Genomic DNA, 121,896 nt, shown 5'->3' with positions numbered 1-121,896 from the left:
GAAACGATGTCTTGGATCTCGTGGTTACTATACTGTTCTTTGCCGTTTTTGTGACTTGAGATTACTTGTAACCCTTGTGCTCTCTTAGATGACCCCACCCTTACATTGACGTGTTCTCCCTACCATGACAAAGGTGGATAAAGGTGGAAAGATTTCATGTAATCCATGGACACCAGTGAAGATCACAAATCATTGAAGAAAAAAGGTGCAGAGCACTGTCTAGTGGGTCTAGATGACCCAACTCCCAATGTTAAAGTGCCTAGGATAGCACAAGGGTTAATTGTATGCTTTATGCGACTAATGCAATGCTACACTTGTCAACTTTGCTCTGAATTTTTCGGCTAGCTCCCTACTTCAAATCTGGGTCTCATAAATTGTTTTCACACAGCATCATAATTCTGAGGCAAATCCCCTGTATACTAAATGAGTTGCATTGAATTTTGATCTAGAGCCTTTGTGCCACCCCTTGTTTCTATCTAGGATTAAATGTGCAGCCTGAAAAAAAATTCTTTTTTTCTTTTTTTTTCTTAACTTGTCCTGTCCAACAGCTAGGCAAACAGATGAGAGCTGAGGGCCTCTTGTGTTGGACATATTTTATTTTAACAAGAGGGGTTATTCATCTTCAGACAAACCAAAGGTATGTCTGAATAAACCCCTTTTGTAATTGAGGCCAAACTTTATTAATTTCAATCATGTTTGAAAATCTTTGGTTTTGGACCGGACGGAAAAGGAAAGAGGGGAAGAAGAGAGAGGGACGTTAGAGAGAGGGGGGGGTAGGAGGGTGATAATAGGAGGGGAAGGGGGGGTAAGACCATGAAGCAGCATAGAGCAGACAGGTTTACTGGTTGTTTATCACCACAGTGCGGTTCAAATGTAGTACAAAAAGGGCGGGGCCTGTTCACACACACTCAAATATTATCAACACACCTGCTAGCTGAAAAATGTCCACATGTCAACATGTACACAAAACAGATAGTGTTCACGAACGCATACCTATGCCTTTAAACCAACTAGTGTGAAATCTTTCATTCATTCAATCATGCAAACTATTAGTGCAAAGGTGAGCTAACACCTGTGCTCAAGTGAGTGTTTATGTTCTTCTAAAATGGATGGTGGAATGTGAAAAGAAGGAGGAGGAGCGCCCAGCCACCCCCACACCCAGACCCCCGCCGCAGCAGCAGCGGCAGCCGAAATTCCCCCAACGCCACACGGGAACAGGCAGGGAACAACCGCCCCCCGGGCGACCAAGACCGGCACCCAGGCCAGGGCCAGCAGGACCGCCGCGAGGCCCCCAGAGCCAGAGAGCAGGGAGGCGCAGAGGGAAAGAGAGCGCCGCCCCAGCCCAGCCAGGAAAGCAGCCCCCCGCCGCACCGGAAGAGCCCAACGCAGGGGCCCACCGGAGAGGGACGCCCACAGCCCCAGACGAGCACCCCACCACCACCCAGGAGTTCCGGGCATCCCCCCGCCCCGACCCCAGGTACGAGCCAGGACCCCCCAAGGGAGACCCGCTCCGCACTCCAGGCAGCCACTCACCCGGCCCACGGTTGGTCCAGGTAGGAGCAAGGCAGGGGCCCGCCGCCCCCGCCCAGGAGGGGGGAACCCCGGGGAAAAAAGGGCGGCCCACAAGGGGTGTTATAAATATGGCCCGACCAGGCTCGGCCATGTTGGAAGTTTGGCGGGGCCCAGCGCCCAGGGGCAAGGACCAGGACCCACCCCCAAGGGACACGAACACCCCCGGCTCAGGTGTAATATGAACCCCCCCACCGTGCGGAGAGAGCACCGCCGGGCCCAGGGAGCCGGCACCCAAGGGACACGGCCGCCATCGCCAAGGGGCCCACACCCCCCACCAGGGAAGGGGTAGGGGACAGATGGACCCAGGTCCCACCTTCCTTGTAAAATGTGTGTGCGTGTATGGGTGTTTGAGAGGGTGTTTGTGTGCATGTGTGTGTGTTTATGTTTGAATGTATATATTGAAGGGGGAGGGGTGTGTGTACTAAGGGGGGTGCAGTTAAAATTGGCGAGTAGGGCACTAAGGGGACATCTCCTGATTACTCACAGTGATGTCCCCTCACCCTCCACACCAAGGGACCCTAAATGTCTAAGGTGCGGTTAAAATTGGCGGGTAGGGTGCCAGGAGGACATCCGCTGCTTGCTGGCAGTGATGTCCAAGCACCCCCCCCTACCAAGGACCCTACATGTCTAAGGTGCAAATAAAACCGAAAGAGGGGGGGCCCACTCCATACGGCAACCATAGGAGGGGGGCCACTCCCAAGTAGCCCCCCCCCAAGGCGCATCGCAGGCTAGACCCCCCACCCCCTCACCCTAATATGAGGTTATATGAGGAAGGGGGTAAGTTGGGGACAGCTGGTAGACTGTCCCCCGGTGGTCAAACAGCCGTCCCCCAGCCCACCACCAGCAAAGGGGCCAGGGCCACCCAGCCCAGGGGCCCCACCCCTGGAGGCGCCGACACCCCAGGCCCGGCACCACCCACCCCACACAGAGAGAGAGGAGCCAGAAAGCGCCGCCCCCCCCGGAGCAAGCCCAGGCCCCCACCCCCAGACGCCGGCCCTAGATGAGCTCTGGTCAGGCCTCGACGGGACCGAGGAGGCCAACCGGCCGAGGCAACCACTGATTGCCTCAGCGGAGACTGAAAAAAAATTCTTTTTATGGCAATAAAATGATTCCAGGTTTGTTTAAATCAAAGACACAAATGAGCCTAAAGACCCACTGTTTGCAGGAGAGGTGACACAGCATGAAGCCTTTGTCCGCTTAAGCCCAGCAGAAGGAATCCAAAAAGAATTTCACAGGTTTATCTTTGTCCTCAAGGGTAAATGGAAGGGAAACAATGCTGGGGCAACAAGATGTGCAGTATGAAGTTACAGTGTGAGGCAGAATATACCGCGGTGACCTAACAACAGCTGCAGACATGGTCGTACCCTAGAGAAATGGATGTGCTTAGGAAGATTTACCATGAAAACAAGACTGTAAATCAAGGTCTGACTCTCAGTAAAGTGTGGTTTATTCAATTTCAACTGGATTCCCAATAAATCAAGGAATAAATAAGAGAAAAAGTCAATGGGATTTTGTGGGAGTGGTGTAAATAAATAAATATAGTTTGACTTGACCTTTGCCGTCAGTGACATTTAAAGTGGCATTATTGAAGTCACGTGGCTCGGCTCAGAGCTTAAGAACACAAGATCGTGTTGTAAAAACCTCCAGTCCTCCGTTTTCATGGCATGCTCAGGAATCTGGGCAAACACCCAGAACTGAAGAAGAACAGTGTAGAACAGCTGGTCTGGAGAAAACATCCATCTGATGCCTCAATGGGAAGTTTGATCAAAAGTCTGTCAAAATGTATGCTCTTAGGACATCAAGTATTGTAAAAAACTCAGAAATACCTTACTGGAGCAACAGAATGTTTTTTTTTTTTTTTTATTTAACACCACAAAAAAAGTATCTCTTCAATATATTATCTTAAAAAAACATTCTTATACTGTTATTTGCAACATGTGTAAAAAATGACAATGATTTTTTTGTAATCATACAATTGCCATTTAGGGTTCCATATTAATTCAGAAGTAAACATTTTAAAGACTGTTATAACTGCGTTTGTATTGAAGCATATTGCTATGAATGAAAATTCAGTAACACTTTCTTTTACAGTACAGTATTTACAGTGTACTTAAGTGGTATTTACTTGGTACTTATTGTGTAACTACTGGGTACTTTCCTTGTGTCCTGCTTGGCCTACTGTATTCAGGGACTTCCTGTCATTATCAGGGGTTCAGACATGATGAAATGACACAAAGTTATTTATTGATGCAAAATCTGAAAAACACAGAAAACTCGATTTTCAAACCATATTTATTACTCACAGAGAGATACTTGGCTTCAAAAGATTTTAAGAGGTTTCCTTCTGACTTTACTGACATATCAGGAAATAGTTGATATCTCTTGTTTTATTATTTCAACACTAATTGGGGTGTTTATTTACAACACGTGACTTGTTGAACTATTGTTTTTTTGGTTCAGCTCAGGTTTAACTCCGAAAGATTTGTGGTCTAAACAAGAAGCCTCCACATGACATGATGCAGACGGGCAGAAGACAGCTGAGAATGAGAGCCTCTGGCACCGACTTGATGTGCTGAGGAGCGGCATACAGGGTGCAGACAGCCCCCCATCATGAAGTTAGGGCCAACCTGAAAGTGTTAGGCTGTTAATCTCAGCAGAGCCTTGTGTGCTTCTTGAGTAGGTCTTCAGGTTGTGCACCCAATAAAAACAAGGCTTATGGATCTCCTCTTGTTAATGTGACACTTGTTACAAATAGTGACCCTGCTGTTGGTAAAAAATTTAAACAGGGGAAGGGTGACAACTGCTATGTATGTACTGTTTATTTACAGACAGGGCGCTGAAACCTTTCAAAGGAGGCAGCTGTCGTACTTTTGTTGCAGATTAAGGGGCGGTCAGCTGAGGTCTGCCGGGACGCAAGGAACAAGGCGGAAAAAGAATCTAGGTCAGAAATTCACGAGGTTATCTTTGTCATCCAGAACAATGGAAAAGGACAATGGGGGGGCAGAAGTTATGCAAGCGGGAGTATCAGAGGGTCTTTAAACTCAGAAATCAAGAAAATACATGTAATAACAGCGTTTATAGTAGATAATTTTATCACAATATGCACAATATTACCTAATTAAAGGACAAAAATGGCAAATAAAATGACACATTGTTGGTGTTTACGAGCTTAGATTTAAATGATTCCCAACACAAATACCAATAGTCTACCAAAAATGCTTAATATTAACCTAATCGAAAAAAAATTCTGTTAGAGTTATATTACTAAAGTCGACTCTGATGCCCAATCAGCTAATAATAGGCTTCAACATCAATATGCAGTCTAGCTGCTGGATAGTCATACTTGTTGTCAACAAGTATAACTATCTGTTTCCAAACACAGATGTCACCTTCTTTGTGTTTTGGCTCTGTCCATGTAGGGCAGCTGAATGTGCCAAGCTCTGCCTCCTGGATGTATAAAAAGGGGAGTTCTAAAAAGTGAGGCAAGGACAAGACAGCGGTACCTGCAGGTAAGCATCCAAACATGACTTCACATCACATCACATCACTGATCACATCTAAAAACTGTCTGTCTTTTGTCCTCACAGAGACCAACTGAAGAGAATCTGTCATAGAGGAGAGAAAAGAAAAACAGGTAAAGAGATGTATGATACCTCCCCCCTCAACACTGAAAAAACATTTATATTCAAAACTAAAGTTAAACCCAGTTGCATACAAATCTAATTATCTGCTCTATTATGCTCATGGTATTCATATTATTATTATTCCTTGTATTATTATTGTTGTTCTTTTGTTGTTTGAAAGCCCAAAAAGGCTTCAGATTTAAACACATTGATGCATTTTATGAATACCATTTCTAGGGAAAAGTACTAAAAAGTCAATGTATAGAGACTACAGATAATAAACATTATATCTTTTAATGATTTTGAACTTTAAAATATTCAATTCATAATTATTCTTCATAGTCGAAAGGCCTTTGAAAGCACAAGTTAATATGCTTAAAAGTGATTTTAGTAAACTTATATCACATTTAATTGCTACATTTTGCTCCACAGCTTTTAAGATGGCAGGAGAAGCCCTCATGGCGGAGTTTGGGTCTGCAGCCCCCTTCCTGAGGAAATCAGAGATGGAGCGCCTGGAGGCTCAGACACGCCCCTTTGACATGAAGAGGGCTTGCTTCGTACCCGACCCGGAGGTGGAGTTCGTCAAAGCCACCATCGCCAGCAGAGATGGTGACAAAGTCACCGTCGAGACTGCAGATGGAAAAGTACGTTTGAGCACTTGTGGTTTCAGATTAGAGGTATCTAGAAAGGTAACCATGGCGGTAAATCTTCCCAGACTGTCACTGTTAAGGAGGTTGATGTCCACCCCCAAAACCCGCCAAAGTTTGATAAAATCGAAGACATGGCGATGTTCACGTTCCTCCATGAGCCCGCTGTGCTGTTTAACCTCAAAGAGCGTTATGCAACATGGATGATCTACGTGAGTGCGGACCCTTTCATTTAATGACACATCTTCCTTCACTCTGGTTCAAATAAAGCCATCCTGTGTGTTTCCATCTGCAGACCTACTCAGGGCTGTTCTGTGTGACCGTCAACCCCTACAAGTGGCTGCCAGTGTACGACAAGTTGGTGGTCGCTGCTTACAGAGGGAAGAAGAGGAGTGAAGCTCCTCCTCACATCTTCTCCATCTCTGACAATGCTTACCAGTATATGCTGTCAGGTGGGTTCAGCTTGGATGCAGCAGTTTGTGGTGCAACCAAAGCATGAAAGCTAACACCAATCTTTGTCTTCAACTTTACAGACAGGGAGAACCAGTCAATCCTCATCACGTGAGTCCATCTCTATCCTGTTAGGAACCATTTTTGATCTCCAATGTGTTCATGCCATTTGTCTTCCCTTTTCTCAGTGGAGAATCTGGTGCAGGAAAGACTGTAAACACCAAGAGAGTCATCCAGTACTTTGCCAGCATTGCAGCTGCTTCTGGCAAGAAGGATCCCAGTCAGGAGAAAAAGGTAAGTGCATTTGACTTAATCCTGCAGTATATTCAAAACCACTTTAGACAATGAAATAGGACACATCTTGATGTGTGCAGGGTACTCTGGAAGATCAAATCATCCAAGCCAACCCTGCTCTGGAGGCTTTTGGAAACGCCAAAACCATCAGAAATGACAACTCCTCCAGATTTGTGAGTTTCCTCATCATTTTTATTCAGAAAACAGAATTTTTTAAGTAAATTTGCTTTGTTCATAATTGAACCAATTATAACCCGAGGTGGTGTCATGGTGCTGAGTAAGAAAGTAAAACTGGTTCTGATAGAAAAACTTTGGAAAAAATTAAGATTGTTCAAACAAAAATGAAGAATAACCCCTCCAATGGGGCAAATTATTACTATATTACAATAAAGTATTTTGGTGAAGTCATTCAAAAAACTGGACAAACAACCAAAAATATATACCGGTAACATTTTTTAATTCAAAACATGAACATTGGACAAAATCTTTCATGTTCAAATAAATTGTGTTTACAGGGTAAATTCATCCGAATCCACTTTGGCGTAAGTGGGAAGTTGTCCTCTGCTGACATTGAGACATGTGAGTAGAGCGCTGCACCAACTCACCATCAGTTATGTTTTTTCTATCCTTGACATATAAATAGTTTGAGAATTTATACGATTCTTTGATTTTTCTATTTTTAGATCTGCTGGAAAAATCTCGTGTCACCTATCAGCTGAAGGCTGAGAGGGACTACCACATCTTCTACCAGATTCTGTCCCAGCAGAAGCCTGAACTTCTTGGTGAGAGAAAGTTAGATAATTGTCAAAGTGCAACAAAGATGCTGATGCAACACAAAACCATAAACTTTATCTTTAACAGAAATGCTGTTGATCACAAACAACCCATACGACTATGCCTACATTTCCCAAGGAGAGACAACGGTTGCGTCCATCAGTGACTCAGAAGAGCTTATGGCTACTGATGTGAGAAAAGTTGGTTGAATGAGAGGAAGACCACACATGCAGATTTGCTATTAACTTTCGATTCTGTTACTTTAGGAAGCTTTTGATGTTCTGGGCTTCACCCAAGAGGAGAAGAATGGCATTTATAAGCTAACTGGGGCCATCATGCATTATGGAAACCTGAAGTTCAAACAGAAGCAGAGGGAGGAGCAAGCAGAACCTGATGGCACAGAGGGTAAAAGCTCATCAGATCTCCTTGTTTGTGTCTGTCAACAGGATATTGTATAAAAATTCCTAAATGAGACAATATTTTACTACAGATGTCGACAAAGCGGCATATCTCATGGGTCTGAACTCGGCTGACATCATTAAGGGCCTATGCCACCCAAGAGTGAAAGTAGGCAATGAGTGGGTCACAAAAGGTCAAAGTGTACAACAGGTAAACTGACAAAAAAGCCATTGACTGGGAATGGGAACTCGACTTAGTGACCCCACCCCCCAAACAGGAAGTACCTACTGGTTCAAACAAGCCAAAATCCCATAGACTTTGTTTTAAACAAAGAGTAAAATACGTTAAGAACCTTTACACGTTTATGAGAAATAAACTATTTATCAGAATAACCATTCTTACCCTTCTACCTTTTTTAACATGTTCTTGCTAAACCTAATTTTTTTTCATAATAATTATTCTGTAGTGAGATTTATTTTAGTTATAAACTGGCCAATCAGATGCCTCAATGAAAGTATGGGAGCTCAGATGAAATGTTCAAAGACTTTGATTGACAGAACATTCTGATCCCACTTCAAGTGTTAGGGGTGTGGCTTTCCAACAAACTCACAACTGATTGGTAAGAGTGGTTGTCATAGTAGTTGACTCATATAGACTTGAACCAATCACTGCTTACTGAAGATTCTGGTTTCAACGTGGTGACGTGTTTTATGGAAAAATGGTGACAGAATTGACTTCATTTCGTTGGAACTGGAAGCAAACCATTTTCTATGGGTGACAGCACACTCACTCAGTCCAGGTCTCATATACAGCCAATGCAAAACACACAGAATGTACGTTTTGTGAGGTAAAAATCCACCCTCTGCACTGTGAATGAGTTTGCGGTCTCTGTTTTTAGGTGTACTACTCTGTTGGCGCTCTGGCCAAGTCAGTGTATGAGAAGATGTTCTTGTGGATGGTGGTGAGAATCAACCAGTCGCTGGATACCAAACAGCCACGTCAGCACTTCATTGGCGTGTTGGACATTGCTGGATTTGAGATATTTGAAGTATGTTCATGTTTGCTGGACATCAGTTTCTCATTGAGACTTTGCATCCAATCCTCTTTGCTTTTGGTTTCTAGTTAAACACCTTTGAGCAGCTGTGCATCAACTACACTAATGAGAAGCTCCAGCAGTTCTTCAACCACCACATGTTTGTGTTGGAACAAGAAGAGTACAAGAAAGAGGGTATCGTGTGGGAGTTCATTGACTTTGGCATGGACTTGGCTGCCTGCATTGAACTTATTGAAAAGGTTGGTGTCTTCCAGACTTTGAGATTCTTGGCATTTGAAAAACTATATCTTCATGTTTGCAGTAAACTGTCTTACAACTGCTTTTTAATGTCAATAAATGGGATAAATATTTTAAAAGTCATTGATTGGTGAAAATATGATTTAATTGATACCTCATTTCAACTGTATGTATCACCTGTTCCTTCAGCCCATGGGTATCATGTCCATCCTTGAAGAGGAGTGCATGTTCCCAAAAGCCAGTGAGGCGACGTTCAAAGCCAAACTTTATGACAACCATCTGGGGAAAAGTCCCAACTTCCAAAAACCCAGGGCTGTCAAAGGGAAAGCAGAAGCTCATTTCTCCCTGGTCCACTATGCTGGTATTGTTGATTACAACATTTCTAACTGGCTTGAGAAGAACAAAGATCCACTGAATGAGACAGTGGTTGGACTTTATCAGAAGTCCAATCTGAAGCTGCTGTCCATGCTTTTTGTTGGCTATGCGGGAGCTGACGCAGGTAAAGTGTCTTTAAACCTTCGGATCCAAATGATTATCTTCCAGCTGATGAACAAGAAGCAAAATCTGAATATTAAATTCTCTCTCACAGCCCAGGATGCAGGAGGAAAAGGAAAAGGAGCAAAGAAGAAAGGCTCTTCCTTTCAGACTGTGTCTGCTCTGCACAGGGTAAAGCATCTATAAGTGTCGGCACATGTCGTAGGTTGAATATTTAACTTATTTTGGAATATGTTCACAGGAAAATCTCAATAAACTAATGACAAATCTCAGATCTACTCATCCTCATTTCGTGCGGTGCATCATCCCCAATGAGACAAAGACTCCTGGGGCGATGGAGAATCCTCTTGTCATGCACCAGCTCCGCTGTAACGGCGTGCTGGAAGGCATCAGGATCTGCAGGAAGGGATTCCCCAACAGGATCCAGTATGGGGACTTCAAGCAAAGGCAAGACAATACATTACAATGCTTTAGCTCACTTTGCACTGTCCTTGAACTGCTTGTAATGATGTTGGGCTCGTGTCATTTAAGATACCGCATCTTGAACCCCAGCTCCATCCCTGAAGGTCAGTTCATGGACAACAAAAAAGCCACAGAGAAACTTTTGGGCTCTTTGGACATTGATCATGAACAGTACAGGCTTGGACACACAAAGGTTGGTTCAGTTCCAGGTTGAAGTGCCTTTATGTGTCCGTGTTTTTAAGAAATTACGATTAACCCTCTGCAATATCAGGTGTTCTTTAAAGCTGGCCTGCTTGGTCTTCTTGAGGAAATGAGAGACGATCGTCTCGCTCTCATCATCACTAGATTTCAAGCGAGATCCAGAGGTCTTCTTGCCAGGATTGAGTTTCAGAAAATTGTTGAGAGAAGGTAGGTGTTAAATTTTCCCAATAAACATGAACTTTTTTTTTACTAAAAACGTGACTCAAAGTCCCTGGTGTCATCCAAAGGGATTCCTTACTCGTGATCCAGTGGAACATTCGTGCCTTCATGGGAGTCAAAAATTGGCCCTGGATGAAGATGTACTTCAAGATTAAGCCTCTGCTGAAATCAGCTGAGACTGTAAAAGAGATGGCGAACATGAAAGAGGAGTTTACAAAGCTCAAAGATGCATTTGCAAAGTCTGAAGCCCGCAAGAAAGAGCTGGAGGAAAAAATGGTTACCTTTCTCCAAGAGAAGAATGACTTACAGATTCAAGTCCAGTCTGTAAGAGTAATCACACATCACACCATGCAACACATACACGCTGTTGAGACCTAAAACAGGTTTGACTTCCCCTTTCCAGGAGCAAGACAGTCTTAATGATGCTGAGGAACGTTGTGAAGGTCTCATCAAAAGCAAGATCCAGCTGGAGGCCAAAGTCAAAGAGCTGACAGAGAGAGTGGAAGATGAAGAAGAGATGAATGCAGAGTTGGCCGCAAAGAAGAGGAAGTTGGAGGATGAGTGCTCAGAGCTCAAGAAGGACATTGACGATCTGGAGCTCACTCTGGCTAAAGTGGAGAAGGAAAAACATGCCACTGAGAATAAGGTATGAGACATAATATTTGAATTTGCTTCTCTGGAGACACCAGATTCAGAAATGAATGGCAGTTGGTGTATATGTACTGGTATAGGTTAAAAACCTGACTGAAGAGATGGCAGCTTTGGATGAAATCATTGCCAAGCTGACTAAAGAGAAGAAAGCTCTTCAGGAGGCCCACCAGCAGACGCTGGATGACCTTCAGAGTGAGGAGGACAAAGTCAACTCTCTCACCAAGGCCAAAGCCAAGCTGGAACAGCAAGTTGATGATGTGAGTTTCATTAAGGTTCAGTATGTGAAAGGTCAAGATGGAGAAGGAGTAGACAGAGTAAATGTTGTTTTTCAGCTTGAAGGATCGTTGGAGCAGGAGAAAAAAATCAGAATGGATCTGGAGAGAGCCAAGAGAAAACTGGAGGGGGACTTGAAACTTACCCTAGAAAGTGTCATGGATCTGGAGAACGACAAGCAGCAGCTGGAGGAGAAACTCAAAAAGTAACATTTTCTTCATCTTTCTCAAACATAAAAAATTAAAAGGAAAACTTCATACTGGAAATGTTTTTTACTTGAATCTTTTTGTCTTTGAATGCAGGAAAGAATTTGAGCTAAGTCAACAGCTCAGTAAAATTGAGGATGAACAGGCAATGGCTGCTCAACTCCAGAAGAAACTCAAAGAGTTACAGGTAAAAATAGATTTGCACTCACTGTATTTTGTGACAATATTTTTATAATATATAGCAATTTTGCGAACTCCAAGGCCCGCATTGAGGAGCTGGAAGAAGAGCTGGAGGCAGAACGAGCTGCTCGGGCCAAAGTGGAGAAGCAAAGGGCCGACCTGAGCAGGGAGCTGGAAGAGATCAGCGAGAGACTGGAGGAGGCTGGAGGAGCCACCTCTGCCCAGATTGAGATGAACAAGAAACGGGAGGCCGAGTTCCAGAAGATGCGCAGGGACCTCGAAGAGGCAACTCTGCAGTATGAAGCCACGGCTGCGTCTCTGAGAAAGAAGAACGCAGACAGCAATGCTGACCTGGGCGAGCAGATCGACAACCTGCAGAGGGTCAAACAGAAACTTGAGAAGGAGAAGAGTGAGCTCAAACTGGAGCTGGACGATGTGGTTTCCAACATGGAGCATATCGCCAAAGCCAAGGTAAGCCCTTCCTTACAAATGTGTCAACAAATCTTACAGACTGCTTTTTGGTTTGGGATTTATCATGAGATTCATGGTTAATGGAGCAAAAGATTCTTGCAACTTCCATATAAAACCCAAACTATTAAAATGTAATTTCCCAAAATTATGTTTACCAGTTTGAGCCCTTATTTCCATAGACTTCTGTGTCAAGAAATGTCTCTATATAATTTTATAAATATGCTAGAATTCCAGATTTACACCAAGTGGCTTGAAAATGTTACATAATAATTACCGTAGATTTACCTTTTCATTTTACGTCTTTCACCGTTTTTCATAGTTTTGTTGCATATCAGCTTAACATGAACAACAAAATCACAGGTTTTCTTAACAAAAACAGAAATGTTTGGTCCTAGCCTTTAACCCCAATGTTTCTTAAATTTTAACTTACAATTTTATCATAAACATTGACAACCCTGATATTTCTCATCCATAAACGTTAACATTTTACCATAAATGTACTGTGTTTCTAATATCCACATTTTCGTAACATGTTTTTAAGCATTGTTAGCTGTTAACCCATTTACCCACACTGATGCAAATATGAACCAAACCACTCCAAATGAACCAAACCATTCCAAAATAACCTTAATTTAGCATCTACTTGAAACCAAAACATAAGTGACATTTTTACTATAGCTGGAAATACATTGAGGCCTCAACAGCTTAAGACGTCTATTAGAATTCCGAAGAGTTTCTATTATTAGCATGCAACTTATTGTTTTGTTTTTTAACTATCATTCTAGCTTAATATATTTTTTTTGGCATGAAAGTGCATTATTCTCAACATGAACTATAAAAGTAGCCTGACATTTCCATCATAAATACCCTGAATAATTTAAACATTAGAATTTAGCATCACTGCATACATCATTTCCTTCTTCTTCCACACAGATATCCCATCCTTTTGCATTTTTGTTGTACATTTCATCCACTTTTCATATATTAATTTTCACTACTTTGTTTGAATCCGTTATTAGAATTTCCAAAATACATTTCTCCAATCATTGAGAAATATGGGGAAAATACTAAGAACTGTGGATATTTTTTTGTTCGAAGCTGTAACTTGAAATCATTTCCTTCAGACCAACTTAGAGAAAATGTGTCGCACTCTGGAGGACCAAGTTTCTGAATATCGGTCTAAGTCTGATGAGGCCCAGCGAGCAATCAATGACTTCACCATGCAAAAGGCAAAGCTTCAAACTGAAAATGGTAACATTGTATTATTTCATCTAATAGTTTAGCCATCACCAGGCAGAAGCTCCGCTGTCATCTGCTCTCTCGCAGCTCCCAAAGCAGCAGCTTTTTGTTTATTATCCAACAGAGCAACACGAAAACATGTAAAATACGTCATAAGATAGATTCTGTGTCAAGCAAGGAGATATTACCGCACCAGTCAAGGACGACCACGCCTGCAAGTCTAGTCTGCAATCCAAAGGTGTCTCTTCTTCCATAAACAACTCAGCACAGAAAAGAAAACATGACCCCAGCACTTCTTATCCGGTGATGCATGCAGGTTTCACTGTTCACTTTGCAGCAAGCAAGCACAGGTGTTATTACAAGACACCTGAATATAAAGAATCAAGTAAATGCATTTAAAAAAAAAAAGCATAAAAATATTATGGAATCCCTGATCACCTCCACAACACTATGCAGTTCAGAAATCGGTTTCTAGGAGCTTGGAGATAAATTGCCACTTGGAAACTATAAAGGTTTCTTGCAGGTGAGCTTATCAGGCTGATGGAGGAAAAGGCCTCATTGGTGTCCCAGTTGACCAGAGGAAAGCTATCCTCCACCCAGCAGGTTGAAGATCTCAAGAGACAGTTAGAGGAAGAAGTGAAGGTACGTTTCATTTCAATTTTTGAAATTTTTAAAAAGGAAATTTCAGTGTTCTCAAGAAGAAAATCAAACAAATCTATTGTACTTTAAGGCCAAGAATGCACTAGCTCATGCAGTGCAGTCTTCTCGCCACGACTGTGATTTGTTGAGGGAGCAGTTTGAGGAGGAGCAGGAGGCCAAAGCCGAGCTCCAGCGCAGCATGTCCAAGGCCAACTCAGAAGTGGCTCAGTGGAGGACCAAGTATGAAACAGACGCCATCCAGAGGACAGAGGAGCTGGAAGAAGCAAAGTAGGGCCTTGCTGGAATATAATTACAGATAATAAAATGCAATTTTATTTCGATTCGCCATTTGATGCGGGGAGAAGCTATTAACAGTTTCTTTTGTATGATTTTGCTGTTAGAAAGAAATTAGCTCTGCGCTTACAGGATGCTGAGGAAGCAGTTGAAGCTGCAAATGCCAAATGCTCCTCCCTGGAGAAAACCAAACACAGGCTTCAGGGTGAGATTGAGGATCTGATGGGGGATGTGGAGAGGTCTAATGCTGCTGCTGCAGCCCTGGACAAAAAACAAAGGAACTTTGATAAGGTAATTCTACAGACTACAGAAAATTAACCTTTTGAGTTTGCTTGGGAGTCTTAAATGAAATAAATCTGATAATATAAACGGATGCTTGACCAGGTCCTTGCCGAGTGGAAGCAGAAGTTTGAAGAGTCCCAGTCTGAACTGGAGGCTGCCCAGAAAGAGGCTCGATCCCTCAGCACGGAACTTTTTAAACTGAAAAACTCCTACGAGGAGTCTCTGGATCATCTGGAAACCATGAAGCGAGAAAACAAGAACCTCCAGGGTGAGCAAATGACCCTCACAGGACTTTTTCACCGATTAAATTCTATAAAAGAGGTTTGTAAGACAGAAAAATCAATGAGTTTGTTTCAAACAGAGGAAATTTCTGACCTCACCGAGCAACTTGGTGCGGGAGGAAAAAGCATCCACGAGCTGGAGAAAATCCGTAAACAGTTGGAGCAGGAAAAGGCCGAAATTCAAACTGCTCTGGAGGAAGCAGAGGTACAAAATACTCGCAAGGATTGAGCTGCGTTTGAAAGGTATCCACGAAAAGTGTACATTTTTAAAACTGTTTCATCAAAAGGGTTCCCTTGAGCACGAGGAGACCAAGATCCTTCGAGCTCAGCTGGAGTTTAACCAGGTGAAGGCAGACATTGAGCGGAAGATGGCGGAGAGAGATGAGGAGATGGATCAGGCCAAGCGCAACCACCAGAGAGTGGTGGAAACTCTGCAGAGCTCCCTGGAGGCGGAGACCCGCAGCAGGAACGAGTCTCTCAGACTGAAGAAGAAGATGGAGGGAGATCTCAATGAAATGGAGATCCAGCTGAGCCAGGCCAACCGGCAGGCAGCAGAGGCTCAGAAGCAGCTGAAAGGAGTCCACGCCCACCTCAAGGTGATGAGCGGAGGATGCACTGTGACTGGAAGGGTCAGAAAGTTGCATCATTGAGAAATGTTGCTGTTACAGGACTGTCAGCTGCAGCTGGACGACGCTCTCAGAGGAAATGACGATTTGAAAGAAAACATCGCCATCGTTGAGAGACGCAACAACCTGCTGCAGGCTGAGCTGGATGAGCTGAGGTCTCTGGTGGAGCAAACCGAAAGGTGCCGCAAACTGGCCGAACAGGAACTGCTGGACATCAGCGAAAGAGTCCAGCTGCTTCACTCACAGGTACATCCCCACCCCTCCAACCGTAGATGCATCCTCACTCCCCGCTGATGCTTCACAGTTCCTCCACAGAATACCAGCCTTCTGAACCAGAAGAAGAAGCTGGAGACTGATGTGGCTCAGCTCCAGAACGAGGTGGAGGAGGCTGTGCAAGAGTGCCGAAACGCTGAGGAGAAGGCAAAGAAGGCCATCACTGATGCGGCCATGATGGCGGAGGAGCTCAAGAAGGAGCAGGATACCAGCTCTCACCTGGAGCGCATGAAGAAAAACATGGAGCAAACCATCAAGGATCTGCAGCACCGCTTGGATGAAGCTGAGCAAATCGCCATGAAAGGTGGCAAAAAGCAGATCCAGAAGCTGGAGACCAGGGTAAACGCTTCAGTCTTTAGAGTTCAGACATCCGAGCCACTCAAATCTATAAAAGATTTTACCTTATCCAGGTGAGGGAGCTGGAAAATGAGGTGGACATGGAGCAAAAGAAAAGCAGCGACTCCGTGAAGGGAATTCGCAAGTATGAGAGGCGTCTCAAAGAGTTAACCTACCAGGTAAATTCCACAGCTCCTCTGCAGCAGATACCACATGATAAAAAAAGTCATGCCTTAATGAGCAATGACACTTCTGAACAGGTGGAGGAGGATAAGAAGAACCTGAGCCGCCTGCAGGACCTGGTGGATAAACTGCAGATGAAAGTGAAGTCCTACAAGAGGACTGCAGAGGAGGCGGTGAGGAAAAAATCCTTAGTGCTGAGCTTTGATTTGGGGCTTCAACAGACTTTGAATTGCTCCCTAACTGTTATTTTCAGGAGGAACAATCGAATGGAAATCTAGCTAAGCTGCGGAAGATGCAGCATGAGCTGGAGGAAGCAGAGGAGAGGGCAGACATAGCAGAGTCTCAGGTCAACAAGCTGAGAGCACGGAGCAGAGATGTTGGAGCCAAGGTGGGGAACTATAGATCATGGTGACATTTTCAGAAAAAAACAAAACATCAGTAGTAAGTCTAAACTCTTCTCTTTTTTTGACAGAAATCCCGTGAGGAAGAGTAAAGTTATGTGCCAGGCTGACATAAGCACAACTGTAGAGTAGTCCATGTTCTTTTTTTCTTCGTGCAACACGAGTGGAATAAAGAACAGAGTTGCAAATGTACCATTTTTGTAGAGTTATTTCTTTCAAAACACTTATCTGAAAGACAGCATATGGTTTGACCAATGGTGTATTCCCCCATAAAATCCCAGGGCAGCTCCCTCCACATAAACATGAGGAGAAATCTCTCAAACTCTAACTATACCAATAATTTGCTGATTTTATAACATTCATGGTTATTAATGCCAAACAGATTGGTTAAATATTTCACAAATAGCTGATTGTCTGGAATCTCCAAACTCAACAACTTCTAAAGTTTATTGTGAATAATCCAAATATCTAAAAATACAGAGCGCGAAGATTGTGTGGCCAAAAATATGTCGTTGGTGTCAAAGGTCAAATTTTAAAAAGCTGCGCTATAATAACTAAAAAGGAGCAATTACTTAGACTACTAACCCCCCCTAAAACAAATCCTAAAGTACCAAGTTATAGACTTCAACCTAATATGACCCCAACTACCTCACATAATTTTTTCATCTAAAAAGTCGTTAATGTGTTTAAATCAGTTGCAGGTTTGAATTTTTTTCTTGCAGTAATTCTGCACCTGATGAGCATGCACACATGATACCCCAGTGATGTTTGAAGCCACTCTAATTAAAAAACAAACTTTTTTTAATTCAAGAAACCGCAGCAACCTTATGACTTCAAAAGAAAATATTTAAACAAGGTGGGTTTCTCTGATTTCAACAGCAAACCAAGTTTCCTGTTTGGTATGCAGGTTTTTTGATAGCCCACTTCCTAATCAACAGCACACAGTGTATCAGCGTTTAAATATTGACATTTTTGATCTTTATCCGGTCGGGAAACAAAAGCCAACTCCACAAAGTTTCCTGCAGGCCTTTATACCAGCCGCCCATTGACTGACTCATATGCCAATAATCACCATGGCTACTTTTTAGGATGTGTGTTCACAGGGCTGGGCTGCACCACATCTGTACATGTTATCAGTGCTCTCTTTTCCTTTGGTGAGTTAAAATGGAAAAAGTGCTGCTAGTGTCTTTCTCTGATAACGTCAAGCTTAACAAGACAAAGCGGAATGTGCTGCCTCAATGTGAAAGTCTCACGCAAGGTTAAAAAAACCGGAGTTTACTGCCAGTAAACATGACACACTGATTACACTCGCAGGGCAAAAGGAGGGTTTATCCTGCCGTCTCCATAGCAGGTCATCGGTTGCTAGTAATGCAAACACACAGTTGTAACTCCAGAAAAGCTGCATCAAATTGTCGCCTTAAGCAGCTTTGTTTTCCATTCCAACTGACATTTTAAAAACAAAATGGAGTAAAAAAGAAAAAGAAAGCACAAGGAAAGTCATTAGAAACATCACTTTTATTATAAAACAGATATATTAAGATTTGAGATCATCTCTACACATAAGATTAGGCACCAGCATTTTATATTTTAGCAAATATTTAATTATGTTGTCATTTCATCCCAATGTACAATTTCTACAACAATATTCCAAAGAAGGAGTTTAGAAAATATTTGAGTGGCTATGCAATATTTGGAGACAGATTCTGAAATGGCAGAAAAAACAAACCTAAAGGTGACGGGGGTTGAGTTGAACAAATCTTTGCTTTTCAAAATAACTACACATATATTAATATTTATATGTACATACATGTGGGCAAAGAAGTACACCCTCTTTAATTTCTGAAGTTAAATACATCAGAGCTTAACATCTTGTCCTCACTAGGTCTTTAAATTAAACAAATAAAAATATCATTAACAATCTTTAAATAAAATAGACAACTAAGCAGATGTAAAAAAAAAGTTTTGATTTTATTTTTCAAAAACACCTCTTGAAAAAATATTTTTGTTTATTTATCTCTCGCATGATTTTGGAGAACTATGATCCACTTCTCTGTTCAAGCCCTAGGTCAATCTGTGTGAACTTTTTCCATCAAAGTTCACCGAAGTGCTGTAGACTGACCTCAAGTCAGGTCTGGAGTTTGAAAAGGGCAACACCCTGTTGAGCTGCTAGATACAGTTATTGTTAAACTCCCAGTCAGATGTGACTGTTTTTTTAAACAAAATACTTTGAATCTAGAATATCTAAAATAACTTAATCCAAGTTTTTTATATTGTGTAGCTTTAAATAAATAAAATCCCTATCCCAAATCATCAGCACTCCACTACTGTGCTTAACAACTGGTAAGAGGTGCACACTATCTAGTTTTCAACAAATGCATCCAACAAAAATGGACACAAATTGATATTGAATCAACTGGGTTGCATCCAAATTCAAAACAAATTGTCTTTCAAAACTTAAATGAGTTCGGTGTTCTGGTAGTGATACAGTGGGAGTGTTTGTTTGTCTGGGAACACAAACATGAGTAGACTAAGGAGAACTCTGCAGTAACCAACAATTTTGACCAGATTGTTCTGAATGTTCTTCAGATGTTTCTCACAAGTTTATCCTCGATTTAACTATTCATAAGGTCTGCATTATTTTCAGAACTAAAATATGATGCAGTCATATTAGATACCTAAAAAAACAACCTTAAAACGATTTAAAAAAAGTTTTACACCCAGCAATCTTAGCATCAAATCAGCAGAGTCTAAAAGTGATGACACTTGTGCCATTTATGCTACTGTAGGATCCGGAAAACCTGGATCAAATCTTGCCCTGTTATATTCCAACAAATTAAATCTTAATACCTCTTTTGCATAGTGCCATGCAACCAAACCTAATTTGTCAATTATAAAAAGCACAAATACAATCATACACAAGTACAGTGTACATACATAAGCCCGTCCAACCAAGAATCTTGCTGAGCTTATATCATGCTTTTTACTACAGTAGGACTATAAGGAAAGTAAGAGCATAATTAAACAGTAACCAAAATTTCCAGTTATTAATTTAGATATTTTACTTAACCAAGACAAAATAAAAGGACAGAGGTAATTACTGACAAAAATTAATACCATCTTTCATGCCATGCCATCGCTTATTTGAGCATAAAGTCTTCTTCTATCACAGCTCTGTCTCCTTCTCTCCATCATCATCTGGTTCTAAGTAATATTCATCATCTGTTGTGGTGTCGGAGCTGCTGTCAGAGGATTCGTCAAAAGTGCCCAGGCTTGCCATGTAACCTTTGGAGGGCAAATTTACTCTAGAAGGTTGGCCATCTGGCTGCTGCAGGACTCCAGATGTGCAAGGTAATGTAGGAGAAGGAAGGTTGAAAGCTTTGGACATGCATTTGGAGACTGGTGAGAGGGGAGGGGTTGGAGGAGGAGTAGGGGGACCCTCTGTATCCCATGCAAAATGACATGTGTTAATGCTAGGACCCCGAAGGCGAGCTAGTTTCGAGGTGGTAGCGGGTTGAGAAGAAGGTGCTGCCATGTTACAGCTTGATAAACATTGGGTCCAAGATCTAGGCAGGGACCTAGATCGCATTTTGTCTGGATCACTGTAAAACTTTGACATCTGACGGTAATGCTTTGTACCCAATTCTTCAGTCCAGTTTGGAGTTGAAGGTCCCTGATCCAAGCCTGTGCCACTAGTTCCACAAGACAACCCAGACTGAGAAAGATCTCCCACACTCATAAACCTGGAACGAGTAGAATTCCTTTCAGACTTTGAGGGACGATTGGAAAGAACTGAGCTAACAGAAAAGCTTCTTCCGGGCTCAATCCCGTATTTCAGGTCTGCATAAGAAGAAGTCAAAAGGCTGCTGTCCAGGACTGAATTTCTTGGAGGGCCAGTGGAAGCCCGTCTCCTTGGACCTAAGCTCATTCCTTCCCCTGGTTCACAAGTTGACTCCCTGTGACGTTGCAATTTTGGGCTGTAAAAGACATTGTCATCCATTACATCAGATGGGGAAAATGGTGAGAGAGGAGTAAGAGTTGTAAAGGGGGAGAAAGGACTCCTGGGGCTTCTGGGACTGGGAGTTGACTTGCCACACTGAGAAGCAGCAGTGGTTATGGAGGCCATACCAGCACTAAGGTCTGAGTCAGACTGGATATTTTCTGGATTTTGGACTGTCAAATGAACTTTAGGTTTAGAAGTTTGCTCTGTGCTAAAGTTATGTTCATTTTCAATAGAAGATTTTTCTGACTGAATGGCAAACTGGCCTCCAGCTGATTTTCTATCATTTGGGACAAGTGAAGCAAATCTTTTTTGTGACTTCTTACTTGTGGCCTCTGTACTGTTAGGTACCATCTCTGTTTGCTGGACCTGCTCCTCAAGTGTTTTAGTACTGTCGGTACTGTTGTCACTGACAGCGCTCACATCACTTAATCCACTGACAGAAAGGGTTTGAGAGGCTCGCCTCCATTTCCATGGAAAGGATAAATCCTCATCAGACCGTTTAGAACTGAATCTTTGCTTCAGTTTGTTTAACATCTGATCTACTTTGTTTGAATTTTTGCTGGTCCTCTCTGACTCTGAATTTGATGAGTTAGGGTTTGGTAAAGTGAGACTTTTTTTCATGCCCGAGTGGGTTTTTCTAGGGCTCTGCTCATTGTTGACTTCCATAGAAATGCTTTTACCAAACGTGCTGTCCTTCACATTTTGATGGCTACATTCACTAACAGGCGTTTGACTAGCTTTTGAGCTGTGAAACAAATTACTTGATTGATCAACTACTTCTTCACACTGGACTGTCTGGGTCTGTTTACTAAATCTGGGCTCCACATAAACTCCTGTATTTTGTGTGTAGTTCAAAGGTTTGGGTTTGGCGTTTCTTGGGACAGCTCCATCTTTATCGACTTTGGGCTTAACCTTATAAACCAATGTCTCAGTTACACATGTTGAAGAGGTGCCGTCAGCTTCATCACCTGGTGCTGAATGTAAGGTGATGTGAACTCTGTTGTCCAGGAGTTGTAACTGGCTGTGTGGTCTCGAGTCTTGAGTGTTGTCTTTGCTATGGTTGTTGTTGATATGATCAATATTTGACAGTCTACTTGTTGAGCTTTCTTTCAAGGTAGTTAAGTTTTGGGGGGGTAAGGAGAGAGGCAGACTTGGCCTTACGGGTGACATGGGGCGGTTAGACATTTTTGTTGTTGTAGAGTGCTCATGTTCTAATGCATGTTGTTGCATAAAATTTGAATGAGTAGGTGGAGAAAAAAGTGGGAATCGGTTGCGTTTGGCTTTGGGTCTTATTTCTTCCTGTACCTGTCTGCTAGACATGAGAGTGGAGTAAGGTGTGGTACTGTAACGAAGGTTATAACCATTTGAAAAGTCATAAGATTGGGAAGAAGAGGAAAGTTGACTCTGAGTTATGCCTGACTCTGCCGACAGTGTCCGTTCTTGCCTATAAGTCTTTAAATCTTGTCTTTCCTGCTCAAAGGTCACAGAGTCTCCACATCTGTATTTGCCACTGGCTGCCAAGTCAGCACAATCAGATGATAGAGAACGATACTTTCCCCCAACTTTATCCTGTATGCTGGACATTTTAGAGCTGGGAGAAATGACAGGAGATGATTCTTTTTCTGAATCAGCTGATTGAGCAAATGGAAAAAGGGTTTGATTTGACATTGAGTGAGATGGTAGCTTTGGATTTAGCATATTTTCAGAATCTAAAGAGTGTACATCCACTGGGTCCCCCCATGTTACTCGTCTCACTCTTTTACCCCCCATCTCTGCAGTTGATTTCTTAGGTTCTTGTTCTCGGATTTTGCAAGAAACACTTTCTCCCTTGGAGATGGAGGCTTCTGAGTTGGGGCTTAGAATGACTGGGGTTAAAGGTGGAGTCAGTAAAGTGGATGTGGTAGAAGTGGGTGATGTGGCTGCATGAGAGAAAGAAGGAGATTTGGGAACACTGTACAATGTGATGGAACTGACAGATACAGAGCTACCATTCATTTTTGAGGGAAAGCTGAATGTCGGAGTATAGCTGGATGGATTTTTAGAAGAATAAAGTTTGGGGATGCGAGCATAACTTCGTTCAAATCCAATAGGAGTGGGATTGCTTGTAACTTTGGGTGCTTGTGGTGAAGAGGGTTGGGCAGGAGTCTCAACTGTGTACAAATGGAAAGAACATATTTTTCTGTTTGGAGAGGAAGCCTTAGAAGCAGCAACTTGGCTATTAACAGTAGTGGGGAAACCATAAGACTTGGCAAACTTTTGTGAGTCCATGTTTGGAGACTGTAGAGTTGAGGTGTTGGACAGACAATCACCAGTTTTGTGTCTGGGATTGGTTTCTGGCATGGTATCAGACCACTTGGGGGTCATCAATGTCGGTGGAATTTTAATCACATTTGCTTTAAAGGAACTATTACTTACTTCAAGCTTCGGGAAATCTTTAGTGTTCTTTGGCATCAGTGGCACAGTTGGTCTGCTTATTCTACAGCTCAATACATCTGGCATGCTGTAAGATTTATGTGGTTCTTTGTTCACAACTGACGCACACTCCTGTTTGTCCGGTCTCCTTGTGTCAGTTGACAATGTCTTCACAGCAGAGATCACATCATCTTTGAGTAGCAACTCTGTTGGGTTGTTGTTACTTGAGATATGATTATCCAGTTGCTTGTTGTCATTCAGATTTAAATAGACCATTTGGTCATTATGATTAAATGGAGGAACCACAGCTGTTTTTGACTGTTCTTTGGTTGTTTTATCAACGGCGAGATAATTTCCTTCTTGAGAAACTTGTTTCCACCAAGAGGTGGATGTCAGAGTGGGTCGTCTGGGAAGAGAATGAGTTTTTGTAATGGTAGTGTGACCATATAAGGACTGGCTGGATAAAGGGGAGATGGAATTGTCCAAACAGGATTCTGATTTTTTTTCCAAAACTGTGGAGTTTTGTTGAATTGCTGAAAGTCCTTTTGTCTGAAGTGAGTGACTGAATGGTGCAACAGTGGTTAGATTCTTATTTACTGCATTGGGTTGTTGGGTAAAGGCAGGATCCTCTGCCTTGTGTACAACTTTCTGACTGAAAGACCTTGGGGAAAGGACAGGTCCAGTTTCATTAGTCCTATAAGAACTAGACGATGGAATAAAAAGGGATTTCTGTCTGTCTTCCTCATTTGTGTTCTGTTGAGAGTGTTGCTTTGTCAGCATGTTTTGGTTTTGATCATTTGGAAAACCTTTTACACGTGAAAGGTTAACCACAGGGAAGGCAGAGGTTTTGTTGGAGCTTCTGTCGTTGGAATTTGATTTTCTCAATGACAGAGGCAAACTGCTGTTTGCCAGTTTAGAGCTTGCAGATGAAAGTGCTTCTTGTTGGCCAGTTTGGGGATTCCTCATTGGTATATTTGGGTCAAAGAAGTATGGCACTCTGGTTGATGGAGTGGTGCTGGAAGAGCTTATAGCACCAGGATCCAAAGACACAGAGTGACTCATTTCCCTTTTAAATCCCAAGTTGAAGCTTGATGGATCACTTTTAGATGACCAGTCTACTGTAGTCCTCCTAATTCCCATTGATGGGACTGTTCTTGGCACATGTGATCTAGCATTCAAGGGACTTTCACCACCCCGGTTCAAAATATGCTCACTGTATGGATAGTCCTGCGAATTCCCCACAGTTTCTGAACTCAGAGTTCCGTCAAATTTTTTGGGTCGCCGCACTCTTCCACTCCAGTGAGGAGCAAGAACTGTTACCACAGTGGAAGACAACATGGCAGTACAGTCAGAAACCTTCCAAAGATGATGCTTATTGAAGACTGTACAATCTCGCTGATTTTGTTCTTTCTCAGTTCCACTTACAGAGCAAGATCTTTCTTGCAATTCACATGGAGAAGTGCGTGAACCACCATGAGATCCAAAGTCACCATTTGGCAGACCTTCAATAGAACTGAAGTCTGTGGCATTCCCCAAATTGTTATTAACAGCATCTGGAATGATATGTGCCGCACTCTTCACTGGAAAAGGAGTTTTCCCTGTTACGGGACAGATCCTGGTCAGCTCTGCAGACGTGCCAGGCGGTGATGACCTCAGTCCATTACCCTGTTAAGACAACAATTGAATTACTAGTGCTAATATGCTGTGAACTTGTTTATGGTTTACTGACCAATCACAAAAGATATTTGCGATCTACTTTCAGACCAACATTTTCATAAATCAATAAGAACCAAACACATTTTAGTGCTAGCAGTGGAAATTCTGAACAAATAAACAATGAAATGTCTAATTTTTACAAAAAAAAAGTAGATGTGAGGAAGGAAGATCTGCAATGAGAACACCAAATTGCATTCTGACAGGAGCTAATGCTTTTCAAATGACCGAGTTCCCATGCTTTGGCTTTTCAACTGGTTGCAGTCTTGACAAACAGGTTATTTTGAAAAACTGAACATGTGCAGAGAAACACACACAACCTGTCTCCTTTAACTGTTAAAATCATTGTTAGCAACAGTTGTTTGAGGTGTCACCATCATCTTTAAAGAGACAACAAAACCAAGTGGTGGATAGTTTGAAATGTCTTGTCATCACATCTGCCCTATTTAGATCATTTTAGTTTACTGTTATTTCATTACTGATTTTATTATATAAGCTAGACTATCTCATTGTGACCATTATGATATTTACCTCAGAGATAGCAACTTTTGTCTCTTTCACTTGTGCAACAGTGGAACTGTAAACAGCAAAGAGAAGAAGGTGAATCAGAAAGTAAACATGTGAGGTTAAGGTTATTTTTTTTTTAAACCTTTGAAATGACTCATCCCAAATTCAGATATTTCCGATTTCCTAGTGAAAGTATAAAACAAGGGCACTGAATGACTAAACTAAAGTTATTTAAAAACAAAAAATAAAAATTGAGGATTCACCAACATTTTTACCAAAATAACGTAAAAAAACAAACAAACTATGGATTATCTCAAAACAATCTCTAAGACTTTTTTTGGGAAAAAGTAAAAGTCCCTTTTTCAACGGCTTTACAGCAATGCCGATCAACGGGATCATCGACATTCCGATTTTTGTTTTCCAGCCAAACATTTTCAGAGGTAAACATGCCCTAAAGTAACCAGCCATGGATAATAACTCCAGCATTACTGAAGTATTTTTTTCTCTTTAGTTTGGTACATGGGTCACCAATGCAGTCGCGGTACAAACGCTGCAACAGAATACACGCCCTCATTTCAAGATGTCTATATAAGGAGATGCTGGCTAAGTGCAGTCAGATAAGGCGAGTCTATCCTGAACTAATAGAGCCTGTTCTGTCAGTCACAAGCCTAATGTTGGAGACCTCTTAATATAGAAGGGATGTGACCAAAAAACAAATAAAAACCTGAAATTTAAACACATTAGAACAAAAATGAGATATTTCCACAGAAAAACTCAGACCCAACAGTAACATGGCTTGCTGACTAGCTTGGGATATTTTTAATTACCCGTATTTTCCGGACTATAAGTCGCTCCGGACTATAAGTCGCTCCGGACTATAAGTCGCACCAGCCCAAAAATGCATTATAAAGTAGAAAAAAACACAGATAAGTCGCACTGGACTATAAGTAGCATTTTGAATGGAAATTTATTTGACAAAATCTGAGACCAAGATACAATAACTTGCACAACCTCATATGACAAAATCATAGCAGACTGTTTATCTCATAATTTCACAGTAATTCTTTCTCAAACCTATTTATCTATTCTTTTCATGAAGCATCATTAGCCAACTAATACTCTGTCATCCTGTATTTGTAGAAACAGTTGTCATTTTTATTGCATTTCTGAATCTATGAAATCATTGGAAAATAGAATATTATGTTGTTAGCCTTCAAGATCTTACTGTAAAAAAGGTTTTCTGATTCTCTGAGTCACTTAACATTCTCTTAACACTTAACATACCTCATACATCAAATTGACCCAGGAACATCATCTTTGTTCCTCACAAATGAACACAACAGGAGGGTTAACAATGTATTTATTTCAATTTATTTCTAATATAAGTCGCTGCGGAGTATAAGTCGCACCCCTTGCCAAAGTATGAAAAAAAGGGCGACTTATAATCCAGAAAATACGGTAAGTTATGTACATGTTTTTTCTAGATTCTAGATAGTTTAATTTTTTACATTGTTTTTAACTGCTAAATATCCTTCTGAGAGAAACTTTCGGTTCTTTTACCATCAAGACTCTTTCTTGCCTCCAAACTAATAGCAATAGCTTTCTTTAACCCACCAACAAAAAACAAATAAAAACAAACCCCTTGAATTAATTTTTTTATTGATTTAAGATGACTGTGTCATGCAAAGTGCTACAGGGTGAAATATGTTACCAGGTTTTACAGTACAACAAAGATAAAGAACAGACTCTGAAAACTGGAAAAGTTACCTGGTCTGCTGACCCGACCTGGCATCTGAATTCTCCTGAAGCTGTAACTTTGATCTGGACAGTCTTAAGGAAAAGCAGGAGGTGAAACTGGGCCCGACAGAGCTCTGGATATGCACATCCAAAAGCTCTTCATGTGATGCTGCGTCTTTCCTAACCCCATCTGCTTCTGAAATTAGCGCTGCAACATAATCAGAAGAGAAACACGCTCTGGTCACAGATCAGATGGAAGGCAAACAGACTCTAATATCAAAAGATTTGTTAAGTTTTAATTGTGTGTTGAGTAAGTGAGCTTTACGTTTGTGTGTTTCTTCATGTCTGATGGCACACTGATCTTGTTCAGCTGGACTTGTGTCACCCTGATGAAGGTCACGCAGGAATCTTCCATCAAATGTGTCTCGCTGGTGTTGCCTTAAGAAAAAAGTCAAAATATTTCACTCAAACATGGATTGTTTTAACTGTATTTTAAGTTCTTAATAAATGACTAGATTTTTTTTTTGATTTTTTTTACTTGAATCATAGATTTTATTGAGTCTTCATGTTGTCAGGGTAGCAGGGTAGTTTTCATTCCAAGCTGCCAGAAAGGGAATCAGTGCAACATGGAGATTACCATCCTGCCGGAGCGCTGGGTTTAATTTTAGCTTGTGATGTACTGATGTTTCAGCTTTTTATCATCACTGAAAACGCCTGAGTTCCGGAGGTGTAGCATATGTCTCTGTTTGATAAAGGGACACTGAGTGAGAAGTGGGATGTTTGAGTCATTTGAGAAAAACTGTCGTTTTAATTCTTCCATCTTCCGTTTCCGCTCAGGGTCATTGGAGGATGCTGGAGCCAATGCCAGCTACCGCAGGGTAAAGGCAGGCTAAGTCCTGGACGGTTCAATTATCTATTGTGATGGTGCGAGAGATTAAAAATAAATAAAGACTTTTGTTTTTGGTTACAGTTTCAATTTAAATAATAATTAGTGTACGTGTACTAAATGCTGGTTAACACTTTTAAAATGAACTTACCCCCTAAAACTGTTTTAAAAGTCATTTTATATTCATTATGTTGCATTTTAATCTACTGTAAAAGTGATGAGTCACAGCAGAACAAAGCAGAAGAAATAGTTTTTATCAAGGCTCCATTTTTCCATTCTAAAATGATCAGCACTGGTGTTAGTCGGTGCCTTATAAACACCAACTTTTCTAAAACTCTACAGACACAATGAGCACACAACTCCCCCCTCAAATGTTACCATGGTAGCGCAAGATTTACATCTGAAGTCAACTGTTAATAATTACAGGCTTTTACACCCATTGAGGGGTGAATTGCAGCTTCGTGGCACAAAACGCTTCCTGAAAACAGAACATTTGGACATAAAAGTGAAAAGTGCAGCTGTCCTGAAGAGCTCAGCTTGTTTAAGTTCTATTTTAGCACTTCCACTTCCAACAAAAAAACTCATATTAGCTGTTAGTAAATGTCTCTTTTTGCTAAAAAGTTCGAAGTCAAAGGGATATATGCAATCAAACGATTCTTTAACAGCTCACACAATGTTTTATGCAACATAATGACTTCCAATGTCTTCATTTACTGCTGCAGAATCTTTTCTAGATGTTGCTAAGCGCAAAACTGAGACTTAACAACAACACATCAGCTCCTCTCATCTCATCATTCCAACAGTGCTGGCCTGATAAACAGAGCTTATGTAACCAGTCAGCACTTTCTCTTCCAACCAGCTCCCACTCACGATTCCTGAAACATGCATATGCACATTAACTGCTGCTGAACCCTCACTGCTGTGCCAAAATCCCTTTCCCCGTGACGATGGCAGCACAAAGATGAGTCCTTATCTAAATTGGGCTGGATGTGTCACTGTAGCAACAACCTTTGCTCAACAAACAGCACATGAAATGAAAGCGATCATCTCTTAATGAGTATTTCAGGGCATCGTTTTCGTTTTACTGTAGAAAAGACAGTTTAGAAGTGCACTGCAGCTTCTGGTTAGTCCATATGCCACCTGAGTTACCCTCTGCTGTCACAAAGTGAAGCAATTTTCATTAGCTTGCATTGCTCTTTCCTAAAAACGTGCACAGTCTTCTGTACCTGCCAGCGTGCCGCCTTGCCTTCAGGGGCACCTCATCTACCTCATTAGAGCACATTCTCCTTTCAAGCTTGCCACGACAAGACATGAGAGAGAAGCGCAAGGGAGGAGAAAACGCCTTACTCTCATTTTCTTCTAAGAAAACACACCCTAATAAGCGTGTTTTTTTTAAAACCTTACTTAGCCAGAGGCGGCAGAACAAATCTTATCTCAACAGTGTAATATGTTAGCGCTGGCAGACCTGAGGGGATCCATGTTCATTAAAGAGGAACCCTCAGAGAGTTTACCTTATAGTGACAGTAACAAGAGCAGACAAAACCAGACGACAGAATCTGACTCAATAAGTTGATGCTTTAAACTAAACTGTCATGAGGTGATAGGGCAAGGGATATGCCTTTAAAAGGGTGGTGTGCCATAAAGACAGTCATCATTACAATATCTGCACTCTTTAGTCAAGATTTAAAAACTAACAGTTGATCATGAGAACCCAATGAAATGGAACATTATTTAGTAAATAAAGCAAACTCTCAATGATCATTTTTTTAAATGTTTTGATTTCTCCTGGCTTTTCAGCTGAATGCACTGTAATCAGCCGCTGGGACGAATTTCGTTTCACTCCTGTGGTGAAATGAAAATAAATCTTTAAATCTCTGTAAATCTAGAATAAATTTTGATTCCCAAACGTTCCAAAATTTTTACTGTTTTAAACAAAAACCTCAACCTCAGTGGTAAAGTTCAAATTTTCTCTCCGATCATCTTTTGATCCTCTTAAAAAATGTTCACAGTGGTCTTTTAATTACGATTATGGCATTTTAAGACAAAATCAAAAAACCTGTCTTGTTTCCTAGGACATAGTTTCTGCTGAACTGCAGTAGTTCATCTGAAATTCACCTCTGGGTTATGGGCGGGACAGCTGGCGCCGTGTAAGCCTGCCAACACTTCCTCCTCGGAGGCGCATCCCTTTGTTCAGATTTTTTCCCGCTAGCTTACAGCCCCTCAACCCCCCAACATAACATTAGTGGTGCAACAAAAATGTTGAGCAATATCAAAGCTATCCAACCGTACAGTTTTGAGCCAAATGTCAACTCAGATGAGAAAAACTAAGACGTACATGGATCTATTTGTCTATAAGTGGATGCATCAGAATGGAGCGGATCTGGAAAGTTGTAGCTTCTACAACACAAATACGATATTTATTCAATGGTATTTTTTTTGTCTGCTCCGAATTCACAAAGATTTGAAAAACGTAAATACTCAGATGTAATTTAAGCTGAACTTTCTTTATATTTGTCCTCCATCACGAGGAAAAAATCCACAAGAACATGATAGAAAACCTCTAAAACACCATTTTCATCTGAGTGAATCTTTAAAAGCAGGTAAAAGGATCACAGCCCACTAATCAATTCAATTTCTGATTCAACAAGATTTGATAAAAATTGGTAGAATTACCCTTTTTTAAAAACCAATTTCAAATGAAAATAACTTTTTACCTAATTGCAGATTTAAAATGCAGAAAAGGTAGAATTTATGTTCAAAAAACGATGAAATCTGACTTTAAAAATCATCTATAAAAGTGCATTTTTTGAGTAAAAATCTGTGAATTTTTTAAATAACCCAGCTCTGACAGTTATTTGTTTGGGATTACTTTTCAGGGATTAATAATTTGTTTGATCAGTTTGATCATTTGACCTTGCACTTGCTGAAGTGGGAGTGTTTATCTATTTGATCAAGATAAAAACAGACAACGCTGGTATACTTTTGGCTAACATTTTAAATAAATACTTAAAAATGAAAATGATCACATGTTTCTAGCAAAATAAAATAAAATACTAGACGAAAAGAACAAAATAGGTCTGGCGTGCGGATACGCAAACCTCAGTGCGACGCCTGACATGTCAGGAGAAAGTCACCTGCTCTTTCATCTAGAGGTTTTTAAGATAATGATTAATTTTTTGGCTCAGAGAGGTTGCAGCTTTGCATTGGATTGCTGTGTTCTTGGCTTCCTCAATGTGGGTGTGCGACCATTTACAAGCCAGTTACATAATCCAAATGGATCCAGCCTGAACCTCAAGTGTGGGTGTGAGTTCCACACAGAAAAACACAAAGTCCAGAAAATGACTTCCTCCTTAAAAGCTTTGTTAGTGGATTTTTGCCAAACAAAAGATGACAAGCAATTACAAAAGGGGTCAGGACAGATTGAGACTTGTCCTGATGCCCAGACGCATCCGTCTTCCAGCCTGGCATACATTGCAGGCACAGCCGGGGGGGTTGTGTATGCATGTATGGCTCAGCTGCACTGCAGCCTGGAGTGAACGTGTGTCAACCTGCCTGCCAAAACAATGGCACTGAAGTTAAAGCAGCACCATGTTCATGGGGGTAACTGATGAGTTACATTTTAGTGCCACCATAGCGAAAGACATTCTAAAATCCAGCAAACACCACAGCTCAGGCTAAAGTAACTCCAAAGTAAGCTAACTCTTGTGCGTTCTAAACCCCCTCACATATGGCAGCAAATATTCCGAAAACAAACCTAAATGTTTTAATAGGAGTGCAATGTCAAAGCCGAATTTGCCAAAGTGACGTCACCTATCGATATATGGTTGAATTATTTTGCTGCGACACGTTTTCTCATCTTCAAAAACGGTTTAGACCATATAGTGCAGTTTTTTGAACGCGGTTCGGAGGGCTGGCTCCCCGAAGGAGAAGAACGTTTTTGTTTTAAACCAACGCGGAGGGATATAGAGTCGCGTTGCGTCATAAACGAAGCACACTTTTCTCATAATAACAGGACTATGTGGAGTAAAGTGAACTTTAAAGTGGTTAAAATCTACCGTGCGCTGGTTGTGCTCCTCGGAGGTGCTGTCCCGCGCTGAATCGCCGCTGTCTCCCCTCCTACAACTCTGAGCTCCGCTTCTGCTGCGTCATTTGTTGACATCCTATTCCAGCCGGTTCAGGAAGCTCTCCCCTTTTAGGCCGGCGCAGCCAGGCATCCTAAAAATGTGCGGGGGAATTTGCCGAGCCGGTGTCAGCAAAAGCGTGAGATTCTTTTTAAAAGTCACTTTTAGAGTAAAGGTCAGCAGCAGCACCTGTGCTGTGACAGACACGGCAGGTAAAACGGAGCTGCGGTGCTCCTGGTGCAGGTGATTACAGCCAGTCCCGGCCCCTTTCTTGACCTTTCGAACCACCTTTCCCGCTGCCTTCACAGGTCACGAGGCCCGCATTATTACCACGGAAGTGTTATTAGCGCGCGCTCAAAAATCAGGCGCGTGCAGATCAATAAAAGAGGTTATACAGGATGCTTAAGTGACACTTTTGTTTTCTTTTTTAAGATTAATTAATTAAATTTGCAAATCTTTGTTATTAATTATGAGTTTTTGTGCACATCGAATAATAAGAACGTTTGGCAGTGTTTTTTAATGAATAATGTATTTTTAAATAAACTTAAGAACAATCATAATTTGTTTGGATTTTTTAAAATAAATGAATTACTGTCAGATCATCTGAAGTTGTTACAGTTTTGTATTTTTTATGAAACGTTGATTGGAAAAAAGATGTATTTATAAATGAGATATCTGTTAAGCATGAGATTTTAATTCAAAATTTTACTTGATACGTTTAAGTATACATTGCATATCTTACCTGCATTGTTTGTTCGCATAATGTACATTGAACACGTATTATACATGACTATTCATAACATAGTTATCAGGAAAGTTTATTATTCTTTTCCAAACAACCCTGTCCTTGCAGCTTCTCTTTGGAGTACACCTGACTCAGGTAAAAGCTTTTTAGAACGTTGCTGCCATAGTTTGGACAAGAAGCACCAGAACTGAACATATAACTTCTATTCTTAAGTCCTCACACTGCTCACCAGTTAGATATATATACTCTATAAATTACTTCACAGTTGAGGATGCAAATACTTGTCAGATCATTGGTGGTACACAAACCCAGCAAAGGTCTGAGATACCAAGAAAGCTACCAGCTGGTAGAGCCCAGAGCTGGAACCAAACAGAATGAAGCTTCTTTCAGCTGCTCTGATGCACTGGCAAGACCAACAGAGAGGTAGAATAAAACATATTAATAAGCAAAGGTAGTAGAACAGGCATGGTGCATTTTGAATGAGTGAAAATTACAATTCATAACATGAATTTAAAAAAAGAGTTGGAAATGTGTTGTAGTGTTGTGTATGGTACAGTGAGGAGGTAAAAACGCTTATTTATTTATATAACCGCACAATGGACTGGTGACCTGTCCAGAGCGTACCCCACCTTCGGCCAACAATGGCTAGGATAGGCTCCAGCAACCCCCAAAAGCGATTTAGTGGCTTTGGAAATTGGATTGTTAAATGAACGATTTACATCAGAAAAGATCGACAGAACTGTGCTTTTTTCTTCTTTTATTTTATTTATTGTACTTGTTAGCTTGTTTCAGCCAATATTAAAACTAAAAGGGACGTGCAAAAGCAATATATACATAATGCGTGTAACAAACCAGCGGAAAAAAACAAAACAAAAAAAAAACCAGTAGAAATATTTAAAAACAAATACATTGATTTTTTTAATATCTATCTTTTATGTAAACATAAAAAAACAACAGTTTTTAAGGTGGACTTAGGTAAATTGTTGAACTTCTATTTCCAATGCAAATTGTGTTAAAAATGGTAATGATATTTTTAAACAAATACATAAAATTGTTTTTTTAATTATTACTATATTGATATTTTCTATGTCTATTTTTTAGGTAAATTAAAAACAAACAAACCGTTTTTTAAGCCCGACCTTAAGTGAAATGTAATACTGGCATGGAATTCATATTTCACGTTCAAAATAGTTTGAAAAAATAGTTCAAGAAAATTGTAAACAAATGAACTAATTGATTTCTAATTTTTTTCAGTTAAAAAATCCTTTATGTCATTGCTTTCATATGAAATTATTGGAACCAGCAAAGTGATTTGATGCATTTTTGCATAAATAGACATCTATACATTTATAAATGAATAAACATTTTTGCAATTCACATATTTATGTGTTATCTGTTAATTGAATATTTTAGGGGAAAAATAGACTGACAATGTCTTTTTAAATTAATAAATAAGTCATTTACCTTGAAACGTAGATAAGAAAATGATTAACATGTTTTGCAATTCAGTTTCAAGTGGTGCAGTCTAAAGATCGCCACATGGTGGCAGGGTTGTTACATAAAAAACTAGTTTGAATCCGGTTCATTACATCTTTGATATTAGGCACATTTCGGAATTATTGTTTGACATTTTCAAGAAAATCTGGTATAAAATTATCTAAACTATTAATTAAAATGTGATTAAATAAAGTAAATGTTAGAAAACATGCTGAGTTTAGCTCTTTAGTGGTAAAAATCTACAGAAATTCTTCTTTTTCCCCCTCTTTGTTCCCCCCCTAAATGGTAAACCTCCATGTTTGTCCCGAGAGTTAAATGTTGGATGCATCTTGACAATTGTGGAGGGACTCCCCCCTCCCACATCCCCTGCCTCCCTGCTGAAGGATGCAGGACGGTCCTGAGCTCTGACTCCTGTCAGCTTCGCGCAGAGAAGCAGCCGCGATCGCAGCGGAGCTGTGGATCCATCTCCATGCTCATGAGCCGCTAAAACCTCCTGTCTCAGGTTAAAATGAAGGACCGCTTTCAGTCGGGATAAAGTCAGCGATGGCTCGCTTTAAGGGGGGATTTTCCCGGATCTGCCGATGAGGTTTCATTCTCAGTCCGACCGGATTCTCCCAGCGTGATGGATACTAATGAACTGCCAGTGTTTAAACTTTTTTTTGTTGGGCTTTTTGGTGAGTATTTTTTTTTTCTTAAAAAAAAGCGCTTTAAAAACCAAGACTCCAAGTTGTCAGTTTGAGCTATAATGAGTCACAAATCCAAATCTGTTCACATTTGTTTCACTTCACCAGCTGATCAGATTTGTCTTTTTGCATTTTTCATCCTTTAACACATTTTTTCTGCACCGCCCAGCCTCTATAAATAGTGAGTTATCAGCAACAGCAGTTTTCTTTGACAGAGCGTGCACTCATTGAGGGTTTACATTGTGGTTTCATGCCCCAGTGGACCCTTCTGACCGGGATCCAGTGGGAAAATCTGAATCTGGCTCACTAATCAGGTTTACAACTGTTTCTGATTTAGGAATGACTTTTGCTAGCCAGACCAATGGTCAAAGCATGAATTTTTACAGCCTCTCGTTATCTTTAGATGCCCCATCATGGCCTGTGAGTGTGGCAGAGGTCTTATCAGTGGGGTGAGGGGCTCTGGGAAAGCAGATGATGGTCGGTCTCTGCACCATCTGGTTTTGGTCTGATTGAAAATGGTTGGCTTCCTCCAGCTGACAAGCCAGGTGGGAGTCTCAGTGTGAGGTTCTGTGACTGTTTTCTCTGGGAAAAGCAGCATCCTGGCAGAGGTGTTTGTGTTGTATCTGCAACAGCATCTGACCCAGCCAGACTACTGTCACAACATGTTACAAAAAATCAAAACACCCGAGATTGTTCAGACCTGACGGTGTGGTCGGTTGCTGAGTGATGAAATGAAGCGCTGCATGCTTGAAATGAAATAAAGGAATAGATGGTGGAGAGAAAGAGCAAAGCATGACCTTCGCAGGACACGTTTGTTTCGCAGCTGAGGCAAGAGATGATGCAAGACATTTGTATGTGTTCATCACGGGGGGAAAATTGCAAAAGCTCTTAGAGTTTAAACAGGGGATGTACAAATATTGAAATTCAGCTCCATGATAAATGGAGTTGGCCACACAGACGACACATGAATTTAAAACTTATATCTGCAGTTTTGTTTATTTATCCTATATGTCATATAAAGAAGTAGTGCTATCATGGTTTGGGCCCCGTGTTGCTTTGTTTTACAAAAAAAAAGAAAAGAAAAAAAGAACTTAAATTTAAAATGTTAGAGAACATACCCGAAGTGTACATTTACCCAAATGACATTTGTCCTTTTTTATTGTTACAAATTGTTGACTGGCTGATAAAAAACATATCTTCTTTTTTTGGAAACAATCAAAATTGCATTAAATGAATAGAAAAAAATATTTACAGTTAATGCATTTTGGCCCCAAGGTTTTGTTTTTGTCAGACAACATTTAAGGTAACTCACATTGGTCGCTTCCACCATGATGCATTCCTGGCCTCAATATGTATCTGAGAAGGTAATTTAGTGTCGCTTTTTCTACTTTTCCTTTCACATGTGTCTGTTTGGTCTGCTTTGTTCGGTAAAAAGCTGTGTGCAATTTGCACAAACAGACTCTGGTAATTCTAAAACCAGGGGTTGGATTCACTGGCTGTGGTTTACTACCAGACTGATGGAAGGGCTTTGCACTTTTGCAAAAAAGTGGCATAGCTGAAATAGAGATGTATCAAGGTAAAGAAAGTGTATGTTCATATACTATGGTCAAAGGACCAAAAAGATAGCTCACCTTCTTCTTCCTGCATTTTTCTGTCCTGTTTCGGTTGCTCAGAAACCCGCAGCTATGGTAACTTTTGGATTTTTTCAAGCTAAAGTGTTAACATTTAAAAAACTAAAATTAAACAAATAAAGATTTAAATGTTTTCTGCATTCCCAGCCCCTTTACACAGAGTCCGAAGGATCCTTGTACCTTTGGTCCTCAACACAGAAAACAGCAAAAAACAAAGCAAAATAGGGAGGGGTGGAGGAATCCTGCAACAGGACATGCTACTGTAAATGTTCCTTTAAATAGAGAAAAAAGTTAAAGACGGCAAACAAAAAATAGATATCAGCAAAAATATATAGCTGCAGTCACTAATTTGAATTTCAAGAATCTTTATCTTATGTCCAAAATAGAACAGAGTAAGATTTTTCAAGCAACAACAAAAAAGAAACAATCCCAATGTTGTTTATTTAAGCAAATCTGGCAACCCAGTTTGATCTAAAAGGACAAATTACACTCTATATGTGGAATTACTGAATTTGAGGTGTATTAGCTAATTCTGCAAACTCTAAATATAACCATAAATGTGAAGATCAGCAATAACATGACATTAAATTTCAATATGCGCAATAGTTTAGAAACCTCCACCAAAGAAATTGCATCCCTTGCAGAGAAAACAATGGCTTCTGCTGCTCTTCTGCTTAAAGCATTTAGCACAGACATCCCTAAAAATGTATTTTTCACCACAGAAGTTTGTCTGAAATGATAACTTTATACCCTGAGCATGTTTTTATCGGGATTCTCATTCTTAGTCGGTTGAAAAAAAAAAAGGAGTTGGCAGCACAGGTGACATGTGATAGCGTTTGTGGGGATGGGGTAGTTTTCACATCAAGATCCTCAAAGAGCGCTCACAGAGAGAAGGAGGTTATCTCAAGGGGACTCGTGCTGCGTTGTTGCTTGTCAGTTTGGACCTTTGCGGTCGATCCTGTACAATTTCAGGTCTTTTGCTGTCTGACGGAAAACGAGAGACTCCCCATGAAGCATCTACTCCCTCATGTAAACAGTGTGCTGCTTTTGGGAAGGAAATCGCCCTGGGAGGGAGGGAGGTTGTTCTGCTCCTCAAACACCTGAAAAAACAGAGCTGTAGAAATGCTTATGAGTTCTATTTATAAAGTTCTATTTATTGCCCTTTGGTGAACAAATACTTTTTATGTTTTGGTTCAGTTTCAGTGACAGAAAAATTACATTATATAGGTGTAACCCATAAAAGAGCTGGGATGATGACATTTGACTGGATGTACTTAAATAACTGTATTTGAAGCAGGTTCAAAATAAAAATTATCAGTAAAGCAAAACACTAAACTGTAGTAATTTGGCCGTCAAACATGATCACTCAAAAAAAATAAATAATAAAATCACATCACTTTATTACTGTTTAAGATCCAATCCAATGGAAATCTGTTTTAGGGTTTTTTTATCGTGTGGGATGGGGCTGGAACCAGAAGCAGGACAGAAACGGAAGATGGACGAAAGAATGGTCTTTTTTGAGTTCGCAGAAGTGGTGGAGGGTTCTGACTTGAAATGCACGTGGCTTAGTGGGTGATGAAACGGATGAGCTGCTGGTCTGGTCGAAGCTGAGATGACTGAAGAGTGGAGCCTTGATTGGTGTCCCGTTGGATGACTAGTGGTCGACAGTGGTGGAGATGAAGCTCGTAGTAATTCCTGAAGGGGCAAAACGGAGAGTGGGTCAGTGTGGAGGTGAAAAATGTGGCACAGCTTGGCTTGAGAGCTTAGCATGAGTCAGTTACTCAACCGCAGGAAGCAGACAGACTGACGTGAGGAGTCCAGATAAAGGCTGCAGGCTGATGAGCTGATAGGTCACAGGGAATTTTTCTCATGATGGATGAGATATATATATAAACATTATGCTCAAAATGATATTTCTGAGCATTTATTTGCTCACATCCTTGTGAATCAGTGGGAAAAAGATTGTCTCTGTGTTGAAGAAAATCTCCTGGGTGGAACACGAGCTTCCTGCTCCGCTCCATTCTGATGCATCCACTTGCAAACTAATAGATCCATGTACGTCTTAGTTTTCCTCGTCTGAGCTGGTATCTGGCTCCAAACTGCACGGCTAGATTGCTCCAATATTTCTTACCATTTTTGCTGTACCGATAAAGTTAGATTGGGGTGTGAGGGGCCATAAGTGAATGCTTTTGCTTGGAATATGCTGCAGAAAGACTGGAAACTAACTGAACTGGTATCTTTAAATGTTTTTAAGAAAAAGCTCAAAGCATCAGAGACTGAAAAAATAATGTGCAACTGTTTTTTATGATGTATGTGGTTTTAATAATGTTTGCTTTCATGTATTCTTTGTATTGAAATGTGCTGCCTTTGGCCAGGACTCCCTTGGAAAACAACAGTACCGGTCACAACTCAGAGGCTAATTTCTGATGAACTAACCCAGAAACTATGTCTCAGCAACACAGGTGCTTTGATATTGTCAAAAAACAGCATAATCATAATTAAAGTGTTTTTTAAAATAACTCTAAAGATGATCGGAGTGAGTTCAAATTATAAATAAATCAAAAGTTACACCCATTTTTTGATACTTTTCTTCTGGATTCTGGTTTTCTTTTTTGTAAAAAAAAATTAATTTTGCCCTAAGTTGTTCATCAGAAGTCATATTTAACCTTTGGCCCTGATCACATGAGGCACTTCTATTGCTAATTTCTTTTACTAACCTTGTTTTAATATAAAAACATATTATTAGAAAAAATTTGCTCTGGATATACAATTTTTAAAGCTACATTAAATGAGGAAAAGTACATTTTGTGATATTTTCCTTTTGTGTTTGACCTGCTTCTTTATCTGCAGTGTTATCAATATGCAAAATTGTGATTTAAAAGAAATGTAGGAATTCTATTTTGTAAATAACATTAAGAGAAGACATAAGTAGCAAATCGGCCTATGAAGGCAAAAGTGTTTCCACTGTTTCAATGCACAAAATGTAAAAGTAGGTGAAGGCTGAGAAAACTCCTTTGAGACTGACTCACAGGTTGACTCATCACGATACCACTGAATGTAATATATTACATAAAGCCATTCTTTTCATTTTTATAAAAAAAATATCTGATTGAAAATTTCATAATTATTAAAAAATAGCAACAAAGAAAAGAAACGTGATCATAAGATAAAAACATTATTACTACTAAAATATCAAGGTGGATCTCATTCAGCGCTTTGTGGTGTCAGCTTCAGTGATTTGAGTATCTCCAAACTAATAGTAAAAACTGCAGACAGAGAACTGGTCTGTATTCATAAATAGTACTATCCGTCCCAGTCTTCCTCCTGAGGAATTTCTCAGGTTCTCACTCATAATAATAATAAAATAATAATAATAATGGATGCAGACAGAGCATGTAATAATTGCTTATGATAAAATTTTACACATCTCCAAATGTAAATGTATAAAAAATAAGATTTTACTGCTAGAAAAAGGGTTTTAGGTTCTTGCTATATTTCCTGAAAACAATGTCAGTTTTTTGTTATTTTTTAAAAATTCTTTTCAAAACTGACAAAGTTTTGGTTTTACTTTTGAGAAATTTGCAAACGTGGCGAACGTCTTGATGAATGCCTAAAATGTCACACTTTTACTTGTTTTGGACCCTATTGGTTCTCTTAACAGGTATTGAAGAGCTCCTCTGGCTTTTCAGAATCAAATTTTCACCAACAGGACATTTCAAAACGTCTTTTTTTAGGGTAATTTTTTAGATTTAAAATAGGGAACACATAGCCTTAAGCCTTAGTCACAACGGCTCTTACAGGTGGATATTGGCTGTCTGCCAGTGAAAAGTGGGCAAACTTGCACGGGACCCTCAAGAAATATCAAGGTCGTAGATCGCTCGGTGAGCCTGTAGAGCAAAAATGTTGATGAGCAATTTTTTACGGGCATGCTGCAGGCAACAGGTCATAGCAAATACTCAAACAACACAAAAGGGTAATAAGTAAGTGTGAAGTAGTGTGTCACATGGATTTTTCATTTTTTTCTAACATACCCCAAGTCCTGTGTACTGCACAAGAAGCCCAGTAGTGATGTTCAAATGAAAGGTGTGCTGTTCTTGTGTGCAGCCTGCCTGTTAGAAGTGAGGAAATTAGACAATCTTGGCGTAGTTTGAGTGGACATCCTACGGGCACTTAAGTATCACACCCCGTGGTCAGTAAGGAGCCAGTACTCACACCTTACTGGTGACCAGAGTGTAGCATATCCGACAACATGACTGATACACCGTAAATGCAACTTACATTAAATAGCCTTCTGAATACTTCACTACACAATCTACACTACACAAGCTTCAAAGGACCTGCTAGACACACCTGCGCTCACCTTCAGATGCAGCCACATCTCTCTATGACCCTCAAAGAGCCTGGACAACCCAAAAAACAAAGTACCCATGGGTGCATGTGACTGAGGCTTTAGACACGGTTTGATTGGCTCAACATCAACCTTTAAAGTCTTGTTGCCCTCAGGTACAGATTCCTGTGATAATTTGACCTGGATTTCTGAGATTCTTCACGTTGCAAAATATGTGCATTTATTGAACGAGACACATCAAGGTTTACTTGCAAGGGTTTTCAAGTGGACTAAACTCTGCTGGTTTACTCCCCAGCACAGTTCAGTTAAGGACTCACACCTGTCCAATGAAACATACTGCCTGAGAAAATGCATGTTCGTTCTGCTCAAACAACTGGTTGAAATGATCAGGATGACATCAAACTCTGAAATCCTGAGTGGTTTGCGTTCTTTTGCCTCTCTTAGCAGAGCACGTCTTGAAATGTGACTAATATTCTGATGCTGAACCAGAAGCCTGCTACTCCCACGTGTGCTGCCCAACACGGAGGCAGGACTATCTGGAGTTCAAAGATCTGTCAAAGCGGTTGTTGTAAGCAAGGCTTTGGTTTTTACAGGTCAGCGTGGTAACGAGTCGGTAACAGTATTACAGGTGAACTTAGGGGAGCTCGGCAGCATGGGAGATTTGTTAAAAGCATTATGAATCTTTCAGATCCCTGTAAAAGATTCATGCTGCAGAGGTGGTGTGAACTTTGTCTGTGCTCATCCTGCACGCATGGCAGCCTACTTTTGGAATGCACTGTAGTTAATGTTGATGTGTTTTCACCTAAGTCAAGCACAAACCCCCCAAAAAATGATAAAAGGCTTAAGTGAATAAACATTTATTTATTAAGCTTATTCACAGAAAGTACAAGTATTTTTTCAATGTGTAGTGATTCCTTCATTAGTGGAGAAAACAAACCATTAAATTATACTTTTAATGAGTAAAAAATAGTTCAGGGGCTCCAGTAATTAAACAAAAAGTCTTCAGTTCTCTGCATCTGCCTGCAGCGCGCCAAGATGCAACAAATTTCGTTTTGTTGCACCAAAATGCGACATGTAAGTTGGTTCTGCAGCATTAAATTCTTACAAAAAAGACATATGTTTTAAAAGGAGCAACAAAGAGCAGAAGTGAGGCGATATTATTCTGACAGTATGATAATTTCTGTCAGACGGCAGTCTTTTTTGTCCGATTTCTGGTTACAATACATAACATTTGCAAAACAGAAAAAAACACATTAATATTTACGGGCTAGATCTGTTGTTAAAGCCTTAGTCACAATTGCCCTTTACTGGTGGATACGGGCTGTCTGTGGGCAAAAGATGGTCAAACATGTATGGCAAACAAAGTGGCCCACACAAAAAAGCAAGGTTATAGACCTGTGATGTCATAGTCTGGTAAGCTCCAGGGCTGAGCGAGCCATGGAGCAAAAATGTTCCCACTTTTGGTACGGGCATACTGTGGATGACAGGTTGTAGCAAACGCTTATACAACACGAAAGGGTGAGTAAGGAGGAAGTAGGTGAGATGCCGGCGTGTTGTAGAGATTTTTCATTTTATCAAGACGTCAAAACATATATCAGACTATGTTGTTATACATTTGCAAAAAAAATCGAAATAATTAAATAAAAAAAATCCACATTTATATAATCCATGCCATGAAAATAAAATAAAAACAAAAGATGCATTTATCCTAAAGCACTTTAAGTCATTATAATCAAGTATAATTATTGCATTGAGTGGTATGACTGATTTCTGCCTCTTGTGATTGAAAATGTGGACAACTCACAATTAATAAAGCATATGCATGGTAAAGGCATGCAAAGTTTTGTTTGAATTACATTTATAAATAAAGCTTATAACAGATTTTGGATGAAAACAGATGACTGATTATCTAAGGTATGTAAAATGATAATCCCAACAATCTGTTCAGATTGCACAGTTAGCTGCTTTTGGTAATCTTATTGTTTCAAAACTAGTTGAACTTAAGTTCTCCAAAAAACGAGAATCAGCTTTTCCTATTGTTTCTGAACCAACCTTTCTCATTGGTATCTTCATCAAGTCAAATGCTTTGGAATGCAATGAACGAGTCCCCCTTGTGCTGCAGCAGCTCTTGATTGCACTCACGTGACAAATGCAAAAGATGAGATGTGTGGGTGTTGGAGCTCCAGACTTAATTAAAGCCTCATTTTATGGATGAAAGGAAAAAGTGATGGAGAAAAGCTCCGTTGCTGCTGCAGAGTTAATAAAAAAATCACATTGAAATGGACAAAATGATTAGTTGTTCACCTCAATTTAGTCAATTCAACTCATTCATGTGTTGACATTGCTTTGGAGTTTTATGGAGAATTGTTGGATAATGCAGTGTAAGGTGAGTGAACATTGAGTCTACCAGAAAACTCCTTCCTTTTATTGCTGGAATAAATTCAGTTCAGGTTACCAGAAGTGCGTAAGGCATCTGAAAAAAAGGGACAATCCTTAGGGGATAGAGGAGTGTGAGATGGGTGAATAATGTGGTAATAAATAACGCATACCTGAGGTTATTTTACTTTCAGATATGCAGTGTCAGATCCCATTTCTTTATTATGCTTTAAAAAAATCTCATACACTACTTTTAATAGGAGAACCAGTATGATTTTAATGTTTTTTAGCAAAATATCTTGAATATTTACAATAGGCATGGTCATGTCTGTGGTAAAGCTGTACTTTTCCAGCCACACTGTGTTACACAGTTTTTGTTTCATGCCCGCCAAAACTCAGATGTGTCAATTTACCAATGATAACCCAATCAAACATCAAGCAAAACCTTTTTTTAACTTTAAAATATCCAGGTGATTTTGCAGAATTTACAGAAAAACCTTAATGTAGATGTTTTTCCCCCAAACAACTCCAAAAGGGCTGAAAAGTAATTTCATTTGTATGGTACCCCATAAGGCTGCACGGTGGAGCAGTGGTTAGCGTTCTCGCCTCACATTGAGAAGGTAAGAAGGCTGGTTTGAATCCCAGTTGGACGTTTGATCTGTCAATCAAACGTTTTGAACATCTGATGCAAGACTACATATATTTATTATTGGTCAGTTTATAACTTACAATAAAGAAAGAAAAATCCTAAAAAAAAAAGATTATTAAGAAGTTATTGAAAAAATGAAACAGAGCAAGAATAGTTATTCTGACAAATAGAATGACTGCATAATAGCTGTTTATTTCTCTATAGAAGTGTATGGGATTTTAGTTTCTTTGGTTTCAGGTACTTCCTATTTGGAACATAAGTGGGGAGGGGTCACTCACTCCAGTTCTCATATACAGTCAATGGTTATAAAACACGGAGTGGTACTTTGGGGGTAAAGCATTAAAAATAGGACTCAACCTCCATGTTGGTTTAACCAAGTGGACCAGGTTCACATAAAGGCTCTGTTTTATACCTACTGCACATCGTTGTGCTTGGAACCATCACAAAAACTCACAAATACACCAATTTTAGGGCTTCTACAGCGTTTGTTGCTTTATTAATAATGATCATCAACCTTTTAAAACCTTGTTGGACAGCTACTGTCATAAAAAATACATAAACAAAACAGGAGCTGCACAACCCAATCGTCACAATAACAAAAAAAGGTCGAATAAATACAGTACAACAAAGTGAGTTCACGCTTCAGTCCTGAGAGGCAAAACTGGTTACCTCATCATTAAGGGACACCTGAAAGCGCCTAATAAAACAGCTTCACCCCATCAACCCTTGGACTAAATCAAAACAGTCAGTTTAAATCTTAAATTTGTTGTTTCACATGAAATGCCATGCTTTTTTTTTCTCCTGCCCCCCCATCCGATGTTGTGCCTGATTGGCTGAGTTTTCTTCTACTCCCTGACAAACAAACAAGCAGCTCTGTGCTTTAAAATATGTGTTAAATCCTCAAGGCACAAATCTATGTTTATTGTATTTCTTAAAGTACATCTTGATTAGATTTAATTAAGAGGAAAATAATGCATTTCTTCTTTAGAACCTTCCAAAGTATTGCACCTGAGGGTGATGATTAATACTCAAGGCTCATTGGTATTCAGTATTTGTCACATCGGTTGTTCGGTTGTGCTATTCACATCACCCAAAGGGATCCGTTCATGCATTCATTCATTTAGGCTTTTAGAAGATACATAAAAGGAAGACTAAGACCTACACAGCCAAAAAAGACTTTACTATTTTTTTCCCCTAAGAAAATCCATCCTATTCAAATCTGAAATTATAGCTTTTACTTGGCCTAGCAACGATTTCTCTTTTCAGGAAAAACTGAAACACATTTGAAAAAATACAAACCTACAATTTTATTTTGCTTTTTGTTGGATTTAAATGTTCCACTGGAGCTTGGTCTGGGTTTTAGCAGAAAAAAGGGGCAAGAGGGGCTTATTTAGTTTCTTTTGTACTTTCAAATTAAAAGCTTCTTTCCAATTTGGGGAAACTCTATAGAAGTTTGAATGCAGTTGGCAATAATACTCCCTTTCCAGTTGATTATTTTCCTCATGAGGAAGAGCATGTGAGCTGATTGTGTTAGCACAGAGCCACTGCGTCCAGGTTTCTTATCTTCCCCCAACAGTCGAAGCAGAAAGCCGTCTGTTCTCAATAAATGCAGCGCTTTTGTTCTGAAAAAAATAAAATAAAATCCCCCAAATTTCTTTAATCAAAATCTTTTGTTTAGACAACAGGCAGGCCCAATGTTTCTTGGTACAACAACGTCGATGGCTCACAGACACATGGGCTGGCTCCACGGCGGAACATTCTGCTGATGCTTGCCTGTAATTTTCCCCTCCACATGGTAAATGGATTGTATTTGTATAAAGTCATCCCAAAAGCCTGCCATGATGCCTCTCTTTCACCCACGACAAACCCCTGCACCACCTCAGCTGCTGTCATCCTTCATCCACAGATTGCCAGAGTTTAAAAAGCGCATTCCTCTCCCCCTATCATCCTATCATGGGTTTTCTCTTCTGGCACTTTATTTCTGTCCATCTCCGTCATGGTCATCCAGTAGTCCACTATTTTTCCTTCCCCTCTTCCTGCTTTTGTTTGCCAAGTACCCAGAGTCCCCTCCTGTGTGTCGTTCCCCAGCCTTCCTCTCCGCTGCCCCCTTGACCCCCAGATCCCCTCTGTTTCTTTGAGACCCCGCTCTGATAAATGCAGTCTTCAGTTCCAGTCACAAACGCGGTTTGTGCTGTCTGGCTAAGTGTGTTAACTGGATCCAAACCCTCACAACCCCATGAAAGGTCGACAGTCAGACAGAACACACAATTTCATTATCAAATAAGGATGACACAGGACGTCTTCTCAGGAACTTATTTCAGTTGGGCCGAAAAACAGTCCTCCAGGCAGATTAAAGAAAAGTGGATGTAAGGTAAAGCTTGCTGTGTGTGTGTTTGGGGGGGGGTCTGAATGTGCCAGATAAGTGGGGTTGAAGAAATAAGGGAAACACAGCAACTCACTTATTTCTGGCCACAGCGGACCAGAAAGGTCATACAACCTGTGAGCCAAAACAAAAGTTGTTTAGTTATTTATCACATACAAAAAGCAGACACAAAAACTCATTTGTGGCTTTTTCGTCACGGTTTATTACATTTTTTATTTTGTGCAGTACAAAATACTGAATATACAGAAAAATAGGGTTTGTTTTGCACAAAATTGGAAAAAGAAAAATCCTAATAATAAAAAAATAGCTTTAGCGACCTGTTTAAAATGCTTTTTTGTGTATTCTCAAGTGAATCTAGTAAGTCAAACGAGTTCACATCTTAAACTAAGACACTTTTCTGAAAACCCTTTCAAAATAAAGGTCATATTTTAAAAAGGGGTCGCTTTTGGCATTTGAACTCCTGTTTGCAAAAACGTTTTATATAGTTTGGTTTAAATATATTCTCTGTAGTTTCTGTTTATTTTATTACACATTTTTTGAACGGTTAGTGTACTGAATGTTGTATGGATGGGAAGACAAAATTGATGCACCAAACACTGTCATCAGTCACAGTCAGTGTAATAAACTGCTCATAAAAACATAAAATGGAATATAACGAAAAACTTTAAATATGTTTTTAGGACGGTTTTTGTCATGACGTTTATGATAAAAGTGACATCATCTGTTGCAATCTCTCCTCCTTAAAGACTTAAAGAGATCTGACATTTCACATCACAGTCTTTAGAAGTTAAGATTCATTTTATCTTTGACTTTTGTTCCTGTTTTACAATAGTGTTCCCATTTTTAGTTAAGCAAGACTCTCAGATCTTTTAAAGCTTTGGCATTTTTTTTTAACTAAAAAACAACAAGATGCTCCCATATGTGACAAAGTGTATGTTTTTATAGAGATGTATCAAAATAAACACTGGACTGGTTAAAAAGAAACATTTGACAATTTTAACATCCTTTACATTATACAGAATATCAGTTAATTTGAATTAAACAATCTCAAACAAAAGCAATCTGAATTGTCAAAGAATGAACAGTAAAAAAAAGCATTCATATTGAATTATAAATGTCATTTAAAAAGTGTTTTTAGGTCTGGAAGAATCATACACTTAAATTAAAAATGAAATATTTTGCTTTTTTTCTTGCAAAATTCGCTTTGAGCTCTGAGCCCATTTTCATTTTCATTTTCCCAGTGCAGAAAGGCATTTCCTCCCAGCACCTCTGCTCAGTCTCCTCCACCATTTTCCTGAACTCATTTATTTTGCCGTCAGCTGGTAGATGAATGATGATCGCTCGCAAAGTCTGTCTCCTTGACTTTGCCTGAATGTGAACCCAGCAGATGTGTTTTAAAGAGTAGTGGATGAAAGTAAAATTGATCATGCAGCCTGGATTCCATCTTTTTTTTTTCATTTATGCTTTTTGTTTTATTTTAAGGGATACTCTGTGACCCACAGAGGATGTATTTCAGAAAGATAGTGTCATTGTGACATTGTCTCCTGAGAACAGGTTTCTCTCAGGCAGTCACAGCAGCAGCCAGCTTTAAACCAAACAATTAAATGTATTGGAGCAGGACACTCCATCATTAACAGATAACCTTTCACACTTTCAAACGATGCCTTCTAACCTGTTGTTTAAGATAGATAAACAACATTCACTTGATAAATAAGGTTATTTCCAAAAATGTATAGACCCACTCCCACTGGAACAAATGTACCTTAGACATGTACCCCATTTATTTTCTGTATTTTCTGAAGTTTAAGTTGCAGGAGCCAAAAAAAATTTTTTTAAAGAAGAAAAAACATATATAAGTCACTCATGTGCAATAACTGGTTAGCAGAAAACCAACTCGAATGCTGGTAGGATGGACCAATGAAATCAGTTTCAACAGAAGATAAGCCAAGTGTCACAACCCAGCTGAAGCTGTGACAAAGAAAGAAAGTCACAGCGCTTTGGGTTACGGTTAAAGGGGTTTGCTTGGGTTTACCATTCTCAATATCAATAAATGACAGCTGACAGACACTGCTCTTCCTCCCTTCCTCATCACCCTCGCACTGCCTTGTCAAGCAGGCGTCTCATCTCCTTCCGTTCCCACTGTGCTCCTCAGACTCCAAGTATTCGCCTCAGGTTCTGGGTATCAACCAGGCCTGGATTTAGCCAGCCCTACTATGGGGTAATGGCAGGGGTGAAAGTAGACTTTTGTTTATGTCTATGCTGTAAAGAATTATGTCACCGCAATCTTTTTAATAGCAGTAACTGCAGATAAGGGGTGTAATAATTAATCGATGAATAGATTTATCCAGCCAGATTGATCTGTCTGAGGCAAGTTGTTAATTGAATTGAATCAAACTATACCATTATAAAATCGTTTCAAAATAAAATATATTAATGATCAAGAATGATCAAGCCATCATTACAGTCTAATGAGTGGAAACACTTTGAATTTTGCAAAGTCATGTGACCATACAGTGTGGTTTAATGTTCTAATAATGTTCTGTTTGTATAATTTTGATGTGGAAAAACAACAGTGGGCTGAACTTTCGGAAACTAAAATGTGAATTGATTTGCCATCAATTCTACACATTTAATTTACACTTTTATCTTGCAAGAAATACAAGGAATCTGGAAAACGTCACCTGGTTGAGGACCCAGGTATTGATCTCTGAGTCCTCATGTAGGGTGTCATATCCTTCCGAACCCCTAAAATGCTTAGAAAATCATCACATCCTTCATCTGTAACTATCTTGTCCTTTAATCTATTTGATATTGTTTAAAAGTTTTATGTTGAATGCTCTTCCTGACGCTACTCTCTACATTTCGGCTCCTGGAAGGGCGGAGCACAGAATGCAAACCACAGTCACAGCAGAGAGACGCAGCTTTGGGTTGTATCTCCAAATCCCAAAAAAGACTTAAGGGCGACTTCTTCGATGTTCCGCACCTGATTGGAGGCTGAGACAAACCTCAGTCTTTAATCAAATGTTGACAACTGTGACATTTGGAACTATTTAGCATTTATACAAAGGAAATGACAAATACAATGGAATATATCAGTTTTTTGTAAAATGATTTACTTGATTTTATTTTTCTTTAAAAACAACTACCTGAGCTAAAGGCAAATCCAGTTTTCGAGACTGGGATATTCCACAGCTTAATGGGTTTGCTTGTCCACATGAGCATCAGTAACAACAACCTGTACCTCTTTACTGTGACTCTGGGTCAGCCTCTCTGTCACAGCCACTTCCTGTCCCCGTTTTGTTGTCACCTCAGTGGCTACTTAACATCAGGCCTCTCCTAGAAGGTCATCTATCTTCCTGTCAGGGAGTCCTGTTGATAAAAAGAAAGTCTGAGAGCACAGCTACTTGCCTGCCGGCATTACTGATAGAGGGTCAAGCACCAATCTAATAAAGTCACTGCTTTTATTTCCATGTTTACGTAATGTTATAAAGGTACTTTTTGTACATAACATAGATGTACATAACAATTAAGATGAGATTAATGAAAGTGTGAGGAAACCTGGGGGCTCATCTGTGTGATGATATTGATTATTCTGAAAGAGCCATCAATTCTTAAACATTGGGAAGACTTTTCTCTATTTTATGCATAACAAAAATATCAAGTTTTTTTCTTACTGGTTTTTTTTTAAGTAGGAAAAAAAAAAGTCAAATTTCATCTTTGCAGTTTCACATCCAGGGTGCTCCTCTGTTCCCAGTTCCAATGCTGCATCTAAAGCAAACAAAGCCCTCCCTCAGTTGTTTGCGTCCGTGTTAGTCTCGTTTGCACGCCTCTCCTGTGCACAGCGTGTGAACGCAGTGGGCAGCGTGGCTTAAAAAGCAGAGGAGGCCATTATCTTCAAAGAGCAAAGATCGGTTAAAACTGAGGGGCATTTGAAGACTAAATGAGCCTGAAAATTACTCTTACATGCAGGTTTTTCTTCATTTAGACCACCAATCTTTAGTTTGCTCATCAACAGAACAGTGTTTATACACAACTTGGAAAGTGTTTCAAAAACAGAGGCAGAGACAACTTGTTGTGAAGCTCCTGTGATGAGATTTTCCCAGATGAGTGATGACAATGGTGATGAGGCAGCTTGAGTTGCCGCTTCACAGCAAGAAGGCTCCTTGTTCAGATCTCAGCCTCCCTGGGTTGTGTTGGCTCTTTCTCTCTCTTATATTGTGTGTTTTTCTGGGGAACTCTGCCCCCCTCTTCAAGAAAACATCATTAATTATTTAAATTTGTGTGTTAGCGTGCATAATACATTAAACTTGTGAGCTGCAGGATGTACTCAATAGAAATATGTGTTTTACTGTGACAAACTTGTTTAAATGATGCACACCTGAGTCCTGTACTAGGACTTCTTTTATTGATATTGAAGCAAACAGCAATGTTAAGTTAAAGATAAAGGCAGTTGTTACATTTTTTAAACCCCTTCATGCCTGAATTTATTTCCAATTATATACAAAATTATTTTTCAGTGTTTTTTTCCTTTTAATGTGATGCTAACATCAACCGGAGCTTTGGATTATACGGTACATTGCAAATTAGCGACATGTAGCATGAAAGGATGAAATATTTTTAATTTGAAAAGGCTTTTTTTGGACACTAGAAAAACTGTTTCTCCAAACTTTTTGAGGAATTTTATGAGAGATAGTCTTGAAATCTTTATTTTTGCTAAAAACAAAACAAAACTAAATAAGAGGACCTGGTTGTAAACATCAATGTTCAGAACCAAAAGTTCCCCCATATCGATAGAAAAAAAGTTGATTTTAACTGGCGGCTCCAACAGTTCGGCTATATCTTACTTTATAATAATTTTTTTTCTACAATTCTAAACACTTTTGGGTTATGGCTAGAGTATGTTTTATAATTCCGGCCGTTGATGTCAGGCGCCATCTTGTCTGCATCCAGGTCCCTCTCAAGAAAAAATAGCTTGTTCTGCTTTAAAACATCACCACAATGTTTTAAAACAATGTGTTTTGTTGAACATTTGAATTGTAAGAGAGTAATATTGATGACTTGGAATTATTGAGGCCAAAAAGCAATCAAGAGGAATTACAGAACATTTAAAAGTTGAGGTAGTTTCAGCTTCCTCTTGCTTCCAATGGTACGTTCACATCGCCCACGGCTACGCATGGTCAAGCGACCACTTTCAATGAAAAGTCTATGTAAACACGCATTAAGTCGTGCTTCAGCCTTTCGTGTTCAAATCTCACGCGTTTGCATGCAACTACTCAAGTTTCTACAACTGTTTTCAGGCTATATGCACAACAGGTGTGGCCAAGAAACTGATGTTGAAAGTTAAACCAGGCTGAACTTTTACCAATGAGTATTCAGATTTGGTAGCGAAGTATGGATGGCGTCACTTTTCATTCACTGAAGTGCCGACTTTTTGAAAATTGATCATGGAGGACAGATTAATTAATTGTGGTTTGTGCCCGGATGGAATTCTATGACAGTAAGTCTTTTTTATATCGACATTTTGCACCAAAGGAACAAAGATTCCCCTCCCTTCCTGTGCAGTGTTAACACCATGGCTTATATGCGCCTTTAAGAACACATTCAATGTGTTCATGTGTTCTCTTTGACGCTTTCCAAAAACGTTTCTCTTGGAGGCCATTTGGGAGCATTTTGTCTCTTTCACTCTACATCATTTTCCATCTGTCTACAAAATCCCCAGCTGATTTTCAGGAGCTTGGTCTATTAACCTGTATGGAAAGACAGAGAACCGAGGAGGAGTCAGATGCTGCTGCAGGAAAACAAAACACACCAGACCCCTCCCCCCCCCTATTTAATTTCTTTGCTGAAGTTCTAAAAACAAGTCTTTCCCGCTGTCGGCTGATCCAATGGCTTCTGTGGGATCTTGTCCTACATTTGGAGCAATAAAATATTTACTCAGAGTTGGAAAACCCCAATTTGCAGACAAATGTAATATCTTTTCTTACTAATGAACTTACACCATTATCACAAACCGCTTTTTAACTAATTGTCCTTTAGAGGCATTTGAAGAGGGATAAGATGCAGACTGCGGCCCCCTCTGCTTCCACTTCACTTAGACGGCACAGATGCTTCATCTTCCTCCTTTCACTGTGTTTTTCCTCTCATCTATATTTATCTAACAGCGGTGGATGACAGTGTGCAGGTGCGTGAGCTGCTGCTCAGGTGGCCTGCTGCCAGCTCACATCATCAAACGCCGCGATGTAGTTTCCCCCCATCTAGTCGAAAATAGCTCAGCTTGCTCCATCTAATTCACAGCTTTAATTGCATTTTAATGCAGAAAACACAATGAAAGCAGCATCTCTGTTTGAGGGGAAACCATCGTCAGCTCCCAGCTTTTATCTGCTAATGTAGGAAGTGCCGTGACAGTTCTTTAATGATCATTGCTTGCAGCATCTTCCGAGCTCTGAAACAGGGTTTTACGCATTTCTCAAGTTCATAAGTGCAGCATTTTGCTCATTTGAACTCCCACACTGAAAATCAAATGAGCTTCCTCCAAAATCGGTCGGTCCTTGAATTCTTTGATGAGAAACACAAGACTTAATTAAGCCGTTTGATTATATCTTCAGTAAATTCCTGTTTCTTTGACGATCCACTTGCCATATAAAGCTCTTGTGGTGTATATTAAAGTACTTTTCTTTTTGTAAAGTGAAACCCCTCCATTCGTCTGTAAAGATCTCATTCAGTCAGCTGTTAAAATGCTAATATTCTGTCTGATCTATGAGCTTTTAATGGTCAGATGCCAACATGCGGCAAGATTCCTCTTTCATCATCACTCCTGATGTGATTATATGATGATGAGCTGAGCTTCAATCATGACTGGCTCTATTCACAATGGCCAGGAAAGGCCTCATTAGTGCAAGTGTGAGTGTTTGTCCCGGTCAATCGTGTCTCAGCAACAGCTGTGGCAGCCTCACAAACCTCGGCGAGGAGGAAGCCTACTGAAAGCTGGATAACCTGTGATTGAGCAGAAGGCTGTCCGAACAAGGGAGAATGAGATGAAAATATATTCGCCTACATTTGATGCCAGTGCAGAGCCACAATTGCTCAGAACCAAGTTGGCTGCAGCGTAAAAAAAACATTCTACACAATCCCTGATCTACAGTTGTGCAGACTCAAATAGCAGAGGCAGCTGCAGATTAATTGCATCCTCTCTGTGGATCTGTGGTCGGGAAGCTGTTGGAAAGTTGCCACTCAATGTTTGTTGCAGGCTGAGCAATGTATCTGCATGATAAAGGGAGCTGCAGCTGCGCAGATGCACACAGTGCATGCAAAGTTTAGAGTTCTCTGTCAAATGAGCCCAGCCGAGGGATTGATCAACAAGTCATGGTTTTAGGATACGTCTATCTGTAACTCTTGTGTGTGTTTGAGCAGGAAATCAGTGACTAAACAGCAGGTGTAGTCATGTGACCCTTTGGTTTATGTTTAGCTGGTTAGTTTTTCCAGCTTGTTTAGGCAGGAACGGACACCACCGAGGCTGTTCCATAAATGTCAAAAAGGTGGGGGAAAACAAGTTTTTGAAACACCGCAGTGTTCAGGCTCTACAGCACTTTGTGTGTGATTTTTCTTTTTGGTCAAATAGGAAAGTAACAATTCAATATTCACAAAAACTCAATCCGGGGGCTTCAGCTCCTTCCACAGTCCAAAAACATGCTTCGTAGGTTAATTAGATACTCCCAGGGTGCACCCCACCTTTGCCCAACAGTAGCAAATGCAAGAGCAGGATGGGCTCTTGGACTAAATATGTTGAACCATGCAGGGCAGAGGTGCCCAATACGCTAATCGTTGATGGAAGTGTTGGTAAATCAAGGGCCATGGCAAATACAGACATATATTTTTAAATTTATCAGCCAATCATCACTACTAAGTACATCAGTTAATTGACATGCAGAAGAGCCAATCAAACAACTTCTGAAACAGTGATCTAAAACCCTGTCCCTTGTGAGCTAATGCCTGCTTGCTTTTTTAACCCTCCTTCAGTAATCACTGCTCATCTGGATCAGGTGTGTTCAGTCAATCAGAAACTGGGCTCACTCAATCCAGCTAATCAGCAATTACTGAAGTGGGATTGGCTGCAAAACAATCAGGGCAGTTGCTCACAAGGAGCAGGGTGGAATTGCCTGCAACATATGAGAGTGCACAGTCGTGCAACTGAAATTCAGCGCCACACTATGCTAGCAGATAAGGAGTTTTTCTTCCTCCTAATCTGCAGAAAGATGTGAGCGTTTAGCAAGAGACTCCTAAATGTGAACGTAGCTGCAAAAGGGCTTTATTTTTTCTTGACTGGCCCAAAGTCAGGGACTCAAAAAGAATATCGGTCAGAACGTTTGTTCATGGCACTGACACTGCACCTTTCAGCTTCGTTGTTAACACACGAGTCCCCCTCAAAGACTTGTTGAAGGAAAATGCCAGAGGAACTTTTTATCATGTTGTAATCTGACATATTCATCTAAATTTACCAATTAAATAATTGTCTAATTCACTTTAAAATCTGCTTTTCGTAATGGGTCTGCGTATATAAGTACATAAATATGAACATTTTTTTAGGCTGAGTTTTCTACCTTTGTCTCTTCATTTTTTTGGCATCCTTCCTTTCTGTGCTGTGATTGTCTGTCTCCTTGTGCTCAAACTTGCCACCAAAACCGCATTTTCCTCTGTTTTGAGATGGACCAGATTCTGTGCTCATTAGAAATCAGATGATCTTTTGGACTCTTTGGATCCTCTTTCCACGGGCCATCAGGGTATTAAACACGCATCTAAACCACAAACTATCCCAGCACACACTAGCTTCAAACCTTAACAGCAATACCACCCCAGTACTGTAAAGGCTCACTTTCACCTGAAAACTACTTTAATTTCTTCTGCACAACGTGCAAAACCATATCACGTGCAACATCTTCTGTAATTCTTCAGGCTGTAATTCCTTCTATTTTTATTGATCACCTTTTGTCTTGCATTAATTACCTGTTTTCATTTATTTATTGTATCATCTCCTACTTTACTCTCATAAATATGTATGCATAGTTATTTAAAATATCAGACTCATGAATCATCTTTCAGATAATCATAGCTGTCACGCTCTCATATTTTACCCCTGCTGGCCCTCCTGCTGGTGCTTCCTCAGCAGGACAGGCTTCATTTCACACTTCCTCCTCCTCCACTGCTTTGCTAAGCTCATGATGAGGGAATCCTGCTGGTAGATTGTTCTTCCAGATTCATCATCAGTTGCTCTATTCCAGTTTGCATCTAGTAAACTGAAATGCAGAATTCTCTGCAGCAGAATCTTAGACTGCTAAAGCAAGAAAAAGCACCAACAGATCCATTTATAAGTAAAACGTATACATACAGGGTATGTGACTGTTGCCTTGATCATTTATCACTTTTACTGTTTACTGGACTGAAAGAAATGCTCTGCATTGCAATTCATTGACTGAATTAAGCTCAAGAGTGAAACATTTGGCAAATATCAGACCAGAACTATGATTTCAAATGAAGCCAGACCCCTATTTGAAATGTGTCAGAATTTTGTCGATGCACTAATATTGAAATAATTGGTTAATTAACTTTAGATAATAGTTTGGGCTCCTAAGCATTAAGTTTGGGCATTAAGCAGGAATTTCTGTCTTAATGAAAGGGAACGGTTTCAGAGTGGCCACGTTGCGAACTATCGAGGGGAAAAAAAGGAAAATATATTAATTAATATATTTATCCTGAAATTAAAGTAGTATTTAACACTGTCATTGTGTGCACTACAGCAGCAGACAGTTGGTACAGTCTTTCTGTCGCAGAGATCAGAGCAGAAAATCACCTCCAGGGATTAATAGACTGCTTAAAATGCAAGTCATGCTGTAACTCTAATGTCGCACTTTTGTAAATACTCAGCCTAACTCCCCTTTAAGAATGTACAAGTGTTAATTATCTAAAAGGAAAGACTGCTATTAATGTACAAAATGGATTTTTAATAGCAGAGTTAAAAAAAACTGTTTAAGAACTGAATTTCAGCTTGTGTGACTAAGAAATGTCAGAGATGTTGACTCTGTTTAGGAAATAAAACATTAGGTTGTGTATTACTGAAGTAGAAATAGTTTAACCAAAAACAGAACTATTTTTCTTCTTGATGGGACTTAGCTTAAAGTTCAATGTGGGGATGAAGACGGGTTTCTCTTCTGAGCTGGTTTTGAGATGAAAATTCTCTGAAAAATCGGAGCTGTTCATTGAATAAAACATTTTTATTCCACGTCATTTAATTCAGAGGCCTGGCCTCTTCAGACATAAAAATAGTCTCTAGAGGAAGCATAAAAATACATTTTTGCTAAACTCAGGGAAGCAAAGTTCTTTTGCTCTTGTAACTGCTCTGAAAATGGTCCATATGTTACTTTTGGGCACTAAGAAAATATTCAGTCTTTATTTTTGACAAGCCAAAAAGTTTCAAAACAGCAAAGTGATTGCACAATGTGTTGCACAAAGCCGTTCAGCTGCAAACACTCTGATTTCAGTGTTGAGGACTTTAAAGAGACGGCGGCTGCACCAGCTTGCTTTGAAAAATGTTGCATAAACTTTGAATTTATTCAAACTGTGAATCAGGTCAAACATTTTTAGTGACGCTCCAGGATAAAGACAAAAAGTTAAAGCAAACACAACAAAGCCAGCCCTTTTCCTTGTGCTTGAACATTTTAAAAACATCCACTGATGATAAAGTAGTTTTGTAGACAATAATTACTCTTTGGAAAAGAGCAGGTTAAAGCAGCAATTTATAAAAAATTTAGGATTCATGAAATTAGTGAGGAATTTAAATGACGATGTGAAGGCCTGATCACGTTGGACGGTTAGTTCTGCTAAGTCCATTCATTTCTGATAATGGACACCTCGAAGGGCATTATCCCGCTTTTACCATGGTCATGTACGAAAGAAATTAATATGAAATATTAATCAATTATTAGTGCTGTTATTTTTCAGGCTTAAATGGTTTTTCCCAAGAAACTGAATTTTGGTACAGGGTGTAATGCTTAACAACTACTGAGCCTGCACTGTCCTCCATCTGTCACAACCAAGGAAATTGGTATATATATGCTAAACGTCAAGTGATAAAAACCATCATTTCAGAGGAAAGGTTCACCTCTTACTGCTTGCTTATGACCCGATGATGAAGCAAGAGTTTGTTTCAAAGAAACAAAGTCCACAAGTAGTTTCATAGATTGCTTTTTTTGGAAGAAATTTCCACCATTAACTCTGATCATAAATAGACAGATGATAGATGTCCATCATAGGGACATTTGAAGGACAGAGATCTTTTCTACTGTCTTGCTGTTGTGATAAACCGTGAAATAATTCCACCTACATTCCAGGTTTCTGTTGCTCTGGTCACCCGCTAGAGTTTATAATATGGACCATCCAGGATATGTGACCAGAACTTCTTCTCCAGATGTCTATTATCCCGTTTTATTTAACAGTTGGACAGAATCTAAATATGGCTCAAAAACACTTGATGACTATGTTTGCTTACAAAATTTAAAGGACGCTATTTATGGAGTTTTCTTTTTGGTGTTTATGCAGCACAAATGAGGAGACAGACCTGTGGGAACAAGACGGCGGAAGGCTAAGTTTGGAAGTCCGAGAAGGAGAGCTTTTAAAGAATGCAGTTTTTCTAGTGTGCTCCTAATCCCCATGAAATTTCTACCAGCGTGCTGCTCTGTGGATGGAAAAGACTCATTTTCTTTGTGCTGTGATTGGGAAATTCGGAGATATTGTCTCTGTGTGCAATATTACCCTAATGCTATGATTCCATCTTAAGGAGGGGGCAAAAAGCTGAATCTTTTTGACCCTGTCATCCTCTGTGGAGTGTTTCCATTAGTTAAAGTAAAGTTGGGAGTTGCTGCTCGTAATTTATTTGTTTGATTCAATACCTTAATCTTCATCTTGGGTAATTTCTTCAACTGATGTTCCTGGTTCTTTACTTCTGTTATTTCAAAGATGAGATTTGTAGTGCATCTGTCGGATTTGTATGAAAGTCCTCAAAGCTATTCTTTGCTCTAGAGCTTCCATGCAGGCTCACAACAGGGGCTTGGTGGCTAAACGCTCTATCTCCAACCGTACTTTTACTAATTCTAGGAACCACATGCAGTCCTGCATTTTGGGAGCCAAGTGTTCTATTTGGATGGTAAGGCACTATGAGGTCTTTAATATAGGATGGGGCCATACCGTAAGGCCTTATACATTAACAGGAGGATTTTTAACTTTATTCTAGAATAAACTGGGAGCCAGTGAAGTGAAACTAACACAGGAGTGATGTGATCTCTTGTGCTAGTTCCTGCTAACAATCTAGCTGCTGCATTCTGAACAAGCTGGAGACTTCTTAAGGAACTCTTAGGACACGCTGCTAACAAAGAGTTACAGTAATCCAGCCTCGACGTAACAAACGCATGGATGAGTTTTTCAGCATCACTTTTAGAAAGTATATTTCTGATTTTAGCAATATTCTGCAGGTGAAAAAAGGCAGTTCTACATGCCTGAGATATGTGAGCCTTAAATGATAAATACCTGGTCAAATAAAAACCCCAAAGTTTCTAACTGTGGAATTGGGGGCTATATTTATGCCATCCAGGGAGACTATCTGATCAGGCAGAGCATCTCTGAGGTTTTTAGGACCTAGTTTAATGACCCCTGTTTTTTTCTGGGTTCAAGAGGAGGTAATTAATTGTCATCCAGGTCTTGATGTCTCTGACGCACGCATTCAGTTTCTCTATATTGTCATTCTGGCCAGGTTTAATGGACAAATACAACTGTGTATCATCGGCATAACAATGAAAATGAATGTTGTGTTTCCTGATTATGTTTCCTAGGGGTAGCATATAAAGCATAAACAGGATGGGTCCTAAAACTGAGCCCTGTGGGACTCCATAGTTAACTCTAGTGCACCAAGAAGAATGTCCATTTACATTAACGAACTGGTACCTATTGGATAAATAGGATTTAAACCACTGGAGGGCAGATCCTCTGATCCCTATGTCATGCTCTAATCTTTGGAGTAAAATACTGTGGTCGATAGTGTCCAAAGCTGCACTGAGATCTAACAGGACCAGAATAGAAAGTAGTCCCTTTTCTGAGGCCAATAACAAGTCATTAGAGACTCTAACTAGAGCAGTTTTTGAGCTGTGGTGGGGTCTAAACCCCGACTTAAAGTCTTCAAAGTGGCTGTTGTCCTGGCAGTCAAGCTGCTTAACTACAACTCTTACTAGGATTTCAGAAATAAAGGGGAGGTTTGATATTGGTCTATAGTTGGCCAAATTGCTAGGATCTAAACTGGGCTTTTTCAGATGATGTTTAATAACTGCATATTTAAAAGACTGTGGCACGTAACCCGTTTCCAGAGAGGTATTTATTATCATTAATATGGATTCATCAATTAGGGGGAAGGTTTCTTTAAAAAGTCTGGTGGGAATTCGTCTAACAGACAAGTTGAGGATTTGGAGGACGTAATAATTTATGCTTTTTCCGCTTGATCCACAGCAGTGAAGCAGTCTAATGTTACAGAGGTTTCTATGGATGCCTCCAGTTCTGTCGCTTCAGCCTGCTCTGGGCTGATAGTAGGAATAACTTGATTCAACTTATATCTAATATTTGAGATTTTACTATCGAAAAATGTAAGAAAATCATCAGAGCTGAGAGAAACAGGAACATGTGGTTTTACTGAGCTCTGACTGCGAGTTAATCTAGCAATAATGCTAAAAAGAAATCTTGGATTATTTCCATTCTCTGATATTAAGGTTGAATAGTACTGGCTTCTAGCTCTACGCAGAGCTTTTTTGTAATTTAATAGGCTATGTTTCCAGGTATTCAGAGACTGCTCTGAACCGGAGCGATGCCATTCTCTTTCCAACTTACGGATTACTTGTTTAAGAGAACGTGTTTCAGCGTTAAACCACGGTGCTACTCGGTTTGTCTAACGAATTTAGGTTTCAGGGGGGCAACAATATCGAGTGTACTCCTGAGGGCTTGTAAGGCATCATTAACAAACAGGTCATTTATACTAGGACTTATGCTATGGGAGCTGGTCTCAGAGTATTTGCTCAAAATGTGACTAAGTATTGGTTGAACTGTGAGTTTAAACACAGACACAGAACGGTGAGATAAGGTTCTTCTAAGCTGTTTCTTATTCACTGTGGCAGTAGCATATTCTAATGTAAACTGGAAGGTAATCAGAAAGTGATCAGAAATGATGGGGTTAAGAGGAAGGACACTCAGCTGGCCAATCTCTATACCATGGGTTAAAAAAGCAGCTCTCAAAAGCAGCTTCCTTCCCCCTATCTTCCATAAAACTGACGCATCTTTAGTCATTTCATACATTAAGTGGTCAGATTTTTAATGTTTTGGTAGATGCTTGTTTTTGCTCTGATGCTAAATATCACATGACGTTAGTATCTGCAGTTTATTGTATATCAGCTTCTAAATTACTTTTGCTCAAAGGTAAACTTAAAGAATACTTTTTCAATGTATCTTTTTCAATCAAAAATTACAATTTGTTGAACTATGTAAAGTAATTGTTAATTTAAAAAAACACAAGAAGCTAAAATTTACGATCAAAGTCCAACTCTGTCAAACAGGGAAGTCTCTATATTTAGAAGCGTGGCCTGGTGAGAGTCTTTGTCCTGCAGGACGTCTATCGCCACGATCCTCCTTCGCTGCTTCAAAGGGAGATCCACCTTCCTTCCTGTGCGGCGGCATTTTTAGCCTGTGCCGCATTTGCTTTGTGAATTAATTTCTGATCAGAGAGCAGGAAGCAGAGAAGTTTGTCCGAAGCCTGCTCTAAGGCGGCGGGTCATCGAGGGCGCAATTCTTCACCTGCTTTAACTCTGCCGCAGTTAAATTGAGATATAGAGACGATATGCAGGGCAGCAAACGGGATAAGTAATTCATCTTTCAGTATTAGGTTGTCAAAAAGGTCGGGAAAAGCTGGGCAGGGATGCTGGGACTCTGAGAGAGTGTTTGCTGAGTGACCTTTGAAGAACAGCTGATTAAAGATAAGTCCTGGTAATTAACAGTGACAAGACAGTCACCTCTATCAGGAGTTTAAACTTCTCTCTATGGAGAAACGTTTTAAAAAGAACATACAGGGAAGTGTACATTTAAAAAAAAAGGTTGGTGACTTGTAAAATAATTGCAACTGCACTGACTATAGATGCTTGAATACATTTCCAAAGGAGATGAAAGCGCTCCGATACCCTACACATCTTGCTTCATCTTTAGAGTGACAAAAAGACAGTTGGGTAAATGACCGTGGACTATTTTTGACCACTTTTTAATGGGTTTTCTCAGTGCTTGGGGATGGAGTTACGTGCTGAAAACCATGTGGGAAATGGAAGAATGCCAAGAAAAGAAAAAAAAAAGACATTTCCTGTGAAAATGTAGTAGTGGCTGGGAGCAGAAAGCTTTCATCTTACCCAGCTGAAGGAGTGAAAGTCTCCGCAAATATGGCAGAAGAGGAAGAAAAATCACAGGTTGGAAATAAACACCCCAAGTAGAACGTTATGACCATCTAAATAAATAATTTGACAAGCTTGGTGCATGCTTGATTGTGAAGCCTTTTGCGTTTGGCTGCTTTGTTAAAAGGCAGCTCTTGTTGAATACTCAGCTGACATTTATCAAATGTCAGCAAATATCCTTTTTTGGAGAGCTTTTAGTATTCATTGAGACCACGGGCCAAAGGTCCATCACAACAAAACCTGACAACCAAGAGAGTGGCTGTAGATGGAGGGGGTGTCAAAGCTTGATGCTAAGGAACGAAAAAATCTTCCTAAATGTCTGTTCTGATTGTTTTCCTGTGTTTTTTTCCCTTCATAGTTAATGCTTGGATGATGAGAGGGTTATCAGGTGAGCATCTCCACTCTTTGTTTTGACAAATGGAAAGGAAATAGTTTGTTCTTTGCACAATAGAAAAACAGGTCTTTACATACAACAGAGACTGTAATCCACAGCTGTATCACACATAATGACGAGAAGCTTGTGAGGAGAAATTCATAGAAAACACAAAACTGAAAAATACATCAATGTCTGCCATGTTACACCTCAGAGAATGTCTTCCTTATCCAAAGTCGCACACAGCCTATCTCAATTTTCTATCATTTTCTTTCTGACAGCCACAGACACTATCAGTGTTGAGCCCACCTCCCCCTGGAGGAGGAGAATCTGCAATGAGTCTCGTCTACAGTGGGAGGTGGAGGTCTGCGGGGAGGACTTCAAGCGAAACATGGCCCACATAGATCCACAGCACTGGTGCAACCTCACGCACTTCATCAGGTAGGAACCTACGTGCAGCCTGATGTCTGGAAGCATTTGAAACCAAATCTACATTTTTGGTTCAAGTCACTTCAGACACGCGATTTAGGAAAAGAACACATTACACCACAAAATTAAAAGATGTAATGTCTAAAAAACTGTAACACAATCATTGTAGAAAACAGTAAAAAATAAAACTGGAATTTGTACCCTTGCAGTGAAATATTTGGACAAAAATAAAGCAGAACAGGAAACTCAATGGTGACAGTTCTAATATCTATTACTGCTGTAATGTTTTCCTCTTTGGCTGGATAAAATTACTGGTAAATTAGTCTATAAGAAAGAGAATCAAGCAGGTTCTGAATAGTTGTGGGAGGAATTTAAATTGATTTGTCAGCCAGAGTAGATCTCAGCTCAGTGCGTGTCTTTCTGTTGAAAATGAGAATCAAAATGTTTCTTTTCTTGCAATTTGAATGTATTGATAATGCCATTTATATAAAAGAAACATGCAACTTACTCTAAATTTAAAACAAATAATAGTATAAAACCGCAATGAGATGGAATCAGGTGTTGAGGGTTAAGTTTTTTTGTACAAGCTGCAAAAATACAAAGATGGCTTGTTACAACATTTAAAAAATGAGATAAGCTGTTTCCTTTGGCTCTTTTCTTATTGCAGGAAACAAGTGCCAAAATGTAGGAGAGCCTATGAATAGCTTGTCTATAAAACAGCTATATTCAAAGACTCTCGTAATGCTTTTCAGCGAAAGAAATGAATATGTAAAAGAGTAAGCTCTGCAAGTTCTGTGATCTGATACAGAAACAGTCACTCATCCTCAGCCTTCCTGTGAAGCCGCCTTTAAGTTGGTTGTAAAACTGACAATGTGAAGGCGGCGTGGGGCTGGATTACATCAAGATGGGAAGCAGATAGAGTTTATGACATGCTAAATTACACACACAGTGAGATCCTGGTAAATCTTTACAGTAATGTGATCATTGCTGCATGTCTCCTCCTGACACTTCCTGTCATTTTTTCTAATGGAAGAAAGCTAAAAAAATACTGGAGATCTGCAGAGGTTTACAGGACTGAGACTGATTTCAGCCAAACGTAACACTTGGCACTGATGAAGTAATCTTTCACAGTGTTTTCTTAAAAAAATCAAACAAGAAACAATTTTAGAGTTGTTCTGACCATTGCAACATTTGTTTGTGGATTTTCACCGCTGTTGACGATTACGACTCAGAGACGTCAGTTTCAAATTGTTTTGACTGAAAACTGTTGCTTCTATGATTTAAAAAGTGTTTATATACTCCAATAAACGTTGGTGCAGTTTAGATTATTTGATAGATTTACACAAAAAATGCCAACAATCTTACATGGGACTACAAGCCATCCAGCACCTCACACATTTTGTCTCCCTTATTTTAGTTTGTGACAGTGCAACACAAGGACGAGGATGATCCATCCTTAGGGTGCAGTGTGAGTGAACCTAGACCAAAGAATGGTTTCAGTTATATTACTGCTGATTGCACACGTAAAAACTCAAAACCCACAAATCCTAAAACACCCCTGTGTATTGAAGTGTTACACCTGAGGGTACAATATTTGTTCTTGACATGTGACACTTCAACTCAGTTAGCTGCAATCACTTTTGCTGCTTTTAACAAAAAAATTAAGAGACAGTTGACTTAGATTTAATTTGCTTTTTGGATGACTTTGTTGCTCCATGCTGTGGTTAGGTTTATTAGGTGGAAATTATCTTCAAAAACTTCTGTTTTAGCTCCTGCGTAAAATAAAAAACCAAGTTCCATATTTTCCACACTATAAGGTGCACCTAAAAGGCTTTTGACAAATAAGTATGTTTTTCTTTTTTAGAAAAAAAAACAGTTTTCGTTTTTTGTTCCTATCAGGTTTTGTGTTGACTAAGCAATACATTTATGTAAAACTGAGTTGTTGTTAAATTTGTGTGCTATTACAACCTTAATGGAACAGTGATAAATGTATTTTCACTTTTATCCATACGATTGCTGAAAAAAGCAGCCAAAGTCAAAACCCACCTGAAGCTAAAAACCTTTTCCTAAATTCCCATCACTCTTCCCTCTCAACAACCGGAGCCTCCCAGTCTGAATATTTACATAACCGTTACTCCTGAAAGGAGTCATCCTCTTGAAAACCCTGGCACCTGGAGGAAGATCAAAAACTTGAAGAGTTGTGTCTCCCCTTTGTCTCACCTCTGGCCTCTCGTGTTTGTCTTTTCCCTCTCACTTCAACTGCAGAGTCAGAAGGTAACAGGGTGTACTTTGACGTAGCTGTCAAGCACACGATTTTACACTCCAAAGTTTAAATAATCCTCTGAATTATCTGTTGGCAGGAAATATTTGAACTTTTCCTGATTTGCAGCATGGCAGGTTAAGTGAATCTTTTGTATGGTAATATATAATAGGCAGTCAGAAACTGTTTATCTTGCCCAACTCCAAATGTCTGTGAAGCCATGTGGGTCTCATCTCAGTTATGTGTGATGCACATGTCTGGCTGTAAGGGCAGATTGGGCGTTGCATGTACAAAATTTACGAAGAATTCGGAATGAAGGTATAAAACAAAAGATGTAGGAATTATAAGGATTCTGTAAAATGAGATGTAATCCAAATTTAACTTCTTTTCGAGCCCAAAATATTCAGTCTTTTTGTTGTGTTTTTACAAATGTTCAGGGTTGTTGGGATTATTACAAGAAATGCACAATGTAGGCTTCATATGCATTAATACCAGTTGTTTATTTATTTTGTTACCTATAGTTTGTTTTGCTTTCTTTCTGTCATTTACCAAATAATTACTAAGCTTGTTTGGGTTTGAAGTGTTTCTGCCGTTCATGTTAGACCTTTCAGACTGCTTTGGAAGGAGTATTAGAAAACATCAGGGAGAACTGGAACAGATCAATAATTGCTTGTAATTGCTTGTTTCTTGCTATTTTACCTATAAGGAATAAAATGTTAGAAAATAACTGTTTCTAAAATACAATTAATGAAATTTCTTAATTATAGGCAACCACATTTAGAAATAACTGACAAACTTGCCAGTGTCAGCGTTATTACGATATATAGCTGATATATATAGATATATATTTGTACTGTTTAGAAACACCTTTTTTTTTTAAACTATTTTTTTCCTTATTTCCTGTTTCCCTTTTCATTTCCCATGCATAACATTTCCCAGGTTATTTTGTAAGAACTCTTGTTTTAAACAAAAAAAATAAAATGAAATAAATGAATTTTCAGATTACACCTTGCTTGTTAGTTTTTGGCAGCCAACATCAATATTTTCATTAACTATTTTTTTAGATTCCTAAAGTATTGATGTTGAAAAGAAAATTGCAAAAGCATCAAAACAAAAGTGTTTTTGCTTTTAAATGGCTTATTTTTTAATGTCTGAACTCTTCCTTCCTCCTGGATTTAAAGATTTTTATTTGTTAAAAACATTTTTTTTATGATAAAACAGAGGTCCGTTAAAGCTTTGACCTAACCTCCATTCTGTACAGATGTTGGGAGTTGTGTTTTTCTAGCTTGTCTTACACACAAAAATAGTTTTACTTTCACACAAGACAAACGTTTTTTCCCCCCACAAACTTTGCACCAATTGACTTAAAACAAAAGGCCTCAAAGAAATGGAGAAATCAATTCATCTTTGCCTGCCATGTACAGACTGCAGGACAGCAGTCAAAATATTTTAAGCCAAACTACATCTTCATCATTTCATTTGTCTTACAAAAAAGGGAAAAAATATCATCATCAAGAACTCATTGTCGCATACAGGTCAGGTTAACTCTGCAAAATTTGGGGAACTTCTCCTTTGACATTTATGTGAACAATAAGCACAATACCATAAATCCAGGCGTGAGGAGCATTTCATCTTGAGACTCTGATCCGACTGGGGGGGCACAGGGTCAATTCACTGCTGAGCTGGAGCCGCGGCATTTATTCATGAGAATCTAAGATGGACTTTGAGGATAAAGAAATGAGGATGGAGGAAGGGGGATTTGGCTGGGCTGAATGTACTCATCAGAGCTGAGCTGTGGTGCTGCAAAGATCCAGGGCAGCGCTGAGCGACCCTACTCAAATAAAGTGTGGTAAAAGGCTGAAGAAGTGAGGAGGCGGCAATGGATCTTTGGTCACAATGATGGATTACTAGCCCAATCTCAAAGACTTAGGTTATTAATAGCCGAACCACAGCAGGATTGAAACGCTTCTTTTGCCATTAGAGACCCTTGTGACGTGACAGGAAATGACTCACTCCACAACAGTTCTTCATTCCATGTATTAATGTTAGAAAAAATACATGCTAAGTCTCTGATAGAGTTTCTAATCCTCTTCTCTTGTCTGTCTCCTCAGTGAGTACCACCTCTTCACCCTCTGTACAGAGAATAAGTCCCAAAATGTCAACTGCTACTGGCCCAATCCCCTGGTGGAGAGCTACATCATCCGCATACACAAGCACTTTTTCTCTAACTGCACCTTGGAGCAGGTGGTGTGGTTTGACCCCCCGGACGACACCCTTGCCATCCTCATCCTCATCCCGGTTTTCCTCACCTTAGCCATGATAGCTCTGGTTGTTTGGTGCAGCAAGAGAAGCGATATTCTGGCTTAGCTCACCTAAGAGGACAAGAGAGGGTGAATTGAAAATGTCACTTTTAAAGGACATCCTTCTGCTTGGTCAAATTATCCTCAAAGGATGTGGATGTTGTAGAAAAAACGAGAATCAAAAGCTTTTTCAGTGGAGTTTTAGTACAGATTAATGTGTCATTTATTCGCTTAGTGTTCAACAAGTGTTTTCAACACAATATGTCTCCACACACATCTGATGTGTCAAGATATCATATCATTCTGATGAATTAGTTGATGAATTACATCAACTAAGCTTAGCATGATTAAAAACAAAGTCACTTAACTCTCCTGGTTAGCTAAAAAAAAAAGCCGTAATCCTTTAACACCAGAGATGTTGCCGGCGACACCTAAAAAAAACATGCTCTTTGACCTACCGTAACACATGATCAATGGAAATTAGCTGATTCTGACCGATAAGTGGCTTTTTAGGTCAGCTTTGCACCAATATGTAACACATTACAAATGTAAAGTGTTGCAAAACGGCACAAAAAGGCTTTTTGTCCATGACAGAATCAGCTGGTTTACGTTGCTTGCATAAACACTTCACTACTGTCAAGTGTTTAAGGCTGCTTTTGGGCTGGAATTACATTAATTGCGTAAACAATTGAAGAGTTATGCTCGTCAAAAGAATGTATACACTGGAGCTAAAGCTCTGGTGTTAAGGGGTTAAAACGATCGTCTGTCCAATAAAGGCTTTTCGCTTGGATTGAAGAGGTGGTTTCATTAAACACATACATCTGAGAGTTTTAAAAAGCCTTTCAAAATATGTCCCCTCCTCAGTCATGCTAGCTTTTCTTTCCATCATTTCAGTGTAAATGCTAAGCTAACTAGCTGCAAGATGCCTGTCGCCTCATTTGTCTTCTTGGCAGGAAACAGACTAAAGTACTGCAATGCTTCTTTGAGAAACTAAAAAAAAACTTTTTTTGGTCTAATTCCTGGGAGGATTTGACCAGCTGGACAAAACTGTGATTCATCCCTGAAACTTTTGGATCCAGACTTCAGACCTCAGAGATTCCTGTCAGAGCACTGTATCTACGCTGAAGGCCAAAGGACGCCTGGTGTCACTGATTGAACTTTAAAGCTTTGGGAAATAAGACCCAATGAGATAGTTGTAAAACACCCCAAACGGATGGTTACCACTGGAATAGTCACACTGGCCAAAGACGTCTGTACTATTCCAATACTTTCAGGATTCAAACTTTCTGCGCTCCCCAAAGGACTGTGTCTGAGGAGTTTAACTTATAAAATACTGTTGTTAATAAACTGTTATTAATTACATGTGGGGTTCTCAACAGATGCAATAATTATGAACTGACACTGAGACCTCATACTGTACAGTTCTGCTCTGCGTCTTCTGCTGTCTGCTGTATCTGTGTTTGCTCTCCAGTACCACTTTCATTCATAACAAGTTAGAAAAAATCTCTGTGTTTTATTGCTTCTTTGAAACACTGCCTTTTACTTTCTATTGAACCATCACTCCATCTGCCAACTCGCACCTACGTATACTGTTAATAAAGGTGGTTTTGTTAATAAAAAAATGTGTTACCGGGCTGCACGGTGGCACAGTGGTTAGCACTCTTGCCTCACAGCAAGAAGGCCTCCGGTTCAAGATCTGGCTAGGGGCCTTGAAACAGAACATCATTGGGGAACCTTTCTGTGTAGAGTTTGCATGTTCTCCCCCTGCATCCGTTTGTCCTCTCTGGGGTCTCCGGCTTCCTCCCACCGTCCAAAAACACGCTTCATAGGTTAACTGGCAACTCTAAATTGTCCATAGGTGTGATAGTGAATGGATGTGTGATATGTAGCCCTGCGACAGACTATCGACCTGTCCAGGGTGTCCCCTGCCTTCACCCACAAGTGGCCGGGATAGGCTCCAGCAGCCCCGTGACCCCGAAAGGGAATAAACGAAAGAAAATGAATGAATGACTGAATGTTACCACCTGGAATTGGGTGGTGCGTGCACTGCATGAAGAAAAAAACAGTACCGGTAAGTGTTATGTTTTGGAAAAAAGAAAGCAAAAATTGGTGACAAGTTGGTAAATGATATCCAGACTCAAACGTGACACAATCTGCCACTCCAGCAAAGATGTTAATGCTCAACAAAAAAACTCGTATCTCATGAAATCATTGGAGAAAAATGCAAAAACGAAAACCATATTTATTAGCTTGTACTGTTCTGATGTGCATTCCTAAGTCTGGAATAAATTGTCTTAAAAAAAAACACCACATGAAAAAAATCTGGAACAAAGTGAAAACATTTCAATTGACCATGTGACAGATTACAGGGGGTGATGACAAGTTGCAAAAAGCATTTGACCCATAATTTGTTTCATCGGCTTAGAGTTCCACGCTGGGTCAGCTCTTGATCTATTTTTTAAGTGTCCTCAGTGGTCTTTTGATTATGGTTATGCCGTTTTAGCCAAAATCAAAAACCTGTGCCATTTTCACGGAAATAAATTCTGCTGAACGAAATGTATCTCTGCTGTGTGGGCGGGGGCGCTGGCACATAGTAAGCTGCCCCCACCTGCTGGCATCCATTTGTAAACATACTCTCTCGTTAGCTCACAGTCCCTCACAACCCCAGACCCAACATTAGTGGTGCAACAAAAATGGCGAGCAATATTGGAGCTATCCAGCCGTAAAGATTATGAGCCAGATTCCAGCTCAGATGAGGAAAACAAAGACGTACGTGAATCTATTTGTCTGCAAATGGATGCAACGCAACGGAGCAGAGGAGCGAACTTGTGGTCTGCTGATGGTATTTCTACATCCCAGCTACAGGCGTTTTCAACCTGCATCCTTTCATCTGTTTCAGATTCACAAAAATTTGAATAAAAATACAAATGAAATAGATTAGAGCTTGTTTTCTTTATAATTCTTTCTTTATAAAGAATTATTTTTCCGATTTGGATCCCTTTTTTCACAAAAAAACGGAATATTTGTTAGAACAACGCGCCGCACCACCGCTGCAGTCAAGATCGGCGATTTAAAGCGAAATATATATGTTGATCGTCACAATGGGTAAAAAAAAGCATCAGATCAGAGAGAAATTTTACCCCTTACCGCTTGCTTTTGTCCAGATGAAGAAGCAAAATGTTGTTTTAAAGAAGCTATCGCAGTGATACAAAACATTTAAGCTATGTGACAGGAACTTCTTTTTTAGGCATGTGGTTATCCTGTGCGTTTTCCCTTTTTAACCCTTGTGCTATCCTAGGCACTTTAACATTGGGAGTTGGGTCATCTAGACCCAGTAGACAGTTCTCTGAATCTTTTTTCTTCAATGATTTGTGAACAGCACTGGTGTCCATGGATTACATGAAATCTTTCCACCTTTATTCACCTTTGTCATGGTAGGGAGAGCACATCAATGGAAGGGTGGGGTCATCTAAGATTACAGCACACCCAGCAGCCAATCAGAATTGAGTATTCACCCGGACCATGGTACAATAATCATTATTAGGCAGGACATCAAGGTAAACAAACAGATCAACTGAATGTTTAGGGTTATGGCCAAATCCAGTGCTTCTAAATTAAACAAGTAGTTTTAATAAATACAATCTCCAAAACCAAATCACAATTTTAATCTGATTGTGTCATGATCGGACTACTAGGGAGACCCAGATGCTGGAACCCGGAAGAAACTCAGGAGACGAGGTAGAGTCAGGAGTTTTAATCAGACAAGGGGGGGAAGTCGTGGATGCAGGAAACTGCTGGGAGCGAGGTGGAGCACCGAGGACGGCGTAGACAGTCTGGAGTGAGTGGAGACGCCGAGGACGGCGAGACAGGAACGAGGCGAGGAACCAGCGTGACCAGTGGAGAGATGACCTGAAGGCGTGAGACAAACAGTAAGTACAAGGCTTGGATTTGCTAGAGCGAAGTTACTTGACTTGAGGCCAGACGTAAGCACCGGAGTGAGTATAACGGACTGGCGTAGTATGCTGGGATGGATCTCCTTACGAAGGTCTGCCAGGTGATGAGGTGATGAAGGCCAGCTGGTTCCAATGAAAGAGCAGGGAGGGGGGAGGTAGCAGCCGGAGGAACCGTGACAGATTGGTAAGACACATAGATAGTAGCAGAGCTGGTTGGGTTTATATTTCAGAAAAATGCCAAATTTGGTGCTTTTACTACAAAATGCATGCTTTTAATAACCAGCTCCACCATCAGTGGTGGCTTTAAATCAAAATGGCTGTTGCTCTATTGTTTAATCTGAAAAGGGGCAAATGTTAGTTATTGAACTTAAACTCCAAGTTATTCCTTAAAACTTCGGTTTTTGGAACTAAAGCCGGAGCTGTCACCTGTTCTGTTTTCTGTCATACTCTTATCACTCCAGCTTGTGAGCACGTGCAGTGGGCTGCAGAACATATCAGTGAAAAGCAAACACATGGAGCCACTGACACGTTTATACTTGGATCTGTTCAATCTTGGCTGTGTCACAGAAGCATGAAATTAAGCTTCGCCTCAAGTGTAAAAACTGTCAAAAGTACGCTAAACAGATCAGCCATAAAACTGCAGTACAGGTTTGCAGAATAATACATTTAAACCTTTTAAACAACAATAGGCTGGTAGATTTGTTTGTTTTGTGTTTAATTCCATTATGAAGTTTTTCTCTCGGTTCCAGAAGATTCTGGCTCTTAAGAGTTACAGTATGAAAGGAAAAGCTGGAGAGCCATCACTGATTTTCTTTAGTGTATATAGGTTTGTTTTCTGAGACCTAAAGACAAATGTTTTTGTACAGTTATTTATATCTCAAAAGTTAATGCCAACATAAAAGCTGCCTTAGAAGTTTGAAAATATTACACTGTTCATTGGAGTGGGTCTTTAAGTCAGTCAGTACTGACTTAAAGACCCACTCCAATGAAAATTGTGTTTTTTTTTTTTACCATGCTCTTTTTACAATTTCTCACATGAAATAGAACATACATAAGAAAAATTAAGATTAAAATGGAATCAGGAGCAGACAAAAAATGCTGTTTTAAAAAGCTTGTAGTTTCTATGTGTAAACTACAATCAGTGGGTCACAAGCTTCCTGCTCGATTCTGATGCATCCACTTGCAGACAAGTGGATCCATGTATGTCTTTGCTGTCCTCGTCTGAGCTGGCATCTGGATCTAAACTGGATAGCTCCAATATTGATCGCCATTTTTGTTGCACTGGTAATGTTTGGTGGGGGTTGTGAGGGGCTGTAAGCTAGCAGAACAGCATGTAAACAGAAGGATAATGGGAAGGCTTACTCTCCACCAACTGTCCTGCCCAGTCCCGTCGCAGAAAACAACACAGGTTTTTTGATTTTTCCTAAAAATGTCAATGTTATACTTAAAGAACCCTGGGAACATTTTTAAAATAGATTTAGAACAGATTAAGATGATTGGAGTGCGACATAAAAGAGTTTTGTTACATCAAAGAACAAAACTGTGGTAAATCAGATCTGTTTTTCTTCTTGTTCTTTGCCAAACCTCACATTTTATTGCATTGATTGCTTTATTAAGTGTTTTGAAAGCTGGAAACCGAGAGCTGCTTATTTTGAGAGGAGGCGAGACTTGAAAAAATGGGTAGCAGATGGAACGTCTTTGATCACTAAAACCAGCTGCCATGACCAGTAGTGATGGAGGACCCAAAAGAAGGGGAGTTAATGGAAACTAAAACAGTCAATTTACCAAACCTCCACTTGACTTAAGATGTTTTACCCAAAGACTGCACAAAACATGGCAAACACAAGGGCCAAAAAAGGCGTAACTTTAGACACAACGTAGACATAAAACAAAAAGTAAACTAAAACAAAAAAAAGCAATCTAATGATTAAAATATGTCACCAACATCTTGAAAACTAGTGTTGAAAAGGCACTTTTGATTTTTCTTATATAAAAACAGCATTCTTTATATTTTCAACAGTAAATATATGGATGATTACGGCTAGATACAGTACAGACAGAACGTTTGGAGACACCTTCCCATTCCAATAAATGAAAAGGTGTGTCCAAACTTTTGGTCTGTGCTGTATATGGGAAAACCTGTACGAGGGCCAATGGCCCGCACAAAACATCAAGATCGTAGAGTGCTTGGATATCTCTTAGAGCGAAAATGTTCATGCACATTTTTTTCTGTGGGCATGTTGCAGGTGACAGGTTGTAGGGAACAATGAAACAACATGCAAGGGTAAGTAAGTAGGTGTCTGCAGCACGTATCTATCTGCATTCAGATCTTATTCCTGTTATCTCAGTCTATACACACCCAAGCAGAAGTGAATCCGTGGAAGATGCGCTGTGTAAACCATCGAAACAATGCTGTGAAAAGCAGGCATACAGCTGCGAGTCTTATCGTGGCATCATATAAATAAACTCACTGTTAAACAATGCCTTCTTCACTGTCAGTGATGGTCAACGGGGTTGACATCGCTGTTGACAGTAGGTCCATTCTTCGCCTAAGGGGATTGTGAAACCCGACAAACTGCACCACCGCAAAACAGTGACGGTTTCATTATAGACTCCACCTAAACAAACAAAGTGCAAGATATCAGGCGGTATTTATGTTTATGTAATGATGTCCAGGAAACAAAGCAAATGGGTTTTTTGTTTCTTGTTACTGGCAAAATAACAGAGCTGAGAGATACAAATAGAGAAGACAATAGTTCACTGAATGGAGCATGGCCATTTGCTCATAAGATGGCTTTTAACAAGGCTTAGTCTTGGATGCAGGAAGGATATTAAAGCTTTTTTCCCAGAGTTGACAGAAGAATACAGGGAAGTGGGTTGACCCAGTGGTTTTGAGCAATAGTAGTACAGGAAGTGTAAGAGTGCCAGGCATCCATTCAGACCAGCACTGTTATGATGGGCGAGATGATGGTGAGGCACAAAGCAAGTAGCTTTTCAAGGTTGATTTGAAGTTTCAGTATTGTAATAGTGGCTCAGGGCAGCGTCTCTTAACTGAACTACGGTTGAACATATCTATTGTTAATAGTGTTTTTTTTTTACTTATTGTTTTTATTAGTAGCTCATTTCTTCTCACTGCATTTCATTAATGTCAGTTCTTGATGCATAAGCTTGCTGATCTGTTCTAACTTAGTTCTGGTTTATTTCAATTTTTTCATAGCAACAGCTGTTATTACACTTTATAAATGCAAAGAACTGACTTTTCTAGATTATTTCATTTTTAATAAAAATCTTCTTGGAAATAAACTATTTACTAATGGAAATTTTTTTTTTATTTTTATTTCATAATTATATCACTTTGTAAAGGACACACATTAGTGTGATGTACAGCAGAGCAAAGTATGTTGGTTGCTTACATCACTGTTTTGGATTGTTTGGGTAGACAGCTGAAAATCATGTCTTGAAAACCTTGACAACAAGTTTGTAAAAAACAAAAAAACAAACAGCTAATAGTGCCCAAGTGCTGATATTAAGAGGAAGAAAAGTTCTTATTGTTCATTATTATTTCGTGGGATGCCCACTTTCCCCACTGTTTCTGAGAACCCTGTTACTCAGAACCTATACTCAATGGTTTGCAGTGACCTGTTCTTCAGAGTTCCCAAAGCTGCCCATTAGAGCTCATAGCAGGGAACTGATGGCTACCAGGAACTCTAAATGAGCCAACAACAAGGTAAAATGTGAGCCATTGGAAGAGAACATTTGGTTAATCTTTAAGTCACATGCACCCGTACTCGTGCTGCAGGTTTTACAGTCATCCAGCCTGAGGAGGGCTGCAGACAGCGGCCACATCTCAAGGGGAGAGCAGGTGGGTCGTTCAGTTCCCTTAAGGTTTGTATGGCCACCTTAGGAAATGTCATGAAAATGAATCGTACTGTTGTCATGAATGTGGTAGAGCTGGCCAAAAAATAAAATCTCTGATATTTTTTACACCGAATTCGGTTTTCGATTTTAAAGATTTTTTCCCCTCCTTTCTTACTTTCTTTAACAAAAAGAAAATACAAATGACTGAAAATATACAACAAAAAACTTTTTTTTTAACATTTCCTTTGGAAATGTGCTTAAACACAAAGTTCAACAAAATACAAGCTGTGAAAAATGTTTGTAGAACAATGAAGCAGATGTTTTGTGAGTTACTGCCATCTAAAGCATCTCATTAAGAAAAATGCTTCTCGGACTCCAACCGTTTCTGTTTCAGGTGTTGAAACAAATTTGCTGTACTCCCACTTTTGACAGCTACAACCTTCAAACAGATTTTGCTGTGTGTGGTCCAAAATCACAACCCCATTGGTCAACATGTAAATTTTCACTCACCAGCCAAGTTGACTGGTAGCTAAAAAAATCAGCCAACCCCTTTTTTACCGGACAAATGATTACATAATGGAAAAACTATAGGTGTTATTTAAAAAAAAAATGATGTGATGTTGAATGCAAAGAGAGAGGAAGCCACACCATACTGAAAACACAAGATAAAAATGTTTTAAGTGACTGATTTCTAATCTGTCTTTGCTCTCTGCTTTTGGCGTTTTCCCACGATCTATTTAGTGTTTTATTTTTTATCACAGATGGGTTGTTCCTTCTCTTTAGCACAGCTAAAAAGCCCCCCTGTACCCCCTATAGGTGCTTGTAGGATGCCTGTAAGATGTCCGCAAAAACTATACTTCTACTATCTACTTTCCACATTTTTAAGCTGCAAGCACTGAATGTGTTCGTACCACTTAAGCAGCACTAATGGGCCTCTTTCACAGTGTTCACTTCAACCTGTCCGCCCCGCAGCTTGCCGTTAAAAAAAAAGAGCGTGAACATTTTTGCTCTCACCAAATGGTTTATGGTCTTAACATTTTGTGCGGGCCACCTCCATGCGCTTTACAGATTTTCCCATTTTTTGCCAGCACACAGCCCGTATACCCGTAAGAGTACTTGTGACTAAGGGATAAGACTTTACAACAGGGGCGCCCAAATCTAGGCCTAGAGGGATGACCTCCTGCTGGTTTTTCCAGAAATCCTCCCTTATCTGCTACCGATTACCTCGATCAGGTGTGTTAAGCCAATAAGGAGCAAAAATGTCAGGATGGTTGGAAATCATGTAGGACACCGGCTCTGAGGCTGGATTTGGGCACCCCTGCTTTAAAATAAATAACATCCTCTGCTGTGCTGCTAAATACACAAATACAATATCTAAACTATTGTCAGTTGAGGTTCAGCACTTGAAATCATTCGTTAAAGAGCCAGACTGTTGTGATCCAAAGAAAATATGTTTGGCTGTTATTCAGAAATGGATGTCTCCTATGGCTATGAAAGCTTCTCTAAAGCCTGCATTGTTCAGCCTTACAGTGACAAATCCATTGAGAATTTGTGTTTGTTGTCATTTTTTTAATATATATAATCTTTTTTAGAATGTATAAAATCCAGCACTTTAAATTTATCAAATTATTCTTTGTCATCCATTGGTATTAGTAAAGTTGTCATAACTTAACAAATGACAGTCATGAAAATGTTTGTTTTAATTAAATCACATGAATGCCAAAACATTTTATCGGATCAATGGAATTTAGGTTATTCTCTGGTGTAATTCCATGTATTGCACAATACTTTGAATTTGACATAGCAGGCTATTAGCTGCAGCACACAGAAATCAGATCAAATCAAATTGTATTCATAGGAGAGCTTTTTATTCAGATTAGGGAGCTCAAAGCACTGTACATAAAAGCAACCTACAAATATGTACTTTCTAAAACTTTCTAAAACATGACAAGCACCCTCCCCACACACACACACATTAAAACTTTCATCCACTTTGTTTCACCAACATGACCCTCAGTCTGTAATATTTAATCTGAGACATGAAACCAAAAAAAAAGTAGACATCAGAGAAACATCTGGCTTGGCTTTACTGTGATGCAACTGTATTTTGTTTACAAAATTTACAAATTAAGCTTAATTCTTACCAAGCCATCTATAATGACACTGATCTTGATTTTTTTATTCTAATGGTTCTTCTGTCCAGGTTTCATTCATTGAATCCAGGCTTCCCTCACCACTTGTTGCTTGCTGCAGCTGCTACACGTTCTCCTCATGATTAAGTCTATCGTCATTCCTGGGTTTGTTGTTTTCTGGATTTTCCTCTATGAATTCAACACCTAAAGTCATCAGGCTGAACCAAATTTGCACAAGTATTCTCGGACATGCGGACACAGAAGAACAGATCAGACCAAGTGATAACTCTTTATTTTGTCTAACTTTAATAACCAGCTATGGGTCCTTCCACAGTCCTGACACGTATCCTTTCACCTTAGTACATTGTTGTCAGTTAGAGTCACCATTTTCAAGCCTTGAAGTCATCTAAAAACCACCAGACCCTACAAACAATGCCCATAAAAATTCATCAGTGATTAATCAGCTGTAATTATTCATTCATTCAAAAAAATCCATTAGGTCTATTTATTATTTCCTGTTTTCATTAAAAGTCCTACATTGAGATATCTTTTAATGATATAAAATATTTTTGCAGTTAGTCAGGGCAAAACATTAAATAACGGAATCCTATTGAACATTATTAGCAACAACTGAAGAACAAATTTAAGCTTGCATGTGCCCTCCTTTCCTCTTTTCCCCCCTCAAATATCAAGAACAATTTAAAAAATAAAAAAGAAGTGAAAAGTCACAATCTAAACCAGGTGGAAACTGCCCAATCTGGCAACGCTTACTTAATAATAACTCATAGTTCACATTTTATTCAGTTTTATAGGGAATTAAATATCTTTAGTTTTCTCACTGGCTGGAAAAGTTAAAAAGTTTGTGAGCCTCTACCGATTTTCAAAACATTCCAACCCTTCCATATGTATCTCTCCCCAAAGAGCAGTGTGACTTGTCCCTGCTGGGGTCACACATTCTGTTTTGGTTTTCTAACTAATGAGCAAAGTTCTTGTGCATTTTTGCTTTTCTAGAGGCCCAGAATGGGGAGGTTGTTCTTCACTCCAGCAAAGCAAACATGACTGACTGGGTTTACGTGTTTGCAAAGACATGAGATTGATTTGTTGCAGTTTAAGATGGTTTTATATTTGTAATACAAACCTAATAGTTGTGAATAAAACTTTTAAATAACAAAAGAGAAATGTCACAAAGCTCACACATTTTATTCTTTTTTTTTTTACAAAAAAAACAAAACAAAACACACAAAAACACCCACGCAGACACACACTTTCCCACAGCAAAAGCACTGAGGCACATGACCCAAACAGGACATCCTCTCCATCTTTTACCCTTTAGAGTTCCCAGTCTGCCTCTCCTCCACCCCATAAACCACTCTTTCCCTTTTTTTTAGCTATGTATTCAAAAAAGCTCGCTGAAGGATTATCATTTTATAAGCAGTTCTCTGTTCCTGCAGGGTATTTAGCACATAATGCAGTCTCCTATCTCATCTCCCCCTATGAGACCTCCTTTTTTTAACAATGTCGTCCTGCAATCTTTAGGTATGAGATTATATCTGGAAGCAAAGTGAGTAGGCGAGTCTGACACATTGTTATGGAAGATGCTGGAAAAAAGAAAAAGAACAACTTTAGGCTGGAGAATGAGTTCTTATAAAAATGCTGATGTCTGACAAAAAAAAAAGTCGTACTGAAGACTTTTTTTAACTTTAAGTCGCTGACATGACAAACAGAAATGCTTTTTGTTGATATGATACACAGTAAGAACTATTGTTATCATCATGCATTAACACAAAAGCCTAGAGGCCATAAAAAGATCTATAATGATGCGTTATAATATGATATTCTGGTTGAATAGGGAGAACAATGCTATTGTATTGGTGAGTTAAAAAATCTGAACTTTGGCAAAGACGACCCTTTTACGTCAACCAACCAGGGACTCAGATTTGAACCTTGACGTGTTGATAATCAACTGGTGCTGTCCAAAACTAACATGGAAGAAAATCTCATTGTTCTCCTCCAGAACTTTTATGATATTTTTCTCATATGCATCAATGTATTATTATTTTTGCTTTTGCTTTTTCCCTCCTCGGACTAGTCCGGGACAGTAAGCCTTCAAACTGGGGCGCAGAGAAATGGAAGTACCACTGAAAGAATTCAGATGCTGCTCCTGCAGTAGATGGTGAACCTCACCGAATACCCGGAGAGTATTGAATGATCTCATAAACCCAAACATGGAGACATGATTACCACCACCTTAGTAGAGCGCTTTAAAATAAATAAACTTGACCTCTCAACATCATCTGTGTCCTCCATGTAGTGTAAATTAGATTAACAGTCATTGCTTCCATGTAGCGATGAGGCTAAAAACTTTGGACACTAGCTCTTCCCACATGGGTCTGGACCATCAAATTTATGAACATTTATGGAATTTATGGAAAAGGGGTGAGCAGCTAATTTGACTCAGCGATAGAGAGGCTTCCAATGTGAATTAAATGTCAAAAATCGCATTCGGTGTAAAACAGCATTAGCAGTGTGATCTTTTTTCTCTATGAACAGAAACACAGAAACTTCATGCTGTTTATAAACAGCATAAAGAATTGGTGCATTAAATTCCTTTGCAGTTTCAGATGAAATAGTTTCACAAACCCAACAGTGTAAAGGTATTTTTAAAAAAGAAAACATAAATGAAAACTTTGTAAACCACCAGGGTGTTACATGAATCTGGCTGTCAGATAAACTAGGGCTACATTGATGAAAGTAAAGACATTGTAGCAACTATATATTTTCTGCCTTTCTCTGGTTTTTAATCTGAAAAGTTATATAAAATTGTATTCAGGCTCTGCAGCAACTTAGTTTCTCTGGCAAAAAAGAGAATTTGCATTTAATATTCTTGGCTAACTTACATCCAGAAATCATTACAAATTCTTTAATGTATATGTTCCCAACTCTATGAGTAAAGTGACTCTAAATTAATAGAAATATACACTTGTGCTTCCTCCCTGCTGAGTCCACCTTTATCTGTTTGCCCCCCCCCCCCCCCCCCCCCCCCGTTGTTCCTCCTCATCCCATCGGTGTTGACATTTTTGCATCCTGCTCTAATCCTTTCTCCTTCTTTCACCTTTCACATGTTTTCTTTCTCCCTTCTCCTCCCCTCTCTTTTCCCCCAGTGATCCCTTTGCCCTGCTCAGCCGGACTCCCCCGCTGCCGTCCAGATCTCCACATGGCTGGATTCCTTTTCTGTGACACACACAAACTACCCAAGAGGAAGTCTTAACCAAACTTGGTGTTTTTCCAATAAGCACAGCCATCACTGCGTAAACAGCCTCACGCTTGCAATTTATTCCAACTTCTTTTTTCTAAGTGTCACAATGGAAGACCTTAAATTCTGTCTAAATGTGTATCTGATAAGTTTCAGATTGTAAACTAGAAGCATCTTTAAATGTAATCACAATCAAACTTTTGAGTTTCAGTTTTCCATCATATTACTCATTCTTCCACCTTCAAGGTGGAGCAATACTACCTTTGCAATTCTCTCTGCTCCTCTCTGCCTGTAGAAAATGTTTTATTCCTGTCAAATTAATTCTATTTTTAGTTATTGGGATGAAAAAGGAAAGTATTCTGTTTCATGTGGTGGTTATGACACCTCAATTTATTATTCGCCAGGTAAATATATCATTTACAACTCAGCTGTATAAAGGTTTCATGGAAAATCACCACTAGATGAGGTAATAAAAGGGTGACAGCATACATTTGAATATGTGAAAACTGGGTCATAGCCACTTTAAGAGGTGATCCTGTTAAAATACAGATTGAATTAACAGATTTAGGCTGACTTCTTCTTAATTCCAAAGATGGGTCATTGGGTTTTTTCCGACAGGTTTACAAGCGACTTCTACTCAGTAAGTGCTCAGCCATGTCAACACATCCTGCAGGTGCAAACTTGTTTTCATGCTGCTGGAGAAACCTTCAGTAACCTTTGGTGCAAGAAGGAAATTAGGTGACTCCAAACAGGGCTTTTCTGTTCACACTGTTATAGTAAAATGCAAGCGCCTTTTTGCAGCGTAAGCACATGGATTTGAGTAAAAATGATGTCCGAGTTTGCATGGAAATCAAAGCTTTAAAGAGGAAAATGCAGAATAGAGGAAGAAAGCCATGATGTCTGCACTTTGTCCACAGCTGAACTTTCACTCACTCTGTCACAGGATAATGTCAGCTGGGAGTGTTTGGGACAGTTTGGCAATGCTCCATTGTGAAAGTTCAACATCTCACCAGAGGTTCACATGAGGCAAAACCTCACAATATATTCATTAAGCAAAGAAGATCCTCCCGTAATAATGAAGATTTTAATACCTTTGTGCCCTAGACCAATTCTGCAACTGATAATGTGTTAGCAAATACATGTAAAGAATGTTAAAGTGTGTGATGGTGTTCTGATTGTATTTGGTTTATTCACAAACAGCTCAACAACACCCTCTGTTCTGATGCACAGTTTCAAATAATGTAGTGAATATTACTGTAGATTGAAAATAAAAACACCAAAACATAAAAAAAGCTAAAACTCAGAAACAAATATGATATAAAAATAAGTCCCCCTCTTCTGATTTTTATATTTTAGGTAACCATTTTTAGATAACCAAGAGAATTTTTATTTCAAACTATGACAACACAAGTACATGAAAATTCAGTTTGTGAATCAAAGTTCTTGTGATTGAAAGGGGGAAAGAATCCAAACTTGCATGACTTTGTGTAAAAAAACTGAACTTCATAGCTGGTTGGGCCATCTATTACCCACCCTAACCTGTGAGCTCTTTCATGCCTGAAACGATGAGTTCTGAAGTGGATGAAATGAGTTTCCTCCACAGGGTGGCGAGGCACTGCCTTGGCGATGTGGTGAGGAGAGCCCCTGCTCCTCCACTTCAAGAGAGAGGGGTCAGTTAAAGGTTGCTAGGGCATCTCTTTTGGATGCCTCCCTGAGGAGCCATTCCTGGCATGTCCCACCAAAACTTCAGAGATACTCAGTAGTCCCTCTCCAAAGACTGAAGGTCTATGCAAAGGCGAAGGCGGAAATGCCTTTACAAGTTTATCCAACCACTGTCGGGCACTACGCACAAAATGCGTGGCCACTGAACGCGTGTTAAAAGTATGACAAATGGATATGGTCACTTGTAGTCAATCATGGAAGTGCAAACTGTTTGAAAATTGATTATGGAGGAGAAATGAATACTTGTGGGTTGTGCACGACTGAAATTGAATCGGTTAGTTCAAAAGGGGTCCAAGTCCAACAGGTTTGTTTTTCCAGGAAATGATTTTACTTGCATAGCTTAAAGGGAGGCTACACCAAATGATTAATACTTTACATAGATTCAGCACCAGTTCATAGCTTACAAATGGTATAATATGAAGCACCTCACTGTTATCATTTCAGAGGACTAGCAAACTAAAGTCTCTGGACTTGGGCCCTTCTTGAATTAAACAGGGGGGCTGCCATATTGGATAACTATTGCTGCCATCTATGGGATAAAGCTAAACCCATGCAAGAGAGGCCCAAATCCAGGAATTTTGCACTTAATGCATTTTAAATGTCAAGCATAGTCAACACATTACAACGGACTTGGGACTTTTTTTTGCACATAATCAGATAGCTTTTCCCTTGGAGACCTTAGAACATATAATATCTCTATTTTGAAAAATTGTGGACTTGGGCCCCTTTTGTACTAACCGATTCAATTATATGACACCAACTCTTTTATGTATAGGAATAGAGCTGTGAAAGGAAAAGCTTGAAGCAACATTTGAACTGTTTTGACATTTTGCACCAAGCCTCTTCCAACTGTAAGTGCCAGACATGCACTAGTAAAAGTAGAAAAAGAAGAAAAAACCCTCCCTGCTTGACTAATATGAACACCAAGAGCTAAACACAAATTCAAGGTGTTTAGCGTGTTTTTGAACGTGTGTCAAATGCCCAGTGTGTATGTAGCTTAAGACTACTAATAAAACGGGAGGAGATGGATGGATGGATCGTTGGCCCACTCTTAGCATCAGCATCAGTTGCAATCAAGCACTGGCAGGAATATGACCCACATCTCTTGATTAAGAGCCGGTGTGGCAGTAATCAAGCCTGAAGGTAGCGAGAGAAATATCATTGAGATTTTCAAAGATGTGATTAATCAGTGATTTACAGTGCATTTCCACCACAAAGACATCATCCCTATTTTGCTTTAGGCCATGTAGGTTTGTTTTTATATTTTCCCGAATACCACTTTAATTTAAAACCAATCCATGCGCTGTGTTTAATTATGTTTTTGTGTTCTAATATTTTAATTAGTCGGATGAATAAATAAGAAATCAGCTTTTTCTCACTGTTTACTGTTAATATCTGTGCGGTTTATGTTTCTTTGCAGGCTTCTTCTTTCTCAAAGAATAATCCTCCTTGTATTTTTGTGTCTTCATACTTCCTTTTTGGGTAGCATCCTGCTACAGGAAAATAAATTAATTTAGAGGGCCTTTTTCTAAAAGCAGAGTCCATGTCTCCTTGGTACAGTATGTTCCTGTTTATATTAACTCAATGGTTGGTCAAAACAACTCTTTCACATACTTAGCTGCAGAATGCACACTCATAAATTTACCAGTGTGTTTTGTTTTGGGGTGCATAACAATATTAGTATGCACATAACCTGGAGGGAAGCTCCGGCACACCAAGCAAACTGAATCGTAGCAGGATTTCCTCTGACGTCAGATCTCCTGGATCTCCTGCAGCTCCTTTTTAAATCATGGCAACAAATGAAAACAAACTCTCTGTGATACCCGAGGCAGTTTCAGTAAAGTGTGACAGTAAAACCTGATACATACATAAGATATTAAACTTCATAATTTTTCTTTTACAGACTAAGTCCTTCTTGAAGTTACAAAAAAAAGAAGCTTATTTTGCTTTCAAAATGCATTTGTGCACAAATGATGACATTTTTTATTGAAGAAAACATAAGGAAGTGAATTTAAGGTGCCTCTGTGGACGGTGGAATTAGGCGAGACAACTGCATGTTTTGTTTGACATCAGCATCTGGGATCTCACCTCTATCAAACTTTGTCTCCAATATCAATAATAACTATCAAACTATCGAAGTGAAAAAAGGAGGAATCATTCAGCTTCTTTCAAACATCTAAAAAGAGTTTGCATTACCTTTAAAAATAAAAGCAAATGTTATGAAAACAATATCACAAACTTTTATTTATTACCTCTGGTTTTATTTTTGGACTTTCTCAAAAAAAATCAGATCCATTTACTAGTGCTTAGAACATAGTTTTTATTTTCTCCAGAGACTAGACTTTAGAGGTCCTAAAATACAGAAGATATAGGTTCAAAGTTTGCAAAGCATAATGGGATTAAAGGCAGAGACGCACAGGGGGGAAAATGTTTTTGTCACCCATCAATTCCATAAGGTTTCCCTTAAAAAGGCTGCGAGAGGTCTGTAATGTTCATTATACATAACAAAAATGATTCCAGGTAATCACATTAAGATTTGTTAAGAATTTGTTTGTATAAATGGTGCAGGAAATAAGTATTTAGTTCCTACTAAAAATCAAGAATACTGTCCCTCACTGACCTGTTACTTCCTCTTTAAGAAGCTCTTCTCTACTGGCTGCCTATATTAATGCCACTTGTTTAAACTGGTTATCGGTCTAAAAGACACCTTTCCACACCCTTTAACAGTCAGACTGCAACCTCTCCACCAAGACCAAAGAGCTGTCTAAGGACACCAGGGACCAGATTACACTTCTGAACAATACTGGGACGAACCGATCCACAATACGCAAGCAGCTTGGTGAAATCAATTGTTGTAACAATTATCAGGAAATGGAAGAAAAACAAGATCCATCCATCTTGAGCTCTGCGCAAGATCTCTCCCCGTGGGGTCAAAAAGATCTCAAAAATCCCCAAACCTTAAACGGAATGACCCGCGGAGAGCTAAGCCTAAAGTAAAAAAAAAGACAATCAGTGACAAACTACACCGACAGGGACTCAAATCCTGCAGTGCCAGGAGTGTACACCTGCTCAAGCCAGGAAAAAAACTTTAACTTTCTAACTTTAGAGGCTGTTGAAATGTATTCTCTAGGGTCACCAGCTTCTGGTGGTATTTTAGGCATGTGATACTTCCAGGGTCACATCAAGGTCCTGAACAGAAGGTAGAGGCTTATTTGGAAGTGTGTGTGATCTGTTGGGTGATGGAGCAATAGACTGCCATTTAATTTTCCTTGGGAAAAACAACTCATCTGTTTATCTGAAGCGTGCTCTTCTCAACACTTCTGCAGTCACCATGTTGCAATCTTTTCTAAGTCTGTAAACAGGCCACTTCTTTCAAACACAAAGTGAGGTTTAAAAGTCAAGCACTCAATGAATCTGTCCGAAAAACACAAAACCAAGAAGAACAGTGTTAGGAAACAGAAAAATGTGCAGACTCTTTTCCAAACAATGGAATATCATGAAAAAGTGTATTCATTTCCATAATTCCATTAAAAAAATAAACTTAATATAGTTTCGGGGCCCACTGTTTATTGATTGCAAGAATGTATTTATTTATTTTTACATAAATTGGGGTTCCCATAAAACCCACAAACACTGGTCAAACGTTTTTGCTATTTTAATTATTTTGGAAAGAGTCTCTACATGTCACATTAAGGCAGGTATAAACCAAAAAGAGAGGTCAGGGCAAAAAAACAGGTCAAAATGCACCACAAGGTCAGACACAAAAGCTGAGCAAAAGCTCCAGAAAGTCTGAATGAAACAGCCGAGTTTAATTGCTGTGAAAGCAGTTGCTCTAAATGAGTGTGATTAGTGTTAGCAGGAACAGGAAGTCTGCCCAAATAAGGAAAGATTCTAAGAGAAAGAGCAGAGCTGAAGCTAATCATCTTTTAGTTACAAGGCACAGGAAAAGTAGCTTCATTTAAGGGGCACCATTTCACCCTAAAGTTAATTATTAATTTATGCCAACCCATTAAAAAAACTTTTTTGGACATGTATGGCTAAGCCAAGACACTAGCTATTGGAGAAGTTAGTCACAAATCATGAATTTGATGTGGGACATCTCTCAGTAACTAATGCACAAGTACCTTTTTAGTAATCTAGAAGTATTAGATTTGAGTCACAACTCTGAATGTGCATTAAAACCAAAAATTACTAGAAATTATGCTAAATACAGCATTAAGTACTGTTTGTTTGTTTGTCTGTCCACACCTCGGCACATCCCGTTAGGAGTTGCCACAGCCAGTCAGCCATCACTGATTCGATTTGATGTTCCTGGTATAAGTTTCCTTGAGCTAAAATCAACAGATGAATACTTTTGAGCCCCCCCCCCCCCCCCCCCCCCCCCCCCCATTAGTCCATTGTTAACTAATCATGCTTCATCTAAAGAAAACTGGTTTATGACTAAGACAGTTGATGATTAACCTCCTGGTATTTACATTTTTTTTGGTTCTGTTTAGTGCTCCTATAATAATTATCCAAAGATACATTGTTGTGGCTTTAGTTCTTCCTACTATCTTCATAAAAACATGCAAAGAGTAGGAAAGAAGATTTTCATGATCATTTTCTAAACACCAAAATAACAGCAAAATATCACTCTGGCAAACAGAGTGTCTGTAGGATTAATTAGTTCCTATAAATGTATAGAGTCTTGTCTGTTAATCCTTGCAGTTGTTAGTGGAGCAGAAACGACACATCCAGCTGTCGCTTCAGGTGCCGTCTGCCTTATTATCCTCGAATAAAACCCTCATGAAGTTCTTGTTGCCAGGCAACTGGGTCTATTATGAAGTGAAATGGTCACTAGCGGATGTTTTGTGCCACTTTGAGTATCAATGTGTTTTAGCAGCACTTCAAAGAAAGTAGCCACGGCTGCTAGTGATAAAAAAAAACCTTAAAGGTTTGAGGAACAAAAAACAAGTGTCAAACCGACCAAATGTAAAACCGATTTCCTTCACGATTTCAGCAGAGCCACAGTAGTCCCTGCTCTCTGACAATTTATTTTTGTTTGCACATATGTCAGGTGGCACTAAAATTAGCAGAACATTTCCTCTTTCCCAAGTGAGTAAAAGATTGCCCCCGCTTGTTTGGTGTTTTTTAAGATCCATCATGTTTTCTGAGTATGCTGTTGGGGTGTCCTTATAAGGTTTGCCGGGGCTGCACAGTCTGCTATGAATGCAATTTGTTAAATACACAGAATAGGTTGTGCTGACCTTCAGGAGCTCACACACACACACACAGACGGTTTAGGTGGACACTTTACCCTGATGGGAAAGAAGCAAAAAACTTTTCAGGAATACAGAGCATGCATCTGTTTCACCTCCCTCCACCCCCCGGGAATTAGATAGTGTAACTTGCTTTGCATTGAGCTAGAAGCGCCAGGGAGGAGAGGCAATCATCTCAGAAGCTGAAGGTGATCTCCCCACAAAGGGTTCCAAGCAGAACAGGAAACATAATCAAGTCAAAACATTCCTTCTAATCTGGCATAAAAGATTTTGAATATGAAGAATGCTGGGGGTGTGAACCCACACCTGACAAACATTACAGCGTGTGCAAAAAGACAAGCAACAGCACCAGTGAAGCTACGTTCACACCGGCCTGCAACTCGAGTTCAAGCGGTCGCTTCCAGTAAAAAGTCTATGTATATGCGTATCAATGTGTGTTTTAGGCCTCAAGGTTGAACGTGTTGTGCGTTCAGAGATGCTCTTCTGTAGACCTCGGTTGTAACCAGTGGTTATTTGAGTTTCTGTTGTCTTTCTATCAGCTGGAACCAGAATGGCCCAGCATGTCCTCTGACCTGGCATTTCTGCTCACAGAATTGCTGCTCACTGGATATTTTCTCTTTTTCTGATCGTTCTCTGTAAACCCTGGAGATGTTTGTGGGATAAAATCCCAGTAGATCAGCAGTTTCTGAACTACTTAGACCAACCTGTTTGGAACCAACAACCATGCCTTGTTCAAAGTCACTTAAATAACCTTTCTTCTTCATTCTGATGCTCAGTTTGAACTGCAGCAGATCATCTTGACCATGTCTACATGCCTAAATGCACTGAGTTGCAGCCATGTGATTGGCCTATTGGAATTATGCATTAACGAGCAGTTGGGCAAGTGTGAACACTAAAGTGGTCAGTGAGTGTATATTTAAAGCACAAATAACTAAATCTCATGACTTTTTCACATGAATGATTCCATTATCCATGGTTCCATGGACTCTCTATTGGGCTACAGAGAGGAAGTACAGCAAAGACAGGAAGTGATGCTAGCAATGTGCATTTAAAATAAAAGTACAAGAAAAAAAGCCTGACTAATATAAAGAAGTATAACATTGGTTTTATGTACATATTTCTGGGGAATTAGACACACATTCCCCCAGGAAATTTGCTCTTGAAAGTAGTAGAAAGCTTTTTAGACCATCTTAAATTCTTGTAAATATCTGGATGCTTCAGTAAACGTTACTTTTAGTTATGTTTGTCTTTAATAACATTTAATGATTTTGTTTAAATCTCCCCTTTTTTAATCAAACAGATACGTTTATCAGGCTGCCAGTGTATTTTCTTTTAATATTTTGCAAAAGAAGGCCTTCCATGTTTAGAGTGAATTTACAAACCTTCCGTAAAGAAAAAAAAAGAACAATTTCAGGCATGGCAGATTGGTAACTTTGAACTAGTTCAGCCACCTGGGTTGTGCTGCAATTTTTTCTGTAGAAAATGTGTTAAAATGTCCATCATTCGAAATCACAGGGCCGGCTGAGCACCTTGGTGACAGCAGTGAACATTTTTCAATAATGTGGTCTCCTTTCACCCTTCTCAGTTCAAAAACCTGAAAAACAGTCTTTAAAAGCAGGATATTCCAGAACAGAGTCCAGGAGGCAAAGGAACAGGCTTTCCCATGAAGGACTCTGTCCAACAGTTTGGCATAAAACATTACTGTATTGAAGAAAATAAAAAGAACTACAACTGTCATGATCAGAACACGAGACGGACCCAGATGCTGAAACCCGAAAGGAGGAGACAGGTAAGTGGTTGGTAAGTAAGATGATTTATTTTACTGATCCAGGCAAGACTGTAGATAAATGTGGCTGTAGATCTTGGCTGGGAAGCCTGGCGCAGAGTGTGGCTGGCAGTCGAGACGAGGAGCGTGGCTGTGGTTCTTGAGAGAGGCGAGGCTGGAGTTCTTGATGACGTGGCTGGAGTTCTTGAGGAGCACAGGTACTGTAGCTCTTGAAGGTGGAAGGCGTCAGCGTGAGTGGAATGAGGCTACTGCTCGAGGTGGTGTTAGACTCAGGTGACTCACGAGGTAAACCTGAGGCATAGAAGACAAGATTAGCGAGGCACAAGACAAGGGGAGCCAGACGAGGACCTCAGTGAGACTAGGCACCATCAGGGTTAACGAACTGGCGATGAATGCTGGAGCTGGGTCTCCTTATGAAGAGCAGGTGGCTGATGAGGTGAGTAGTCACAGCTGGTGAGTCTGGAGTAGAGCAGAGCTGGGAGGGGGAGGAGCACTGACAGAGGCACCATGACAACAACATTTTTAAAGTAAATAATTTCATTGTTTAATCAATGGATGCTGTAAGTGCTGCCATTGTTTTAACAATGCAGGGTTTTAATGCTGCTGTTTCGAACCAGCAACTTTAAAGGAATACAAATTTACATAAAAAACACAATTCATTGCTTTACAAGATAAGGAATATTGACCTATGCAAGTATTAAATAAATAATATCATGTTTTTTGTTGAAAAATGACCAACAAAGCCTTCAGTTTATCTTAAGACTGATAACTGTGCCATGTGAGGCACAAAAATAAAGATACAACAAGGTGACACCATCATGTTTGTGTTATCCTCATTTAAATGTTAAACTCTTCACTGCTGCAGACTGCTTTCAGTCCATTCGTATCTGACTGATCATAGCTTGTTAATTTGATTTTCAAATGTTTTCAACAATGCTTTTCATGAAATACATTGTTTAAAGGTTTTGATTTAAATTTTCATATGGAGAAACCAACTTTATTGTTTTCAAATCAAAATAATTTTTAAACCTAATGCTTTTCCTTCCTTTTTAAATGTGGATTACCAGAAAACAGGGGATTTTTTTGTTATATTAAATAGTTTTTGGACCAAATATTCCTACAGAAATACACTTTTTTTTTAGAAAAACTTTTTTAAACCCCTTTTTTTTTCTATGTTGCAACAGAACAAGCACATGCAAAGACATTGGAGTAACAGCAACATGAAAATAAAAGACAATCCTGCTGATCATGAAAAGCACATCCTTAATTGTTAAATTACACATTTAAGTGAAGCTTTCTTAGTTTAGTTCAAGATTTCAAGTCAACGGGGATTTGTTTCAAAGTGATGTCCCAATAATTTATGTTACTAATTCATTTAAAGTCCCTCTCCGATCATCTTTTGATCTTTTTAAAAAGCATTCCCATGCAGTGATATTTTAATTATGATTATGCTGTTTTTAGCCAAAAATAGATAAAAGTGTCATTTTTAGGACGTTGTTTCTAGGACGAACTTATTATAAATTGTGAATTATAGTTATGCAGGTTTTATTTTTAGTGTTGTTTTCTAGGACATAGTTTCTGCAGAGCAGGAAGAGTTTATTAGAAATTCACCTCTGAGTTGTGGGCGAGACTGTTGCCGTGAAAGAATTTTCTCCTACTTCCCGACATCCATCTGTTTACGTGCTCTCCTGCTAGCTTACAGCCCCTCACACCCCCACCTAACATTAGTGGTGTAACAAAAAACGGTGAGCGTTATCAGAGCTAACCAGCAGTACAGTTTTGATCCAGATGCCCGCTCGGACAAGGAAAACGAAGACGTTTATGGATCTAGTCTTCTACAAGTGGATGCAACAGAATGGAGCAGAACAGGGAGTAGTTGCCTGCCCAGCATATTTTCTATGACACAAATAAGATCCTTTTCAAATGGCATTTTTTCATCTGCTTCTGATTCCCACTGATTTGAATAAATAAATACTCAGAAATGCCAAACACAGTTTTCAAGGAGTGGATCTTGATGTTTCATTATATACTGTATATATAGATTTCAAAATGTAAAATGTTAATTTTCTGGTTCAGGAAGTCTTTGGCCTTTACCTCATGTCCCAGTCTGGACTGATTCCCGGATCATGGCAGGTTCTGAAATTATTAGCGTCTAATGGGATTACAGGATTACAAGAACTACATAGACTGTAATTCAGATGCAAACATCCACACCTCTCTACCACTCTTTCAGTTCTGCATTTCATTGGACGGATGTTTGGATTTATCTTGTGTTTAGGCCAAAAGGTCCCGTGGAGATTTGTTGTGTATACACGCAGATAGCGCTGTTTGGTTTGACCACTAGCCTGCTTCCTGCCTGACCATTACTAAACACAATGGAGGCCCATTCATCGGATGCAGGGGGCCCAAACTGTGTGCCTTTCCCCTCCCTGGTCCTATTGAAGCTGCTTACTCTTCTCGTAAATTCATAATTGCTAATTTTATAGTAAAATGCAGATGGATTTGATATTTTAGCTCCTTTATTATTTGTCTTATTTAAAGGTCAGCATTTTGTGGGGTTTTTGTCTTATCATGATGATATTTATTGACTGACAAAGAAAATAAGAAAAAAAGGAGATAATGAGGTATTGAAAAAAAAACAGATTGAAAAAAAGAAGTAAACATGTGTTTCATCTCATGAGCCCCTAGAGCCTTTATGTAATGTCGTTAGCACAGATATAAACACATCTAAACACTGATCCAGCTGTAGTATATGGGATTCTTCTGAAGGTCGATGTGCGCTGACCAATTTTCCAAAACGTTGTAAAAAGCTTTAAAATTACTCCCATTGGGGGAAGATTATTGGCACAGTGGGGAATCTTTAATATACGGGTCTCAAAAAGGGATAATTTTACTTCATGATCGTTTAAATTCCTGCTGTAATAAAACAGTGGAAACATGCTTTTTGATCATGACTTTTAGTTTCAGATTGCTTGAGGTAAAAATAAAGGAGTATTTTCAAAGTGGCATGCTATGAGGTAAAAGATAGTTGATCTTAAACCACCAAATGGTTACAGAGAGTTGTTCCCTCAAGATATCATTAGTTTAGCTGGATTAATGTAAAATTTTCATGAATCTAAAGGGGTTCAAAAGTTGTTTTCGGTTTACAAAAGATATAACACATATTCTGGCCTCTAAGCGCTTTGACAGAATGAAAATAATATCAGAAGTTTTGTGAGAAAGATACATTTGAATCTTGTTGATCAGGACTGGAGTAAAAATAATAGATTTCAATCTTTAAAATATCATCTAGTACCGTTTAAAGTCTAAAGTGTAAAATTTCTAGCTGATTTTTCCATTTTTCGCCAGTTCACCTTTCATTTTCAATACACTGGCTGTTATGCGACAAAGTCCGTAGATCCTGGATTTAATCTGAAACTCAATGTGTGTACAGTGATGTGCACATGTAATGGTTATATGTTCTTTTGAATATAACCAGCTGCTCAGCCCACAAAGGCTAATGGTTTGTCTTTGTCTGTCTTCTTTTCTGCAGCATATCGTTCTGGTTTTACATCCATTTGTAAATCAAATGTTCCGTAAATGTTGTAGATCCTCATATTTGTTGCTGAGCCAGCAATACCAATATTGAGATGCTCAGGCATTGGTCAAAGAAGCTGCAGAATATATGAAAATATGCAACCTTGAATCTAACCGAGTAAAGTTTTTTTTCCTTTACTTACCATAAAAAAAAAACACACTTTCGTCACTTTAAGAGGTATATCCCTGCTCAGTAGAGGATGACAGATGTACATTAGATTGTCTCAGAGTTGAAGGCAATCAAGCCTGCAAATTAAATTCTGTTTTCTCTGTGACTGATTTTGGTTTCATGACATCTCAGGCACAGAATATTATATTAGTCTACCTTTACTGCAGCCTGATAGAAGTCTGGTTCTTGGTTGATTGACTGCATCCTCTTGATGCGTTCCATGTGCATTGTGCCAGAGGAATCAGCTAGCAACCCATATGCACAATGCTTAACCATTGAACACCCCAAATGTCGCCGGTGATCCCTTAAATAACAGAAAATTTTTGACATACCATAACTCTTCGACCATTCACGAGATCGACATGGATCACCTGATTCTGAAATGGAGAAACACAGCTTTTCACGGCTTTGCACTGTTATCCGACGTACACACCAGGTATGTGGTGCATGCTCAAGAATGTGCCAAATGAGTATATTCTTGAATGCGCTTTTAGCAGTTGGTATTACACTGGACTGCTGCTACCCTATATTAGCGCAAGTACATACAGTTGGAAGAGGCTTGGTGCACAATATCAAAGCGGTGCAAATCTTGTCAATCTTGCTTCAGGCTTTTTCTTTCACAGCTCTTTTCCAATATATGAAAGACTGGGTGTCATATTATTCCATCTTGGCACAAACCACATTTATTAATTTCTCCTTTGCCATCTCTTTTCAAATGGCTGGTACTTCTATGTTTTGAAAAAGACACCATCCACACGTCACTAACAAATCTGATTCACTGATTGGTCAAAGTTGAACAGGTTTAACAGACAAAAAAATTTGGTGTGACCGCAAAAGTTATGATCACAGAAGCCCGAAACACCCATTTACGTGCGTTTCCATAGACTTTTCCATGAAAGTGGTGACTTGAACATGTATTTCCAATCCTGGTGTGAACATATGGAAGTTGCTTTATGCAACACATTGCTAATGTAAATTGTTGAATCCGCCAGAATTGTGTTAATTGAGGTTAAAGAGTTACGGTTGTCAAAAGAATGTTAATACTGGAGCTAAAGCCCCTGCGTAGCCTTCCCCTTTAGAGTGACCACCTAAAAGGGGGTGCTTTTTACTCCCCTTCTGTGAATTAAAATTCATCTCTTAATTGTGTTCAATTTCCAGGAACACACTGATTGAGTATCATCAGTATAAAATTTTACTTCTCAAGATCTGCTGTGGTCTGGTCCTATCTTTTCGGAGGAGCGTGCATCGAGGTGTTTCGGTCGAGTGAACGCAGGCGCGTCTGGCAGCCGCTGCTCCCTGGATACTACAACTCTAACCAACCAACTACCAACAATGTGGATTACTTTAAATCTTGTGTGGATTTTACTCACCTGGATTATCCTGTCGCTTGTCCAGCAATTTTCGACAGCACTACAATACTCCGCTGACGAACTTGCTAACCTCCGGAACTCTCCAACGGGGCCTCCGCCGTTAGCCCTACTACAGCATCCGGACATCCTTTACGTGCCCCGCCGGAGATACTCTCATCGAGGATCACGTCGGAGCTACCAGTACGACAACACCTCCTCCATCAAGTCATTCTGGTCCTCTGCTCGCCGTCCATCAAGACACATCGGTCGCCAAGTTAACCGCAGCGTCCTAGCTCCTGTTGTTCGCCTGGCTAACAACATGGCTAACAATCTCCCCCGCATATCTGTTAACGTTGGTCTTCTGAACATTCGCTCCCTCACAACAAAGGGAGATCTTGTCCAAGATCTCCTCGTTAAAAACGAGCTGGACTTCATGTCCCTGACTGAAACGTGGCAAAATCCCCGGATTTCTCTCCACTGAATGATGCCACGCCGCCGGGGTTTGTTTACATCGCCAAACCACGTGATTCGGGCCGCGGGGGCGGTCTCGCAATGATCTATCGCGAGAACTGGAAGATTGTGCCTGTGACTGCTCCTGTGTTTGGATCCTTCGAATCTTTAGTTTGTCAATTCTCTGGACCAGTCCCAACTATTGTTGCCACCATCTATCGCCCACCTAAACCCAATAAGGAATTTATCTCTGACTTTTCAAATTTTTTGACACACCTCTCCCTACTCACACCAAACATTATACTTCTGGGTGACTTTAATATCCACATGGACAGATGTAATAATTTAGCTGCCAAAGATTTTATATCCTGTTTGGACAGTTTTGGTATTCTTCAACACATCACAACTCCTACCCACATCAAAGGACATATTTTGGACCTTGTCTGCTGCTCAGGTGTTTTGCCAAATGCCTGCAAAGTGGATCCCCTTCCTCTCTCTGACCACTCCCTAGTAACCTTTAATGTCAATATTACATCCACTGGGTCAACCCCCACACGCAGCATCACCTACCGTAAACTTAATAACATTGACCTGGATCATTTCTCATCCCACATCACTAACCTTCACGACACCGACACCCTCCACACACCTGATGAATTTGTCTCACATTACAATAACAATCTCCGCAACATCCTGGATATCCATGCTCCGCTCAAAACCAGAATGGTCTCATTTTCTCTCACTGCTCCCTGGTTCACTCCCTACCTCAGACAACTTAAAGCTAAAGGGCGTGGACTGGAAAGACTCTACAAAAAAACTGGTCTCTCCATTCACAGGGAAATGTACTCCAGTCACCTCTCCCACTATAAGGACTCCATCTCTAAAGCCAAGACAGCATACTACTCCACTTTAATAAATACCCGTGAAGGGAATTCTAAGGCCCTCTTTTCCCTCCTTTCCAAAATTACACAGCCTACTAACCAACTACCTCCCCATCTGTACTCCTCTGACTTCTGCGACACTTTGGCTTCCTTCTTCAATTCAAAAATAGAGAACATCCATCACGAACTACTAGTTAATCCTGACCCTGATCTAGCTCCCCCAATACTGTTTGACACACATCATCATTCATTTTTATCATTTTCTCTACCATCAGTCAACGAAATTGCTGAGCTCATTAAACACTCTAAATCCTCGACCAGTCAACTTGATCCACTTCCTACAGTTCTGGTCAAAGCTACTCTTCCCTCCCTCTCTCCTCTAATCACCAACGTGATTCAGTCCTCTCTCACCACTGGAATTGTTCCCACCAGTCTCAAAAAGGCTGCTGTCACCCCAATACTCAAAAAAACAGGATTAGACCCCTCAAACCTCAACAATTTCCGCCCCATTTCTAATCTTCCATTCATCTCTAAAATACTTGAAAAAACCGTTGCAGAACAACTCCGCATACATCTATCACAGAATAACCTATATGAACAATTCCAGTCCGGCTTCCGTCCCCTTCACAGCACAGAAACAGCTCTCCTTAAAATCTCCAATGATCTCCTCCTTGCTGCTGACTCTGGGCTACTCTCCATTCTCCTCCTACTTGATTTAAGCTCAGCCTTCGATACAATCTCCCATACCATCCTCCTAGACAGACTGTCCGCCATAGGTATCAGAAACATACCTCTCAACTGGTTTCACTCTTACCTCTCTGGTCGCACCCAATTTATTCAATTAAAACAGTTCACTTCCCATACAGTTCCTGTCACTACAGGTGTTCCCCAGGGCTCCGTCCTGGGACCCCTGCTATTTATCATCTACCTTCTCCCTCTTGGTCAAATCCTCCGTAAATACAAGATTCACTTCCATTGTTATGCAGACGATACTCAGCTCTACATCTCCACCAAGCCAAATTCCTCTCTACCTCCCACTTCCCTCACTGACTGCCTTCTTGTAATAAAATCCTGGTTCACTACTAATTTCTTAAAACTAAACAACGATAAAACTGAACTTCTCCTTCTCCGTTATTAACAGCATCCAGAACTTCTCAATTCCCTTTGAAACCTCCTCCATTTCCCCCTCCCCTCAGGTTAAGAGTCTGGGTGTCATCTTCGACACCACCCTCTCCTTCACTTCTCACATCAATAGCATCACCCGGTCTGCCTATTTCCACCTTCGCAGCATCCGTCGTCTTCGCCCTTCCCTCAGTCCGCATTCCACAGCTGTTCTGGTGCACAGTCTTGTCACTTCCCGTCTGGACTATTGCAACTCCCTTCTTTTTGGTCTACCACAAAAAACTCTACGAAAACTACAGTATGTTCAGAACTCAGCTGCCAGAATCATCTCTCAAACACCTTCCACCCAACACATCACACCTGTTCTGCAGCAGCTCCACTGGCTACCAATCACACACCGGATTACATACAAAATACTTATTCTGACTTTTAAATCCATCCACAACCTTGCTCCATCATATTTATCAGATCTTGTTCATGTGGCCATTCCCACCCGTACCCTCAGATCCTCCTCCTCCCTTCATCTGGATGTCCCCACTGCTCGCCTTGTCACTATGGGGGGCAGAGCATTCAGCTGCTCTGCCCCCCGGCTCTGGAACTCTCTGCCTCCGGACCTTAGAAACATCGGGTCTATCTCACAATTCGCCAAAAAACTGAAAACTCATCTTTTCCAACTCGCCTACTCCCTCCGATAATTTCCTATTTCTGGCCTATTTATATGTATATTTTATTGTGCATTTGATTGCTTTTATTTTATTTTTATTTTCACTTTTATGTATGGCGACCTTGGGTTCCTTGAAAGGCGCCTAACAAATAAAATTTATTATTATTATTATTATTTTGCCTTATTATGCATTATTTCAAGTGAGACCACACTTTTGAGGAAACTTGGGCCCTGCTCTGGAGATGTTTGGACATTCTGAACAGAACCGTTTTTGACAAGAAAGAGCATTACTTATGTCCTGTGGTGGCAAGCATTACTGATGTGATTCAGCAAGCTGTAGCTAATGAATTCCTATTAGGACTGGGGTGACGTGTAACTCCTTTGGGTAATCGAACTCTATTACTATACTGTTGCACCATATCTGGAGACAAGTTATGCAAAGAATTGGACATTAAGGTTTATCAGACTCAGAAACACACATTGAGGATTTAAACTTAAAGACAACAATAAATAGCAGAGTCGGTTAGGTTGATATGACCTCTGTGGTACAAGCTCCAAATTTGGCATGGATGTGCCTTAGGATCCCCTCTTTCAAAAAAGCCTGTTGGCCACTAGAAAAATAAAAAAAAATGGCGACAATACACTCAATTGTTACAAAAATAAAAATAGATGTACAGTATCTAAGATACATATATTTTTATGTATCTTGACATGGCTAACACACTTTTCTTAAAAGGGGGATCTGAAGGTACATCCACCCCCAATTTGGGGCTTGTACCATAAAATGGATTACTATGTTAATAACTGTCTCCAGTGATGATAAAGATCATTATTTTAAGGCAACATCCTGATAATCAGTCCAGATTGACACGTGTTCATACTGTTAAAGCACAAATATGTTATACTTTATTTTTTGTAGTTATTACACATTTCCAGTTAACATGCACACACACTCCTCCACCAATCCAGATGCGCCCTGATGTACATGAGCTTTTAAATGTGATGGAATACAGCCTCAATGAGAGCCTAGAGGGTGTCTTTGATTAATGGGACCTGTGTGTTCAGCTGAGTTCTAGCTGTGCACCGATGTCAGAAGTGATTACGAGGTGCAGATTGGTTTTGGTCTCAATCACCAATGTGAATATTAGAGAGCAACAGCCATGATGAAAGGCACTGCTGCATGGGAGGTCATGCTAAGGAGTTCTGCTGAAAGTTAATCTGGAATAATTTACCTACCCTTTTCAGTTGCTGGGATAAGAAACCCCTGAGTTTATCCTGCATTTGTGAGGTATATGTTTTTAGGAAGCAGATGGAGGAGTTTCAATCATATCCTGTCACTGTTCATTTTGTTAAAATGTTTCCCAAAAGTTAACCATCAAACTCTATTTGAGTTCTTATTTTTGAAAATCATCCTCTGGAGGAACCTGACCTCCAGACTCCTGTAATGGATTCCCAATCTTAAGGTTCATTTTCTCCATCAGCCGTTACTGCAAAAAGTATGGTGTGATACATGCTGTGTCACACATTGGTTATAGAGATGTCTCGATCTGGAGAAAAAGCTAACCAAAAAAGACTTTCATTTCCTCCTTGGGGCACAAACATTACCCATGTGGCTTTGCAGTATATTGATGCATTCAAGATGAGAAAAAACAAAGGGCTGTTGTCAGATTTCTATGTTTGCTTGGTTAAGTCCAATGACAAAAACAAAAAAAGCTAAAACGGCATGCAACCTTTAAAAACCTAAAGTCCAAGTTCCCTCAATTCTGCCATTTGTGGCTCAAGTTGGTCTTAACCTATTGGTTTTTATCAATTAATTTTATCAATCGATCAATTAAATGACTTAAGGGTGACCCACCAAATTGCCATTGTTCAGGTGATTTAGTTGCTGTGTGAGGATTGTATCCTCTCATTTGTTTTCAGCTGTGTTTCTTTGGGTTTGTCAAGTTTTTTCTTCCCTCATCCAGTCACCAATCGTACACAGCTGTCTTCATTTCAGTCAATTGCCCTCAATGTATTTAAGTGTCTGGTTTTCCAGTCATCTGTTTTGTCTCCCCTGTTTTACAGTGTTGTTCGTGCTTAAGTTTATTTGTTTGCATTGGGCAAAGGATGCCTCACAAAACACTGAGGCTTTCTGGACAAAAAAAAAATCACAGTTTCAAGACAACTGAAGCCATAACAACCACTAAAAAGTACAACTCAAGCACTAATCCTGTTTTATTCATGACCACAGCAAAAGTTAAAAAGAAAAGTCTGTGGTCATCAAGGTGCTCTGTTCATTCATCATCATTATAATAAAACATTGAGATTTTCACCCACATAATTAAAACACACTATGGATAAACCCATAGAATTAATAAAAAACATGTTAAGGGTTGAATGTTGTTTAAGGGTTTATTTAAGAACTGTACTAAAAGTTTCAAATAGAATTAGAGATCATGATCATGTTTTTTTTTGTCTGTTTTTTGTTTTTTAAATTTTGAAATGTTCTTTGTTTTGTTTGTGTGTGTGTGAAATGTTTTTTAAGGGAAAATCTTTTAAGATAATGACTTATGATCTGGAGACTTGTGTGATATATTTGGAATGATTATTCACATATCATTGCATAATGATGCATCTTGCATAGCTTTGGTATGGCACCAAACCAATGAAACCTGTCATATCTATCAAGCTGTCATTGGCTCAGAATGAATTAAAACGTCATAAAACAATGACAAACACCAACAGCCTATGAGCAGCCTTGAATGCAATGAAGCGCAAAGCCAAGCACTGATGATGTTCAAAGCTTCGAATGTCATCTGTCATGTGACACAAAGCTTTGAAAACATGCGCTTAGAAAAAAAGACTTAAGCCTTAAAGCTCATTTACCAGTGACAATTACATTTTTAAACATTTACATTCCTGCCATTAAGCCTGGTCTTCCGCAATATTGGGTCCTACACTACCAGTCCCTGACATATTTAACACAGAACCAGGGACTAATGAATCCAGTTATAAAGAACCAATATCCTGCACAAGTCATCTAAAGACAAAGACACAAAAAGAAAAAACAGGTGGAAAAAGTATAAAGTTAAAGTTATTGTTTATAAAGTTAAAACCTTAAAAAAAAAGTTTAAATAAAATGAAGTCAAGCTTGAAAAGTTGATTATTGAAGTATTGTGCTGTATGGTCTTAGATTTAGTCTGAGGCCCAATCAGCTATCTGGAGTGCTCAAGTGTTCCATAAAAGTGCTTCTTGTCATGCAGAAATCATGTACTGTAACACAAACTTAATGAACTTAAAATTCTATGCATTTATGATCCTTTTTGATTGTATGTTTACCTTACAATTACCAGCACGAAGCCCACTGAGACGACTGTAGTTGTGAATTTGGGCTATTTAAATAAAATTGAATTGAATTCAATTGAATTGAACGTAACAAACATACACCAAAAATATGACAAAACCCTAAAACATGGAGAAACAAAAAAAGTAATAAAACTAATAGTCTGACAGTAAAACAGTAAAATAATGACATATAAAATTAAGAAGGTAAATCAACTGAGACAGAAACTGATGTTATATTTACAAATTTAAAACTGAAACAAAGACAATTTTCAAAAGAATTGTAAATCACTTCTTAACCCTCTAACACCCGATATGCCACCGGCTACACCTAAATATCACACTCTTTGACATTCCGTAACACTCCGACATTCAGCGATCAACGTGAATCAGCTGATTTTTGATGCAGAGAAAAATATCAGTTTTGCACCGCATGCAACACATGAACGTAAAGTTTTGCATGTCAGCGAAAAGCTGCTACTCTCCGCTGGAATTACATTAATGCCATGAACGGTTGAAGATTTGGGGTATTCGAAAGAATGTTAACACTGGAGTTAAAACTGGTTTAGTAAAGAAAATAATTAAACATCCTGATGTCTTCAACTTTAGCATCTTTGTTTGTTGGTGCGTACGAAAAGATAAGATGAGATAAACTTTACTTATCCCTCAGTAGCTCTACAATATGGGGGCATCGAGAGGAAAAATGAACAAAAAGAAGTGTGCAAAACAAAAGCAAGTTTTTTTACGGTATTAACACTTTAAAGCTGAGTTTAAGATAGATGTGTTTAAGCTCCTGGGTTGAACACTAACTACAGTGGGAATGACAGACTGAAGGCACCACTCCTCCCAACGCTATTGGAGTCTGCATAACGCCACAACATTCGCCTCTCACCAATCTCTTCCCCTGCATCCCAGTTGCTTTATAAACTACATTGTAAACAGATTATTTTCATCGGTTTGATCTCAAACAATGACTGCTTTAACATTCACATTTTTCTATCTTACCCTATCACAAAATGGCTTTTATTCAGGCTATGAACACACCTATTTCAGCTTAGCTGAAGCCAGATCATATTCCATATGTTCAGGATGGTACCATTAACTGTGTATGAGAACTGGACTAAGGGAATCCTTGTATTCCAAACAGGAAGTACCCACTGGTTCCAAGAAGCCAAAATCCCATAGACTTCTAGTGAAAATAAACAGCTATTAACCAGTCATTTGACCTTTTTTGATATGTTCTTGCTCATCCTAATTTTTTTCATGATAGTTTTTGTCTAGTTTAAGTTCTTCAAGTTATAAGCTGGTTAATCAGATGCTTAAATAAAAGTATGTGTTCTCACATCAAATGTTCCAAACATTAGATTGACAGATTTTGTGCAGCTTTCAAGTGGTAGGGGTGTGGACTTCCAACAAGCTCACTCCTGATTGGAGAGAAGGGTTGCCATAGAATGTTGACTCAGTTGGACCAATCACTTCTTACTGAAGATTTTTAGTTCCAACATGGAGAAGTCCTTAATGTGGATAAAAAGGCAAAACTGACTCAATGTCAGTGGAGTAGGAAATAAGACATTTTCATGTCACAGTAATAGTAGCATCAGAAGAGGCACTTGAGAGTAAAGTGTGAATGTTGGTCTCTTTACACTTTAAAAGATCATGAAAGCATCTAAAACATTCAAATATTCATGTGAATGACTTTTTTGTTGTTTTCCACACCGCCCACATGGCCAGGCTATAAGTTAATGACAGAAAACAATGTGTTGGGTCATGCCGTCCTCCACAGCTGAGAGTGTATATTTAAGATTATGGCTGGGAAAATTGTAATTGAGAATAATACTGTTGCCTTAGTTATCTTATTCTGAATTTGACATATTCTTTTCCTTTATTGTTTAGGTTTTTTTTGGTCTTCCTCAGTGAACTAATTTTTTTATTCCATCAATAAAGATAAATCACCAATAACAACATATTTTCATTGGTCTCCATCCAATCAACCTTTACCTCTGTAAATTCGCTGAACTGTGTAATTCTTGTTCAGCTTTATCTCATCTGTTAACAACAATTACAAAAACTCTTACAGATGTATGGAGACGTACTCGGCAGATGTCAAAACCTTTGAATTTCCTGCACGCAGCAGTTAAAGCTTTTCTTAAAGCTAACTCTTGTCGCCTGTCAAACTATTTCTGTCTTTTCCTGTTCCACCCTCACATATGGGGACGTGGGACTCCGGATGAACGACGGGCACTTGAAAAGTGTCGTGAATGAGTAGATCTGACACAAGGATGATCTCATTCATCAAAGCGTGACTGTCAAATCTCCTGACATGTGAAGCATGGATTAACGCTGGGAGGTGACCACCCACTAACCCCAGAAACAGACTCCCTCTGACAGCTTTGCTGTGTTGAAATAAGGTGGTGCTGGGCAGTCAACCAGTGTGCTGCCAGATTGGACTCATGACACCAGATGTCTACTGTTCTTGCCCTGAGCATGCTTTATCATTTCACTGACAGTACCAAGGATGTGTCAGAATGCAACTTGGACAATGGAAACTCTGTTTGATCAAAAATACCCAATTATTAAATGCCCCATCCACTTGACATAAAATCCTTCGGATCTTATGGTTTATTTTAGTCTGCAATGTCACTTTTTTTATTGATTTATTTTTCGGTTACGATTTGCTCTGGACCGCAACAAATAAGAGGGGAGAAAAAACAGTTTTTTAGCACTTTAAGTACTTTTAATATGGATAAGGAATAATAAACAACCAACACAATGGAAAGCATGGAGGGGTGCCGTTGCAAGTGTGTCTGGAAATGAACGTATATGTAGGAAATGGAGCTAAACAAACAAAAACTCAAATAGATGACTGTGTGCAGGGGAGCAGGGAAGACGCAGAACTGCAGGGACAGATCTGGAAAGAGGAAGAGTCACCCTCACTAATTTCTAAGGTGGAGCTTTTATTGCTGCCATCTGAAATTCTAAAACACCTGCACCTGAGCAGGAAGAGGAGACAAAGGGCAGACAGGAGAAAACAGACATTGGTTGGGCAACTGGAGACTACTAAGGAAGGTGAGAGGGTTATGATCAGAGTAAACGACAACAACAAGGCCACACCCAACATATGCCAGACAGTGCCGGCGACAACCCCAACAAAGCTAGGGTTTCTTTTTGAATGACTAAGAAGTTCAACTGGTGTCGATTTAACTTTCTTGAAAAGAAACAGATTGGCCTGTTCACCATTATCTTGTCAGCTTGTAGAAGGACTGCTCCACCCCCAACAAAGCTTGCATCCACTTCTAAATAAAATGCTGGAGGACTGGAGCATTAGAGAACAAAGCTTCCAAATGGTCTTTGACAAAAAGACAACCAAAAAAAAACTTGCTTTTGTCTTTCTGTAGATCACTCAACTATGGACAAATTGGAGCAAAAACAATGGTAGAAACCCACCATGCCCAGGAATCTAATCAGCTCCTTTTTTGTTGTGGGAACTGGATACTGGTCTAATGCCAGAACTTTGGCATGCAAAGGCTGTACCACACCCTGGCCCACCACATGCCCCAAATAAACCCCAGTGACTCTCGCCAACTCACACTTTGCCAGATTTACAGTCAGTTTAGCATCAGCCAAGCATTTAAAGATGGCCCCAAGCTTTTAAAGATGTACCTCCCAACTGTCTGAAAACAACCAAGTCATCCAGGTAGACTGCATAACCACTAAGACCTCTCAGAACCCGGTTCATTGAACATTGAAAAGTGGTGCATTTTTTACCCCAAACGGCATTACATTATAGGAATACAAACCACTCGGTGTGATAAATGATGCAATTCTTTTTGTCCTATCTGTCAGAGGTACCTTCCAATAGCTCTTCAGTAAATCTAACTTTGTCACCCCCCCAATCTTCTATACGAGGAAGAGGGAAGGAATCCGGTCTAAAGACTGCATTAACCTTACAACACTCAAAACCGGAAAGGATTATCAGGCTTTGGTACCAACAAGCACGGTGAAGCCCAGCTGGATTCAGAAGGGACAGCAATGTTATTATCAATCATGTACTTAACTTTCAATTCGAGCTGTTTACATTTATCAAGGTGAGCCCTGAATCACTGCTCGATGGGCTTTGCATCACCAACATCTTTATCATGTTCAAACACACTGGTATAAAATGGATTGTCTCAGAAAAAGGCATAAGAAACTGTGTACCAAACCAAGTAAATGGACACACTAGGGGGCCCCCAAATGACCCAAAGAGGTCCCCAAGTCTGCCAAAGAGTCAAAGTTATTCACACGACTAGACACCCCAAACTCATCAGAATCTGGCAACCCCTCCTACACCAGCCCCCCTCACCCACAAGAAGAGAGGCACGAGACAAACAGAAGGTGAGGTGCTGCATATAAACACCTTGAACCACACACAGACTCACAAGAGACTTAGAGTTATAGAAGGTCCACATGACACAGCTGAATCTTGCGTTCAGGCGCAGAGATCAAATTGTCAAGTTCAGAAAGTTTTTTAACAGAGTGAGGCCCAGAGGACCTGGTCTGAAATGGAGAACAAACATATCACACCTACTTTTAGTTGACATTTCTACTCATGGAACACACATCTAAGCTTTACTAGATTGCAGTCATTTTTCTGTTTAGTCACATTTAAGATTTGTCATGTTTATGTTTTGTTCTTTGGTGTTAGTCACCTGACCATTCCTCAGATCTCCTGCTGTGCTTCTGTAAGCAAAAAATCATGTCCTTGCATGTACTGTAGTTGGTATGGCACCAAACCACTCAAATCTGTCATATCTGTCAAGCTGTCATTGGCTCAGAATGAGCAAAAAGCTTTGACTTCCCACTTTCCCCCCCAAATTTGTAGTCAATATTACTATCATTATTGAGAAAGATGACCAAATCATCAATACAAGCTTTTTATGCATTTATAACAGCTTATTTATTATTAATAACAATGACAACAATAAAACTGATTAAAATATGTAATTTTGATCTTTACATTGTAAGGGTTTTCCACTCTGCTGTTCTCATTTGCCACCCTTCCAAAGTCTGCTGCCCTTCTACCCCCACTTACAAAATGTTTTAGTTTCACTGCTGTTCATCACATAAGAAAAACAAAAGTGGAAAGCAAAAGCAAAATGAAGGGAGGAAAAAAGAGAAAAACAAATAACGAAATTTTCACCTAACTCACTGCCAGCACATCCGTATTGGGGTAACTCCTGGTTCCCCATATTGAGTCAGAGCCAGTTGTACTGTGAAAGGTTGTTTCCCTCTGGACTTGATTCATTGTCAGGATTTTCCTCACTTTTATGAGGAAATAACTGAGAGGCGTTTAGAAAGGACTGAGGAGAGATGATAAGGAGTTTTACTGTTATGTTCTACAAACAGACATATTATTGTACGACTCAAACAGTGATGTTGATTCAAACTTTTTTTTCCTCTGCTTGTAGATGCAACTGCTGCCAACGTTTGTGGGGACTGAAAACGTTATACAAGAATATTACATTTTCTAAGAAAGTTAAATTAAAGTTTCAAGGTGAATTTTGATGTATATGAATATTGTAAATCACATTTTGGGACATCCTGCAGTTGAATTTAAATGTATTTCATTTTCTGTAACATTGATCGCTTGAAAAAATGTCATACCAGTGGCAAAGATCACAAGCTCTATTGAAAACATTCTGTAGCATTGTGCTTATAGCTTTATATGATACATATTGTCCTTCATGTGAGGAAAAGATCCTGTTTTAAAAATAGGTTAGTCCCAGTAAAAAGAGAAAATCTGCATGTTTCAGAGTGTACAGAATTTTTTAAATATTCAAATTAAGATCTAAGACATGTTAACTTCAAGCAGCATTTAATAGGTATATCTACTAGATACGGTATGAACAGCCAATTTTTAAAGTATCTTTAGTTGGTACATACGATAATATTAATCTTCAGAAGATTTTTAGCTTTGTGAAACATTTCTTGAATTACTAAAAAAGGAAACAAAAGGAGGTGATCAATCAAAATCTAGCAAAAGAGAATTGGTTACATAAGTTGCGAATCTGTAACACAGCCAACAATTTCAGAAATGTACTATTGTGCCGTTGTAGTGCCACAATGTTCCCATCAACATTTTTAAAAAATGTTTTGGGAAATCTCCATTGTTGTAGTGTCTTGTTCAATGTGTTTGACTGCATTAAAGCTGCAAAGCTTCTATATTCACTGACCGCAGTGTAACCCTGTGCAGACAAAGGGAGTGAGGGTAGGCACTCGAAGCCATTCAGACCAACATGCTTAATTATAACAAACTCACACAAACGCCTTTGTTTCTGATATCGGAGAGAACAAAGAGCAAGCCAAGGATGAAAATGGAGGAGACACAGTTCCATCATGCTGATTCGCTGTTTTGTACCTCACTTTATTCACACCTTCATGGCCTTTGCATTACAAAGGGTCATTCTATCGTGTAAACTGCAAGTTTAGATGATTACTGTGAGTTTAGATGATTACTGTGATGTGTTATGAGCATTAAACCTTTAATACTATGACACCTCAGCGGCACTCTCTGACATACTGTAACTGCCACAGTCTTGAGTTCTGTTTTGTTTTACCTGTTGTGTCTTGTGTGCAGGTTAGCTGTGAGTTCTCCTGGAGGGCTCCGCCTCCTCTCCTGTGGCTCTCCATGAGTGGCGCACAGCTGTCTGCATTTTAGGTTAATTTGTTTGAGCTCTATTTAAGTGTGTCCAATTCTGCTCTCTAATTCAGAGTGTTGCTTTAAATCAGTCTGTTTGTCCTGTTTCCTTACTGGAGTCATGCTGTTTTTGAGTCCTGTTTTGTTTGTGGAGTTTTTCCTCACCAAGTGTGGTGTTTTCTGTGATTTCAAGAACTCTGGATCTTCCCTCAACCATTTGGGTCATCCTGATACACCACGTCAGTAACTCCTCTACAGTTCACTCGTCCGTACACTTGACTGTTCACTTGATCAGTGCGATTTTGGCACTGAGAAAAGCAGGTTTTCATGTTAACTTTGCACAGTTATGCATACCGGTTTCAAAGATGCTTCTGTTTCATGTGTTTTTGAGTGAATTATGTAAATCAGGTGATTTACAATGATTGTTTAGGGACTTTTTTTTAGACAATATTTTGTTATTTTATTTCATAACAATGCATCAAAATACAAATGTTAATAATACCAAATTTTAAACAAAAAGGAGCAGAAAGAAGAAAATGTATATTATCTCCCCCTATCGCTTCACTGACAAAAGTAAATCAAGGTACGTTAAATAAAAGAACACACAAATGATTATTACACAGGTTTTAAGCCCAGTCTACATTTTGAATAAACATATAAACCTAAATACATACACATTTACATAAACACATGCTCACACAAACCCTTGTTTAATCCTATCATGTTCCATTGAATCATCTACTTAAAGTTTTATAAATGAATTTTGCTTTCACATAATTCTACATACTATTTGGTTGGTATCTCATTTTTAATAAAACTTTTTAAGGCATCAATTGTTTATGTGTCTTTAGTTTCTTTGCCCAGATTATTCCATATGTTAGGTCCGTACACTGAAATAGATCTCTCCAATGCTTTTGCTAGATGTCTCACCACTGTGTGTTGCACATCAAAGCTGGGTTGCTTTTCTCCTGTTCAGAATTTGCTAATTTATGTTATTTACATATATAGTTGAAGAATTACGCTAGTCCAAATAATTTCAAAGCTGGAGCTAAAGCTCAGGTGTTTAAGATCCACTCTGATCATTTTTAATCTATTTTCAAAGCGTTCCCAGTGGTCTTTCAATTTGGATTATGCTATTTTGAGGCTAAATAAAAAAAAACTGTGTCGTTTTCTAGGACATAGTTTCGGCAGAGCGGCAGGAGCATCTGAGTTCTGAATTGGATTGGCGTGGAGTTAGCCTGCCCCCACTTCCCATCATCCATCTGTTTACACGGTGTCCCGCTAGCTTACAGCCCCTCATAACACTAACTATTATCAGGGTAATTTATACTGTCAGTGTTTGATCTTGGTTTGCCTAAAATATTTCTTTAATGTTGCCTTTCCAGATAACCAGGGTACCAAATGGAAATTTCCAAAATGTTGGCAGAAAAACCCCATCTACAATCAAGAGTTTTCAGTAATACTTGTCTGTGTGGTTGAAAGATGCCTGCTGGGTAATCGGAGTTGCAATGATCACAACCGATCAATGTTTTGGTGAGAAACTTGACCCAAGAAAAGACTGATTTCAGAAAACAAGAAGAACTTACTTTTAATAAAGGCACTACTGCATTAGACGGAGACTTATGGATTAATGATGCGCAGACATTGTGAATATCAAAGTCAAAGTCAAAGTCAAAGTCGGCTTTATTGTCAAATGTACTGCATCCATAAAGACATACAGCACAGATGAAATTGCTTTCCTCTCACCCCACAGTGCAAGCAGCATATAAAAAATAAATAAATAAACGACTTAAAAAATAGATAAAAAGACAGCAATAATAAGAAGAATAACAGTAGTCTAAACAGTGCAGAGAGCAATGAGATGGTTAAAGTGGCAGTTTAAAGTGACAACAGTGCTGAGAACAGTAAGTGGATGAGTTAGTGATGGCAGTCTTTGGTGAAAGTGGTGATCTGAACTGTTGTGAAAGTTTTCAGTGTGGGCTTGTAGGACGGAGTGGAGGGGCCAGAGGGGGGAGGGCAGGGAGAGAGTTGAGTGTCCTTATCGCCTGAATATCAGTAACATGAGCACCAAAACCATTTTCATTTTGCCTTGCCTCTTACTCTTTATTTTTCCCCTTCATTGGCTGAACCGTAGTGTCTGTTTAGAGACTGAGAGATGGTGGTGGGGGGGGGGAGTACTTAGTACTCCAGTCATTTTGGACTTCATAATGTGCTCAAACACAAAATTGGACTTAACTGTCGTTTCTTCTCACTTTTGGGACAAAATTTTTACTTATTTTAAAGCAAAATTAATTAAAAGTGCAAAGAATTTCATATGCAAACAGTACAGTATATGTATATAAAGTATGTGGTAAGATATTATAAAAGCAAAATTCCTGCATAAAATAGGAGTGGGATGGATGAGGCAGTTGATCTGAGAAAGGGTATAAAATGTTGCTGCACAATTTAATATGTTCAGAATGGCAAATGTTTCTTTTAAGGTGGCGGTGAAGGTTGGGGTGTTCATTTCCGGTTTTTGTGCATGAGAGTTGTATGGCTCCTTTGTCTGTTCCATTTATGCAGTGTGGGACTGAGATTGTTGTTTAGGTGAAATCGTATGGATAAGTGCAGGTTGGGTGTGTCTATAGTGACCTGCAGTTTTGACATTGGGAGATTATATGCTTGAAGTGCTCTAATGGTAAAACCAGTCATTCACATCCTCATTAAATCAAGGAATCTTTGAGGGATGGATCCCATCATAAAGTAAATTCCCTTCATGTTTGGAAGAAGTGAGTGTTTAAATGCTTTGCACTTAGCTACCAAAGCAATTGAATTGACAGCCATATTAAGATAAAAAAAACGAGGTGCGTTCATTGACACATAAAATAATTCATTGGTCAGAGCCAAAGATTTTAGTTTTCATATATTCCAACTAATAAAGCAGCAAGGATAGTGTGACTTTTGACCTCAAGGAGCCATTTTTGTGTCCTACTGATTCTCAATGATATTGTAGTCAATCTGGACTCACCTCATTTAAAAATATATCTTGTAACAAAGATGCAAGTTATGTAAAAAAGCTCATTGAGCTGATTGGAAATTTGGAAACACACATGTATCAGAAGGTCATATTCTATGGACAAGTTGTCGTGAAGGTGCCCCACTCAAGCCTCAGCTATATCTTTGAGAAATACATCTAAATGATAAATGGTTTGTGCTTATTTAGCCCTTTACTGCCTTCCTTGAAGGCCCAAAGCACTTTACAGTCACAGTTCCATTCATTCATACACATGCTGATGGTGGCTCCGCTGTCCAGCAGTGGTGCCAACCTACCGGTACACACACCATGAGCAATGTGGGGTTCAGGGTATTGCTCAAAAAGAAACGCTCCACCACGGCCACCCCAAACACATATTTTAAAAAAGCGTTTGAAATTGATATTGCTGCATCTTATTTAAGTTGAAGTGTTTATTCTTTTCTTTTAAATACAGTATTACTTCCCATAGATGTTTTTCAGTCTACCTCTGCTTGTGTGTATAGATTTTTCTATGACCTGGGCTGTAAGGTCTCAGAAAAAGGGCAGAATTGATTTTTCCTGCTATGAATGCCTACAATTACTCTGAAGAATGTTAGGAAATTTCCCTGCAGAGATTAATAAAATATTTTTTATTTGTTTTAAAAAAAATTGTGGATTGTACAGTTTCTCACAGAACAAAGACCAAAAAACCCCACAAATTTCAACACAATACAGTAACTGTTTTACGCTTTGTTTACCTCCTCCCTCTTGTAAGAAACAGGAAGTGGAGTCAAAGCTGCCAGTTGTGATTCCCACAGAGAATTGTGGTGTTTGGAGTAGAAATGGACATCTGTTTGTCAAGAAGATCTAAAAAAAAAAAAAAAGCAGGCGGTTTTGAGGCTCATGGGGGAACGAAAAAAACGATGAATTCAGAGTTTTGTGTGCTCTGTGTTGAAACCTGGAAAGCAGCTTGTGTTGGATGTCATTAAACAGATGGTGGAGAAAAGTTGTTCATTTTTAATACTTTCTCAGCTGACACCAGATTTAAGTCATGATTTACTCTCCAATAAAATCTTGTTTTTGGTGTTTTTCTCACATGTTCTTGAACAGCTTATCTCGTGTTGGAGGACACATACTGTTTGAAAAAAATTATGCTTAAGATTGCATTTCTGAAATATTTCTTTATTCACATTCTATGGAATCAGGATTAAAAAAATGCAGTATAAAAAAATTAGCTTATTTGAGACATGTAAGTCTCATGTAAGTCTCTGTTTTCTTCGTGTGTGCTGGAATCTGGGTTGCACCGGTAATGTTAGGTTGGGGTTGTAAGGGGTTGTAAGCTAGCGTGAGAGCGTTTTTACAGATGTTCCTCTGTCTTATTTATAATGTTTTTCTAAAGGTCACTTTATCCTCTATGAATACCACTTGTTTTTGCTGTTTGAATTTCTGAATGTCTTTTTTGCTGCTGAAGATAAGAGAATTTCCCCATTGTGGGATGAACAAAGTTTATCTAACTATCTATCTATGATGGGAACGGTCCCGACCACAACTCAAAGGAGAATTTCCGATGAATTTCTGCCGTTCTGCAGAAACCATGTCCTAGAAAATAACACAGGCTTTTTGATTTTGGCTAAAAACGGCGTTATCAAAATCACAAGACCCCTGGGAATGCTTTTCAATAGAACAAAAGATGATTGTATAGTGGAACTTTAAATGGAACTTTAATCGGGAACAAAATAACCAAAATTAAGTCATATGACAACTATGAACATGAATGACAAAAGATCATTTTATTAGGAAACTAAGCAAGACTTAAGAAAACCAAACTAAAGAAGTAACAAATATGAACAGGAGACTATAGGACAACAAAAAAATAAAAATAAAACCGCTTTATGTTATTGTCTGCGATCTGAAGATGTTAATTAGATTGTTCCCCCTAAAGACCAGCCAGCAGCTTCTGGGTCTCAGTGGGAATCTAAAAAAAGAAAAGCACTCTCAGTATTTTTTTTAAATGTTGACTCTGATAGAAGAAAACAGAATCCTAAGATGTTTTTGTCTTTTTTGAGACACGAATGGGACAAACATCACATCTGTTTTTCTGTCAGATACTCATCCTCTGATCACTTGACATACGGTACCTTTCATAGGTGGGATTTAAGGCGGATCGTCTGGATGGTTTTGGAATGTGCAGATTGTTGTCTGTCGAATTTGTCATCAGTGTAGTGGTGCACGCAGAAGAAATCAATCTCAGCGATCTAAATCTGTTGTGTGTTTATTTCGAGGAGAATAATGAATGCCTGGAGGGAACAGAAAAGCCTTTGAGTTATGAATGCAAATTTTCACATTTCCACAGCAAGTTATTGCTGTGCTCAATCATAGCACAGTCAACCTGACAAGATGAATTTATTTTTGATAGAATAGATCCTTTTGTGTGCTTTTCTTTGGATGGTTGCTGGTTTTATGTACCACAACAAACTCATGTGAGTAAGAGACCAGTAGGGAATTGGATGGCAGCAAAATGTTGAGTGTCGAACCCCCTCCATGTTTGATTCATCACCTTTATCTCTCTGGCTTCTTAGTCTCCACACCTTGTGGCAGCTACGCCTGTGCGGCCCCCATTTTTCATCATGCAATTACACATCCTCCGGCTCACTGACGTTCGATCGATCGGGCCGTGAGATTTTACGAGCAGCTCGACATCTGTGCCCTCCATGCATACACACACACACACAAACACACAAGTGTGAGAGCATGCATGCACTTTTGCACTAAAGTGGAGAAGGAGGAGCATTTTTTTTAAGCAAACTTGGTAGCTGAATTTCAAATGCTTTTTTTTTTTTATGATCTCGCACAGAGTAAATAGATCAAAATCCTCTAGGCGAAGGAGCAAACCACCAAAGATTACTAACCTCATCACTGATAGCTCGTTTTAGCCATGATGTTTCTCAACACCTCAGTAAAAGGGTTAGAAAATGCACAAAGACTTACTGTAAGGGTAAATTTACTATCTCTGGAGGGGCGCCAACTTATTGTTCTGAATTTTATTACCTGTTTAGTATGATATTTCCTTCCTGATCCTTTGTTGTTTCCTTCTCCTCGTTGTAGCTGAGCTGTCAATTTATGACCCGATTGGGCCGAAGGGAAATGAGATGTAGCTGCTTCTCATCTCGCCTGGAGTCTTTTTTGCGACAGTAAACGGCGTCCCAGCTGACCTGACACCAAATACTGCAAATTTCATTAAAGAGCACTCAGTTATTAACTAGGAAAATATACATTTATGTAACAACATGGTTGTGGTAAGGTGGACATCAGATGAAAACAGGATCTGTAACAATGTGACCAAAAGAAGTCAAAACATTTTTACTTTGCATTCAACAATACAGTGTTCCATCAGACAGTATTGATTAGGCTTTGAGGAATTGTCAAGAGGAGCAGGAATGCTCATAAGCACAGAGATCATAATAAGTATAAAGTGGATAAACTGGATCACTGAAGAGTCCCCATTTACTGAACACAGGTCCATGAACAAGAGACACAAAATGTAAGAAATACTGAAATTTTTTTTACTTGGAAATAATGTTGAACTGGTAAAGCTAAGGAGGGCAAAAGAGGGCAGCTGCTATCCCCAGCAAAAAGCTTTGCCCCCCAATTTTTGAGTCAATATTAGTGTCATTACTGACAAAGATGAGGAAATCATTATGACATGCTTCTTTAAGCTTAAAGAAGCATTAAATAAATACAACTGTTTGAAATATGTACTTTTGATCATTTCATTTGTAGTTGCCTCCCACTCTGCTATTCTTATTTGCCACCTTTTGCCCCCCATGTGAAATGTTCTAGCTCTTGTAGCGAGCTACAAGAAGGTAACCTGCAATTATTATTTTTAGATGTGGACAACCAGAAATGTAGATTTAAGTTCCTTTTAATGATTAAGCTGTAAAGTGTTGCTGTGTTGACAATTTCAATCTCCCAGTTGTGCAGTTGTTATGCTTTCATTTTTCTTTAGGCACAACCCATTCAACTTTGACAGTGGCGAACGCTTGCTCTTTTTTGTTGCATCAACACACAAACAGTATTGCATTTACTTCTCTGAAATGTGCAAACATCCTAGATATTGTTTGTCAAAGTAGAGACTGTCCTAAAATAACCCATAATATGAATCCAAAACTTTGAATTTGGTTTTGTTTTGGGCAATAGTTCATAATTTGTTGATATTTTTTTTTACTGTGTTTTAACTTGATTCAGTAGTTCGTACAAACAAGTGAGGATGTTTAAGTCACCATAAACGTTCCGGCTCATCTGCAAATGCTGTCTCACACTGTGATGTGATAGCCAGGAGGAATGACTCGCATCGTGACAGGAATGCTGGAAATTAAATGTTAATGTGAAGCAGATTCCCTTCAGGTGGGCTTTGCTTGAGGGCTTCATTTGCAATCAAAGAAAGTTATTAAAGCCATAACAAAGTTTAATCTGTCAACATGAACTAAACAAACAACACTCATCCTAAACAGTCCACTTTGTGTGCTCAACATCTGTTTATGCACATTAAAGAGCCGGAACTCGGCAGTTTGATGAACTTTTGTGAAATATCAGATCTTTCTTCCACTTTCAGCTTCTCCCATCAGGGGTCACCACAGCGAACAAGTCGCATGGTAAATATGGCAATGTTTTACACCGGATGCCCTTCCTGACGCAACCTTCTCAAACCGGGCTTGGAACCGGCACAGAGGAAGAGATGGGAAGAGGGAGCAGCCTGGAGTCGAACCCTGGTTTCACGGATGGAAGGCACCGCAAACCAGCACGAGCTAAACCAGCTCCCTTGTGAAATATCAGATAGGTCTTTAAAAAGTTGAAATGCAATAATTTGTTAATCTGTGTGATCTCAAAAGAGAAGCAGTTGAGAAAAATCACTGGGGTTATGATTAATATCAGGATTTACCTGTGCATTTTTTTAAATAACTAAGCTTATTAAAGTGCTATACTGAAGCGACCCTAAAAAGAAACAAATAAATCGTAATCAAAAGACCTATAAAAAAAAAAAAAAAAAAAAACTAAAATTCACTGCAAGGTGCTTATATTTTATCAATGTTTCTAGATCGGTAACTCTGCTAGTAATCCACTCCAAAGTTGCGCTCTTTTGGTTTGATGGCCTAACTTTTAGAAACTGTGAGTGGTCGACCCCTGATCGGAAGATCGCAGGTTTGGTTCATGCGTTGCCCGTCCATGTGTCAAAGTGTCCTTAAGCAAGACACTGAATCCCACATTTCTCCTGGTGGTTATAGGTTGGCGCCAGTGTTCAGTAGCAAAGCCCCCATTAGTGTGTGCATGGGTGAATGGGAGTGTGACTGTAAAGAACTTTGGGCACCACAAGTACGGTAATAAAGTGCTATATACTGTAAATATATGCCATTTACTCTACATTTCCAATATATCAAGACGATCTGCTGCAGTTCAACAGTTCAAAATGGTGGGGGTTCAATTTCATGTGGGGGTGTAACGGTATGGAGGATATTTTCTTGGCACACTTAGTACAAATTGAGCACGGTTACAACGCCACAGTATACCTGAGTATTGTTGCTGACCATCTCCATCCCTTTATGACCACAGTGTAACCATATTCTGATGGCTACTTCAAGTAGGACAAGGCGTCTTGCCATAAAGCTGGAATCATCTCAGACTGGTTTCTTAACCATGACAATGAGTTCACTGGACTCAAATGTCCTCCACAGTCACCAGATCTCAACCCAATAGAGAACCTTTGGAATGTGGTGGAACGGGAGATTGACATCGTGGATGTGCAGCCGACAAATCTGCAGCAATTGTGTGATGCTGTCATGTCAACATAGACCAAACTCTCTGATGAATGTTTCCAGTACCTTGTTGAATCTATACCATCAAGGATTAAGGCAGTTCTAAAAGAAAACGGGGTCCAACCCGGCACTATCAAAGGTCCCTAATAAAGTGGCCGGTGAGTGTTTATGCGGGAAAAACCTGATGTGAGGGGATTATATAGGAAAGTCTGGAAATGACTAACAGGTGTGGAAAATAATGAGGACAACTTGTAATCTGTCTTTTCAGTCATGCTTGAGGTGCTGGAAACATGGTAGAGGGTTTTACTTTTTGTCAAACTCTGTTGTGTGCTGCAGCAGCAAGCTGGGATTACCTCAAGCAAGCATAAAGCTTGAACAGTAGAATTACCTTTAAGTGTTCAGCAAAGGCCACAGCAGTGCAGTTTAAACCTTCACATAAGAAAGAGTTTCTCCTCAAATCAGTAAATTGGAACGGATGGCGGATGGCCACCTGGATGTGGTAGTTTTACACTTCCCCTGCTATCTTTTCAGGGAGTTAAGGAAAAAAGTAGTGGACTCGCCATCAGGTAAAGATAGGCGATTGCCTGGGCCCATCAACACTGAGCTGAACATGTAAAAAATGTCCATAATAATTTCCACACACATTATTATGTAACTCATTAAAAACCCAAATCACTTAAATTTCATAAGACTGCTCATGTGAAAGTGTTCATCCTCCCCTGTCCCTGTGTTGCAATGGACTTTTACATCAATAACAAGTTGGTAAGCAGAGAGAGATTCCTTAAATAGATTGAAAAATAGAATTGGCAAGATGTAGCGAAAATCATCATTATCATTATACTGTTGATGCAATAAAAGAAAAGAAAACGATTTCACACAAAATTCTAAGAATTTAAGTTAAACAAAAACAAAACTATTGTGCAAGAACAACGACAAAATAGGAAAAACATGAACAGAATCAAAGGAACGCAAAAAATAAGGTCAAGAATGAAAAAAAGGGTCAGAAAATGAGAGGAACGGCAAAAGGAGAGGAAGAAAATTGTCTTTTTGAGAGTATCTGTTTATTCTTTTAATTGACACCACTCCATAGTGTAGTTTCTCCTAACATATAATTTTTTTTGTGTTTCTTTTGCTCTCTTAAGTGAAACCGGAAAAAGTAAAGACAGACAACTGTCTTTGCACATTCAGAATCAAAGTCTTTTTTCAAGTAAAAGTATTGAATGTAAAATAAATTTCCTTACCATTTGAATGTGATATTTTGAAATGCTTATCAAAAAAATTTGATTCTTGACATGGATGATGTCTAAAAGTGGACCAGGGAAGCAGATATCCGACAGACGTTTTATCCTCGGTAAGGATTTTAAGAAACAAAGAATAGTACAACCACTGCAAAGGGCCTGATGTCATTGTTCGCCCTGAAAACAGGAGTGCTCCTCAGAGCTTTAAACTATTCCAGAGCCAAGGGCATTTGTTTTCTTTTTTTGTGTGTGTTCTATGTCCTTATTGGCTGTAGACCTTAACAATCAATCAATCTCCTCTAGTGAAGGTTCTCCTATATAGAATGTGTTCAGCTTGCCAAATCTTTATACATCTTTGATTGTGTTATTGGACTTATTTTCCTTTAACTTTGAGAGTTTAAACACGAGAGAAAATTGGAAAATAGTCATGTCTGTCTGAGAAAAGCGTATGAATGTGTGTAGTGAGCCTTAAAACATCTGTAACACTACATCCCAGATTTCACCTATCGTTTATTTTTAGAACGTAATTCCCGCGATAAAAGTGAGAACTCTGTAGTCTTAACGAAAATTGTCAATAGCTACAATCAGGTTGTATTATTTCCAATTTGAAATATGAAAGTATTATAATATAAAAAAGAATGGCAAAGAGTGTTGCAAAAATCACAATAGTGGCATCACATTTTAAAATAAAAGAATAAAGAGAAGAATAGAAAGAAAAAGGTCTGTTTCTGTTGTATAGACTGAAACATTATTATATTTCATTATAAGAGTTTTTAACTCTGACTGACGTGGACACAGAAATTTCTATAAAGAAGGTTCTCCAAAAATAAGTTTCAGCAGCCGACACGTTGTGTGCTGTCAGCATCTTTTAGCAGCACATCTGTACAGACTGATAAGAACCTGAAGGCATTTGGATGTGTGCTGCCAAAGCTCTTTAAAGTGGTAGTAGAATACATTTAAGGAGTCACATTTCTCCCTACCTGGTACCACAGTTCTCCTTTTTTAATGGAGAAGTAAGAAGGACGTATTTTTTTTAATTGTTTGCTACAAAAGCTAGTCATAAAAAGAAATGCATTTTAAACATTTTTTTAATCTTTTACCATTTATGTCAACTATGAAGAAGTCCAAATACAAATAAAGACTACAAGTAAAGCTTTTGAGTGAAACATAAAGCTTCCTAACACAAAATTTTAAGTGCTAAGATGGGAGTTGAAAATGATTAGCAATAAAACCCCTAAAACTAAAAATTTAGGTTGACTAAACAAAACAGAATCCATCCATTTTCTCCCAATTATCTCTGTTAGGTTTTAGAGGGTACGTGATCCAAAATAGAATTCCCTGATCTCCTTCTTTGGCCAAATCTTCTAGACCAGTGTTTTTCAACCAGTGTGCCGCGGCCCACTAGTGTGCCGTGGGAGATGGTCAAGTGTGCCGTGAGAAATTGCCCTCATTAACTGATCTAAAAGCAATTACCATCTCCAGGAAATCAGCTCTTTGTTCATCCAAACAGGCCCTGATAAAACACTGAGAAGTTAAGAATATGAAATATCATAAAATTATTTTTCTTTGTGTTTATATGATTCTATTAAAGACATTTTGATAAGAATAACGGGATACCGCGATTTAGCTGCAGCTATAACTGTGTAAGGAAAAGTCCCGCCCCTTTATCTGTCTACACCAATCATTCTTGAAGGCTAAATCACATGTCATCAGTCTGACCAATCAGAAGTGGTTAAAGTATTCACTTCCTTGTTTCGATTTAGCGCAAAAAAGTCTCTCTGTTCTAACAAAAATACCAGCTAAAGCTTGTCTTTAGCGGTGTAGCTTTCCACATAATCTGGTATCAGACTGGAACAAGTGAACAAAACAATGAAGCTCAAAGACGCTGGTCTTTCTGCGGTCGGCGGATTACGGGCACTACATCTCCCATGATGCAGTAAAGAGACTGTCTTAGCGCACAATGAGTCTCTCCTCTTAACGTCTTAAAACAACGAACACACATCAAACAGTTTTTGAATCTTTTGACTTAATTTTTAATACATCTTTTAGAAAAAACAGCTGCAACTTCCAGCGTTTTCTGCAACAATTATCACAAAAATGCATGTGAGATTGCAGAGCGGCTGTAGATCAATACAGACTGAGCTTTTTTTTTTTATTTATTTATTTATTTTTTTGGATGCTGGTGTGCCGCGGGATTTTTGTCAAGGTTAAAGTGTGCCGTGGCTCAAAAAAGGTTGAAAAAAACTGTTCTAGACCATCCGAGAGACACAGAGGTGTTTCCATAAACTGAGAGATATAATCACTCCCTCATGTCTGCCACTGGTTTCCTCTTGTTGGACACATTACCAAGAAGGCCTCTGGGTGGCATTCAGCTCTCCAAACCCCCTCATTTAGCTCCTCTGGAACATATTGAGTATGATTTAGACTTAATTGAAAGCTCACTGTTGTTGGCTTTGGAAAAAAACAAAAACAGTTGTATTGATTTTCCCAAAAAAAGAAAATTGGCACTGGGCACAGATGGAGGTAAACTTCATTCAGATCAAAAGCGACAACTAAAAGCAGGGAGAGCAAAAAGGAAAAATTTTTCTGTCTTTGTCTGAAGGACTGAGGTTAGAAAAAAGCCAAAATAATACAAAAATGACACAAAAAAAGGATTGAAAAAGGCTTTTAGAAACATTAAACTTAAATAAAAGTACCTCTGACATCTGAGGTCAGACGAAGCTGCGTGCAGCACATCCTTCGGTGTTCTGCTGCCATAATCGCATAGCAACGAGTTTCTGAATAAAAGCAAGGTTAGCTGTGAGCCAAGTCACACTGGGATACTATGTTAATAAGATGAACATGTTGGACTACCAGTCTCAATGTCAAAGTGCCAATTCCTGTAGTGACTAAGCCTCCAATACATCTATTATCATATTAGTTCGAAAGTAGCAAGGTCTGGATGCTGACGCAGAATCAAACTGTCAAGGTGATAAACACAACAAAACTGACAATCTCCAAAATATTACTTAATTAAACCCAAGAGAAGAAAAAGCTTTTTTATTGGTAAGCTTGTAATAGTTTTTTTAGTATAATAATCAAATTCATAAAAATAAAATACGAAAAATTGCAAAAAATCCTTCATTTGTGTTAAATACAACAAATAAAATAAATTCCCCAATGCAAAAGCAGAATCTTAAGAAAGTAAAAAGACCTTGTTTAAAGAAAAATGGTCTTTCTGTGTTGCAAAAAAAATAATCTCATCAAGACACCTTTTAAAAAAACAGTTACCGATAATCTTAGTTTTAGAAAACACGTCTTAGTGACTATGATATTTTTTTCTTAAAATAAGAAGTCTTGGTGAGACCATTGATTCTAACCCCCCAATGGTACAAAAGGGTACAGAAGAAAGGAGACAAAAAAGGGGAGATCCATCACTAGCAGTGCCACAGATGACAGTCAAAGGGCGGGGCCAAAAAAGATGATCGGCCTTGGGAGACATTATGTTTTTGTGATTTTTCTTCTCCTAGAAGCTTATTGAAAGTCATTTCGTTAAAAGAAAAAGGCAGTATTTCTTAAGAAATGTTATAAAATTAATATTAGATTAAAAAAATAGAGCTTGAAGATTTTGTTGCAACTTTGCAATGACTTCAGTCTTTTGGAGCTTGATGTGTTTAGCATGCATGAATCCTGAAAACACACAACACTTCTTTATAGCACAGGAGACTGCTGACAATAATTAGAATAAACATGGTTTAACATCGGTTTGGGACTTTAACAGGACTTTGCTTGTGTAAATACTCCAAGGACACAAGACATTTCACTGGTCGGAGGGCAATATCCACTGACGCTTGACATGATTAGGATAGATGCAGGGCAGCAAAAGCTGCAATGAAATTATTTCTCAGGTTTCTAAATTATGCAGCAATGAACCTCAGCATAGACACTAAAATATTTCTGCATGGAAGCAGCTGAGGTGAAGCAGAAAACATTTTTTTTTTAAATCAGCCAGTCATGTTTTTTTATGAAGTAAAGCTGTATTTTTGTCTTGATTTAAACCACAGTGCGTGTTCTGTTTTTTTCAGGTCACCTTCACTGTTGTCAGCTTTACTTTACCCTGACAGGAGGATGCAAGCATCATGGGAAAAAGTAATTGGATTAAGGGGAGTTATTACTGTATCCTCTGAGTCTGTGCTCTGTCAAAAACTAACTAAATAAATAAATAAAAACGGAAGCAGCAGAAGTGGGGATCATGCGGGAGGATGTAGCGGAAAGGAGGGGAGAAATAGGCACAGGAAACACAAGATGAGATGTACAAGCAAAGAATGAGAATTGGAAGCAGCTGTATGACAACACGCCAGAAGGAAAGGATTGAGAGCA

General features: G+C 39.3%; 3 protein-coding genes and 1 long non-coding RNA gene across 6 annotated transcripts; 3 read left to right on the top strand and 1 right to left on the bottom strand.

The window, feature by feature from the left end:
* Window positions 1-5,143: 5,143 nt before the first annotated feature.
* LOC101156287 (myosin-6) lies at window positions 5,144-16,954 on the top strand. Its single transcript, XM_023950243.1, has 38 exons — window positions 5,144-5,206; window positions 5,628-5,839; window positions 5,911-6,054; window positions 6,138-6,294; window positions 6,376-6,403; window positions 6,481-6,586; window positions 6,667-6,759; window positions 7,102-7,165; window positions 7,270-7,368; window positions 7,448-7,551; window positions 7,627-7,765; window positions 7,851-7,969; window positions 8,658-8,807; window positions 8,882-9,052; window positions 9,240-9,549; window positions 9,640-9,716; window positions 9,787-9,992; window positions 10,077-10,200; window positions 10,279-10,415; window positions 10,496-10,751; window positions 10,831-11,073; window positions 11,159-11,335; window positions 11,411-11,556; window positions 11,654-11,744; window positions 11,819-12,208; window positions 13,333-13,459; window positions 13,971-14,089; window positions 14,178-14,374; window positions 14,488-14,671; window positions 14,765-14,930; window positions 15,024-15,148; window positions 15,231-15,539; window positions 15,612-15,815; window positions 15,885-16,181; window positions 16,253-16,357; window positions 16,439-16,534; window positions 16,615-16,749; window positions 16,834-16,954. The coding sequence occupies exons 2-38, from the start codon at window positions 5,636-5,638 to the stop codon at window positions 16,852-16,854; spliced, it is 5,820 nt and encodes a 1,939-aa protein (XP_023806011.1). The 5' UTR covers window positions 5,144-5,206; window positions 5,628-5,635; the 3' UTR covers window positions 16,855-16,954.
* A 1,304-nt stretch (window positions 16,955-18,258) lies between these two features.
* Window positions 18,259-32,378, bottom strand: LOC101157168 (serine-rich adhesin for platelets). 2 transcript variants are annotated; one of them, XM_020712698.1, is made up of 5 exons: window positions 32,073-32,378; window positions 27,457-27,569; window positions 27,162-27,339; window positions 25,419-25,464; window positions 18,259-24,839 (listed from the first exon to the last, which is right to left on the bottom strand). In XM_020712698.1, exons 1-5 carry the CDS (start codon window positions 32,174-32,176, stop codon window positions 19,926-19,928), a joined length of 5,355 nt encoding a protein of 1,784 aa, XP_020568357.1. In that variant the 5' UTR covers window positions 32,177-32,378; the 3' UTR covers window positions 18,259-19,925. The 2 variants fall into 2 exon arrangements, with proteins under 2 accessions (XP_020568357.1, XP_020568358.1); XM_020712699.2 differs by lacking the exon at window positions 25,419-25,464 and having other exon boundaries at window positions 32,073-32,333.
* Window positions 32,379-34,687: 2,309 nt separating this feature from the next.
* LOC101156047 (receptor activity-modifying protein 3) lies at window positions 34,688-68,962 on the top strand. Its single transcript, XM_004080950.4, has 4 exons — window positions 34,688-35,054; window positions 62,324-62,353; window positions 62,620-62,779; window positions 67,139-68,962. Exons 1-4 carry the CDS (start codon window positions 35,003-35,005, stop codon window positions 67,392-67,394), a joined length of 498 nt encoding a protein of 165 aa, XP_004080998.1. The 5' UTR covers window positions 34,688-35,002; the 3' UTR covers window positions 67,395-68,962.
* A 3,609-nt stretch (window positions 68,963-72,571) lies between these two features.
* LOC110017308 lies at window positions 72,572-80,720 on the top strand. 2 transcript variants are annotated; one of them, XR_002292680.1, is made up of 4 exons: window positions 72,572-75,007; window positions 75,080-75,165; window positions 77,342-77,435; window positions 80,432-80,720. It is a non-coding gene; the product is annotated as an uncharacterized LOC110017308 (long non-coding RNA). The 2 variants fall into 2 exon arrangements; XR_002872425.1 differs by lacking the exon at window positions 77,342-77,435.
* Window positions 80,721-121,896: the final 41,176 nt, after the last annotated feature.

The sequence above is a fragment of the Oryzias latipes genome, chromosome 20 (assembly GCF_002234675.1).
Source record: "Oryzias latipes chromosome 20, ASM223467v1".
Classification (NCBI taxonomy): Eukaryota; Metazoa; Chordata; class Actinopteri; order Beloniformes; family Adrianichthyidae; genus Oryzias; species Oryzias latipes.
The sequence above is the reverse complement of the archived record's forward strand: the minus strand, read 5'-3'. Positions and strand labels throughout refer to the sequence as shown.

Excerpts from the sequence above, each read along its gene's own strand:
- LOC101156287 (XM_023950243.1), top strand. The coding sequence starts at position 5,636 with ATGGCAGGAGAAGCCCTCATGGCGGAGTTTGGGTCTGCAGCCCCCTTC. Across the intron at positions 7,369-7,447 it reads GCAGAAGCCTGAACTTCTTG|AAATGCTGTTGATCACAAAC; the intron begins GTGAGAGAAAGT and ends TATCTTTAACAG. Across the intron at positions 11,074-11,158 it reads AACATGCCACTGAGAATAAG|GTTAAAAACCTGACTGAAGA; the intron begins GTATGAGACATA and ends GTACTGGTATAG.
- LOC101157168 (XM_020712698.1), bottom strand. The coding sequence starts at position 32,176 with ATGTCAACAAATGACGCAGCAGAAGCGGAGCTCAGAGTTGTAGGAGGG. Across the intron at positions 27,570-32,072 it reads AGGAGCACAACCAGCGCACG|GCAACACCAGCGAGACACAT; the intron begins GTAGATTTTAAC and ends TTTTTTCTTAAG. Across the intron at positions 24,840-25,418 it reads CAAAAGTTGCTATCTCTGAG|GGTAATGGACTGAGGTCATC; the intron begins GTAAATATCATA and ends TTGTCTTAACAG.
- LOC101156047 (XM_004080950.4), top strand. The coding sequence starts at position 35,003 with ATGGATACTAATGAACTGCCAGTGTTTAAACTTTTTTTTGTTGGGCTT. Across the intron at positions 35,055-62,323 it reads TTTTTTTGTTGGGCTTTTTG|TTAATGCTTGGATGATGAGA; the intron begins GTGAGTATTTTT and ends TTCCCTTCATAG. Across the intron at positions 62,780-67,138 it reads AACCTCACGCACTTCATCAG|TGAGTACCACCTCTTCACCC; the intron begins GTAGGAACCTAC and ends CTGTCTCCTCAG.